Source organism: Hyaena hyaena, unplaced genomic scaffold, assembly GCF_003009895.1.
Source record: "Hyaena hyaena isolate Hyena2069 unplaced genomic scaffold, ASM300989v1 scaffold_990, whole genome shotgun sequence".
Lineage (NCBI taxonomy): Eukaryota > Metazoa > Chordata > Mammalia > Carnivora > Hyaenidae > Hyaena > Hyaena hyaena.
The window spans coordinates 491,444-635,622 of record NW_024081616.1 but is presented as its reverse complement, the minus strand read 5'-3'; the positions used below and the strand labels follow the sequence as shown (position 1 = coordinate 635,622).

General features: G+C 40.7%; 1 protein-coding gene across 2 annotated transcripts; it reads right to left on the bottom strand.

Moving 5' to 3' along the window:
- Positions 1-32,045: 32,045 nt before the first annotated feature.
- TPH2 (tryptophan hydroxylase 2) lies at positions 32,046-127,916 on the bottom strand. Of its 2 annotated transcripts, none has more exons than XM_039221427.1 (11): positions 127,812-127,916; positions 124,937-125,089; positions 122,166-122,349; positions 121,963-122,063; positions 116,586-116,653; positions 93,761-93,957; positions 89,396-89,531; positions 69,397-69,523; positions 41,491-41,586; positions 32,529-32,662; positions 32,046-32,397 (listed from the first exon to the last, which is right to left on the bottom strand). In XM_039221427.1, the coding sequence occupies exons 1-11, from the start codon at positions 127,914-127,916 to the stop codon at positions 32,223-32,225; spliced, it is 1,476 nt and encodes a 491-aa protein (XP_039077358.1). In that variant the 3' UTR covers positions 32,046-32,222. The 2 variants fall into 2 exon arrangements, with proteins under 2 accessions (XP_039077358.1, XP_039077357.1); XM_039221426.1 differs by having other exon boundaries at positions 124,937-125,108; positions 127,813-127,916.
- Positions 127,917-144,179: the final 16,263 nt, after the last annotated feature.

The window sequence follows — 144,179 nt, the reverse complement described above, 5'->3', positions numbered from 1 at the left end:
GTAAACTCAACCATGTTTCAGTCACAGGATTATAGTCTGTTCCCAAATGAACTTCATGGCTACGTATTTCTAGGCCAACATTTCTCAAACACCAGTTCTCCAATGGGCCTCCCAGAAACTGTTCAGGAAATAATTCTCTGGCCTTTGCTCAGACAGTTTCCTCTGCCCTCTTTCTCCACACCTCCAAAGGCCCAGCCTTCTGTAAAGGTCCATTTCAAAGCCTATCTCTGCCAAGAAAACAAGAGAAGCTCTCTTTCCCCAACACTAGAGAATACAGAGGTTCCTCTTTTATCACTTTATAAACAAATATCCATCCAGCGCTTTTTGGTTTGCCAGAAACTTTATTACATATTATCTCTTTACATATCTACAAAAGTTCTGCATTTTCAGTTCTTTTGGGGGAGGGGGATTTTCAGAAGCTCAGAGAAATTACTTCTATCTGAACTTCATTTTTGTCTGTAAAATAGGAACAATAATAACATAACTAAGGAATCATAGGAAATATTGTTATTATTAAAACAAGGAACTTATTCCCAAGGACCTTACATGGTTCTCAAACAGAACACAGACATAAACTTCACTAACACATATATCAAGTTTGTTTCCATGGTGTTTTTTTAGTTTAGCCAACATTTAAAGATTAAGAGTTCACAGAAAATCCAGATCAATTATTTGGCTTCTTTCCTTCTCATAAACGAAGGAGGAGGAGGAGGAGGAGGAGGAAGAGAAGGAGAAGGAGAAGGAGAAGGAGAAGAAGAAGAAGAAGAAGAAGAAGAAGAAGAGGAGGAGGAGGAGGAGGAGGAGGAGGAGGAGGAGGAATAAGGAAGAGGAAGACAAGGAGAAGGAAAAAGAAGAATAAGAATATTTAACATTCCTAGGAGCACCTAGGTGGTTCAGGCAGTTGAGTGTCCAACTCTTAATTTCAGCTCAGGTCATGATCTCACAGTTCATGGGCTTGAGCTCTATGTGGAGCACTTACTTGGGACTCTCTCTCTCTCTCTGCCTTTCCCCCACTTTCTCTCTCTCTCTCTCTCTCTCTCTCTCTCTCTCTCTATCCAAATGAATAAATAAACTTAAAAAACAAGAATATTTCAGGGTGCCTGGGTGGCTCAGTCGGTTAAGCATCCGACTTCGACTCAGGTCATGATCTCAGAGTTGGTGGGTTCGAGCCCCACATCGGGCTCTGTGCTGACTGCCAGCTCAGAGCCTGGAGCCTGCTTCAGATTCTGTGTCTCCCTCTCTCTCTGACCCTTCCCTGCTCATGCTGTCTCTCTCTCTCTCTCTCTCTCTCTCTCAGAGATAAGTAAAACATTTAAAAAAAAATTTTAAGACAAGAATATTTAACATTCCTAGGGGCACCTGGGTGGCTCAGTCAGTTAAGTGACCAACTCTTGATTTTGACTCAAGTCATGGTTCGTGACTTTGAGCCCTGCATCAGGTTCTACACTAACAGCACAGAGCCTGGTTGGGTTTCTCTCTCCCTCTCCCTCTCCCTTTACCCCTCCCCTGCTTGTGTACTTCTGTCTCTCTCTGTCTCTCTCTCTCAAAATAAATAAATAAACTTAAAAAATAAGAATATTTAACATTCCTATACAGCACGAATGCCCTGGAACAGAGTAGCTGGTATTTCCTTAGAAAAAGGTATTCATCTACAGTGTGTCACAGTCCTATCAGCTTCTGTGACACTGAAGCCCAGTGTTAGTCCCCATTTATCATCATATGCTGTGGCTTTTCTCATAGGAGAGAACTGTTTCTCAAATACATCTCTATCAAAATTGGAAAAGTAAAGCATAATCCAAGAGGACCGCATGTTTCAAGAAAATCAGAAAACAGCACAAACTGAGTGAAAGTAAAAACTATTTTTACACATTTAATAGTCAAAGAAAGTAACTCTGTGTCTTACACTTGGTGCTGTGTTCTGAGTGTTTGTGTCTCCCAAAATTTATATATTGAAATCTTAAACCTAAGAGGATAATATCAGAGGCGAGGCCTTTTGTAAGTGATTAGGTCATGAGGATGGAGCCCTCATGAATGGGATTAGTGCCCTGATAAAAGAGACTCCAGAGAGCTTGCTTGCCCCTTCTGTCACGCGAGGACATTCAAAAGATGGCTGTCGGTGAGGAAGCCAGCTCTCCTCAGACACCCAATCTGCCAGGGCCATGACCTTAAACTTTCCAGGCTCCAGAACTGTGAGAAATAAGTGTCCGTTGTTTATTAGCCACTCTGCTTATGATATTTTGTTATAGTAACCCAAAAAGGCTAAGCCACCTGGGCTGCTTCATTCATTTACATTACTAGCCTGGTCCCCGAAAACATTTGGATTTGCAATGCCTGACCTCAACTATGAAATCCATGCAGAGAGAGAAAGAGATAACATTTCGTTGTTGTTTATCACTGTATCTTCCATGCCTACAACAATACCTGACACAAAGTAGATCCTCAATAAGTGTTGAATAAACACAGTCTAACAGTAAGGGAGACAGCTATTTAAAAATAATAACTGTAATTACACAGTGACAAGTGATATTTAAAAAGTATATACAGAATATTGTGGAAACACAACATGCTTTGTTTCTTTCTCCAGCAGAACATATAACAAGGGTGAGCAAAAAGGTGTCTATGTCTCCTTGACCACCACTCTCCATGTCACTCTCCACACTAAATGTCAGCTTCGGTAGCAGGGGTTAGTAAACACTTCCTGCCAAATACCAGATAGTCAATATTATAGGCTTTTTGAGCCATAGTCAGAACTATTCCACCCTGCCACTGTAGCAAAAAAGCAGCCATCATCAATATGGAAACGAATGAGCACGGCTGTGTCCCAATAAAATTTTATTAACAGGCAATAAGCCCTATTTGGTCCATGGGCCATAATTTGCTGAATCATGTTCAAGAGGATAGGAACTATTTTTATCATCTTTGTGGCTTGTTGAATTGAATTGAATTATTTGGAGGACTTCACTCTTTTGATTTTGGATTCTGATCTTTGCTGATATATGTATTTATTCACATGAAACAATGGTACCTGATGTTAACCACTTCCAGAAAGATGTTTTTGCAGAAATGGGAAAAGCATTTTTCACATGTAGCTTCCTAATGGAAACAAAAGTCTTTGGACTTTTTGTAATTAAAGCCCTGACCTCAGTACTACTGCTTGGTCTTAAAAAGATCCAAGGGAATATCAGTTTAACAACCTAAATACTTGTTCTGATATAGACACAATGGACCTCATTTTCTCTGATAAGAACCCTAGGAATGATATTTACTGAGATTATGTTGCTTCCCTAAGTTAGTGTAGATACCTGGGATACAAGAAAAGAATAACATATGAACACCATACCATACATGTGTGAAATTCTCTTATTAAGAAAACAAAGCTCTTCAGGTTAAAGGAAAGAAAATACCCCCCCACCAGAAATTAACAGTCTCATTAGTCCTGCTGTCCCAGATGTGGCTAGATAACAATTTTCTAGAATAGAAAATAAGGAAAAATAAGAGGAAGGGGACAGAGAAAATGGGGAGACAGAAAGACAAGTAAGAAGGAAGAGAACAGAATAGGAGAGGAAGAAATGGCAAAAAAAGAGAGGAAGAAGAAACCAGTGAGCCTATGGTGTGGTGACAAGTTGTCAGGGATTCCTTCAAAGTCACATAAATATTCCAGGGTCGTTGATAACCAAAGTCTGGTTCACCATATATTTTTTTTAGTTTTTAATGTTTATTTATTTTTGAGAGACAGACAGAATGCCAGCAGTAGAGAGGCAGAGAGAGAGGGAGACACAGAATCTGAAGCAGCTCCAGGCTCTGAGCTGTCAGCACAGAGCCCAACGCAGGGCTCAGACTCACAAGCCATGAGATCATGACCTGAGCCAGAGATGGATGCTTAACCAACTGAGCCACCTAGGTACCCCAACACAGTATTTTTTTTAATCTAGTACATAATATTCTATAGAAGTGAAAGTAATTGGTTATTTCAATTCTATGTGTTAGGGTGCAAACTGGCCCTGTACACAGAGGGCAAGGAGAGACTAGAGAAAGATGCAGACCACTCCAGATTGGTAGATGGCAGGTTTTAATAAGCAAGGGATCTAACTGATGAGGCATATCTCAGGCAGCCTCCAGACAAGCAGATCTTCACATGAGCCCACTAGACTTAAAAGCTTATATGGAGGCCTTAACAGGGTTCAGTGACATACATGGTACAACAGATAGGCTCACCAACACATTTTCTCTCAAATCAGCATCCTTGAAAACAGCTTCAGCTGTGGGAATGGTGAGCTGAACATACATATCAGGAAACGAGGAGGGTGAGGAGGTTCAAATTGTCCTGATCCAGCCCTGAGTTAAGCAGTCACAGGCACAAAACAGACACATAGATCAATGGAGCAGAATAGAAAACTCAGAAATGGACCCACAAATGTATGGCCAATTAATCTTCAACAAAGCAGGAAAGAATATCTAATGGAAAAAAGACAGTCTCTTCTGCAAATGGTGTTGGGAAAACTGGACAGCCACATGCAGAAGAATGAACCTGGAGCACTTTCTTATATCATACACAAAAATAAACTCAAAATGGATGAAAGACCTAAATATAAGACAGGAAACCATCAAAATCCTAGAGGAGAAAACAGGCAACAACCTCTTTGACCTCAGCCACAGCAATTTCTTACTAGACATTTTTCTGGACGCATGGGTAACAAAAGCAAAAATGAACTATTGGGACCTCATCAAGATAAAAAAAAAAAAAAAACAAAAAACACCTGTACAGCAAAGGAAGCAATCAGCAAAATGAAAAGGCAACTGATAGAATGGGAAAAGATATTTACAAATGACATATCAGGTAAAGGGTTAGTATCCAAAATCTATGAAGAATTTATCAAACTCAACACCCAAAAATCAAATAATCCAGTGAAGAAATGGGCAAAAGACATGAACAGACATTTTTCCAAAGAAGACACCAGACGGCTAACAGACACGTGAAAAGATGCTCAACATCACTCTTCATCTGGGAAATTCAAATCAAAACCACAATGAGATACCACCTCACACTTGTCAGAATGGCTAAAATTAACAACTCAGGCAACAACGGATATTGGCGACGATGCAGAGAAAGGAGAATGCTTTTGCACTGCTGGTGGGAATACAAACTGATGCAGCCACTCTGTAGAACAGTATGGAGGTTCCTCAAAAAGTTAAAAATAGAGCTACCTTACAATCCAGGAAGTGAACTGCTAGGTATTTACACAAAGGATCTAAAAATGCATGCCACATGCACTACCAATGTTTATAGCAGAACACTCAACAATAGCCAAATAATGGAAAGAGCTCAAATGTCCATTGACTGATGAATGGATAAAAAAGATGCAGTATATATACATAATGGCATATTATTTGGCAATCAAAAAGAATGAAATCTTGCCATTTGCAACAACATGGATGGAACTAAAATGTATTATGCCAAGTAAAAAAGGTCATTTAGAGAAAGATAAATATCATATGATTCACTCATGTGTATGATTTAAGAAACAAAACAAACAGAGGGAAACAGAAGCAAAAATAATATAAAAACAGAGAGAGAGAGACAATCCATAAGAGACTCTTAAATACAGAGAACAAATTGAGGGTTCTGGGTGAGGGAATGGGCTAAATGGGTGATGGGAATTAAGGAGGGCACGGGTTGGGATGAACACTGGGTGTTATGTGTAGATGATGAATCACTAAATTCTACTCCTGAAACCATTATTACACTATATGTTTACTAACTTGGATTTAGAGTTTTATTTAAAAGAAGAGAAAAAAGAAAAAAAATTTTAAAAATATAAAATTCAGCCCAGATATAATTACTTTTATTTGGGTATATTTGGGTGTATTTGGGACCCTCAGATCTGTGCTAGTTATGCATTTCATTTCCACCATTTGAGATCTCCATTGTGGGAAGGATCATGCTGCATTTGCCAGTGAAAGAAAATTCATGGGCCATAATGTAGGCCAGATATTACTAAAACAGCGTCAACTGCCATTTAACATGACCTGTTGATTTCAACGAGTATCAGAGAAGAGGCCCCTTGCAAATATGAAAAGAGTGTATGAGGGACTCTGGAGAAATTTAACTCCCATGTTCCACATTCTGAAACCAATGTTGAAACCAAAATATGAGTCAGATTAATATGAGTGTTTTCTTTTTCCTATAATTTTCCCTCCCTGTTCTAAGATGCCCACCAAGTCTTTATGTTTTCTTCTTCTTTTTTTATTTAAACTTTTTTGTGTGTTTATTTATCTGAGAGAGAGACAGAGAGAGAAAGCAGGGCAGGGACAGAGAGAGGGAGACGCAGAATCCAAAGCAGGCTCCAGGGTCTGGACTGTCAGCACAGAGCCTGATATGGGGCTCGAACCCACAAACTGTGAGATCATGACCTGAACCATGAGATCATGACCTGAGCTGAAGTCAGACGCTTAACTGACTGAGCTACCCAGGGGCCCCTAGGTTTTCTTCTTAAGGGAGTTCATGTTGCAAGATCCAAGCAAAAGTTGCTTTAGGATTTTGCATCTTTCTGGATTTTTTTCCCTAAAATCCTAAACTCATTTAGAGAGCTATGCTAAGCCTGCAGAGGAAGAAAGAAAAGAAGGAAATAAGGTGAATGCTTGGAGGGAGAACTCCCAAGACAAGGAAAGGGATTGAGATCCGTGGGTCTAACAACAAAGAGGTCCCACAAACAGAGAAGATGGCAGGAGCCCGGAGAGAAATGACTGCCTGGTGTTTGCTGGCAGAGTGGCCAGTAGGTGTGTAGACACCCAACCTCACAACGACCTGCCTCCAGCTTGTAGCAAAAGGAGAAGAGAAAGACAAAAATCTGTACGGTGTCACTTATATGTGGACCCTTAAGGAGAAAAAAAAGGCAAACTCAGAAACGGAGAGTAAAATAGTAGTTGCCAGAGGCTGTGCATGGGGGGAAATGAAAAAATATTGGTCAAAGGGTACAAACTTTTAGTTGTAAGATGAATGAGCTACGAAATGCACCGTGCACCATGGTGACTGTAGTCGGTAATACTGTATTATAAACTTGAAATTTGCTAAGATGGTAGATCTTAAGGTTTCTTAACACCAAAAAAAAAAAAAAAAAAAAAAAGGAACAGTGTGGTGATGGATGTGTTTCTTTACTTGGTTGTGGTAACCTTCACAATGTGTACGTATATCAAATTATCATATTGTATGCTTTAAATGTGCACAATTTTATTTATGATTTTATTTGTAACTCAATAAAGCTTAAAAACAGAGGCAGAGCCTGTCCCTACCCAAGATAAATGTGAGTTTGAGGAGACATCCATCCTAACCAAAGACAGGAGAATCCTCCCTAAATATTCCCACTGTAGGATCCACCCACCACCCACCCCATCCTCACCAGCACCGTTGCCCAATTTGGCAACAGAGAGATCCAAAAACTACTGAAGTTGAATTTCCAGCCAACACAATGAGACAAAGGCTTGGATCAGATTAAATTTGGTTTAGAGAAGTGAAAGAAACTTCTTATACCTAAATGTTAGGGTAGAATAAAATATATTGCTGCTGCCCCACTTTTAATGAGTCACTTTAATTTTGTAGAGTTCAGTCACATCTCACATTAAATGCAAAGTAGAATCATTCTTATTCTCAGTTTCCTCCACTCCCAGCTCATGAACTACAATGTGTCAGACACTTTTCTCAGCACTTCACTGCAACTCTATGAGGGAGACACTATTATTGCCTCCCTATTACATATGAAGAAACTGAGGCACAGAGAGGTTAGATAACTTCCAAGCTTAGCTCATGAGCAAGAGAAGCAGGATTCAAAACCTGGCTATTTGACTTCAGAGGTCATGGTCTCTACCAGCTGGCTGCTTCCCTGACTGTACAGGCTGGGTGGGGCCTCCTGCCTTCAGGCAAGAATCCAAATCATGTGGAACAAAAAGTTCCTTGTGCCCTCCATGTCCTGGTGTAGCCGTATGATAACAAATGTGAAAACTGAACATTAAAACAAAAGAAGCTTCAGTGAATAGCTGTTGATGACTGAATGTTTTCCTGGACAATCTCCAAAACCAGAAACTTAAAATCTTTTTCTGCAGTAGTGCTTCTTCTAGTGCTTTTAAGTTATAGTGTCTTGATGTCCAACCAGTCTCTCTCTCTTTTTTTTTTTTTTTTTTTTTTTAGTTTTCCACAGAAATAGAGAAAGCCTTAACAGCACCTCTTCCATTAAAGGCCCTGTGGCTTCACACAAGAGAAATGCCATCCCCCTTCCCCACCCCCATCATCTCCCTATCCCCACCAGTGCATGCGGGTGAGGCTCCAGCAAGGCGGAATCCCAGGGCCAGTGGCTGGGCCAGTAGACTGTCACAAGGTGGGACATGGGAAGGGGAAGTACACAGGCACCACCTTGTCTCTGAAGTGCCAACTCCCTCCACTCTAGACCCAAGAAGAAGACCAGAGCTGGCCTGACACTCTGGGAAGGAGTATTGGGGGTGGGGAGTGGGGGGATGGGGTGGAGCGGTAATAAAAAAGGAGCAAAGATCTGCTTAAAATCCTCAGCATATTCCCAGTCTAACCTCTTTTTTTTTTTTTCATTTCAACACAGTTTCAGCAATTATGTTTATCCCTTAAATGCCTCCTCTTGTTCATAACTTTGATGATTCTCACATGGGCTGTAGACTGTTTACTCTAATTGTGTTCTTATTAACATTCCCATTTTAAATGGCTAAAAATAAGACATTGACCTTCCAAAGTGAAAGCCTGTTTACTGCCCTTCCTCTGGGAGAAATTAACTTTGGAAATATCTACAGAGTATGTCCAGGGCGATATGTCCATTCATTTTTTCCCCCTGTTTTGTTCTTTAAGGTAGAGACTCTTGTTTCCTTTCTGGAAGAGACATGGGGTAAAGGCTCACTGGGTCCCCAAGAAAATATCACCAGACACCAAGGACAAATGGAAAAGGTTTTTGCAGGAGAATGCTAAAGTGACCATTCTTTCCCACATACCCACTGGTCTATTGCTTTTGGCTTTAGGAAAGAGATCAAATAATGAAAGTAAAGTATTTCTCTTAATAGGTGCCAGCCATTAAAAAATGATACCATTTAAGCTCAATTTTTTCATGTAAAGAAAACTATCATTTGATCATTTCAGAGTGGAAAACATGCATTTATACCAGAAAAAAAAAAAAAACCCTCCTCTGGAATGTCAACATGAAAAAGCAGGATAGTGATTTTTTTTCTTATACAAAATTGAAGGTTAAGAAATATGAGTTAAACAACTTTTAAATATGAATTAAAACAATCAAAGATCTAAAGAGTTATTTTCAAAGACTTGGAAACCCTAACCCAACATATTCCCTGTGCCTTTATAAATGTGTGTGATAAGTGGTGAGTGTCAGTGCAAAATAATAATTCTATACATTTTATTGATAATTGTCTTCAGCCTGACATATGGAAGGAAACATAATAGTTGCAGGAAATTGCAGCAATATATTTAGTTCCTTTAAACCTCTACTTCAATCACCTTTCATAAAGTAAAGAAATGAAAGGAACTTTGTAAGATATACAAAGGAAACTAAACTTATTGATATATGCTAGGAGATCCAAACCAATTCCTTTCATCCAGACACACATAATTCTTACTGCAGACCAGGCTTTATTTTTTGGATGAGCAGTCACTCCCTCCCATTAGAGCTTGGGAAGAATGACTATCTCTGATCATGTATCACTATCATTAAAACCAAGGAAATATGCCCACCCACCCCTTGCATATGAAAGGGAAGAAAAGTAAAAAATAATAATCATCAGTGCTTCCAAGCACCAACTTTTTATATCTTTTACAGAGATCATGAATCTTCCAAAATTAATAACAATGGATAAGCTTCCTCAAAGATTTTGCAGGATGCTGCTGGCACTTTTCTGCAAGGTAAAGTGATTTACTTTGCCCTCAGAGGAGGGAAAAAAGGGAAGGCTTAGAAAAATAAACTAGCTTGAACATAAAATTATAAAGCTAAAGAAATAACATATGAAAGAAACATCCTACCTATTCTCAATTTTAATCATCTCAAAACCTAAAGGAGAATTAAACTTATTTATTTCCCCAACTGAGGTCATTTTTGCTGAAATCGCAAAACAAGTCATTTTGCAAAAGAAAGGGAACAAATAATATAGATTTTGTGCTGTCCAGAGTAAATACTATGGATTAAAGAAGAAGGAAAGATGAAAATAAAACTCAGTTGAAAAGAAGTAATTTTAATAAATATATTCTCTACTAGTACTTTAATAATAACTGATTAAATCAACATGTGAATTATAAAAATTTTCTGACAAAATAATTCCTAAGTCTACAGCTGATGCAGGAGATTATAAGTGATCAGCAATATTTTGAAAGTTAAATATTCCTAAGATATTTACTGGTAATTATTCACGATTAAGCAAAGGAATGTTGTTTCTGCCCATTATGAATTAAATACTGGTGAAACAGTAAATTCCAATTCAATTATTTTTTCATTCAGAAAATATTTACTGAAGATCTGCTATGTGCCAAACATTTTGTAGACACTGGAAATACAGCAGTGAACAAGAGGGAGGGGAAATCTCAACTAGAGAGGTGTAAGAATGGAGCTTTTGTTCCAATAAAGGAAGACCAAAATGAATAAAGTATATGCATGTTTGATGATGATCACTACTATGGAGAAATAATATAGGAAAGGATGATGAGAAGTGCTGACGGTGGCAGGATCTGGGGAGGAATGGGGAGAGAGAATTGAATAATAACGCTTCACTAAGAAGGCAGTTTTTGTGAAAATACTGGATATCCGCGGAGCAAAAGCATTTCAGGCAGATGAAATAGCAAGTGCAAATAGAAAGTGCAAAAGCCTTGAGGCAGAAGTATGGTTATCATTTTCAAGCAACATCAAGGAGTGTGTTATTTCTGAAGCAATGTGACGTAAGAAAGTAAGGATGACCCCATGGAAGGAAAGGAATGAGATTAAAATTGCAGGCCTTCTTCTAGGCCATTGTAAGATTTTGGCTTTTTCTTTAAGTTGGGAAGCTTTGGGAGGGTTTAGAAAAGAATGATATGATCTGAGTTCTAGCTCAACAAGATTACTCTGGTTGTAGTGTTAAGGAAGACCGTCAAGAGAAAGAGAGAGTAGAATGGAAACCAAATAAAACTAAAAGATAATTATATTTATCCAAATAAGAGATGGTGGTAGCTGGGACTTGAATGGTAACAGGGAAGGTGGTGAGAAGTGATAAGATTTGGGATGTATTTTAAAGATAGAGTCAACAGGGTTTATTGATTAAATATTGGGAGCTAGTATGAGAAAGAAGAATCAAGTATGACACTGAGGATTTTGGTTGAGTACAATCAGCTGAATTACTGATTCTAATTCCTCATGTCTCCCAGTGTCAGCACTGCTTCTTATTACCTTAATATGGACATCATCTGTTTTCCCACCCTTTGACCTTGGGCTCAACCACAAGCTTACCTTTGGCCAATGACATGCATGTAAGTGACTGCCTGCTAGTTCTGAACCTAGGCCTTAGGAAGCCTTACACATTGTTTCTTGCTCTCTTATACTTTTAGCTTCAGCTTGAAAAGAACATGCCCTACACTGCTTGCTTGTTCCAGAAAAATAAGAAACAAGTGGAGTAGAGGTGATCAGGTTACCCTACACCAGGAAGCAGACCTACACCAGGAAGTATAGCCAGAGCTGCCTTAGCCTCTGAAACTTGAAGCAGAAGTGCCTAGGCAAGGCCAACCTAGATTAGCCAATTCCAAATCAATCTTTAGATACATGAGTAATAATAAATGATTACTGTTTTAAGCCTTTGAGAGTAGGATTATTTGTTATGAAGCAATAGCTAACTGATATACTGAACAACCTAATAGTTAGAGCTGTGTTTACTAAAACAAGGAAGCCTGCAAGAGAAGCAAGTTTGGGGAAGAAAATCAATATCTTAGTCTTGGACATATTAAATTTGAGTTTCCAATTAGACTTTAAAGCGGAGACTGAATAGAAATTGCACATATCAGGCAAGAAGTTGAGGCTAAAATATAAATTTATGAGTCCAAGGCACTTAGATGTTATTTAAAGCCATGAGATTAGTTAAGATCTCCAAATGAGTATAAGTAAAGAATAGGTGAAATCCAAGCCTTGGGACACTTCAATGTAAAGAGGTTGAGGAAAGGAGGAAGAACAAGCAAAGGAGAGAGGTATAGGAGCAGATCTAAAAGAAGACAGTGCCTGGAAGCCTAATGAATAAAATTGTGTGCAGAGTAAGAGCCATTGGACCAATTGTATTGACAGGTGAGGTGAGATAAAGACGGAGACATTACCATTAGATCCTGGAGTGTGAAGGTCTGATGACTTTACTAAGTTTTGGTAGAATGCTAGGGGTAAAAGCTTAGTGGGAATGAATTCTAAAGAGTGGGAGAAGAAGAGTGCCTGGTGACTCTGTTGGTTAAGCACCCAACTTGGGCTCAGGTCATGATCTTATGGTTCAGGTCATGATCTCAGGGTTCATGAGTTCAAGCCCCACTTTGGGGTCTCTACTGTCAGCATGGAGCCTGCTTCAGATCCTGTCTCCCTCCCCTTCCCCACTCACAGTTGTGCTCTCTCTCTCTCTCTCTCTTCCCCCTCAAAAATAAATAAACATTAAAAAAAAGAGTGGGAGAAGAGGAAAATGTCAATATATATAGATTGCTCTTTAACAAGTTTTGCTACATAGGGGAGCAGAGAAATAAGGAAATAGCAAGAAGGAGAAATGAGATTTTACAAAGATTTTATTGAGTTGTTGTCATTTAATGGTAGGGATAAAGGCATTGTTTTTTCATATGCTGATGAGAATGATCCAGCAGAAGATGAAAATTTAAAGAAGGAAAGAGAGGGACAATTGATAAGCAGGAGAGAAGATGGCATATATGGAACTAGGGCTAGAAGGCAAATAGTTTTGGATGGAAGCTTATAGAAAGCTTCTAGATTGCTTATATTTTCTCAATGGTTTAGGAAGCAAGGTCAGCTAAGAGAGGGGATGAAATAAACAACATGGGAGTTTAAAGACAGAGGAGAAAGTATCACATAACCTGAGAGAATGGGAAAGTACATGAACCACTTAAGGTCAGGCTGCCTGATCCCCACTTGGGGTGAGTGATCACAGATTTAAAGTGAGACCAACCACACACTTGTGTGTCTGTCTACAATCACAGACTGTTGCATGGTAATAGGTATCAGGTAGGAAGATAGTAAAATCTACCCAATTTGGGATTGTCCCCAACAAAGTCAGAAAGCAATAATGTGCGTCAGGGAAGCTAAGGGTGTATGCAAGGAAATGAAATGACTGACCCTGGAATTTAAGCTGGAGAAGAAGGGAAATGTGGACAAAAGGCAGGTGAGGGAAAGTGAAAAGAGGGAGCCAGGAGTTTCAGAGTTAAGGTTATTGAAGGGAGCTGCAAAGTTGGGGTGGTCTTAGCAGGAAGTAGTTGTTCAAAACAGAACCTGTGGAGAGGTTGCAGTTATTGGCAACAACAAAGTCGGGATATGAGTGACAATGAAGAGCTGCAGCAGGCTGGAGGACAGGATATCTGGAGGAAAAGGAATAAGAAGTCAGTGTATTGAAAGATTCATCTGGGCTCCGCTATCAAATTGCCACGAATTCCATCAAGAGGAGTGTTAAAGAGAGTGCCAGTGAAATAAAAGATAAAATCTTCCAGAAACTCAAATGAAAAGTTTTGGGTTTCTGCAAAATATTTATTTCATACCTTAACTGAGTTCACAGGAAGTAGCACTCAAATGTCCCTATAAAACACTTAGCAGGGATCCTGGAAGTACAGTAGAACTTTGTTAACCTACCTCCACTTAACCAGCTTGCCAGGTAGCCTGATACTCGCTGGCTCCCAGTAAGCTCTTCTGCCAGAGCCCAGAGCAGTGGGACAGCCCCTAGCAGAGGCCACTCCCCAGCCAGCTCCCTCGATGCTGCTCAGCTGAGCTGGAGGCTTGCCAAGAGGCAGCTAGGTTTGTTCCTAGCCCTGTGTGTGTCACTTAACTTTGTTTTTGTAATTGCATAATTGCATAATTTAATGAAATATCATGTAAGTCCACGATATTTGAATGCAAAAACAGAGTCATGGCTTCTTTGAAAACCATGCTGAATGCTTTGAAGAGACTCTATAAAAGTGAGTCACTAAAAAATATGCTGTCAGATTAGATGTGAGTGAGACAATCAGAGAGTATTTTTAAAGAATCATAAAAATGAAAGTGTCAGCACCCAAGTTGATGTGCCCATGCCTTAGCTTATTGCTCACATAAAGAAGCCAAACCAGAATTCCCAGACAAATTATGGGTGTGGTTGATGCAAGGAAGATGGTGCAGACTCCAATCAGGGGACATATAGCCAAAATGAAGACAGTGGAAGAGTGCCTAGTAAAGCATCAATCGGTAAAGCATCCAAGTCTTGGTCTCATCTTAGGTCATAATCTCATGGTAGTGGGATCGAGCCCCTCATAAGGTTCTATACTGATAGCGTGGAGCCTGCTTGGGATTCTCTCTCTCCCTTTCTCTCTGCACCACCACCCCATGCTTGCATACTTCTAAATAAATAAATAAATAAATAAATAAATAAATACTTTTTAGAAAATGAAGACTATGGTTCTACATTATAATACTGAGGAATGAATATATATTTACATGTTCTTAAGGCAAGTAAAATCTATAAGGTATCTTTTTAAAATAATTTCTTGCTTTAAACAACTTCTTCAATTAACCAATTTAACTACTGCCATGATTATATTAGATTATCGGGCTTCTGATCTTACTTTAAACAAGACCAGAATTTAGATAAGCAAACCACGGAGACGAAACAATTCATTCCTAAAGCAAATCCATTATAAACATGGAGAAAATGTTACCTGGTTGAACTGGGCGGTGACTTTGATCTCCCTTGTTATTTGTGTAAAGTCTTACCATTATCCGAATGGGAACAATGTTATAGGAGCATCAAGGCCACACACTTGCCTTTAAGGCAGGCTGCTCCTGAATTCCTAAATAAATGAAAATCTCTGCACTGAAGTTTCCCTTTGATTCCCTTTATATTAGAATATGAGTTTTGGTATGATGAATTATGTTGTAACTTTACATTCATCATTCACCAGTGTAGGCTGCACGAATGTGCTTATGAAGAAGGTAAATAATTAAACTGACCTGCTCTAGTCCAGAAGGGTATACAACAGTGTGACATAGGAAATATAACAGTGATTATGCTACTGCACAATTTGACCCAGTATTTCCACCCAAGTCCAGAATGTTAGATGAACCAGGCAGTCCACAGAACAGAGAGAGGCTCTGCAGAGGGCCCTAAAAACAGGGCAAACTTCGCGAGGGTAGTAAGGAACAGATGAAAGGCTTCAGCATGGTAAAAGAGGAAAGTCATCCCTTTTGAACACTGTGATGGACTCTATATTTTAAGAAGCAGAAGGAAACTAAAAATTTGCTGCAAATAGTAAGAAATGTCCTGTTCAAAGGAAGTAGCCTTCTAAGTGGAACAAGAACACCATGAGATACACAGAAAAGGATCCAAAAAAAAAACTTGTATAATATAAGAGAGAAAACTGGAAACAAAGCTATTTGCTCAGCCACATTCAGCTAAGGCTTATTCACATTCTTTAATGAGGATGGTTGAAATTCTGGTCTCATTATCATCGTTTACATTTTATTTGGTTATACTTAGGTTAACCAAATACAAAACTTTATATACTTTTCACCTCATAGCATGAATTCAGTCAGAAGGAAAGTTCAAAGTTAAAGAACCCTTGCAGGTTACTGTAGGAGCTGTGATTCGAGACCGAGTTATAGTCCTATTAACTACTGCAAGCAACATTCTGGTACCCATTGCTGATATCATCTCTTTCAGAACAGTTTAGTGATATGTGTCAGGTACTGTAAATTCTTCATACCTATTCACCAAGTGATGCTCCATCTAAGAATTTAGCCTACAGAAATTGAGAGTGAATACGCACCCACAAAAGTTTAGACATAATTCAAATGAACAACTATAGAGAAATGGTTAATTTATGGTACATTCATATGTTGTTGGGTCTTCAGTGAGACCAGAAAAGTAGCAAAATGATCAATGTATATGTATGTAGGGGAGAATATTTGTTATTTTGAGAGTTGGGTCCTGAGTTCTTATTAGGATAGAAATGATTTCAACATAGGAAAGAAGAAGCGAGCTCATATACCCCAAGGAGGGAGGAGAGTGACATCGGTGAGTGAAATGGCCTGTGTCTCAGAGATAACATGGAATATTGGTAGTGGGTGTGTGGCTTACTGAAGAGCACTTACCTTCCTGTAAAGACAACCAATCCTCAGCTCCATCTAATTATATCTGGGAATGTGCACCTGTGTCTCTGGAAATGTTGTCATCTCTTCTGATTTTTTTTTCTTAAGGAGCTAACCACCTGGATTTTTTATGCTTTTTGTGTAATGGTCAATATTATAAAGCACCACTCATAGCTCAAGGGTTGCCTAGGTGCCTTTGTGTGTGTGTGTGTGTGTGTGTGNGTTGCCTAGGTGCCTTTGTGTGTGTGTGTGTGTGTGTGTGTGTGTGAGAGAGAGAGAGAGAGAGAGAGAGAGAGAGAGAGAGAGAGAGAGAGAAGGAAACTCTCTAAGGATAGCCTGGATAGGCTAGCTAAACTGCCCTGCAAAAAAAGTTTAATACGGGGTTGGGGGAAAGAAGAAAAAGGGAGAAAGGAAAAGAAATAAGAAATCAACTAACATAGCAGTATACAGGGTAAGGACTTATAAGAACAAGGATTTTTAGGGGGTCTGGGTGGCTCAGTCAGTTAAGCGTCCAGCTTTTGATTTTGGCTCAGGTCATGATCTCACAGTTCATGAGTTTGAGTCCTGCATTGGGCTCTGTGCTGACAGCCTGGAGCCTGCTTGGGATTCTCTCTCTGTCCCTCTCCCATTTGCACTCTCTTTTCTTTCTCTCCAAAATAAATAAATAAACTTTACAACAAAAGTTTTTTAAATATCCAATTCTTTGGGTTGCACAAACCTTCAGCAAAGCATGCCATGCACACAAATAGCCTGGATAAAGAACAAGAAGCTGTTTTTTGTTCCACCTGATTAATGTGGTCAAGAAGAGAAACATTTTATAAGTTGAGAGATAAGTGAGTTTCAAGGCTTTAATAAAACAGGAAATCGGAGAAAGTGCCATAAAAATATAATTGAACATCCCACGACACAGAAATCAGTGGGTGTATTAAGGTAATCTTACCTGTTATTCCAAGATCTCAATGGTTTAAAACACAGAATTTTATTTTTCTCTCACATCGCAGTTCAGTTGGTGGTGGATAAGAGGGTAGGAGCTCTGCTCCACATAGTTATTTAAATTCTCAGGCTGACAGATAAAGTAACACATGGATTCCAAGATCACCCTGGACATTCAGCAAGTTCTTGGTAGGAGAGAGAGAGTAGAGAATCATGCAAATTATTTCTATGGACCACATTCTACTATCCATCATTCAATAACATGGCTATACCTAACTATAAAGAAGGCTAAAAATGTGGTCTAGGCATACGCCCAGGAGAAAAGAAAAACTATGTTCTCTGACCCAATGAATTCAAGCCAAGTTTGATTAAATCTTAAAGAAATGGGTAACATGTACATTGATGGATGGATGGATGGATGGATGGATGGATGGATGGATGAAAGGAGACAAGGATATATAGATTTGGAATAGAGATCCCCAAATATTTGTGTATGTATTTATATGTCTACATTGGGGGTATATATATTCACATACAAATGGGCACTTTATCACCCTCCTACACTGTTGGTGGGCATGTAAACTGGTGCAGCCCCTCAGGAAAACAGTGTGGAGGTTCCTCAAAAAATTAACAATAGAACTCCCCTATAACCCAGCAACAGCACTACTAGGAATTTACCCAAGGGATGCAGGAGTGCTGAATAATAGGAGCACATATACCCCAATGTTCATAGCAGCACTCTCAACAATAGCCAAAATATGGAAAGAGTCTAAGTGTCCATCAACTGACAAATGGATCAAGAAGATGTGGTTTATCTATACCATGGAATACTACATGGCAATGAGAAAGAATGAAATCTGGCCATGTGTAGCAACATGGATGGAACTTGAGGGTGTTATTCTGAGCGTAATAAGTCAGGCAGAGAAGGACAGATACCATATGTTTGCACGTATACGTGGATTAGGAGAAACTTAATGAAGGACCATGGGGGAGAAGAAGGGGAAAAATAGTTGGGGAGAGGACGGGAGGCAAACCATGAGAGACTCTTGAATGCTGAGAACAAACTGAGGGCTGATGGGGGCACTTGTGGGGATGAGCACTGGGTGTTATATGGAAACCAATTTGACAATAAACTATTAAAAAAAACAAAAACAAACAACAAAAACAAATGGGCACTTTGTATGCCTTTCCCCTTCTTAGTCTTCTCCCAGAACCTCTAAGATATTGCCATGGTTCCCATGATCTTGTCTCCTCAGATGAGGGCTGACTAAATAGGATAGATACCTTACTCAACCGAGACCGATCAGAGCCTCATTAAAGAGAGTTTGGAATTAAAGAGGAGCAGCAGTTTGAGTTATTGAATTAAGAAGTCATAACAGAGGCTGCTGGTTATCCACCAGTCCCCTTTGTCCACAACAATAGGGTTATAGCTGGGCACCTGGTACCACATCTAGATTTGACATTTCCCAGCCTCTAGTGGCAAATTGTGGTTAAGTAGTTTAGCTCATATCAAAGGACTAAGAGTGGAAGTCAGGTATGCAACTTCTAGATAATCTGCCACTTGAAAGATAAGCCCTTTCTCTTGAACTAGTGCTCCCCTGACTCCCTCCCATGAATTGGAAGCTTGGATATGCCCATGAACCAAGTTCAACCAGGCAGACTGTGCCAATCCCCTTGGGAATGGCAGAGCAAAAAGATGGAAGAAACCTAGAATCCAGAATGACTGCATGGAGCAGACCTGTCCCATCGCCCTGGAGAGAGACAGAAATAAACTTCTTTTAAGCCGCCGTACTTTGGGGGCTCTTTGATGCAGCAACTCAGCCTTTACTGAAACTAATACTAAGGCCATGAACTACAGTAGCCGTATGCATGTCCAAAGCTGAAAAACTTAGTGGGTAAGAGCAGAAAAACACCAGAAAGGAGCAAAGATAAGAAAACACTCTGTCTTAGAGAAATGAAAAGAGTCAAAATTATTGTTGTCTTTTCAGTGACCAGAACCCTTCTTTCTTGATGTACTTGGATTTTACAGATGTCCTTTCACTAAATGTCCATTTTTGCTTAAGCTCAGTTGAGCTTCTGTTGGTTCTAGCTACAAAACCTCTAAGACTGTAAGACAGCATGAATGTCAAGAGCAGCTGTGTCTGGGAGGTAGGTGTGCATGTCATTTTATTTCCTTTTTTTAAATTTCCCCAACACCCTATAATGAAAAAAACATTGTTGTTATTTTTTTACAGGAGAAAGGTTATATTGAATTTTTTTTTCTACTACAAGAGGGGTTAAATAGGAAAAATAACCCTTCTAACAGAATTCTCTCTTAGCCATTCTTCTTGTCTAGGTGTGCCAGATAATATATTAATAATAATGATACTCTTCCCCATATATCTGTCATGTGTGAGACACTGTACTATGAATTCTTAATACGTTATTTCATCTTTGCACCAAGTATATGAGAAAAATAATATCCCCATTTTAAGTATAAAGAAATTGATTAGCTTTCCCAAGGTAAGTAAACTACTCCCCCCTCCAAAATGTCCATATCCTGATCTCTAGAATCTGTGGATATTTTAGGTGACATAGCAAGAAAGAACTAAGGTTGCAGATAGAATTAAGGTTGCTAATCAGCTGGCCTCAAAATAGAGAGATTTTCCTGAGTTAGCCAGGTAGACCCAATGTATTCACAAGAGTCCTTAAAAGTGAGGAAGGAAAGCAGAAAAGTCAGAGAAACAGATGTTATCCCAGAAGCATTGTCAGAGTGATGCAGTATAAGGTCTCCACCCACCATTGCTAGCTTTGAAGACAGAAGAAAGGGTCATGGGCTAAAAGTGCATTAAAAAGTCAAGATTCTGGAAAAGGAAAACAAAAATTCTCTCCTACAGTCTCCAGAAAGGAAGGCAACCCCATCAGCACCTCGATTTTAGTCCATGAGACCCATGCTAGACTTCCAACCTAGAAAACTGTGTTGTTCTAGCCACTAAGGTTGCTATGGTGTTATAGCAGCAATATAAAAGTAACACACTATTAATGTGACACAGCTGGATGTAGGTATAAAAGAAAACAAAAATTAAAAAGAGTCTGAAATGAAAGAAAGTATGTGTGCCTTATGGCTCAAACTGGCCTCTTCCCTAAAAGTGGTTAGAAAGAATTGTAATTAGTGACTGAGGTATAGAAGGGAAGTGACTGGTGTGAGATGGTAGGCAAACCCTGGGAAATATTCAAGAAAGTTAATACACTTTGTGGCAGATTAATCAGCTCTGAAAACACCTGAAAATCTTGAACGGCCATATGACAGAGGAGTAGATAGTTTTTGTGGAGTCTGGACAAAATCTGGCTTATAGGTGCTATTATAAATATGTTAAATAAATTTTGAAAATGGAAGTAGTCTTAGAAGTATATAACCCAATCCTCTTGTTTCCAATTTATTTATTTACATTTTTAACAGCTTTATTGAAATACAATTAATATACAAAAAGCTGTATGTATTTAATGTATATAATTTGATGAGTTTGGACATATGGTGAAACCATCACCCAATAGAGGTAACAAACATATCCATGACTTCCAAAAGTTTCCTCATGCCCCTTATTTTTATTTTGGTTTTGATCTGGAGATTGGGGTTTTTTTCAGGGTGGGGGACGTTCTGGTAAGAACACTTAACATAAGATCTACCCTCTCATCAAAACTTTTAAGTGCATAATACAGTGTTGTTAAGTATAGGCACAATGATGGGGCATGTGGGTGGCTCAGTTGATTAAGCCTTAGACTCTTAATTTCAGCTCAGGTCATTGTCTTACGGTTTATGAGTGTGAGCCCCACTTTGGGCTCTGCGCTGGCAGTGTAGAGCCTACTTCAGATTCTCTCTCCTTCTCCTTCTCCCTCTCCCTCTCCCCTCCCTGCTCTCTCTCTATCTCAAAATAATTAAATAAACTTCAAAAAATTTGTTTAAAAAGTATAGGCACAATGTTATACAGCAGAGCACTTAAACTTCGTCTTGCATAGCTGAAACCTTATGGTTTCATACAGAATTAGAATCATGTATGGGGCACCTGGGTAGCTCAGTCAATTAAGCATCCGACCTGGGCTCAGGTCATGATCTCGTGGTCCATGAAGGTTTGAGCCCTGCATCAGGCTATTTGCTGATAGGTGAGAGCCTGGAGCCTACTTTAGATTCTGTGTGTGTCTCTCTCTCTGCCCCTGCTCCGCTCACACTCTGTCTGTCTCTCTCTCCCAAAAATAAACAGAATTGGAATCATACAGAATTTGTCCTGCTGTGGTTGGCTTATTTCACTTAAGATAATATTCTCCAGGTTCATCCTTGTTGTTACATATGGTAGGACTTCCTTCTTTTTCAACGCTGAATAATATTCCATTGTGTGTAAATAACATTAAAAAATTAACCTCATTTTCCAAAGGAAGGAAAACATCACTCCTAGAGTAAGGCAGGAACATGAGTAGGAATATACAGTCCATATGCATGGGCCTTGACTGGCTATGTTCATGATTACATCCAATCCCACATGTTCCATTCACACCTACAGAGGCTGAAGGCTCAGTTCTTCGGAATCAATAGCCTCATAACCCTTAAAGCTCCTCTCTTTTGGCTTCTAGGACCACACATTCCTGATCCTCCTACTTTTCTTGATACTCCTTCTCTGTTTCCATTGTCTCTCCTCTCTGCTGACCACTGTAAGAGCCCACCAAGGGGCCTTTCCAGCCCGCATGTTAGATTAATGATGTCAAATACAAAAGTGAGTAGAGAGTAGAGAGTGGAGAATGGACTGGTCAAAGATGGTGTGTTGACCACTAATATAAGCTCACTCCCACCCGCTCCAAAAACTGGAACATCTGACGATAAGTTAGCATACCCAAAAGGGAGTGATAAAAATGAGATATGGGGGTATAGGTCCAGCCCAAGTCTGATCATTTAGGATCTAAGGACAAGCTCCATCAGGCACAATTTTTTTAATAAGGCAATAGTTGTAGTCTGGACTGTAAAAACTCATTTGGGTTTCTGCCTATCCCATCTTCTCCCAGGACTGCCTCCCTGCCCACAGGAAAGGGTCTCTGCAATCATATTTAAACTGCCTTACCCTTCCACTCTGCTCACAGTCAATTGTACCAGGAATGGAAGCTGACCCACAGCAGATCAAGTCAGACTCTCTTTCCCAAGAATTTGACATTTGAATTCAGAGGCAGTGAGTCTGTCTTTAGCTAAAACTATAACATGTAAAACTCAGGAGTTCTAAAGTCACCATATTCCACCATGCAGATGGGTAAGTAGAAAAATCCCATCTGCAGATTTTGAAGACAAAAAAGAGTTCCAGAAAGTAGAATGAAACAGATGTGCAGGGAAGGCAAAGGTGAAGACAGAAAATTCTGAAGTCTTTCCAGTTACCAACGCTAGGCTTTTTTGGAGGCCCACTACATCTCTGTTCTTGGGTGGCATGAGTCATATGTAATAAAGCTCCCCATCGTTTGCCAAGCTAACCCAAATTATGGAAATAATACAAAACATAAAAGTCAACAAAGTAAATGTGCAGCGGTGGAAAACGAAGCTAATAGTTGATCAATATTTTATTATAATGTTTACTGAAATGAGGATCCATCTCAGTTCATATGTCAAATGTCCCCTCTCCCCATATGTCAGATATGGTCACGCCTAATCTAGGTCCTCATACAAAAGCAATCACAGGGATAATTGCTCCGTCCATGCTGGTGGTTAGAAAGAGCACTATATTCGAAGTTGTTTCATTTAAAACCAAGATGAAAAGGATGCAAAAATAGAGTTCAAAGTAATTGAATCCAGCTACTGTTCCCCTTCCCATATTAGAATATTTTTCTGAAAGTAAATTCTTCAGAGAAGAGGACATCACAAAGGAAACAGATGGTTATTTTAAGGCAAGTAGGAGACACTCCATATTGCCTTTCCCTCACTCCTCCCTTTAACAGGAAGGATTTAAGCAGTTATGGTTATTCCTCACATACATTTCAGCCATCCTGTTTATGCAGTGCAATAGATAGACAGATAATTGTGCTCCTGCACTACAAAACAAGCAGCTGAATTTGGAATGGGACTCAGAAATGGAAACCTTGTCGCTTAGCCTTAGTGAATCATCACATGAAACAAATTGTTCACTTTTTGCTCAGTCCATTAGCTATAAGGATGAAGGGAATTGCTCTCCCAATACATAATATTCCAATTTCCTATTTTCACTTAGCACTTCCTTTTCCTGCTTTACAAATAAAATGCATTTATATTCTGAACTTAATTTGTTCCCTCTGACCAGGACTTTATTTTCATTAGAGACAGCCCTAAGCAATTGTTCTCTGAAACGGAGCCTTGGGAATGCAGTACCTCTGACATAGAATGGGTTGGCTGGGCCTGCCTTTTAACACATGGACTGGTGACTAGAACATGTACCCACCAATCATTCTGCCCTCTATTTCAGCTTTTCTGAGCTAGAATTGCAGAATGGCCCTGAGCCAACTTGCTATGATTCAATGAACTATGAATAATAGTTTGATTTGCTTAGTGTGTTTCTTCCAGAAAGTTCCAACCTTATATATTGTTTCATTAATTTAAACAGGCTTTTATATTTTTATTCCTACTTCATATATATAAATTTCGATGTCCACAGAGAAATGCAAAACACCTCTGAGGTCACTGAATCGGTTAGTATCCATTGCTTTTGAATTCCCAAGTAGTGATTTAAGGCCATCATGCAAATGATCACAAGCCTATAGATTCACATCTGAATGAGATTCAGTCAGTTCTGTTAAAACCTGGTCAAATAAAAGTATGAAAAAGTCACAGAAATAAAAACAATGACCCATAACACTGGTGTGGTAATTTTTTGGGCCATTAAGGTACAATGATTTCATCATCTAAAAGTGTGGGACAAGCTGGAGATGTTTAAAAGTGGATAGATTTTTTTAAAAAGAAGGAAATTAACATTTATTAAGTAATTTTTATGGTTAGACATATATATAATATTTAATTTTCGTGATAATTCCATAAACAAGATATTCTCTCAATCTCACAGAAAACAAAAGGGAAGCTCAGAAAGTGCCAATGTGTCTATAGAGATCATGGAGCTAGTAGGCAGAGAAACAAGACTTTGTACTTTCATTTACCTGATTCCGAAGCCCATGTGCTCTTTCCATACTCTGAGGGAGAAGTTTTGTTTAAAACTGCTCAATTCCATTGAAAACCAGATCCTCCTCAGAGTTATGGTGTTAAAAAAAAAAACACTGGTATGAAAACGTCTTATACAGGTGTCTTTTTTTAATTTTTTAAAGTTGATTTATTTATTTTGAGAGATACAGAGACAGTGCAAGTGGGGGAGGGGCAGAGAGAGAGGGAGACAGAGAATCCCAATCAGGCTCCCCACTGCCAGAGCAGAGCTTGATGTAGAGTTCAAACTCATAAACCTTGAGATCATGACCTGAGCCAAAACCAAGAGTCAACGCTTAACTGGCTGATTTACCCAGGCACCTCATGGTATCTTAACTTTAATTTATCTCAGTATTCTTTTTCCATGGAACAAATTGTGTCCTAGAGATTGAATTGAAAATAGTCACCTCGAAACCAACAGAACACTTCTCCTGAGCAATTTTGCCTGCCACGTCTTATTGGAAGAAGTCATACCATTCCCAGCATTCGAGGACACTAAACAGGTCAGACATCCCATATTTCTATGGCATAGACTAAGTCAGAGGATATAAATAGTACTTCTTCAGGAAGTTGTGATTTCCAAAACCAAGAGGAAAAATGTGAGGAAAGCAAGTCTAAAATCTCCTGCTTCTTTTGTACTTTTATCCTAGGCGTTAGTGCTTTTTTGGAGCCAGTGACAGTAGCAGTAAAATGAAAGCAAGGAAGGAGGGGCCACTTATTAGCTCACAGATCTGGAAAGTCCAAAGGTACATCTAGCTTCAGGCACAGCTAAATCCATGGTTTAACAATGTCATTAAGACATTGCCTCTCTCTCTTACTCTTGGTCCTACATTCCCTACATGGTGGCCCCTGGAAATTCCAGACTCATAAACTACCACCTTCCAGTCACAGAAGAAAGCAGCACACCTCTTTCCCAATGGTTCCAGAAAGAGCCAGGGTTTGACTTTAATTGGCCCACCTCAGGACATGGTCCATCCCTGCACTAATGGTTGTAAGACAGCTCATTGACCAAGCCTTGGCCATAAGCCCATCTCTGGAACTGGGAAGTGGAGTCAGCTTCACCCAAGGTATGAACAAAGCATAGGGGTGGGTGGTTCATAAAAGGAAAGGCGGGGGAGGGCTGCAGTTACTGGTAGATACTAGGCAAACGGCAGCTGGCCAGTGTAAGCAGAGTGACAAACACCCTCAAAGGCATAATTCCAACACGGGAAAACCTCTGTCCAGTCTATGTAGGACTCATGGAAATTATTCCCTCTGTTCCCAGGCAGAGGCTCAAGAGGCAGACTCAGTCTGGCAATTAGCTGTCCTCTGATCACCAATCAAATGTGCTGGAGTGGGCTGTGCTGATGATCTGTACTTGCAGTAATCATTTGGCTGGGTGAATCAAATTATACTTTCCAATGCCATTTCAAATCAGGATTTCTATGCCTGCACTCATGTTCAGCAGTAAGTATTACCCTGCAAGTTATTTTCTTTGATATTGACTATACGTGGGAAAGGGAGGAATTTCAGCTTCTTTTAAATTCTGCTCAACAGGAAAGACCAAAAAGTTTTAGAGATTTGTGAGGAGGCTAATTAGGATCCATTCCAGCTTAATGGCTAGGTTTTCACACTGAAATGGATAGGGGAACATGTTCTGCCCTTGCAAGGTAGAGATTTTTCTTCCAAGTATCTATCTGATTCGGGAACCTCATTCTTTCATAATGCCATGTGCAGTGATCAATCAGATGTAATGATCAAAAGGAAGTTTGCTTCAATCAATCCCGATAACAAATAACTGCTATAGTGGCAAACCTACCATGTTCTTCACTTCAAATTCACTTGCCAATAATTGGCCTCATTAACGCCTGTGAAGCTGGCTGTTCACTAAAATTGGGCAAGCTGTACATTAGATGTGTTCAGTGGTTTCCAAACCTTTGGGAATAATAGACCTACTGAATCAGCATCTTGCTAGTTCCATGAAAATTAACAAGCTAAAAAGTAAAGAGACTGCAAGAGATCTGGAAGGAGGCACCAGGAAATTCCCACCACCTTCCTATAATTAAGATTATCTTTCTCAACCTAAAAATGAGGGCTAGGTTTGCATCTTTTTTAAAGATTTGATTTTGACAGAAAATGAACTTGATTTCTTTGTGCCACAAGCTTTCAAATTACCCTACCCACATCTGTCAGATGTTTCCGTTGTTCAATTATAAAAATTGTATCCAGACTGGATTATGAGAATGCTGTTTGCAGGCACCATAACCACAGACGCCCTTAGGTTGAACATCAGGCTCTCTATGATCTTCCCAAAGAAGGAAATGTACATCCAGCTGCTGCACCAGACCTATCCTTTTTGGAGAGAGGAAGAAATCGCGGCAAGTGAACCTTTCTGGGTTATCTGAAATATACATCTGGGGGAGGTGGAAGGCAGCAAGAATAGTGAAAATAGACAAGTGATTCACCTTATACGGTCTATTCCCACCGAAATGGCTGGACGGCACGGTGAACACAACTATTTAGTGCTTGGAAGTAAGGGAACTTTTTTTCCTGAATTATCCGAAATGTCAGCACCACCAATTGTTCATCTACAATGCCTCATTTTCTACTTCATTTTTGCTTATGCAGTTAATATTTGTGAGTCATGAGGGAAAAATTGCATGGCTTTTTATCCTTAAGCTGGCCAGAAAAAGTTTAATCTAATATTGCTTTGTCAAAGGAAGTTAAGTATTTGCAAAATACACAGGATATATCATTGGATATATGCTTCTCCACATGATAACCTGGGTACCATTTTTCCTGTTTCCCCATTTTTCATCTGACAGTTCTAATCCACCCACTCAACTCTGTAACTTAGTTAATTACAACTATTTTTAATAATGTCCACCATGATGCAGCAAGATATGGACTCCCTAGCATTGCAATAGCCTCCTAATTGGTTTTACCCCACCCTCCCATGCCCCTTTGATTCATTTCCACACAGCAGCTGAGTAACCTCTTAACAATGTTAATCAGATCTTGTCACTGTCTTGCTCCAGCTCTCCAGTGACCTTCCACTCCATTCAGAACATACCCGACCCTCTCTGAAACCATGTGTTATCTCATCCTTGCCTCCCATTCTGCCTCTTGTCCTTCCTCTGTAGGCGTCCATTGGCTTTGATCTTGCTGTCCCCTCTTCCAGAAACACACTTTCCATGGGGCTCTTCATGCCTGGCTTCTTCACATCCCATGGTTCTTAGCCCAATGCCATATGCTCAGAAAAGCTTTCCCTAGTCACCTTACTCCTTCCCCCTGACCATTGCTCCCTATCACTCCAATTTCTTCATAGAATTTGCTGTGGTCTCAAATAATCTGGCTTTTTGCCTGTATTTGCCTACCTGAATAGAAGTTCAAAGTGGGCAGAACTTTTGCTCCCTTACTTACCACTATATCCTCAGTGTATAGAAAAGTGTCTCATACAGTCCCTTATATGGTCTAAGCCACTGAATGAGTGTTTTGAGACCCCAGGTCATATATATATTATAAAGAACCACCATTTCATGTTCCAGAACTGGTTTATTTTGAACACATGCAAATTTAATATTAGAAGAAGCAGTATCTCACTATTAATTCCCTTGCCTCTTCCCAAAATATGGCAGTCTGCATAAGAATCATTTCCCAAAATAAGAGAATGTCTTTGGAAATTGAAGAGGAATAAAAAAAACTCAGACCCACTAGAAAACTCTGGGCTGCTTTCTTTTTCATTATAAGGAAGACGAGGTTCATGAGAGTAAGCCTCAGTGCTTGGTTCTTTAGAAGTTGAAAATTAGATCAAATGAATTGGAGGAAAACTACGTCGTGTGTTAATGTTTTCTTTCTCGAATGAAGAAAATGAGATGATGTGAGCCATGACTCCATTTGAAAATGAAACCTTGTATTTCTATTTGCTTCCACGTTAAAGCACACTGTTTTTCATTTTGGACTTTTCATGTTGGTAAATGTTGCAATACTTTACATTCATTAGGCACAGTCCCATCTACTATGTGCAAGCAAGACAAGCACACATATATCATCCCCATAAAGCATCATTTCTAAATTACACAGTAAATAAATGAGACTAAGCCAGAAACCCAAGCTCCACAACCCTTACCACAAAAGTTAAAAAAAAAAATTTTTTTAATTAGCAACCTTGGTTGAGTCAAAGTTCCTTACTTTTATAAGATCAATTTATGAACAATCTATTAAGCTCTCATTATGCCAAATAAATCAATCACCCAAGAATACATTGGATGCCTGACCCTAACTTGTAACAGACAAAAAGTGAGTCAAGAAGAAAACTGTACTAATCAGATTTCTGGCTGTCTTTTGCCAATGCATGATGCATAAGAAAGCTGGTATTGCCAGGAAACTTGGGTTGGTTCCTGATCAGCTGGTTATAGAAGTCAGCAGCAAAGTCAAATAAAGTAGCAGTTCACAATGAGATGACAGTGAGCAAGCATCTTTAAATTTATAATTGCCCTTGATTCTATTTAATTTAGCTTTAAGTCATGAGTCATAAGTGAGACAGATGGTTACACTAAGCAGGTATCAAATATGACAAGAAGCTAGCTGTGATTATTTGGTTGTACTATTTCCATTTGGGAACTTTTTCTGCCAACACTTTTCCTATGATGGCTATTAAATTTTATAGGTTTTTCCCACCATTAGTTGCAATAGCATTTGTGTATTAAATGCTCACAACAAATGAAAACCATGATTCCATTGTTTCACAGGGTGAAAACCATGGTTACTGCTCTTCCAAATGGAGAACAAATCTAAAAAGAATTATGTAATTCCTCCCCTTATATGATAACTATATAAGCTCTGTGGGAAACCCTATTTACTTTGCAACTCTTCTATTTTTGAAACAACATAGATTTTGCACATGTGAAAAAAAATGTCACTGTAAGCCAATCAGAAGATAACTCAAGTGTAATTTTTGTTGAGGGAATTTGTTTACAGTTAAATATAATTCTTCTTCCAGTCCACTTAACTGAGAACCTTCCCTTTCATGGGGCTAGAAAGGAAAAGCCTGATGGCTACTTATTACACTCAATTATGAAAACAAGGCAGAAGGCAGATATTAAGAGTTGGCCAGTGTTCTTCTTTGAGAAAACTCAGCAACTAGTTGTGGAACTTTCTGGGTTTATTGTTCTAGATTAGAATTTATAAGTAAATAATGACTGGGGGTCATCTCGATCTAGCAAAACAAGTTATAAGAAACTATGTGTTTTGGAATCTATAAAACTACTGAAATATACAACTACTTGATCATTCTAGATCATTTTGGTTCAGCTTACTCATCACTTCTCTACCACCAATAATCTCTCAAGGCACTATCTCTTCCATTTAAAATAGAATTGAAACTGCATATCTGTCCCATTCTGTCTACCAAATCCCTTTCCAAAACTCAGTTGCTCCAAGAATCCTTCACAAATGAAAGATCCTCTACAGGAGCTCTGATGCATAGGGGCACATGTACCCCAATGTTCATAGCAGCACTCTCAACAATAGCCAAAACACGGAAAGAGCTTAAGTGTCCATCAGCTGACAAATGGATCAAGAAGATATGGTTTATCTATACAATGGAATACTACATGGTAATGAGAAAGAATGAAATCTGGCCATGTGTAGCAACATGGATGGAACTTGAGGGTGTTATGCTGAGCGAAATATGTCAGGCAAAGAAGGACAGATACCATATGTTTGCACATATAGGAGGATTAGGAGGAACTTAATAGAGGACCATGGGGGAGAAGAAGGGGGAAAATAGTGGGGGAGAAGGAGGGAGGCAAACCATGAGAGACTCTTGAATGCTGAAAACAAACTGAGGGCAGATGGGGTGGGGGGAGCGGGAAGGGGGTGATGGGCATGGAGGAGGGCACTTGCGGGGATGAGCATTGGGTGTTATATGGAAACCAACTTGACAATAAACTACTAAAAAAAAAAAAAGAAATGAAAGATCCTCAGTAGTTAAGGAATCACTATTCAAGCCTCTTATTTTCATTTTACCTCTCTCAGATGCATATTTTCACTCTTTTTCATGTTCTTCCTGAGTACATCTAGTTCAAAAGTTTCTGACTCATAATGGACCCATATGAGTATGAATTTGTTTGAAATCACGTGCAATTTAGTATTAAAGAACATCTTAGAAATTGCTTAAGTAAATATTGTAGAATTGCTAACCTAAAAGTCATTTTGTCACCTTTTTTGTCTCTTTTTCCCATCCCTTCCTTTGTCCACCCAGCATTCAGCGTGACAAAAGTACAATGTGAGGAACAGTGGTTGTGTTTGTTGAGAGAATCAGAAGAAGAAATTTATTTACTCATTCAGTTTTTTATTTGTTCACTTAGTCACCTGATTATACCTCTTACAGCAAAGATGAATAGAGATTTGTGATTCACCACCATTATTTGCCCAAATTTGCCCAAACTCTGGGCAAAGTGGACAAACTCGCAGAGATCTGGCTGGGTTTTGGGGCCATGAGAGGAAACATCTGTGCTCTTGGAAGCCCTTGATCAAAACCCAAATCGTACTTAGTGATAAACATTAATTTTGTAAGTATTAGTTTCCCCTTCTCTGACTACCCACAAATACACCAAGTTGAACTTCTCAGCAATCCAAAAGTGAGATGCAATGGGCTGTCAATGTTAGTGCACAACTAACGGTGCTGCTTGGGGCAAATCACTTAACCTCTCTGAGATTCAATTTCTGCATTTTTAAATTTTTTTAATTTTTTTAATGTTTTACTTATTTCTGAGAGAGAGAGAGAGCATGAGCAGAGGAGTGTCAGAGAAAGAGGGAAACACAGAATCTGAAGCAGGCTCCAGGCCCTGAGCTGTCAGCACAGAGCCCGACGCGGGGCTCGAACCCACGAACCATGAGATCATGACCTGAGCCGAAGTCAGATGCTTAACTGACTGAGCCACCCAGGTGCCCCAATTTCTGTAGTTTTGAAGCCCAAGCTCTATGATATTATTGTTCTCTAAGAGAAATGGGTTAAATACCTAAGCATGGTAATTCTCTTTATTCCAGCATAAAATTCATAGTCCCAAGACTTTCTGCCTGCTGTTTAGTCTTTCCTAATGTCCTTTCTGGAAGTATTTTTCTTCCAAAATACTTTGGAAAGCATGCCACAACTCAGTTTCTACCCGGTCAGTGCCACCTACATGTTCCATTTGTAAAATGTTCTCTCTCTTTTTTTTTTTTTTTACATTGTATAAATATTCAACCTAAAAACCATTGCAACCAGTGTGCTCACTAGTTTTCATTTTTGAAACAGAATACTGAATCTTTTGTTAATGTGACGGGAGTTTTCACACAATTCTGAGTTTATCTCAAATAATGCTGTGGAAACACTGATACTATAGAAAATAGAAACAGTTTCACTGCTATTCTCATTTTATCTAATGAACACAGAAGAAAAGCTCAGATCTGAGGAAAAAAAAAGTAATAAGCTAGAATCATAAGAGGACTATTTGCTACAAATTTTAAATAGCTGCGGCTTGGTTAAGGACACCAAGCAAGAATGTCAAATCTATTTAAGACATTTAAACATGTTACAATATTTCAAACAATGAGTGGTTTTCTGTCATTGGGTTCTTTATGGTGTTTCACACATTAACACAGTAAATTACAAGCAGATAGAGATATGCAGAATTGTACAGATTGCATGCTCACTAGCCAAGCCATGACACAGAAAGTTATTGGTGTTATAGGACATTGACTGAATTGCTGCTAAGCCCCCAAAAAGACCATGCTGGCAATGACAATGGTCTGAGGCATCAAATCCCCAGATACTGGTTCATTTTGTTCAAGGCATCACACACTGTGTTCAAATCACTGCGAAGGTCCTGCACCACATTTTCAATACTTCTGGTGTCTTTCAGAATTTCAATACTCTGTGTATAGGGATTGAAGTACACAGAAAAGGGACGGGTAATTGACTTTGCAAAGTCCCTGCAAAATAAACAGAAATAGAAGGATATGTGATCAACTCTCATTGGTACAGGAGATACAGACAGAAGGAAGGAACAGAGCCAGAAAAATAAGAAGTAATATTCTGGAGACGGAAGAAACACAAGCTTTACCTCATCTTTTCTTTGGCTTCTTCAAAACTTTCTGAAACAAAGTACGCTTCCTGGAAAGTGGTGATAAGGCATTCCTGTAAGCAAGTTGTCTTTGGGTCAAAGGCTTTCACACATGCCTTGTCAGAAAGAGCATGCTGTAAAACATACCACAAAACCCATTAAACTCCATAATGAGACTACCAAAGTGCCATGATGTGACATTTCTATAACACAGCTCAGTATTTCCACAGAGCTGCTCAGGTCTGCCATGAAATATGGTACTCTCTAAAAATGCAGGGTAGCTTGCATGTTAGGGATTTTGTTTTGTTAAGTCTGTTAGAAGCTGAGGGGGGAAATGAGATTATGGTATTATTTTACGTATTATCAGACAAATTCATATGGAAGGACAGTTCAGAACTATATCCCAAAAGAAATGGAATTTTAAATCTATGCTATGAATAGAAGCGGGGAAAGAGCATAAATATGGTCCTAAATTTATTGCCATAAGCAATGTACTGAAATTTCACTTAAATGGCAGAAGTAATAATTACCTGCGTGGAAAGGTAATTGGGACTCTGACTGAACTATTTGTGGCCTCATTGTGAGACATTTTGAGGCCAGGTACTGTGTATCAACGGAGTCTGGAGTGGGCTTATATATTTGAGGATACTTGCTAAGCATTCATTTCCTTTCCAGTAAGTACAGCGGAGCAATATACAGCAGATAAATATTGTCGGGTGGGAAAAGGGAGTTAATATTAATAGTTACAGTTATGCACAGAGAAGACGTTAGGAAAACAGGGAAGCCAATGTAATTACTCTTTGAACCATCATTAGTTCCATTCAACTCACTACATGACTGGCACTGAAAACAGCAAGAAACAATGGATAATTGTCTTCTCAAGATACATTCAGTGATGCTGAAAGTTAGTGGTCATTTCCTGCCATGTGCCACCAGCCTATTTATAGGCCCTGGATTAATGGTTCTCAAACCTCATGTGCATAAGGATGACAGAGGAGATTTTGGGGGGTGGGGGGGATGGAATGCAAATACCCAGGCCCCAGTTTTATTTAGCAGGTCTGGATAAATCCTGGGAATCTGCATTTTAAAGGCATCCAAGGTGATTCAGACTCCAGTGTTTGTGAACTATATTTTGAGAAATACTCCTCTGGATTCTATCTTTTTCTTAATTTAAAGGGTAAATTCATTGGGGGGAGAGAAGTAGAGTGAGAGAAGGGGCTGCAGAAATTCCCTTGAACAAAGAGAAAAATGGGCTCTACTCCAGATGTTACCACTGTCAAGCTGGGTAACCTGGGCATCTCTGTGCTTCTGGTTTCTTAACTGTAAATGAGAGGTTTGGGCTGGATGATTTCTGAAGACACTTCATTCAAGCCTCTGGGTTCCACCCAAAGCACTTTTCTACATCTCAACACAAGAGGTAGCTTGCTAAAGTTTCCTGGAGAAATGTTGAAAAAATCTTTCCTGTTCAAACTCTTGGTACATTCCCCAACAATTTCAAAATGTGCGGAATGATTTGCAGCAGCCTTCCACGAACAAGGCTCTGGTTTGAAAATACAAATTCAAACCAAGGGACTAACATGCAAGAGAAAGGGCACGCGGTCCCACCTGCATGCGATTTTCTTTCCCACAAAGCTGCACTGCCCAGATCAATGCATATATGAATCAGGGAATGCAGAGGGCCTCCAGGAATGAACTCATTCATTCTTTTTGGCCCACAGAGCAACTTCATTATAGCAGAAGGTCACTACACCTGCAAATACATTTGTGCTAGATTCAATCCAGTGCCGTGAACATCAGGGGATTTTGGTTCCACGTGTCTAATAATTCTGTCCACTTTTTAAAAACAACTTCACAGTTTCAAGAAACAAATGTCCTTTTCTGAGAGCTGGTGTGCCTTTGCAAGGAACAGACCTCCTACTGACTTGCTGTGGTTTTCAGAATTAGAAGCGGCTTTCTTTGCAGCCACGTACTCGAGGTGGCTTTTATTTCACCCACCAGTACATATGTAAGGAACGACAGTGACGGATTCAGTGTCCTTGATCTTTCCATGTTCTCATGCTCACAATCAGGGGCATGAGCAGAGCAGTAGCCAAACAGACCATGAAAACAGTTAAACCTCTGCTCCATCAGGCAGGGAATCCCTGCTGAGCCAATGACTTTTCATTGGGTGAATACAAAACAAGAAGGAGATGAAACTCATCAACTTGGGTCTGAAAGGCTTTGATAGGCCATTAGCAACCCAGCCGCCACTGTGTGTAAAGGAAGCCTCTAGAATTTATGTATACAATAACAGAGACCGAAATCGGTGGAGTTTTAGAAAAAATTATCATGTGACAATCCCACTGGATACTCAGATGAGCCCATTTAATCATTTTAACTAGTAAATGGGAGGAGAGTAGGCAAGGAAAAAGCCCAGAGGGCAGGGTGCTGTGGCCCAGGCTTCAAGTAAGGTCAGTGGATTCACAGCATAAAACTTGAGGCAAAGACCATTAGGGAAGACATACCACACTTGCCTAATGTAACAATGAAAGGAAAACCTGGGAGCTGATTATTGTAAGCGCTCAACAATGCAGTATATCTTCAGGGGCCTGCTGTGTCCAATATGCTAATTACCTACTGGGGACCTCTCCATCTATGGGGTATGGGACCAGTGCTGCTTCTTGACTATTACAATTATGGGCATGATAGTGGTACCCAAGGATTAGCCACCTGGGGAATGAAAGGAGCCTGGAATTGGGGGGCAACCAGTGAGTGAGGCCAACAAATGAGGTGGTGCTCACACCTGTAGGTGGTCTCCTTTACCTGTGGGATGACTGCCAGGAACATGCATGCAGCCTGTGAGGTTCCTGTTTCTGAATCCTAGAGTATGGCCCAAAGTTCATGAAATAGCATCCAGGTCTCCACTGATGCTGGGTGGAGTGAAGCTCATTGAGTTTGATTCTCAGCTCCTATCCATGTCGATCTCTAAGCTGCCTTGGTTTGAGGAAGCAGCTTCCATGACCTCCCTTCTATGTCCAGAGTGGATACTCTGTAAACATGCTGCTGCTGTCCCTGGGGGATTCTGGGGTGAATCCTTCCCAAAGTGTTAACAGTCTGATATCCTGAGGTCTGCAAGAATTAATCCAACCTCAGCAGACAGAGGCTTTATAAGGCTGAGAGAATGTGGCTGATAGTCTCTTTGTCTTAAGCCATTTTAAAAGTGCAGGAGTGCTTGAGAATCACCTGCTCTCATTGAAATGCTCTCTAGAAGGACTGCTCTGGATTTACCAATAGTGCTAAAGATAAGTGTGCAGGACTGGGAACTGCGAGTCCTGGGTCCTAAACACAGTTGTCCAGAGGCATGATACCAAATGAGTCAGACTTCCCCAGGTTGGGACAGAGTGTCCTCTATGATAAAACCGAAAAGACCAATCTTCATGAATTCTAAAGTTCTCCTTGCAATATCATTTTAAAGAGGTCTACAGGGGTCCCTGGATGGCTCAGTCAGTTGAATGTCTGACTCTTGATATAGGCTCAGGTTATGATCTCATGGTTATGGGATCAAGCCCCGCACTGGGGCTTAAGATTGTCTCTATATTCTGTCCCTCTGCCCTTCTCCCCCACTCACGTGCTCTCTCTCTCTATCTCTCCAAAATAATTTTTTTAATTTTTTATGTCTTTATTTTATTTTGAGAGACAGAGAGTGAGCAGGGGAGGGGAAGAGAGAGAGGAAGACACAGGATCTGAAGAAGGCTCCAGGTTCTAAGCTGTCAGCACAGAGCCTGATGCGGGGCTCAAACCCACGGACTGTGAGATCATGACCTGAGCCAAAGTCGGATGCTTAACTGACCCAGGCGCCCCTCTCCAAAATAAATTTTAAAACAATTTAAAGGGCCTGCAGATACACTGTACTCCTGTCATCTCCCGCCTCCTCTCAAGCAGCACAAATTGGCCATAGCAGCCTTTCCCACGGGCCTAGGCATGGCCTTCCCACCCTTCCCAACACAGATAGTCATGAGCAATTAATTGACTTCAGTGCACAAGTCAAGGCTTATTTGCCATTCCATCCTTTCAAATACAAAAAAAAAATTTTTTTCAGCATCAGGTTGCCTAGAGAACCCAATTGTTACCTAAAGCTTCCATATGACTTTGGGCAAGTTATTACACCTCTGGAAGCCTAGCCCAGTATCTGACTGAAAAATGGGACTACTAATAGTATCCAGACCCCAGGGTTGTGCCCGGCACATGCGAAGCGCCAGTGTGCTGAGTTATTACTGCCACTTCAGTTTGGAGATGATGTTGGTGTCCATAGCTATGCAGCCACACCTACCACCATTGACACAGCTCTTCCCCCGCCTGCATCCAGAGCCCACAGACTAGGGAACACAGCCTAGCGATGAGGTTTCCAGGTTTTAGACCACACAACGGTGCCTGCCTGCCTGTTTATCAGTTTAAAATCTTCCTTCCTCCCAGCCACTTGCCTTTGCAGATACAAGGTTATTTATCTCAACTATGCTCCATGTAAATCCTGTGATCCTCACCCTCTATATTAGGACTGGTTTAAGTTGGGAAAAAACTCAAGTGTGATATCAGGTTTAGAGATAGTTTGGGCCCTAGATTCTGAATAAGAATTTGCAAACACTTCTACACTCACACTGCAATCACCTTCTCTCTGCTCCCTATCAGAACAGCAAATGTATACATTTGTATATGTAGATACGTATGTATGTATATAGTATTTTTTAATCTTCCTCAAATGTCTCCCCTGCTAACCAGCTACAAAATTCCATCAACATTCCTATTGCTCAACTGGGTGATAACAGCATCACACCTTTTTTTTTTTTTTCCTCCAGTGATGTTGAAAGTTTCATCAGTTTGAATGAAAGGTTCAGGGAACAAATTCCCGCCTCAAACAATCTCTTCGATTTGTTTGTGACTAGAGTTAGTGCTCATGGCTCCAGAGTTCTCCCACATTTCCCCCGCTGAGATGGCTCCCACCTCCCTCCCCTGCCCTTCCTTTTCCTGAAACTACCACTGTTAGTAAAAATCGAGCCCCATGGCGGGCTCTGCACCAACAGTGCAGAGCCTGCTTAGGATTCTCTCTCTCTCACTCTCTCTCCATCTCTCTCTCTCTCTCTCCATCTCTCTCTCTCTCTCAAAATAAATAAATAAATAAACATTTATTTTAAAAAGCAATACAATAACGTCACTGTGCAAGGATAGCCTAAAACTAGGGCAAAATAATAACAATAATTAACATTTCAAAAACCATCAGCTTTGTCAAAACCTGAAACGCAGAATAGATGGATTTACACGTACTATTTCAGTGACTATGCAGTAGGTGCTAAGGCTGTTTATAAGAAGTATCTAATCTATGCCTTTAAGGAAATGAAGACTTAGACTTTTTACCCTTTCCCCTAAAAATGAAGGAGAAAGTGCCTTTTGCTTTTCAGATGGAATAACTTTTTGAGATAAGACTCAGCCAGTTCATCATTAGCAATCATTTCCTTCCCACCGCCTGTGGACAAACTTCACTCTTGCTTCTCCATGAGGATTGGAGTCAACAAAGACCCAAATCAACCATTTTCTTAGAACTTCTAGCGACTACTCGCAACTTCAAGTTCCTTGAAATCTCAGACCTCCAATTTTGGGCTTGTTGAATAAAATGAGTAACTAAATGAGTGAATAATAAACTTAAAAAGGAGACACATATAGTAGGTCAATTCTGAGACAGAGAGAAAAAGCAGGAAGGTCACATGTAGGGAAACAGCAATCCATGACCCTACATTAAACCTTTTTTTAAAGTCAGATTTCCAGATGATTTAGCTCATTATTAACTTCCCCCCAGAGTGATGAAGCTATGGAAAACCCTACCCAAACACACTTGGAATTCCTGAAAGTATATCACAGAACTGATAAGAGAGGGAACAACCACTGATAAAGTTAAAATAATAGCCTTGCGGTTCTCAGATGCAGCTTTTACAACCTTTTACATATTTATTTTGTTTCTCTCTTAAAAGTCTGTCAAAAAAATAGGCATTGTAATCATTGAAAAAATAAGAGGCAAAAATGAAAGTTATCCTCCAAACTAGAGATACACCCCTCGGGAGTACTTGACCGGTGCTGTAATGCAACATCTACACCCAGGAAAATTCAGCCTCTTACAGCACAAATTTTAAAACGTATTCTGTTCAAGGAGAGAAGGTGAATCACGGATTTTTATGTAAAAGTGATAAAGACTGCACCAAAACCTCCAACAACTTAGCTAGGACCTACATTCAGGCTGCAGTTTAAAAGAACAAGAAACATTTCACCGCAAAAGGTAACTGCATTCAAAATCGTAAATGTGTTTGACACAGGAATTATTACAATGCTATCAATAGAGAGATTCACTCCCCCACCTTCGCTCGCCTTCGCCGGGTTCAGGATTATCATCTGTACACGCAAACAAAAGTTAGAAGTACTCAGAAGCTGTGTGAGGGTTCCGGACATTTGCACAGAGCGGGGCGGAGATGAGGGGAGGGATGGGGATATGGAGAGCATCCTGTGTTATGTATTCTCTGTGAACAATCAGAAGATACTTCTCATAGAAAGAATTTCTGAATTGTAAAAATGGTCCAAAGTAGCAATCACTGGGATGGTGAAGTGTAGAAATTTGAGAATGGAAGAATGCTAATGACCAGAGGTGATGGACCAGAACAAGATTCACGGCAGACAATGCCCTTCAGTGTACACATCTCTGGCTGATTTCCATTTCCAGACATTTCTGTCTGCACCAAAAGCAACAAAAACAACAGATTCACCCCAATGGTGCCTATACATGCCCCATTAACCCGATTAGAGGGCCCTGTCGAAAGTTGGGGCAATGAGAGAGATTTGTTTCTTTTGTTTCTGGTGTCATTTATAAACCTTCTGAGGGGAATGTAAATAGATGGAGCTCAAGAGCCACATCGTTTTCTAATTCTTTTTTTCCTGTGGAAATCAAGAAGCACTCCACAGAAGGCGTGGGTCTTACAGGAATATGACATCATGCTATTGCTGTGGGCTTTGGTCACGCACTGAAATGCTTTTGTTGTTGTTGAGAATTTTGTGTAAAAAAATAAATTACCACATTACATCAGGCTTTTGTCATGTTAAATGTTATCAACTACTCCAGCCATGCCAAGCCTCAGGCAACTCCCTAAATGGGCCAGGATTTGATGAGAGCACACGCTGCTGTCTGCTGACCCTTCCCTGCATCTCATCCTCTCCTTATTCATCCTTTCCACTCCTCAAGAATCGGCTTGAGCAGCAAGGCCCTCAGGAGCCTTCCCAGGCATGGCCAAGTAAGTGCCAGGCACATTGGTCACAGTTTGCATTAACAGATTGGCTGCTTACTCCCTTGCACTAGAAAGTAAACTCTCTGATAACAGGGATCCCAGGAGGGACAGCCTACTGGTTCATAGGTAGAATCCTGGAGCCTAGTCTACCTGGACTTGGGTCTGGCTCCAACACTTATTAGCTGGGTGACCTCAGGGAAGTTCCTTAATGTCTCTATCCTTCAGTTTTCTCATATGTGATAATAACACTGCTTATCTCATTGAGCTGTTATGAGAATTAAGTGGGTTAATATGTTTAAAGCACCTACAATACTAATTTAGGTCTATTGAAGTGTCCACTGAGGTAGCTGTATTCTTCTTGCTTTCTTCTTTCTCCTTCTATTTCTCCTGCTCTTTCTCCCCCCCTCCTCCTCTTCCTCCTCCTCCTTCGTCATTATTTATATCCCCGAAACTGACACAGTATGGCACATAGTAGGTGTTCAATCAAATGTTTGAGGAATGAATTAATGAATGAATGGCACCATAAAGCAAATGGACCTAATAAAACTACAGGTAAACTGTATCTTTCAAGAATATAAACAGGGGCGCCTGGGTGGCTTAGTCGGTTAAGCGTCCAACTTTCACTTAGGTCATGATCTCGCGGTACGTGGGTTCGAGCCCCGCGTCGGGCTCTGTGCTGACTGCCAGCTCAGAGCCTGGAGCCTGTTTCAGTCTGTGACTCCCTCTCTCTCTGACCCTCCCCTGCTCACACTGTCTCTCTCTCTCTCTCTCTCCTAGAAATAAATAAAAACATTTAAAAAATTAAAAAAAAAAAGAATATAAACAACCAGGACATTCCAATAATCATTATTCAACTATAAGGATAATCAATTCTCCAAATAAAAACTCTAGGATAGTCAATTATCCTGATCTTAGTCTGGATAATCAAAGAAAGATTATTTTCAGTACCATTTCCAGATAATACATCACACTAAATTCCAAATTCATCAAAACTTGCTGTCCCCCAACGGTATAGAGAGAACTTCTTAAGTAACAAGAAGATTTAAATGATCAGAGGACCATACAAGAAATAACCATTTTACTGTATTTTAAGGCAAGAAAAATAGCATTCCCTAGGCATCGCTACACACATTAGCTACCTCTCTCAACATAGGTATATTTTGGCTTTTTTGCCCAAATTGCATATGTCCACAAATGTTTTAAAACACATTAATTTCAAAGAGGCTAACATACTCTCAAATTTCCTTTGGAAAGCAAATTCAAGGGAGTCCATGGGAGTCCTGGGGATAACAGAATTGAGAATAGCCAAGCTATCCTTATAAGGAAATTTCAATGAAGCAATTACTGCTAACTTGCTGCCCACTTTTCAGCACTAAATTTAGGCCAGTCATATGTTACCCAACACAAGCATACATTTGTCATTTCTGTTGATCTGCGCACATGGCTGCTCGTCCATCTGAGTCACACCACACACCTAGAAAGGCATGACCCATTTTCAGAGGTGCAAAAAGTTAGGTCAGCACCCACATCTGAGGTGCCAAATCCTCTGTATTAAATATTCATGGGGTGCCTATGAGTAGAACTGCTCAGACAAACAAATCAATATTTTCCATGACCTTGAACCAGTTTGCTCAGGAAGGATGTTTTCATTCACAGCTTCATACCTTCAATTCTCCAATGGAGGAAAGGAGTCCTGCTCCATATGCCCGCAGTTGCCCTTCTTGCTTGCAAAGGCCAAACTCGATCGTGAAGAAATAGCACTGAAAGAAAAAAATGGAAAAAAAAAAACCAAGCATGGACACACATCCATAGAAGAACACTTCTATAGAATAAATGGCACCCAAAATAAAATGGTGCACTGGGCATACTACTTTCAGCACTGTCCATTTAAATACATTTGAATCAAGATGTTCGTTAAAATCTATTCTCTTGCTTAATAATCCCTCCCTAGGTAAAAGGTATGCAGAAAAGTTATTAATTACTAAGAGTCTTGTGCTTGGTGGATTCAGAAACCCCATAAGTCAACTATATACCTGGCAATAATTTAAAAAAATTTTTTTAAAGATTTAGAAATGAATGATTATGTCACAGTCATACCACCCTAAGAATACACTTCTGCATTTACCAAACTTCTGCATTTACCAAGTTGTGTTTCAGTTGACATAAATAAGTTCATGCAAATGTGGAAAAATAACTTGGAATCCAGTAATCTCAAACTCATTTTTGCAGTTTGCTTATTCATTCAACAAACATTTGTTGAGTACCTAGTAGGTGCCAATGTTTGGTAAAGAACGGTGGTACAGAAACAAGAGGGAGACCATAAAAGCAAGTACACACCTACCAAATTACCAAAGCCACTAATTTTAGCCTGATTTTTTCAGTGAGATCTTAAATGTATATCTATGAATGCTACACATAGAAATATGTATGTATGTATAGATACATATATAAAAACATATATAGTAAGAACCATTTCGCTGACCTGCGTTTTACCAGCATCAACTACTACAGCTTTCCTAAGACATTAAAATCTACAGTTGTTTCTGTTGAGTTTAAGAAACCAACCTAGACAGACAGAAACCTCTGTACAACCAAAAATCTCCCGATGCTCTTTGAGAGAGGCTGAAATCACACTGTTTTTGCTCTGGGAGAAAAGTGAGAAGTTGACAGTGAGCAATACAAATTGCATCAAATTAACACTGCCCTGCATTAGTGATGATAGAGCACTGACAGTGTTGAGAAAGAGAATTTAAACACCCCTGAAAAGTGGTGGAAAATAATAATTATTTCTAACCCACAGCAGTTTGCTCTATTTTCATGTGGAGGTTAAGATGTCTCTTTCTTCAGAACGGTTTTATATTTTTTAAACATGAGGATGATCCATGAACTTGAATGGGCTGAACCCAAAGCACTGGTCACTGGAGGTCAAGGAGCTAAACCTCCCAAGGCAAAACTTCCTTCCCTGATTCACCTCCCCAAAAGGGTAAAATTATAGTCCTTCCTCCCCTCATCACCCACAATGCCCACCAGCCCTCCTTACTCTGTTCTGACTTATCTTTCTTTCCCATTGTACCACCTTTTTGTCATGATCTTTAATTTCTTTATGTGATATACATTGTCATCTGCCCCCCCCCCCCCGACAATAAACTATAAACTCCATGAGAGCAAGCATCTGCTCATCTGGAACAGGGTCCCAACCGCAGCACTGTTGACAGTTCGGGCCAGATAATTCTTAATGTGGGAGGCTATCCTGTGCATTATAGGACATACAGAGGATAACACCCTTGACCTCCACCAACCAGCTGTCACTAGTACCCCCCACCCCACTTGTAACAGCTAAAAACATCTTTAGATATCGAAGAATGTTCCCAGGAGACCAACATCACTTCTGCTTGAGAACTACTGATATGGAGTAGTGTCTGAAACATAAGAGCTCAATATTTGGTGAATAAATAAGTAGCGAATGAGAGAACTATCTCTAAGTCAAGCTTGCTGTATGGCAGCAGGACCTGGAAAAAAGAGAAACAGGAAGGGGCCTGAGTTCTAGTCTTGGCCCTGCTTCTAATTAGTTAGGTGACTATAACCTCTCTGGCAGGTAGTTCTTCTGCCTGTGACATTCATTCTTTCATTCACTCACTCATTCATTCATCCATTCTACAAACACTCCTTGAGCACCTGTTATATTCCAGAATCTGCTTTAGTCGCTAAAGATATGCAATGAACAAGGCAACAAAGTCCCCGATCCTATGAAGCCTATTTGTTGCCAGGATGAGATATAACAACAAAAATCAATATACAGGATAATTCCAGGTGGAATATGCTATATATGTAATAAATCCATGCAATGTGTCAGGTATTAAGCAGAAGAGATGGCTATTTTAGATGAAGTGCCAGGGAAGGCATCTCTGAGGGAGTGATATTTAAGCTGCAACCCACTTGAAAAGCAGCCTTTTGTATAAAGATCTTAGGGAAAGAGCACTCCTAGCAGAGGAGGTAGGTGCAAAGGCAGGAACGGATTTATATTTCCAAGGGCAGTTGGAAGTCATTGGAGGGGTTTCAGGCAAGAGCTAGACATGTTCTAATTTAGTCTCAGAAGATCGTGCTGGTGCTGGGTAAAGAACAGACTGTAGGGGGGAGGGGGAGGCAGAGGTAGAAGCAGAGAGACCAGTTAGGAGGCAAAGGCAGTCAAGGAGCAAGGGAGGCAGGTGACTTAGAATAGACTTGGGCCAGTGGGGGCAGGGCATTGAGAGAAGTCAGTATCACAGAGACCTCAGGAGAAGAGGATCAAATGCTAAAAGATAGCCCTCAACTCCATCCTCCAAAAGATTTCACACAGTCCTGGACACAATGAAGAGAAATGATTATACAGTCATAGAATTAGAGTCCGGCATGTTCAGCTTCCTGTTTCACCCAAAGGAAAACTCAAGTTTAAGGAGATAAAGTGATTTTACCCAGGACCAGTCTATATGGTGACATTTAAGAGATCTAGGGCTCCAGATTTTAAAGAGCTTGACAACTGTCACAATTTAAAGTTTTTAGGTAAAAGATTAATAGATGCATGATTCCCCCTTACAACCACAAATGGAGAAATGAAAGTCTAAAAGAGGAAAACTGGAATCTCATGGTATCTTCTTACTGTGTCTTTGGCTGATTTCCCTAATTTCTATTGCATTTACAGCACATGATGTAAAAGCCTTGAAGCCTTAACATTGAATACAGAAGAGTTTATAAAAGAGAGAGAGAGAGAGCTGTCATGTTCAAAAGCCTCCAAAATACACATATGGAGCCAGCTATAGGAGCATTTAGGTCAGCCTGTTAAGAGCATTTTTAATTTTTCTTATGCTGTCTCAGTGCATACAAAATGACCTAAATCAAAACAGGCTGAGGGAGGGGCGCCTGGGTGGCTTAGTCGGTTAAGCGTCCGACTTTCGCTTAGGTCATGATCTCGCGGTTCGTGGGTTCGAGCCCCGCGTCGGGCCCTGTGCTGACTGCCAGCTCGGAGCCTGGAGCCTGTTTCAGTCTGTGACTCCCTCTCTCTCTGACCCTCCCCTGCTCACGCTGTGTCTCTCTCTCTCCTAGAAATAAATAAAACATTAAAAAAAAAAATTTAAAAAAAAAAAAAAAAAAACAGGCTGAGGGAGCCCCTGAGAAAGTCTGGTGTGACGATCACATGGGCTTCACATAGATTTGGCATTCCAACCTATTTTAAGGCAGGAATTAAAAGGTCTACATCAACTCAACTAAAAGTTCAAAGCTAAATCTACCAGTGTTTCTTTGGTGCATGTGCTCCTAGAATCAGGGCAAGCTCAAAAGAAAAGGCCACTGTGCATCCTCCTTCCCATCGCTCAGAATGCTCTCTGGCCCCATACCTCGTCTGGGAGTCCTTCCAGAAACTCTGATCTTACATAGCTCCATCTGCTCATTCGCTATCTACCTTTTCCCTTGGTTTCCTGTTGTCCCCAACCAGAGAAAGCCTATATGCTACTTCTACAGCCTCCTCTCTCCAGAAAATTGGACCTTTTTACTTGAAGTTCATTTTCCATTTGCAGCTCCATGTGTGGCTAACAGATAAAAAAGCAATGGTAAAATGCACCGGAGCCTCAGGTGTTGGCAAAATTTGAATTATGGACTTACTCAGAACAATTTTTCTCTTTCTGTTTTCAATACCCATGGAGATCTCACAAGACAGAGTGCCCTGGGCATGATCACTGATGGGGAAGCAGGGACAGCTGCACATTTCTTCTGTCTGGTTTTAAATGCAAAGCCTGCTTAGAGTTGAACTGGATGACCCCCTGAGACCTTTCAGATCTCAAGGATAACTAATTGCTTCCCAAAATTTTAAGAAAACATAATTTGTTTTCCACAGCACTCTCTCCAGATGTGGATCTATAATATATTCCCTAGAGATCTACTAAACAAATATCCTATGTATTAGCAAAAGCAAAATAAAAACAACAACCAAAAACAAAACAAAACAAAACCCACAGAAAAAAAAAAAAGAAAGGAAATAAAAAGAAAAAACCACCCTGAACCTTATAAGAACACCTGTAAAAGAGAATTGCAGGTTCTTGGCCACTGATGTCTTTTAAACAGAAACAAATAATACTAAGACTATCACCTCCTAAATTAAAGGGTACCTTTCATCAGAGCTGATGTTCATGAATTCCACATTTTACATACCACTAATTATATGTAATTATTTATAAATATTTTATTTGAATATAATTACATATAATCATTAACTGAAAACCAAAACAGGAATGATAGATCAGACTTCTTCCACAGAAGAAAAGCAGAATCATTTACATACATACAGTCGTTACGCAGAAAAAAGTCTGAGTGACAAGCTGCAATGCAAACACTCCTGTGGAAGGCAGCTACTGGATGTGCTGGGCCTGTGCTTAGGAAAAGGAGATAGGTCGCCCAATGCTGCCATCTTCAGATCACTGCTGGTAGTACACCACTCTCGCAATTGTTCTGGTCTAGCCAAATGGGCTGCAGGGCAACTTGTGGGAACCAAGGCCACAGACACTCAACAAACCAACAAAATATACACTGGTCCCACCTGGTGATTTGCAAAAACACGGTGCAACATCTTTATTCTGTTTGGTGTCAGGTACCTGAAACTTTTGCTAAGGCACATACTCCAATGAAAGAAGAATACAGCTTTTTCAAAGAACTTCTGATGGAAAAGAAATTTACCGTTCCAATATCCCTTTTAAAGGGTCCTTTGGCCTCCCTCTGCCCCCAACTCCCTGTACCCCTTGAAATAACTATATAACCTCTTTCTGAGAGTCATTCTTTAGTCTTAAATTGGATTAAAAGGGTACACACAAACATCTAGGAAGAAGCCTGGGTGTCTTTCATTTTCTCCAGGAAAGGGCTTACACATGTCACATAACAAATGCCTGACAGGAGAAGTAAGCAATATATTTTCCCTGCCACCTCCACTACAAATTTTATCTTTACACACTGGTAGTATATATTGTAAACTAATCATATGCATCATTCTACATCTAGAATTCCACTATTCACACTTCCAGGACACAGGCACAAAGCAAGGGGCTAGCAAAGAGAGTTCGGAAAATCCCTGAGATGTGCTAAATATACCAAAAAGTTACAGGCTAAATTTGATTTACTTTACATACAAAAGAGTCTCAGGCCCTCACTTACATCTCACTTTCCCTGATCTTGTACATGGTCTAAAGTTTACTCATGTAGCTTGAAGCCCATACCCTAACATAAGAGGCATATGAGAAAAAACACAAAATTCAAACTCAACGACTCAAAAAACACAGAAATATAAAATTTGATACTTGCGTATACAAGCCTAAACACCTCCATGTCTGAGGTTATCACTAAACAATTAAACAATGATGCCAGAACATCAAGGTAAAAGGGAAACTCAACCAGAAGATGCCCCAGCTTAAAAATGTTTTCTCACAGATGTCACCTGACTACAGACTTGTGATCTTACCACTAACTGGAGATAGAGCAGTCATTACTACACATTTCCATTTTGTAGATGGGAAGACTGAGACTCAATAGTTAAGTGACTTTCCCAGATTCCACAGCTCCTGGCAGGCAGAGCTAGGAATCAGGCTCATGTCCTAACTTCAAATCCAGTGTTCCTTCCTCATCAACAAGTACATGTATGAATTCAGGGCCACTATCGTTCAGTTCTTGTTGTTGAAATAATGAAATCCTTCCAGAATGGGTATACAGCTATAACCTTGCACTCCTCAAGTCCCTGCCACCACCACACTGCCCGAGCCCCTTCTAGGTTCCAACCCCCACACCCTCCTCACCACTACTTCTTCATAATCTAGCAGATAGGGCATCATGTTTATAAAGCTGGGACCTCCAGTACACCGTCCCCGACAAGTGCTTCAAGCTTCTGTTCTATTTGGTGCCCAGATCATATCAAACAGGTGAAGGAAGAATGTTACTCAAAGATTTCCTAACATTAGGGATTGAACTTCTGAAAAATGCAAAAAATAAATAAATAAATAAATAAAAGACAAACATAAAAGGGTTCTGTGTCTCATGGCCCTGCTTTCACAGCGTTTTCTCTAACATCTTTCCATCCTAGTTCAAACAAGTAGCAGGTCAAAATACACACAAAGAATTGTTGAAAGGTGGAACCATCCCAGGTCCCCTCTCACTCACCCCTCTACTGCCCACCCCAGCTTCTGGGGTTTGAATTTTAGCTATATCAACATTTCAGTTTACAAGCAGCAGGTATCTTCTCTCCTTTGGCCCAAATTCCCTTAATCTTAATCTCCATTACATTGCAAATTACAATAGGACTGGACCTGGAATGAGGTTCGGTAACTAAGCAGGAAGCTTTTGGATAGAAATGTTAACATAATACAAATCACCATTGGGAATCAAAATTCAAAATGGGAACTGAATTGTTTAAGCCTTGGAAGAGCCTCTCATGCCCCTGAAATGTCCCCCAATCACCAGATACCAATTTTTGTTATTGTTCCTTCAGCCATTGATCTGCAAACACTCCCAAGAGTAGCACATACAGCCACATCACACCAGGATGCAGTGACTACTCCAAGCTTTGTCCCCAGAGCAAGGTTCTGATTGGGGAAGTTCTCAGGGAGTAGATTTCAAGAGACAGTAGAAAAGGGGGTTGTGTGTGCTTTGTTATTTTGGCCCAAGCTAGCCCTGTATAAAATAAGCGTAAGAAATGCTAGAAACTTAGAGCTGGAATCCATTGGTCTTCTGCAGTCTTGGGGCTTCAGATGCTCTGTAACCACAGGCCACTCTCACCACATCTGAAAGTCTCCCCTGGCAAAAGAAAGCCACTGCTCATGTGCTCACAGGTCCAGGGGCCAGTCTCTGCGTAGATTCCAAGTATTCCTGTCCAAATGCCTTGTGCAATGGTAGCTACACCTGGATTTCTACACTCATATTTTAGCATGAGTCTCCAAATGAAACTCACTGTAGCTCTTGCCAAGTGACAACTTAATCAAACTACATTTTATAAATTTATATTTACGAAATTCCATCGTGCTAAACTCTAGCTGAGATTACACAAGTAGGTAAAGATGTGGTCTCTATGCTCAAGACATGTGCATATGGGAACACCTGGGTGGCTCAGTTGATTGCATGTCTGACTTTTGATTTTGGCTCAGGTCATGATCTCACGGTTCATGGAATCGAGCCTCACATCGGGCTCTGAGTTGGCAGCATGGAGCCTACTTGGGATTCTCACTACCACCCACCCCCCCCCTCAAAAATAAATAAACATTGAAAAATTTTTTAAAAGAAATGTTCAATATGCCTGGGGAGACATGATTAATATGAAAATAATAATAATAAACTGCTGTTTTTTTCTTCCCACAAACTCACTCTGTCTTGAAATTGCAGTGTGCTTATCTGTCTCAAACACAAAGAATATGAAGTTTGTGTTAGGCTTTTAAGGATTAGTGGGACATTAGAAGAGCTTTGGGAAGACTAGGAGTTACTGGAAAGAGTAACTTCAAGGGGCTGCATCAGGGAGATGACTTCTGGGAACCCCAAATGAACATCAAAGGCAGGCAGAAGTAAGTCAAATGATGGAATGTATAGATCACAGGCTCCACTTGAATCAGTAGACACTGCCTCTTTTGCCAGCGGTTCTCCTCAAACCAAGGCAGACAAAAACAAGTAGAAAAAAAGAGAAGGGTTGGGATTTGAGTAACATCCTGTCAGCTAGAAGACAATGATCCTGAATTGTGGAACCGCATATATTGTCTTAGGTTAAGAACGGCCGTTGAATGAATTAAAATGTAAAAACCTAAGCTCTGAGGAACCATTATAGCAAACCTTGTGGAAAATTGATCATCAAATATAAGAGGAACGTCCGTAGGGGGGGACAGAGTCAGCAGAAAACAACTTTTATTGAAGAATATATCGACATAGGCGATTTTCAGCAGCACGGCTTTAGTTGGGATTTTTCTGTGTGTCTCTTAACTACTGCTTCCTATTTCTTTCTGGTTGTTTCCAAGAACAAATGGATGATTTTGTTTAAGAGCCTCTGGCCATTTCAGTTTTATTGTCCCTCCTCTAGCTTATCTGTGAGCATTTTCAAAGAAAGGGCATCTGACTTATTTAACAGTCACTAGTTTTTACATCAGGATTTAATGGTATTTTTAAATCTTTTTTAAAATTTTTTTAATGTTTTTTATCCATCTATGAGAGACAGAGTGTAAGCAGGGGAGGAGCAGAGAGAGAGGGAGACACAGAATCCAAAGCAGGCACCAGGCTCCGAGCCGTCAGCATACAGACCGACACGAGGCTCAAACCCAACAATCACGAGATCATGACCTGAGCCAAAGTCGAACACTCAACCAACTGAGTCACCCAGGTGCATGATTTTTTATTATTATTTTAAAAAAGAAGAAGAAATTTAAAAAAAAGAATTATGATGAACTAATAGGAGTGATAAGCATTCACTCAGCAGGAGAGCTACCCAAGCAGTTTGCCCATCCCTGAAACCTTGACAAAATTCACTCTAAGACACTCCATCCCCAGGACTAGGCATCAGGTCACAATAGCTATGTGCTGGCCCAATTTCAGACCTTCACCATCCCACCGCCCTAAGGTAAAAGCCCATACTTCTCTATATGGCAGAAAAGACCCTCCATGACCTAGCCCTTGTCTCTCCAGCCTCATCTCTCAACCCTGTGCCTCCCAATCATCCACTCCTCAGGGAACTATTTGCAACTGTGCAGACTGCCATGCTGTCTTCAGCTTCCCATTTAGGCCTTTGCACACTGCCTTCCCTCTGCATGGAACGCTCTTGGTTTTGTCCAGCTCCTTTGCCTAATTCTTGCTGGTTTGCCAGCCTAGGCAGCTCTCTCCTCTCTCCTGGTATAGCACTCATGGATCCATGAGGAAATTGCCAGTCTTCTTGTCTGTCCTCTCTACAGGCTCTGAGCTCCAGGGAGCTCTGACATGGTCTGACTGGTTTTGGTTGTTCTTGTTGTTTGATATCTGGTCTCCAGCACCCTGGTGACATGCAGCAGGTGCTCAGCAAATATTGAAGGAGGGAAGAAAGGGTAAAGCAAGAAGAGTTTCAGTGTGCCGAGCTACAGGGTCAATGCCAATCTTCCAGATCAGTAACTACTACCTTCGGCAAATGTTCTAATATTATAGACGTTTCTGTAAAGATGAAAACCCTGCTACAGTAGCCATGCATTCAGTTTTCACTGATAGCTTCAGAAATAGATCTGTCCCTTGACATCTCTTCAACAAGAGCCAATGACCCTCCAAGCCAGTGAGGAAGGGAGGAGCCATCCTACTGGCAGGCCTCCAAAGATTGATTGGCAGGTACTTCCTGCAGAAGCTCAGTAGTCCTGGGGTTAAGTGGCCCCTGGCCTTTTTCATCACTAGCAGTAATTCTGAAGATCCACTGATTCTGACTTCTGGATCCTCATCAAAAACGTTGGGGGAAAGTTTTTCAGTTTGCCAGGTCTGAAACTTGTAGCCAACTGGAGACTAGCCAGGGGAAAATGCTAACTGTGCATTGTTGGGGTGTGGAGGAGTTTAACTGTGATAGATCCAGGCCCTGAAGTGCCTCATGGCCCAGACCGCTCAGAATTAGCAGCCACAAGGAACTTCTATTGCATCACTGCCCAGACCTTCACTTAGCAGATGATGACACATGAGATCCGACAGATGCTATTTTCTCCAGGAGATGATTTTGTAAGATGACCACCCATCCAATGCTGCTTTCCACAAAATTCTGTGGCTCTTTCAAAGGTCTTATGAGTACAAATGGGCTTCTTTTTAATGAAGCCTTCTGGACCTACAGCTATTTTGAGTTTCACAAATCAAAAGCTGGCTTTATATTCAGTAGTATTACTCTTTGGACCCTAGATGTAGTACAAGAGTCTCGATATAACATCTTCATAACAAAGCAATTCACATAGTTTGGCTCTCTTTCTAAAGCAATCCCATCTTTTTCCAAACAAACTTTTACTGGCTTATTATGTAATTAGATACATTGAAATGGTTAAACTTCACCCTAAGGATAGACACACACACACACACCATTTCATAACAGGTACATGGGTCAGCATCCCATTTATATATGTGCTTAATCAACTCTGCACAGAAGACCTACTTAAGCAAATGCTGTAGGTTTGAAGTGACTAAGAACTGACTTTTATAACCTAAGCAATTCTGAGCTCCTTGAAGGAGAAGAAAAGTGATGAGCACATTCTCAGCCATTCATCCTTTGGCATGTCCTAAAATGTTCTGCATCAAATCACACATTCTCCCCAGATGTGGTGATTTTAAAGGTCAGCTCTCAGAGGCTAGTATGAAAAATGAGATTTTTACTGACTCCCAAGTAAGCTGTGGGCAGTCATCACTGCCTTTAGAGGGTCGTTTTATTTTTATCCTTGCATTACTAAAAGCAACACCCTCCCAGACATTAGGGCTAAAGAGCTTGCACTTGCTCACCTATTTTCTTTCCTGGCAAGACCAAGAATCCTGAAGACAATTATATGTCTGAAAACTGACGAGAAAGGTATTTTTAGTGGAGAGAGCCATTCTCGCCACTCCATCACACCAAGCAGCCTTCTATCTTAAGTTTTTATTAATGAAGTCATGTTTCTTTTCTAGTCACTAACCATCAGCACTACTATCATCATTTCTCACACTCAGAATCGACAGTAACCATCTGTATGTGTAAATGGGGCTGAGAAGATTTACCTGTGAACCGGGGTCCCTGTCACCATAAGGGTCAATTGAACCTCCAGCTAGCATTTCAGCTCAATTGAGCTACCCTATCTCTAACCACTGCCTTGCTGAAACCTACTCTCCACTCCAGTGCTAAGCGCTTTACATCATGCTCACAACTCTGAGAGGCAGGCACTGTGATGGTAATATAACAGGGTAGCCTGAGCACTTTGACTTTGGAGTGAAAGATCAAGGTTCAAAGGCAGGCTCTGCCATTTACCTGTCCTTAGGAAAATTATTTAGCCTTTCTGAGTCATAGGTCATCCATAAAATAAATACAATGAATAACTAACATTTATTGAAATCTTACTATATGCCAGTTTTAAACCCTTCCATTTTACAGCTGGGGAAACTGAGACTTAGGCTCGGTAACTTGGGCAAGTGTAGGGGTGATAGAGCTAGACTGGCATTGGTTATGATGAAGCCCATGATGTCTGCACCATATCACACTGTTTGCCCCCTCTTCTCCGTGACTGAATGCTGCAGGCCCCTAGAATTGATGTTCATGCCATGTTCTTAATAGCTGGGCCAGGAAATACAGGGCTCCCTCTAGCCCACCTGCAGCCACCCTTCCACAGAGTGCACTGGGCTAAGTGCCTTCATCTCCTATGTGGCCCCAGGATCAAGTAACACAGCACAGGCCCATCTGGAGCCAGTGAGGGGCATGCACTACAAACCAGGCATTAAAGGAAGCTACGTCTTCTGAGTCTTGCAAGTGGGAAAGAGCACTGCAATTAGCCCGGCTCAGGAGACCTGAGACTACAATAAATTTCGGCTAGGAAACAAAACACATCATGCCCAGAGCGCCAATCCCTCAGTTCTCTCCCTTCCTCTAATCAGCAGACTCCCCTGATCAATAAAGGGGGGACAGGCGGTTGACTGAAGATGAAATGCAACTTCTCCTTTCAGGATCACGTACCCCTTCTAACAGAACAATAACTAAGCCGCTGGCCAGTTGTCTCCTTCAGTAAAGGCAATCTGACTTCCATAGATACTGGTCTTTTTAAGAGAAGCTAGGAATCTGGAAGTTCATGTGCTAGCCCCTGATGTGTTAATGCACACTTTTGTTTTTTTTTTTTAATTTAAGCAAGGCATAAGATAGACAGATATATAGATATAGATATATGCATATATATATAGATACAGATATATAAAACCCCACCTCCCGCAGCCCCAGACATCAGTCTGAATCCTGCATCTGCAACAATAATTTGCCTCCAGGACACTGAGTGCACGTCTCTCTGCCTCACCTGCTCACTCTTTGCTCTGACATCCTAAGCTCCTGAGAAATGGTCTGGTGTACTAGATCAGGACCCAGAAAATCTAATAGTTCAGTCCCTGCCACTATTTTACTCTTTGGTCTTGGACAAGTCATTTCACTTTTCTGAACCTCCTTGTATTCATCTATATAATGGGGACTCCTCTCATCACCGAATTTCTGTTGAGCACCAATTGTGTGTACAGCACTCTGTGGACACCAGGGACTGTGTTAGGGGATGATAATATGAGTTTCGCCTACTTTGAAGTGCCATTATGGGACCTAAATGAATAAACACACATCAAGTGCTCAAGCAATTACGGCAACAGTTGTAACTCATATGAAGAAGGTCCCCTGTTCTGAGGCGATTAAGATCACAAATATCTTCATGGCTGACTCATTCCATCTCAGGGCTCTGATTCTACAGAGTCATTTCTACAAAGAAATTACCTTCTGCGTAGGCGATTATGAGCTTAATTACAGGTCAACAGTTCCTGAAACTCAATCAAAGGAGCTTTCTGACATGCAAACTATCTATTGAGATGCAAAAGTTTCCTAAAGTATTAACCTCTATTCTATCAGTAAGCATATGTAACAGCAAATAAAAAATTAACAATCTGATTGCTGAGAATGTCTCCACTGATCGAAATCACCTCTGATCATCCTGAACCTGACCTAAGTGCCCTCCTTTCCCTAACTCTGCATTTAGCAAGTTATATTTAAATCCCTGTTCACTTATGTGTACCCCTCACTAGACTCTAAGTCCCCAAGAAGCAGGAGCCCGTCTACCTGCTTCACAGTTGAATTCCCACTGCCTGAACATATAATAGATGTTCAGTAAATGTTTACCGAATAAATAAATGAATGGGCCACAATTGATTCTACCAGAGTTGTGGAAAAGATATTTAGTAGGGATATAGCAAGGTCACACCTTTGTTAAAACACCCTTGCAAAGAAGCAGAATCCAATGTCCCCTCTCTCACCAATTATAGCTTCGGTTTTTATCTTGGATGAGCTAAGTCTTCTTCATTAGAGTTAAGGAAGAAAAAGGTGAACAGCCCCAGAAACATTTTTATGAGCACTGAACATCTAAGTATTTCTAAAGTATGCCAATTTATGGTATCTCCCCATGTTTTATTACAGAGAACTTTTAAACCTTGCTAGTTAGACACTGACAGAGGACCCCTGTGTACAAACACAGAGACACATCCAAAATGCATCAAAACTAGAGCAAACAACCTCTTTTGGAACTCTTCCAACAGCTTCTTTGCATACTCTTATGTTAATGCAGCCATCTTACAGCCAAACTCCAGACACCTGGCTTGAATTCCCAGAAACTTGAACTCATGAGGAGGAGCAGCCGAGATGCGAAATCCCAAATTTATTGCTTTCTTTAGTTATTAAGGGAGTGCTGCATGTATCAATGAACAGCATCACTCCTAATCTACTTGCAAAGTTTAGTCAGGAATTCATATTTAATGTGCTCTCACCAGCACAAGCAATATTTATTCATTTGTTTTCTGAAGCTGTTTCCTGAAACTTGCCTCTCTTTGTGTTCACTCAGGGGAGGTGTGCTATTAACTCTGGGGAGGCCTCCTCCTCCATCTCCAGGGAGAAGCTTGACATCTTTTAGAGGAGGCCATACCTTTATTATTTATGGTTAAAACACTTTACATTGCAAACTAGCATGCTATCTCTGTCTAAAACCCCTTTGTAATATAAACTGCATAGTCTGCATTTCAGAGGGGAAAACCTGAATTGCTGAAAGTCAGAGAATTAACCAAGGTCACACAGGCCTTTCCGGCCCTTGAGTCTTACTCATGTGGCCACCTTGACATCTAAGAGTACAGTCACTTCAAATACACTAGCTAGCTTTTATCGAACACTTAGCACTGTACTATGCAGCTTTACAATGCATTATCTCATTAGTCTGCAATAGTGCTGCAAGACTCAATGGTATTATTATTCTCATTTTAAAGATGAAGAAACTAGGGCACTGAGAGTTTAATTAATGTATCCAGTGTTGTCCAGAAAATAATGGATAGAGCCTGGACCTAAAATTTTTGACCCTGAAGCCTGCTCTCTGAATTACCCACTAACTGGACTGCCTCACTCACTACCAGGTCCCTAAGGTTCACAGGCTCAAAGAAAACCATATAGCGTTGTATAGAGTAGGGTTCAGTCTATCTTATTCCAGCTTTCCCTTTTACTCCCCACCAGTATGCATAGCTCAGATCAAGTGCTATGGGGAAGGATATTTATGACTTTACCCAAAAAGAGAACAACAGGAGGGATGAATATTGACTAGATAAAAGTAGCACTCACTAATAATGACAAGCTAATGCAAAATTAGAAAATAGAAAATTAAAACACATATGAAAACCAATTATTAATTTTTTTAAAAATGGCACCTACTTGTTTCTCCCAAATGAAAGAAAAAAGAAAAGCAAAGACAACTCATTAGCTATATGTGAAGTTCACTAAACCACTTTGTGTACCTGAGTGAAAAGTCATAAGCCCTGTATTTCCAGAGCACTTCCAATTTATTCTTTCTTCTGTAGATGTAAAAGATACAGTCCCTCCTGACAGTACAAGTGTTTGATAAATGGGTGAACACTTCATTGCTCCTTTTTCCAAAGCCAAGATTCCCTTTACCAAGTTCTTATTTGATGTGCCAAAATGACTTTGGAAAGACAAGGCTTTATACTAAGTGTTAATAGTGATTATCATTGCTCTGATATTACAAATGATCTTTATATTCTTTTCCTTACTTATCCATTTTTTAAATTTTTTTTCTATAATGAATATATGTCATTTTTGAAATAAGGAAGAGAAACAGAGTTTTGGTAAAGACTTTTCAATAACAGAGTCCCCAAGTCACCCTGAATCCGCCCTCCCTTCCTTTCAGAGGGAATGATTGTTTATGGACACCATAAAGGACAGACTGGCAGACCCTGAAAAATGATGAGGCCCCCGGGTGATTTATTCCTCCCCACCCTCCCAGCATCTCTTACTTATACCCAGTGTGGATTTAAGCCCTCAAATGACAGCATTTCCATTTTCTGGGAAATCTCTCCCCACTATGAAATCCACTCATCAGAAATATTCCAGAAATGCCCATCCTTACAGTGGCAAGCATATAAAACTCTAAGCAAATTACAATATTTCTAAGAAGAGAGCAAAGGGATGTTTAATCACCGTGTGTTCAGTCTCATGTCGTGTTTCTTATTGTGCCTCCATTCGTCGTGGTGGCTCATAATGTACAGCAATACATTTTACATCTACGAAATGTGTTCTGGGTTTTTATATCACAGTTCAGAAGAATAGCTTTGAAAATTCTTTTGACTCCTTTATTTGAAAACTACATTTGTGGAATGGGGTAATTAAATTCCTATAGTTCGATATAATATTACCTCCACTATTCTAGCTCATAAAAAAAAAAAAAAATCCCAACCATCTTCTCCTTGCTTTTGCTAGAAATGGAATTACACCACAGATATTTCTGTTAATATAACTCTAAGATTTTGAGAACCTACTCCATTGTAGTTAAAAGAAAACTTCTTCTTTTGTACATCTTTATGGAAATGAGAATGACTGCAGAAATCTTCCATGTTTGATGAGTGCATACTAGCTTACTTTGAGAAGAAAAAGTAAGAAGGGCTCAATGTCAGGGCTTTTGAATCACAGGATGAATTTATCTCTAGATGAAGAGCTAGAAGAATTAGGGTCTTCAAGTGACTCTAAAATTATTAAATCAGTAATACAGAACTTTGACTGAAGTCAGGATTTGCTGAGTAATGATGAGATTGAGTACTATCATACCCGAGTATGAGGTAGATAATGACATGACACACATCATGGAAGTATTTCCTTTCATTTGCTCCTCATTCAGCATCAGGTGGTGGGAAAATATCCTAGTTTTAAAGAAGATATTTGAGGCACAAAGTAGTAATGTGATTTGTTCCAGAATACAAGTTTTGGAAGTAATAAAGCTGGTACTCATATAAAAATGACAAGCGATAACAAACACTAGCAAGGATCTGAAGACAAGGGAACCCTTTTGCCCTGTTAGTAGGAATGTAAATTGGTGTGGCCACTATGGAAAATAGTATAGAAGTTCCTCAAAAAGTTAAAAATAGAGCTGCCATATGATTTAGCAATTCTGCTTCTGAATATATAGAATGAAAACAGGATATTAAAAAGATATCTACACTCCCATGTTTACTCTAGCATTATCCAGAATAGCCACAATACAGAAACTACATAAGTGTCCATCAACAGATGAATGCAAAGAGATGTGGTATTCAATGCAGCCCTGAGGAAGAAGAAAATACTGCCATTTGCCACAAAATGGATGGACCATGACAGCATTATGCTAAGTGAAATAAGTCAGACAGAGAAAGAGAAATACTGTATGACTTCACTTATATGTGGACTATAGAAAAGCCAAACTCTTAGGAACAGAGACTATATTGGTGGTTACCCGGAGCTACGGAGTGAGGGATGTGGGGAGATATTTGTCAAATGGTACAAACCTTCAGTTATAAGATGAGTAAGTTCTGGGGATATTAATGTCCAGCATGATGATTAGAGTTAATAATACTGTATTATAGACTTGAAAGTCGCTAAGAGACTATATCTTCACGATAAAGAAAGGGTAATTATGTGACATGCTGCATGTATTAGCTAACTAATCATACTGCAATATATAAGTATATCAAATCAGCACATTGTCTGCCTTAAACTGCCGCATTATATGTCAATCATATCTCAGTCAAGCTGGGGAAAGTGAAGAAAGCTGGCACTCAAGCCCCACTGGACGAACTTCAGGTTTAGTCCCTTTCCAACACATCACATCACACCACACACTGCCCACGAAACACCCCAAAAGCAGCTGCATCGAGTGCTGAGAGACTCCAATGGCTGGCTTGTGGTGCTCCCGCATGAATAAAAAGTGGGCACAGAGCTCGCTCCGCCACACAAACAGAATGAACAGCTACCAAAGCAGCTCTGTTTTTCTGAGTCTCCAAATATCTAAAATAGGTTGTTGGGCTTTTTTTTCCCCCTCGTCTGTAATTACACAATGGCTCTCTGAAACCCCTAGGATGTAATTTTAAATGATAAAGAAAGATTTGAGCTGCAAAAATACACAACTGTTCCAGGGTGCAAATGGATTTGTTTCTAATCCTAGTGGGCAATGTAGAGCTCACTTTTTTTTTCCCAAGTAATGGTGGTGTTCTCATCATAGATGGCAAACACCTCATAATGGCATAGATGGCAAGGCACCTCACAATAGCTATATCGTAAGTGAAACATACACAGAGAGAGAAAATAGCCCTAGCTCTGATATCAAAGTTCTCAGAAGAGATACAGTCAGAAGGAAGTGTGGTCTGAGAGCACCCAGGCAAAATAACACTGAGAGAAAACACTGAAAAAGTTAAGCTCCATGGGGCTAGCTGAAGAAATGTAACACCTTATAGGTTCTACAATTTTTCTATAAGCACAGAAGACATAAAAGTGAAAGTAATGAGTTGGAATAGATACTATTAACTTTTAATTAAGTTACTCTTAGAAATAACACACACACTGATCATCTGCCCAAACATCTCAATTAAGAATGTATAAAAGTGCATCCCTTCCAGCTTTTTGTCAGCTTTGTATCAAATGATCCAAACAGCTGAACTAGTTCAAAGACTCCACATGGAATAAATAAGCCTGGGGCTTATTGCAAGCTTTCTGTAGAGATACTAAAATGGTCATTTTTAATGTCATCCATCTTCAGAAAGAACTAGAGCTGGGCCTAAGTCTTTTAAAAGCATACATAAGTTCCCCACTCAAGCCAGGTAGACAAAGATGCGAGACTGGGAAACAAGCTAATGTCCTCCCACAAGCAGGAAAATATTAACTAGCAATTCATAAACTAAGGTTACCTTTACAATTACACTTCTAGTGTGAATTATAGTCGATTATTAGTTTAAGACTGACTACATTTCATCACCATTCTCAGCGTGAGAAAGTCCTAGTTATAACCAGAAATTCAAACACACTTGATTCATGACCATCAAAAGCCCCAATCAATGCAAACTCTTTTACTTGGAACCAATAAATTATTTGTTTTGATAAAATACGAACAGAACCTTATATTACTAATTTCCTGACAATCCTTTTGTGGAAAAAAAAATTAAGTTAGTGATCAGGTCTCCGTTCACAATGAATTCTCCCCTTTCGAAAATCATTCTAAATTTGTATCTCCTAAACTGTGTTCCTTAGAATATTAATAGCATGGGATGTTAACATGTGTTCCATAAAAAGAGGCTTCTGGAACTGTATAATGTATTTTCCTAATTCTCAAGTTCACTGTTTTTACATTTTAACATAATCTTACAAACAATATCAAAAACTTTGCTAACTAAATCTTTTTCCCCTTTAAAAAAAGCTATTGAATTAACAGTATGTTTTATAACCAATGGCATCTTAAAACAGGGAAAAGATGATAAGTTTGGAGAAATAAGTTTTTTATCACCTGTAGAGATTCACCCTACACATTATCACATTAGAGTCCCTGAAAAGTCTTAGTACTTTAAAAAACAAAGCTGTTTTCTCTATTTAACTCAGTGTCTCCCCAATATATTTGCCCAGAGATCCCTTCTGTTTTAAAACTCATAATCACATTTCATGAGACTAATGTTCTGGGAACACATTCTGGGAAAGAGTGCTTATTCTTTTATTACTGTTGGCCAAGACCTTTCTCTCATCAGCTTTCCCAAGACCCAGTGACAAAAACCTTCAATCATGAAGGGAAGGGAAATATATGTCAGGGTCGACAGAACTGAATAGATGACCTAAAACACTGTAGAGAGAAAATTCCAACTAGACCAGTGGCTGATTTATTCTGCTTGGAAACATCTGAGGTGTATTCATACTGATTGCTTTCTACTACAAATGATGCACGGTTCTGTCTGTTTCAAATGTCTTTATGATGTGAGAAATGAATAGACTGAATTGAAACCGTCTGTGTGGTAGGATGGGCCACACCATAGGGTGGGAAGCACCATTTGGTGAAAGCACCCCTTTACATTACCCAACATTGGGAAGGAAGAGAAATCAATATTTTTCTAGGACTGATCAGCAAGTATCTGTTTATGCATTCCCATAAAATTGGATAATATAAGTCACATGGTCAAAAGCAGGCCGCAGGGGAGTTTGAGAGCAGACACTCAAAACAAAACCAATGACATGGCGCTCATAGCTGCAAACATCCCTTTTCAGGCCCAGCCTAAGTCCTAAATAAACTCATCTCATATCACACAACATCTCCCAATACCCTGTGAATCCAGCTGGTAGAAAGAGTATCAAAATACAGAAATAAGACTAGAAGATTACCATTTGTCTTTTGAATGACATATTCAAGCATTGTCTAATAGGCCCACCTGCCTATCAGGCCAACTGACCCGCTTGGACTAGAAGCATCAGCATTGCCTGGGATATCGTTAGAAATGCCAGATCTCGGGGGGGGGGAGGGGGGGGGCGCCTGAGAGGCTCAGTCGGTTGAGTGTCCAACTCTCGGTTTTGGCTCAGGTCATAAACTCACAGGTGCATGAGTTTGAGCCCTGCATCAGGCTCTCCCTGGCAGCACAGAGCCTGCTTGGGATTCCCTCTCTCAATTTCTATCTCTCTGTCCCTCCCCTGCTCACACTGTCTCTGACTCCCTCAAAATAAATAAATAAACTAAAAAAAAAAATAGAAACGAAAACAAACAAACAGAACAATGCCAGATCTCAGGCCTCATTCTAGACCTACCTGACCAATACTGCCTTTTAACAAGATCCCTATGTTATTTTATGTACATTATGATTTGAGCAGCATTAATCTAGGGAACCTCTCCCAACTTCCTATTTACTACACAGTAGGACACAGATGTTGAGAAGTGAGATGGTAACTTGTGAAGATAGATAAATAGCAAGTTACTTTTTTCCACTAGATATGCAAATGATATCCGCCCGGGAGAAAAGACAACCTCAAGGTTATGGAGTTTTTGCCCACAGAACATAAATGATTTTGCACCTTATTCCAGGATTCTTTCTTTCAGGAATGATCTGGTCTAAGTCTCTCAAACTCTTCCTTGAGCTGTATTTATCATCCTGCTTCTCCCTCATTAGTGAGTTAAATAAATCGTTGACATGTACTCAGCACACATGCATGGCAATCATGCTTGTAACTGTTTGCAGTTTAATTCAAAACCAGTCATCTCTCCACAGTGATAGGATAGTTCTCTCTAGGGAACACTGTGATAGCCACCTTTTCTTAGGAGAAAGAGTCAGCAAACAGTAATTAAGAACATCCACTATGACAAGAGATGAATCTAACATGGGTTGATTCCTCAAGGATGGTAGGTCTAATGTGTAATCTAACTTAAGATACAAGAGCTGCGGACTGACAGCTTAGATTGCTTCAGCTTACAGACATGGTTTGTAGCCCCAAAACATTTCGTTTTATTTTAATTTCTGGATATGAAGGCCTTTAGATGTAATATGTATTCTCCAGTTCTCCGCAGGCTCCTACACTCCTTATTACCGTATATCAGGCTGTTTCATACATGTTTGCTACCTATCTGGCCCCTGAAGGCATTTAAGTTTACAACCCTTAAAGAAGACACTAATCTATTAAATCCACCTAAGCCAGCACTACGGTGGGAAATGGCTCGTCTCAAAATCATAGTACACTCCAAGCAGCCCTTACTGGGAATATTTTTGCATATCTATCATGCACAGACCTCGGACAGCTATGAGGAGTATAAAAAGAATGCAGCTGCCAAAACCAGTGGCCTTATTCATTATCCACCAGAGGGCAAATTATTTACGTGTATAACAATGCATTTGAAATACATTTACCAGGCATCATCATCAATTTCTTCAGATACAAAAGAGTTTCATTTAAATGGTTCTCAGAGCATAGAAACCACTGGCCACATAAACAGCAGAGATAGCTTCATTCTCAAAACTGAGCATTATTAAAATGTCAAAATAAATATCATGCAGAAATATAGCAAGAAGAGGCAATATCGCTATAAGCAAATAGCCTGGTCCCTCTGAAATCAGACCTAGAAATTCAAAAGCAGCTTTGGATGAAACAGAGGTTAGTGGTGGCCAATTAGTCCTGCTGGATGTTGTTTTTTTCCTTGGATGGATTTGTTGACAGCACATCACAGAAAGTTATTAAGTGCCTGCTTTCATTCCCTGTTTCCTAAGTGCTTAAATTCACTAAACAAGGAAAAGCAGGCACTATATAAACAGAGTCATTAATAATATAAATCTCACCTAGAGTAAAAGAATAATATGGCCTGTCTCATTGTGCTGCATAAATAGTGATTTCCGTGGTTTTCCATTTGTCCCCTCTATGGATTTTTCTCCTTTGGTACATCTCATCTCTCATTTTACTCCAGTACGTCTTCAGGGGACTTAATGGGAACAACTTTGAGGAAATCACCTAATAACACGTCCATTTCTCATCTGGACAGCTAAGAGGCCTCCCCAACCACCACTATTCCCCTTACCACTGGACTTTTTACACCTCCCAGTGAGGCCCTACTCAGCCCTTAATTTCTTAGTCTTCGCAACCGGGTCATTAAACTGGCTTTTAGCTATAGTGTATGGCCTGAGGGTCATTAATATGCACGTTATCCAATAGGTTATGTACTCCAGGGTCTACACTGAAATGGTCCAGCCAGAATCTGTACTTTCTTTCAAAACCACCTTCCAGCAGTTTTCCATTCACTTTGTTTTTGACTGAGAGATGGGTTGTAGTTTCTGAAGTCAACAGCAGTTTTAGGAGCATTTCAGGGAAAATCTCCCTAGCCTCCTCACTCTGTGAGTCTCTCCTCCATACTCCCTACATTTTACAGGAAAAGCTTTCCAAATTTCTCTTTGGTCTGTGAAACACTTTTCTTTTCTTTTCTTTTTTAATTAAATGTTTGTATTTACTTATTTTGAGGAGGAAGAGTCAGAGAGAGAGGGAGAGAGCAAATCCCAAGTAGGCTCCACCCTGTCAGTGCAGAGTCTGACGTGGGGCTCCACCTCACGATTGGAAAAATCATGACCTGAGCCAAAATCAAGAGTCAGACACTCAACCACCTGAGTGCTCCTGTAAAAACACTTTTCAGAGTAGATAGGCCTAGTCTATAAAGCTGGAAGGAACTGGAATCACAAGGCTTGTGAGAGGTGGGAAATCAAAGGGAGCTGCGTTGGGGGTGCATTCAATATGAGGAAAAGAGAAATGAGTAGATCAAGCAAAACTGTGGTGAGTCTCCCACCTCCACCCCCATCCCCCACCAACTCTCCACTGCACTTAAAAGAGATTCAAAATCTTTGTGTTAAAGTCCTTTGCAAGTTTATACTCTTTTGGGTTTTGTTTTTCTTTTAACTGTCAAAGCTACTGCTAGATTCCAGGCAGGATTCTTATCTCCCTTGGGGGACACTTGATCCTCCTTAACCTTTCACCAGCTACTTCCTACATAGAAATGAACCTGTCTTATATGGAATTTAAGAAACACAACAGATTGGGGTGCCTGGATGGCTTAGTCGGTTGACTGTCCGACTTCGGCTCAGGTCATGATCTCATGGTTCGTGGGTTTGAGCCCCATGTCGGGCTCTGTGCTGACAGCTAGCTCAGAGCCTGGAGCCTGTTTCAGATTCTGTGTCTCCCTCTCTCTCTGACCCTCCCCTGCTCACACTGTCTCTATCTCTGTCTCAAAAATAAATAAAAACGTTAAAAAAAAAGAAACACAACAGATGAACATAGGGGAAGGGAAAGAAAACTAAGATAAAAACAGAGAGAGAGGCAAATCATAAGAGACTCTTAAACACAGAGAACAAACTGGGTTGTTGGAGGAGAGGTGGTGGGGGGATGGGCTAAATGGGTGACAGGCACTAAGGAGGACACTGTGATGAGCACTGGGTGTTGTATGTAAACGATGAATCACTGAACTCTACTCCTGAAACCATTACTACACTATATGTCAATTAACTTGGACTTAAATAAAAATGTTTTTTAAAAGAAAAAGAAATAAAGCTGTCTGCTGGCCTCTGCTCCCACTTCTGAACTCCAGTCTCCACCACTGAATTCAGAACTCAAACACAGTTGGAAGCATCATCTTAAATCCACTTTTTCTGCATAACTTCTCACATATATTAATAAAAGCTCACACTGATTCTGTACTTTCCATATTTTTGTGTACAAGATCAAAAGCTCCTTGATGCATGTACTACCTTTTTGTCTTTTTCCTTTTCCTACCTCATGGTACCTAGGATTCTTTAGCCATTTAAAGACTAAAGCCATTTAAAGACTGTTGATTGGCTTTTGCAGAAATACATTTATATTCCAGGTAAAAGACAACGAAAAAAAAGAGAGAGAGAAGCATGATTAATGACCTAATGATCTCTAACAGACAGAAGCATTTTTAGCTGTGGGAGCTAGGCAATCATAGCCAAGGGTAACGGAATCATGCTAAGGAATGTAAGTTCCAAAAGAAAAGGTATTCATCCTACAAATTTACTGGTCCTAGTATAACAGGTTTCAAGATACAGGTATTCATTTTTTTCTTACAAATGTAAGAATAGAAACAAAAAAATAAAGCTCCCCCCAAAAATGTACTGCCCTAATCCCTAGAATATATTACCTTTACAGATATAATTAAGAAGAATATGGACTCTGCAATGGTGAGATTGTTGTGAATTATTCTGCAGGGCCCAATCTAATCACATAAGTCCTTAAAAACAAAATACCTTTCCCAGCTTCAGTCAGTGAAGAGAGATGTGGCAATGGCAGAAATTTCAGAGAGTTGCAATGTTGCTGGCTTTGAAGATAGAGGAAGAGGGCCATGAGCCAAGGAATGCAGACATCCTCTAGGTGCTCGAAAAAGCAAAGAAACAAATTCTCCCCTGGGGCCTCCAGAGAGGAGCACAGCCCTGTTGACACCTTAATTTTATTTTCTTTAATGTTTATTTTTTGAGTGAGAGAGGGAGAGAGAGAGAGAAAGAGAGCACAAAAGCATGGGGAAGGGGCAGAGAGAGGGAAAGAGAGAGAATCCCAAGCAGGCTCTGTGCTGTCAGCCCCACACAGGGCTTGATCCCATGAACCATGAGATCATGAGCTGAGCCAAAATCAAGAGGTGGTCACCTAACCACCTGAGCCACTCAGGTGCCCCAACACCTTAATTATTTTTTAATGTTTTTTATTTATTTCTGAGAGAGAGAGAGAGAGAGAAACAGCATAAGAAGGGGACGGTCAGAGAGAGGGGGAGATACAGACTCTGAAGCAGGCTCCAGGTTCTGAGCCAGCTGTCAGCACATAGCCCAACACTGGGCTCGAACCCACGAACCGTGTGATCATGACCTGAGCTGAAGTCGGATGCTTAACCAACTGAGCCACCCAGGCGCCCCCCCAACACCTTAATTTTAGCTCAATGAGAATTGTGTCAAACTTCTAAGCTTATGAAACTGTAAGATAACAAATTTGTGTTGTTTTAAGCCACATGTAATTTGTTAACAGTAGTGATAGAAAACTAATACAAAAGGCAATCCGTGTTTTCAGCATGGCCCTGCAAACTGGTGAGCAGGCAAACCTGCTGGGCCCCCAAACCAAAGAGATTTCTTTTTCTGGCTGAAACTGACCCTTAGGTCCCCCTTTCTCCCCCTTTGCAACTTGGCTGACTTTTTCATCTTTCAGGACTCAGCACAAACTTTCTCTCCTCTGAAAAAATCTTAGTTTTACCTATATAGGCTACAAGTTTCCCAGACGTGAGGACCATGTTTTATTCTTGGTGAATGTTAGTTTGAATGATGGACTTAATTAATTATCATTTTATGGAGTGTAAAACTAAAGGCCAATAAAGCTACATTTTTGTTACTGCTTTTAAAAAAGAAATAAGATCATTCACTAGGATCTATGTACTTTCACATCCATGCAGTCCCACCTTATTTCTTCTCGTCATCTCTTTGGACACACACACAGAGCCTGGCAGGGCTGAACCCCAGTTTGTGATTGTTCAAAGTCAGATAAATAAGCAATACATTCATCCCTGATGAAGAGTATAAGCCATAGGGGGTCAAAGGCTGAAGCCAGAAAATTTCAAGGGAAATTTTCCAGGCATGGGAAAGGTTCTAAAATGTGGAGCTTAAAGACAGAGCCAAGGTTTGAGAATTAAATAACAGAACTCACTGGTGTGGTGGTTTCAGAATATGTCTACAAACACTTAACATTACTTTCTTCAAAAGGTGTAGACTAATTTCCTTCCCCTTGAATGTGGACTGGAATGAGTCTCTTCTAACGAACATAATATGGCTGCCATGAACAACACCTGATCAAGTCAGAGAAGTCATTACAACTTCCTCCCCCCATTGATTTCTCTCTTCCTCCTCCTCCATCCCCCCCCCCCATTACTTGCTCTAGAGAAAGTGATTCACCAATAGCCACATGAGTGAACTCTTTTGGCAGAAGATTCCCAAATCTTCAGATAACTGCAGCCGTAGCGCACGTCTTGCAGCAACCACAGAAGCGTCCTGGAGCCAGAACCACTCGGCTAAGAGGTTCTCGAATTCCCAAACACAAGCTATGAGATAATAAATGTTCGCTGTTTCAAGCCACTAGGTTTTGGAGTTATTTGCTATGCAGTAATAGATGGCCAATATGCATGAGATACAATGCCTAGGGCAGAGGTTGCAAATTGGAAGTCAAGATCCTGATTCCATCTACAAATATATTTTACTCAGTTCATAATGTTTTTCATGGGCCAAAATCTTAAAATAATTTAAATTCTTTTAGAAATCTAGATGTCCAGTCTCTCTCAAACATTTGGAGATCTGGCAACACAAAGCCTGCACTCTTGTCTGGCAGCTATGAGTGGAAACTGAGGACCTGCCTTCGGCAGTAGGCTCTCCCAGGCTCGTTAAGCCTCCATTCACCTCACTAATTATTCATCTCTGCATTGACACTAACAGCATGGCTTTTGCCTGCCGCTTCTCTTATATTAGAAAAATATTTCTCATGTCTCATATCTCTATGAACACTAGGAAACAAAAGATGAACTGAAAGGCCTAGTTGTCTTAAGAAATCTAGGAGGGATGCCTGGGTGGCTCAGTCGGTTAAGCGTCCAATTCTTGATTTCGGCTCAGGTCCTGATCTCACAGTTTGTGAGTTTAAGTCCCGTGTCAGGATCTGTGCTGACAGCTTAGAGCCTGGAGCCTGCTTCAGATTCTATGTGTCTCTCTCTCTCTTTGTCCCTCCCTTGCTTGCACTCTGTCTCTCTCAAAAATAAATAAGCATTAAAGCAAAATTTTAAGATTCTCCCCCTCTGTTCCTCCTGCGCTTGCTCTCACACACGTGCTTCTTTCTCTCAAAACAAAAAAATTTTTTGAAAAGAAATCTAGAGCATGTATTTCTTGGTAGCCGTGAAGAATATCCCTACATGCCTAATGTGACATCAATGTATATCTACAGCAAATACACACAACTTAAGATTCCATTTTTAATTCCTCTGGTAGCTTTATTCATTTAGGCAAATGGACTCGCCCTTGTAAGTGAGTATGCTAAAGCTGTTCTTTCTTATACTGTACTCTTTGAAATGGGTTTTTTTTTTATTTTTTTATTTATTTCTGAGAGAGAGAGAGACAGTGTGAGCAGGGGAAAGTCAGAGAGAGAGAGAGACACAGAATCTGAAACAGGCTCCAGGCTCTGAGCTAACTGTCAGCACAGAGCCCGATGCGGGGCCCGAACCCACAAACCATGAGATCATGACCTGAGCCAAAGTCAGACACTTAACCAATTGAGCCACCCAGGCGCCCCTGAAATGGGGTTAAGGTAAGGTAGATAAGCTTGCTAGCTCGCATCTTAAAGGAAGCCACCAACATAACTTTTCCTCTACTAGTGCTTGTTTTGAGAAAAACCATGTTGAGAACATATAGTTATTAAATCTTTTTCTGGTTTTATCCTTATAATAATTGTTTAGCTTAAGCTTCTTATGGCTGACTCAAATTGTGTCTGACAACAGCCATATTGACTAATAAGTGATAATCTCAAGTACAACCCCTAGTTTTTCATAAATGCATAACTTTTACTATTCCTAATATTTTTCTAGGAAAAAAAAACATTGAACTAGAATAGAAGTCAATGAATTTCAGCACACAAGCCAAACCTGGCACACTGCCAGCTTTTATAAATAAAGTTTTATTGGAACACAGCTGCCTTTCATTCATTTACATACAGCCTCTGGCTGTTTTTTTTTTTTTCAGTCACTGTGATGAATGAACTGAATAGTTGGACAGAGAACTTATGAGCTGCATGCCCAAAATATTTACTCTCCCTGAACAAGAAGGATAAAATATAAATATCTTAATGGTTGATAAGCTAAGAACACATTCATTGTACTTCAAAGGAACACAACTTGGAAATCATTGAAATCACCATGTCTTCTCAGTAGTATTTGCCTTATAATCTTCGTGAATAAGTCTAAAGCTTTATTCACCTTACAAGGGAATATAAATAGAACATTTTTTTAAATTGAAAATGAACTCACGGTGGCTAGTTTCTGAACATCTTCATCTGATGCTCCCAGAGATGCCAGGCCTATTTCTTGTGAAAACTGAGCAAACTTAGGATCCGCGAGTAGTGGAACATGTCCCAGGAGTTCATGACATGTGTCTCTGACAAAAAAAAAATCACAAAAATATGTTATACAGGAAGTTCAAAGTATCACTGGTATGACAAGCTTAAAATCCTAAATATAACCTTGTTACTATAATCAATTACTGTTACCAAATTTCATCACTTCTAAAACTTTTTATCACCTTTTAACATCTCTGAAATCTAGATGCACCTTACAATTCATGGCATTTTAAACTATATAATACACAATATTTTTAATAAGTTGATAGCAACTACTATTTTCAAGTGCTTGCCATATGCCAACCACATGGTAAGTGTATTACAAATACTATCTCTTTTAACCTTCAAGGGGAACTTATAGAATTAAAGTAACTTCTTAGTGCAAAAGCCTATAGAGCAGGGACAGGCAATCTACAGTCGCAGGCGATCTGGCCCACTCTCTGCTTTTGTAAATAAAGTTTAACTGGAACATAGCCATGCCCATTCATTTATGTATTGTCTGTGGCTCCTTTTGACTAGAACTGCAGAGTTGAGTAGTTGTGACTGAGACCATATGGCCTGGAAAGCCTGAAATATTTACTAGCTGGCCCTTCACAGACAAAGTTTGCTATAAGGATAAAGCCAAAATTTTAATCTAGCTTATGGTGATTTCTAAACTCTTGCTTTTAACACTTAAGTTGCACTGCCTGCCATGTTACACTTTGCAGACAGTGGGAAACAGCAGAGGGATCATACTGTCATCATCAAAGTTGCTTTTCCCATAAACAACTTATCTGCCTATAACACAAGCAACTCCCTTGAGCCTGCACGTTGGAAAACCTTCCCAGTCCTCTGCTTTGGGCAGCCTGAACTGGGTAATAATAGAAGCTTAGGTCTGTTCTCATTTGTCTGAGCTTCCATTTAAAGCCAAATGATCAGGCAAAGGCAAGTATGTGTCACAGTGAAGCAAGGCAGATGCCTTCCTGAGTCATTGCCATGAATCACACACTGTTCCTTGATACCAAGCTATATTGGAATGAATTCTCCTATGACTCTCTGGGAATGGATCAAGAAGCTTCAATACTTTATTTTCTTGACAAAAAGTAATTAGCCAGGTAGTATTTGAAAGACGTTTCCTGATTTTGCCTGGCATCCTCTGAAGTATATCACTTCCAATAGGTGCTATAATATAAATGCCAGGTGCTATCACTGTTATAAGGTACATTGGGTGATTATGTGGTTGAAGCAAGTGAATGGTGGTCAAGGGCACAAGATTGATGCCCATATAAAACAGGTGGCATTACTCAATCAAAAAATCTTGTTCCCACAATTCAAACCACATCCCTGGCCTTGGCTAGCCACTTCATAGATACGTCAGGTTGAAAGGGTAGCCAAATGAGAATACGTAGACAGGATATTAAAAGAAATTACCAACTTATTCCCTGTCAGCTGTGTGTCAATAGCTTTCTGAATTTGTGGAAAAGAACATATGGCAGTTACTCTCCAATCATATTACTTAAGGCAGAGAATCAGACTCAATGGATTCTAAGGTATAAGGAGAATTCAAATATTATCTGAGCCCTTCATTTGACCTATAAAGAAATTAAAACCAGAAAGGGAAATAGAAAGCTAACAGATTCTGAGCTCCTATTATGTGTTGGGTACTGTACTAAATGTTTATATTATGGTAGTAATTTTTCTGTACTTACAAAGAAGTCTTATTATTCCCACTTGATAAATGGGGGAAATAAAATTCATGTAAATTTAAGTATCTTTCCAAGATCACACTCTTAAAAGACAGACAAGATTTGAAATCAAATTCCTCTGTCTTAAACAACTGTCCCCTTTCTGCTCTATTGTTTTAACTGGCAGATGTGGAGTAAACAAGAAGGAATGGGTGAGGGGGCATGGCTTACGTGGTTGGGAGAGAGCTTAACCAAGTTGGTTAGCACAAGTGAAAATGTAGTCAGTATGTTGTAAGTCTCTTTTCCTGCCACTTCGTGGTCCTCAATTCCTCAAGGAGCCTTTTTTAAAAATATCTATTCCTGGGTCCTACCTAAAACCAATTCAGTCAGACTCTCTGGGTTAGACCAAAGCACCTGCACTGTTGTGAAAGTGCTGAGGGTGCTAATAAGGCACAGCCAAGGTGGAGACCCACTGTCAGAAAAGAAGATGCTCTGAAGCTCAACCAGCAGGCTTCAAGCAGCAAGGACTTGAAACTAATGCTCAGTGTGCTTATGTAATCTTGAGCTGCTCAAATTTAATTCCACTGAAATGACATCGTAATCCTGGGGAATAATGAAAGGTGGTGAAAGATAGTTCACTAGGTAGTTAATTACTTCTTCACATACATTTGATTCAGTTAAAGGTCTAATGTTTCTATGCTGGGAGTGGGCCCTATAGACATGCTCCTGTAATCAGTTTTTTTTAAAGGCCATGCAGTCTGCACTGATGTTGGAATTAGGATTGAGTGGCCCACCATGGATAAATCTGAATACCTCCATTGTGGCCTATAGTGTAAATACTAAAGTACCCCTCCTGATCCTGGCAGAAAAAAATGACAATAATATTTCCAAAATTAGACCAGATGTCAAACTGTGGGGAAGTACCGAAGGTGACATAAACAAACAAGGTAAGCAGAAACTAAAATAGTGATTATCGTGATCAGTGAGTATTGAATGCTCACTATGGTCCAGGTACTGTGAGAAGGCTACTGCAGATCTTCTATCTACCTTGGTACTTCTGCAATTCAAAAACATAAAGACAGAAGCAAAAGTGAAAAGTTGGTGACTAAAAAGGAAAAAAGAAGGAAAATACTAAGATCCAAAGACATTAAGGAGTCAATTCCCACTAGTAAAAAAAAGGAGCTATTGCCTAGATTCTAAGTTAAGGTGCCATTATCAGAAACCTATAACTCTCAGCCAACTTAAGAACCTTTAATCGCATTACAATGACAAGGTAATCCAACTATATGGAGAAGAGGATAAAAGAAATAAATCTGACAGAAAGAACTCATACAATATGGCAGAATATACTATTTCCTTAAGAATGAAAGCCTGAAGCAAGATGTCTAACAGAATTACTAATGGAGCGTGAGGGATGCCCTTTGCGCTGTGATAAGTAGAAATGACCTGTGCTGTGTCTCAGCAGTCTGTGTCTTCTTCTCAGCTCTGTGTCCACACAGAGATGCTGAGAAAGACCTGTGGCTCAGATTCCTGAGAAAGAATGCATGCAGCAAAGACAATATGAACAGCAAACTCACTTCTCATTGAGCCAAGGCTCTGAGCACCTGTATTTCAAGACCAAAAGCAAGGTTATGTCTTTCATGACTTTGGTGCAACATTCTCAGAAATTAACACCAAATCGTTCCCTGTCCCAGTCTTTGGCTTAGACGCACGGTGTAAACAAAGGTAACAGAAGTGCCCAGAAACTCTTTAAACAAACATCAAAGAGAGAGTTTTAATGTTACTAATAAAAGCACTTATTTAGCTTTGAAAAAATTGAGATTTTCTTTCATTTCTTTGACACCAAAGGATCTAGAAGCTCGGACTGACTATGATTTTTAGAGGCTGAAAATAGTTCCAGACTGTTGGGAGTCTGAGGGAAAAGACTGAAAAGGCTATCTTCAACCTTTGTATTAATTAGGTACTGTTGGGCTGAAATCATGCCATTTCACCCTATTTTACAAAGTGCAACGGTGATTCTGTCCTGCATATAAAGTAGTTCACGATCCCTCCATTGGTTGTATCGTCCACAGCTGGACCCCTGAGTATCTAATTATGAACAGAGTTCCAAGGTGAGTCCACAACTATTGCCTTATCACACCAGATCTCTCTAAAAAGATTCAATTATTTGGCTATAATTGCACCTGTCAGCACATGCTGCCTCCAATCTCTACATCGGCAAACTTTTCTCTTTTTAACTCACATCCCTTTGATGCATTTTCGCCTGAATAATGCTTTTCAGAAGGCTTTTCACAAAAGCGCTCTGTTCACTGGAAATGTAGGACCTTTCAAAACTGTTAACACTGTAAAACATCATGTCTCCTTTTGGGGAAAAAAAAAGGAAAAAGAAAAGCTAGAGCTGATATCAGACTCTAAACTTTTGCTGCTCTAAATTGGAATCTTCTCTGATAAGCCCTGTTAGGAGGATTCTAAAGCCTGCTGAAATGGGCCCACAAAGGGGCTTGGACAAAATGCCTCCGTGGAATTCTTAAATCATTCTAAGAAAGTTGCGATCATCTTGCTGCAGGGAAATAAGGGTCCTGGTTGTTAAGTTCACATTCAAAATGAGTCTGGCATTTTTCTCCTCTTATCAGTTTTCAAAGCTGACTCCTTACGCTACATGTTGAACAACTCCTTTTTATTTCTGCTGTAAATTAAAGCCTTCAGGACGCAGTGAGCCAGCATCCAACATTTGCTTCCCATCCCAAATCAGTGCATCTGTCTTTTAAGCCATATTTCTATAGTTTTTGTTTGTTCTAAATGACACAGAAGCCAGCACTTTAGCTAAATCATGAAGGGAAGGAAAGCAAGATGAAGTGGGCAGGGTGAGGAGTTCGCACTGGTGAAAAGATGCTGGAGGATGAGCTGGGAGGCAAAACTGGGTATCTTTTACAGCTTTCACACAACATTTGGTGGGTGAGTACAAGTAATCTGGGATAACACTCTGGGACACATTGAAAAGGGGGTGATTTGGTTTGTTTTCACTGCACGGAGGAGATGGTAACAGGACTTCATTTGGTATCGAGGCAATTTTCCTTCAGTGATCGCCTTGGAGCCAAATACGAAGTTCCTTTGGTTTAGATTTAAAATAGCATACTGTAAAATCTGGCCCAGATAAAATTTTAGGCAGCCCTTATGATCACTCCCTCTTCTATCCCTATCGCAGTATAGATAAATAGATATGTGGCCTCTTTCTATGAAGCCGAGCACTTGGAGATTGCCCTGGAGGAAATCTTTAGTTTTTTCCCCCTAGGAATTATCAGGAAGGCCACCAACATTACTCTTCTTCACTACAATTCTTTTGAGACCAACAGAAGATATTATAGTTATCTTTTTTGAAATTTCATTCAGGAAGCATTTATTGTATGCCTATAATGTACCAAGTACTATGCTAGGAACTGAGGCTTAAAAGTAAATAAGACATAATCCTAGAATAACTCTTAGCATAGTCACCTTATAGTTCCATAAAAGGGCAAACAGCAAGTACTAACTTTCCTGATCCATTGAGAGACACAGTTTGCAGCTCTTACACGTACCATAAAAGGGTTGCAAGGGAAACTATTGATATGCCTTTAGTTCACCCATATTCTCAGGTATTTCTTATTCCTTGAAAAAATAAGGGATTTTTAATTCTTTCCCTGCCCCCTCCCCAATTCCACTAAATATTAAGGACACAGTATAATGTAATGGCTAAAAGTATATACTCCGAAGTCAGACCCATATGGGAAGTTCATTTCCCATATTCCTGCATAGACAAATGACTTAGAGCAGAGCAGTTCTGTGCAATAGGACTTTCTACAGTGATGGAAATATTCTATATCTGCATTGCCCAGTACAGTAGCCACTTGAAATGTGGTTAGCACTGCTGAGGAACTAAATTTACAGTTATTTAATTTTAATTAATAAATTTACATAGCCACATCTCTACCATATTGGACAGCACAGATGTACTGTTTGCTCATTTTTTAGAATGGAGGTTATATGGGTCCCTATCTCATGGAGTTCTTAAACAATGTAGTAAGATAACACGTTGAAAACAGAATTTCACAACAAGTTATGTATCATTAATCATATTACATTAAATTATACTTACACCTTCATCTACTGTACCTTAGTTAAGTTTGCCCTTTGGGAAGATATTTTATCACTTAAACAAGAACTAGTAATCCTCTCCAGGACAGATGTCATGCCATGTCGTCTTGGGGCACCTGACACATAACAGATGCTGGATAACTGCTGTTTCAACTCAACTGAGCAGAGTGGCAATGATGGGGCTCTCTGACTCCATAAAGAGGTAAATCCAAGTGAATTGCAAGTACAGTTTTCCTAATTTCCAGTGTAGCATAAGAGCATTGAACTAGGTCTTGGTTTTGCTATTTCCTAGTTGTAAAATCATAGGTAAATGATCTGACTTCTTTGAACTTTGGATTTGCCACCTGTAACATGGGGACAGTCTTGCCTCCCACCTACAGATGAGTGGAATGATGTCTGCCCAACAGAACATGAGTGGGAAATATAGATCCCTTCCTTCTCTTGTGTGGTGGCTTCTGTACTGGTCAATAAATATGATTCTCTGCACAGCAGTGAAGAGGTATGACCAGTGGTTACCTCTTCCATGCCTAATATTCAATCACTTTGAATTTCTTCTTCTGAATTTGCAATGTAAAAATGCAAATATTTCTGAAAAAAAAATTCTCCCAGGCCTTCTCAGTCTTCCATACTTGAAAGTGCATAAATGAGCTTCTCCTTGACACTACAAGGTACTGAGGGAAAATGAATTGTGGCTCAGGTGTGGTGTTAGGCAAGCCTGGGAGGTGGGTAGGAAGGGTCCTGCTTTGAATCTGTAAATATATATATTTATATATATTTGAAGACTTTCCCCCAGGTCACTACAGATAACAGCCAAAAAGAACAGAAACAGAGCTCCAGCAAGCATTCAGGTGTAAGTTTGCTTTCAAAATGCACAGATCTTAAATAATGTATACGACTTTTTTGTTTTCATGGAATATCTATTGTTAGAGTGCCTGGGGGCACTTGAGACAAAAGGCTCTATAAAAAAATCTTAGGGGGGTATTGCTTTTAGGCACCTCACAAAACTAGACCCGATTTTCTGATGGAAAACTTGGGAGTCCAGGTTTAAGGAACCTCCGTGGCCTTATAACCAAGCAGGAATTTCAGGAGATCCATCAGCCTTCCCAGGAATTTAACAGGTACCAAGAAAGAGTGGACCTGTTTGGTATTTATATACAGCTTTTCTTCTCTGCAAAGATCAAAGCATTATTTCATTATCCCTCACACAGAGAGGTTAAGTGGCTTGCCGACAGTCATGCTGAGAGCTGAGAGTGGGGCCGGGATTTCAGGAGCTGCAGCCCACAGGTCCCTCTGCCTGAGGAGGTGAACCCTCTACTGCATTTCCACACTGTAGTGAGGCACTATCCCCTTTTTCCCAGTGAAAGAGGAGATGCCTTGTCCCAATATATAGGGCAGGCTCTGGCCATGTGAAAAATCAAAGGAGAGGGTGGGATTCTAACAAAGACTGATAGCCGGACCAAAGACTGGATAAGAGCTGCATGGCTCCAGATCCTCCAACAGGCACAAACAGTACTTAATTTGGTTCTGGCACCAAATTAAGTAAGACTGTTCCTCTCAACTATCTCCTGTAAATTTGTAATTAGAAAACCAAGAAAGAAGCTGTTCAATGTCATACATATAAGTTTTGAGTGTTCCTGTTTAATGGTGCTGTTTAACAGAATAGTGGCTAATTGCACAGAAGCTGACACTATAGTCTACTTGAGTTCAAATTCTGACTTCCTCACTTACCAGCTGTGTGGACTTGGGGAAGTTACCTACTGTTCTATGCCTCAGTTTCCTCATTTGGAAACTCAGAATAATAATAGTAACAACTCAGAAGGTTGTTATATTAAATTTCGTCCACAGACAACACTTAAAATAGTGCCTAGTACATAACACTCAGTAAATACCTACTTGTTAATAGTAGAAAATAGTGTTCCTTCAGCTACTACTGATGTTGTTGTTGAAATTATCTGTTACTATCAAAAGACAATGATAATACTTTCAAGTCTTGGGGCCTCTGATGTCTTAACTTGCCCTGGGTATACCCCAAACCAAACTTCTCCTGAGGGGAAAGATGGCTGCTTTGCTGAGGGGGTGAGCTCTGCGTTAAAATGCAAGAAACGGAGGCCAGATGAGATTGGCTTTCTGAGAACGTGCCATTTCCTGAAAACTGCTAGTAGTAATGCTTCTCTGTAATCCTGAACAGCAACAAGGATAATAGCACAGTGGAGGAAGCCAGTTGGCTAGGCAGGAAGCTTGGCTCTGCGCTCCAGGCTCCTAGGGGAAAGAACAAGTTTAAGCTAAAGAGAGTTCATACGAATGAAGGTTAAACTTTATAAAGTTCTGGCTTATCTTCCCAGCTTGGCGGTTAAGACCTTGCCCGGACTTGCCTTCTGCGAGGCCTGATATTAAAAACACCCACAACAGTCAGGGCTTAAGTCAGACAAGTTCACTTCCCCAGAATCTCTCAGATGGCAGCAAGGAAGGAAAATTGAGAAGGGAAAGATCCTATTTTCCCCTCATTACAGACCTAGTGTATCTGTTAGATCAAGAGAAGGGCAGCCGACCTTTCTTATAAATGTGAAAACCTACGTCTTTACCTACTGCTGCTATTACTTAACAGATGAGGATTAATGTCTGAGCCACAAGGAAAGAAAATAAATGGCATATTCTGCCGGTTTTAGAGAGGGTTCTGTTGTTCTAATAAGCAAAGGCTAAGCATAAAATTCATTCACTTAGAAACAGATGAAAAATACTGTCAGAAATAATTCACTTTTATTTTTCTTATAAAATTGAAACACAGCAGTAATTATAAGAAAAATCACCTGACTACAAAGCCTTTTTAAAACTTTAAAACAGTTATATTTAAAGATAACATTAATTGCCCCTAAAATGTTCAACTGTGACAAGAGAGAATTTCCTCAACACAAATGCATTTAGTTGTACTATGGCAATAGACATCGCAATATTCATCATTGGTGTCATGAATTATTTCCTAATGGTGGAAGTTCGCCCTATGATTTGAAAAGCAGCCTACCAGGAGAGAGCAGAAGATACACCCACATCAGTACATGCCGAATAATCAATCATCCCAACGCAGCTCTGAATCAGGAGCTCCCTCATTGAATAAGCTTATACTATGCTATGCCAAGTGTATTTTTGTTACTAGTGTGTTAAGCCCAACATCCGAAAGTAAAATAGAATGAATATTTTAAATGTTTTCACTAAAACACTTTTAAAAGGCATTTCTGATACAAAATTGCATTATTACGTCGGTAATAGTTTTCTGGAAAGACAGATATTGTACTGGCTTGACCTTGAAAAATTGATGTTGGAGAATGAACATTTATATTTAAAATTCTTGGTTGCTTCTCCCTGAGCAATGGACAAGGGGTAGAGGGCATGTGCTATGGGTGTGTATTTCAGAACTGCCCTGGGCAATGTTTCAAGTTTCAAAGGGGATCCAGTACAGAACTATGAGGCATTTGGCCACCTCTGTTAAGAAATCTAGATAGAGGTAGGTCTGGGCTATGTTGAGGAGAACTAGACCAGATTACACAGGAGTGTGTGTGTGTGTGTGTGTGTGTGTGTGTGTGTAGCCTTAGAAAATGGGGTCTTCTCATGAACAGACACTTCTCCAAAGAGGACATCCAGATGGCCAACAGACACATGAAGCGATGCTCAGCATCCCTCCTCATCAGGGAAATACAAAACAAAACCACACAGAGATACCACCTCATGCCAGTCAGAGTGGCTAAAATGAACAAATCAGGAGACTATAGATGCTGATGAGGATGTGGAGAAACAGGCACCCACCTACACTGTTGGTGGGAATGTAAACTGGTGCAGCCCCTCTAGAAAACAGTGTGGAGGTTCCTCAAAAAATTAACAGTAGAACTTCCCTATGACCCAACAGTAGCACTGCTAGGAATTTACCCAAGGGATACAGGAATGCTGAGGCAGAGGGGCACATGTACCCCAATGTTCATAGCAGCACTCTCAACAATAGCCAAAAGATGAAAAGAGCCTAAACGTCCATCAACTGATGAATGGATCAAGAAGATGGGCTCATCTACACAATGGAATACTACATGGCAATGAGAAAGAATGAAATCTGGCCATGTGTAGCAACGTGGATGGAACTTAAGGGTGTTATGTTGAACAAACTGTCAGGCAGAGAAGGACAGATACCATATGTTTGCACATATAGGTAGATTAGGAGGAACTTAACAGAGGACTATGGGTGAGAAGAAGGGGAAAAATAGTTGGAAAGAGGGAGGGAGACAAATCATGAGAGACTCTTGAATGCTGAGACTGATGGGGGTAGGGGAGAGCGGAAGGGGGGTGATGGGCATGGAGAAGGCCACTTGTTGGGATGAGCACTGGGTGTTATATGGAAACCAACTTGACAATAAACTATTTAAGAAAAAAAAAGAATAGCTTAGACAATTTTAGCCAAAGAACAATAAGCTTACTGAGAAGCTACAGTTATTGAAGGTGTGATGTGACACAGAATAGTTAAGTAAACCAACAGAACTGAGTGGAGCTTTGAAACAGACCCATGTATACATGGGAATTTCATAAAAGATAAAGATTACATTCACTGTAGGGAAAGGAAGACTGTTGAAAGGTTGGCACAACTTGTTAATCATTTGGGAAAATATAGTTATATCTCTACTTCTCATTACATACAAAAATAAATTCCAAAATAGATTAAAGAAAAAAAGAAAGAAAGAAAATAGGGTCTTCTTGCCCAACCCTTCTTTATTTCAGAGATTTCAGTCAATCCACACAGCTTCTGAAGGAAAGCATGAAATTTAACTCCTTGAGAATATAGTTTTCTTGAGCTATATTTCCTTTTTTTTTTAATGTTTATTTATTTTTGAGAGAGAAAGAGACAGAGTGGAAGCAAGGGAGAGTCAGAGAGAGGGGGACAAAGAATCCAAAGCAGGCTCCAGGCTCTGAGCTGTCAGTACAGAGCCTAACATGGGACTCGAACTCATGAACCTCAAGATCATGACCTGAGCCAAAGTCAGATGCTTAACCAACTGAGCCATCCAGTCACCCTCAACTATATTTTTTATTAAAGAGCTCTGCATTTCTGGTGAGCCTGGGTGGTTCAGCTGGTTGACCTTCTGACTCTTGATTCAGTTTAGGTCATGATCCCAGGGTTGTGGGATCAAGCCCTACATTGGGCTCCATGCTGAGTGTGGAGCCTGCTTAAGATTCTCTCTCTCTCTCTCTCTCTCTCCCTCTAGCCCTCTACCCTACTCATGCTCTCTCTAAAATTAATAATTAAAACAAAAGAGCTCTAGGGTGTCTGGGTGGTTCAGTTAAGCATCTGACTCTTGACTTCAGTTCAGGTTATGATCTGAAGGTTCATGAGATGGAGCCCCACATCAGGCTCCATGCTGACAGTACAGAATCTGCTCGGGATTCTCTCTTACCCAATCTCTCTCTCTGCCCCTCCCCTACTCATGCACATGTGCTTGCTAGCTTTCTCTCAAAATAAATAAAGTTGTTGTTGTTGTTGTTGTTTTAAAAAAGGGCTCTGTCTGCATTTCTAAGATACCATTGGGCATCAGGACTCCATATTGTAATTGAAAATCATATACACAAGTACATGTGCACATGCAAATTCAGTTAGCAGATGTTCAACAACCACCTTGCACAAAACACATTCAAAGAGTCTGTAGGAACTAGGAGGAAGAGACCATAGATCCCCTAGAAGCGTGTGCCCAGGGAGTAAAAGTCAACCGAAGTAAAGCAGAGATAGAGAGAGTAGAATACATTCTGCATCTGAAAATTCAAAGCACCTTCTGAGAACCAAAAGCCTAATGTCAGAGACCAAACCAGGGAGTGAGGGAAAGGTCCCTGCCTACAACTTGCTTCTCTTCCCAGTGTCCCTGAGACTCCTTAGCTGAATCACAGCCATTCCAGCAAGAAGCTTCTAGAGACAAATCCAGAGATGCTGATCCCTCCCTGATCCACTCTCCTCCCTGGGGGAGGAGCATCCACTGGTGTCAGACACGGAGGTCACATCCACATATGCGGTGGTCCCTTGGGGACTTGCACGAGGGCTTGGCAGAAGCAGACAATCTCCTAGAACTTCTTCTTAATGTAATAGCTTAAATATTACTCCATGGCTAAAATGAGCAAATCAGAGAACTCTAGATGCTGGCGAGGATGTGGAGAAACGGGCACCCTCCTACACTGTTGGTGGGAATGTAAACTGGTGCAGCCCCTCTGGAAAACAGTGTGGAGGTTCCTCAGGAAACTAACAATAGAACTCCCCTATGACCCAGCAATAGCACTGCTAGGACTTTACCCAAGGGATACAGAAATGCTGAGGCATAGGAGCACGTGTACCCCAATGTTCCTAGCAGCACTCTCCACAATAGCTAAAACATGGAAAGAGCCTAAGTGTCCATCCACGGACGAATGGATCAAGAAGATGTGGTTTATCTATACCATGGAATACTACATGGCAATGAGAAAGAATGAAATCTGGCCATGTGTAGCAACATGGATGGACCTTGAGGGTGTTATGCTGAGCGAAATAAGTCAGGCAGAGAAGGACAAATATCATATGTTTGCATGTATAGGAGGATTAGGAGGAACTTACTGAGGAACAAGGGGGAGAAGAAGGGGGGAAATGGTGGGGGAAAGGGAGAGAGGCAAACCATGAGAGACTCTTGAATGCTGACAAAAACTGAGGACTGATGGATGTGGGGGGGATGGGGGATGGGCATGGAGGAGGACACTTGTGGGGATGAGCACTGGGTGTTATGTGGAAACTAATTTGACAATAAACTATTTGTAAAAAAATATATATATATATATTACTCCAAATATAACTCAGAGCATGTCACAGGATGATATTTTTTAATGTTTATTTATTTTTGAGAAAGAGAGAGCGGCAGAGCATGAGTGGAAGGGGGGCAGAGAGAGAGGGAGACACAGAATCTGAAGCAGGTTCCAGGCTCTGAGTCGTCAGCATAGAGCCTGATGCAGGGTTCGAACCCATAAGCTGCAAGATCATGACCCGAGCCATCCAGGCACCCTGGAATGACATTATTTTTAAAGCTAGGGCAGTGAGCTTTCCTGCCTTTTAAGTGGGACAATATTTAGGGTTAGTTACACAAAGAGGGAAATATATACTTTTTTAGTACCATGTAAAGTGCAGATTGTTTCCCTCTTTTCCTCTCTGCTTCTTTCCTTCCTTCCCTCTCTTGCTCTTTTTCTCTCATTTTAATAAGGGGGAGGTGGGGACAACTTGCACATTTCCTTTTGCTCTTCTTCTTCAGATTCACAGTGAATAACCACTTTTTTATTCTGAAACTATCCTTATCCTAAACACAAAATAGATGAGCAGAATAGGTTGCCCCTTACTGGGCGTGATTGAAGAGAGGGCTCTCTGATCCAAGTGACCTATCCTCACAGCTTTGGTTGCTGCCTATAATTCCACCAGTAAAGGTTCAGGATTTTGCCTGAAGACAGTGACTGTGTAAAAATGCCTCTCTTATTCGTGGAAGGGTGTCCAGAAAGTCCCTGAAATTAGAGTAAAACTACTGGGGAGAGTGGAGAACACTCCCCAGTATAGGGCTGCAGCCTTTCACACAGAGGCCTCACCACACACCATGCATGCCCAGGACTTCAAATAAACCCACAGCATTCACTCCCCTGTGCTCCCTCACTCGATGGATCTCAGACTCGCTCTGGGACTCTGAGTGTTTCTCGAACCTGGCACCTCCTGGTAGCAGTACCGTTCATGGCTTCCACCCACACAGGACTCAGTTTTCACCTTATATGCCAGGTTTGGGGATCCACTGCTCCCTCCGTCTGATCTCCTGGCTCCTGCACTGCCTTTGCCAACTGGCTTTGAGTTCATTACAGTCTTATGAAGGAGACTGACACATGCACAATTAATGACCTTGTCAGTGCTAAAATCGAAGTAACACAAATGTTACAGGATCATCGAGCTCTGATTAGAAGAAACTTCACAGAGAAGGTTGCGATTGAGCGCCATCCTAGAGAAATAAAAGGATTTTACCAGAGTCATTGCAGGGAGAATGAACTACCTGTGCAAAGGGACAGGGGAATCAACCAGCAGGATCACGGGTATGGTAAGAAGTCTTGTGTGGTTGGAGCATACGGTTTTGGAGGCATAAAGAGAAGCAGAAGTTAAGAGTTTAAGGAGATCAGACTTCTCTACACACAACAAAGAACAACAGAGGTTAAACAAGGGAATGCTATCCAGCATTTATGTTTCAGAAAGGAAACAAAGTCTACACACTGCTTCTCAAAGAACAGAGAACGATAATTGGCAGACAGAGCAACCATGTCATCATGACCTATCAAATTTCTTCTAGAACAGTGGTTGTCACTGGGGGCAATGTTGCCGCCCTCAGGGGACATTTGGCAGTATCTGCAGACATCTGTGGTTGTCACCTCTGGCTTGAGTGGAAAGTTGCTCTTGACATCTAGCAGATAGAGGCCAGGGATGCTACTTAACGTTGTGCAAGGCACAGGACCACCCTCCACAACAAGGAATTATCAATAGTGCCGAGGAGGAGAAACCTGTTCTAAAAGTTGCGGTGGCCAGAGGATGCCCTATGACGGGGCCACAGTGGATTCCCAGGGAGGCAGAGAGGGGACCTGGAGATCATGGGCCTTTCCAAATTACTGTCCTGCCACCATTCACGTGCCAGGTGATGCTCACACACCCATGCACCCTGGATCTCTGCATCTTTCCCTCTCATTGCACTGAATGAGAAGGACGCTACTATTGGAATAACCTTGAATTTGACCCAGTTGATTTGTTTAAAGGAAATCATTTACAAACACCAATACTCGATTAGTGACAAAGTTGTGTGTGATCACAGCTCATCAAAGCATATAGCCACACAACGGTGATGTATAGGATCAGTGCCCCGGGTGCTACATAAGGAGAGAAAGATCTCTTTCTGCTTCTAGCAAAATCAGTGACTTTTCAATATAGGTAGGTAGAAACTTATGGAAAAGCAAGTCAGTCCTTTCACCAAGGTAACCAGGAGTCACTGATTCTCCAGAACGTTCACTGCTGTCCTCCAGGACAGAAAACTCTCCCCAGGCAACCAATCCAATCTGCCATACTTCTTAAATTAAAGCCCCACTATCTGGCCAAGTTTAGAGAACACAGAGTCTGTAGAATGTAAAATGCCGCAACAGGCCAAAGACACGTTTAAAACCCAATATTTGTTGAAAGCTAGGAAGGATATCAAAATACATTCTACCCCAACCAAGAACAAAAATAAAATTCTTTTTTCAGATAATGTCTTTTTGCTGCTTTCACTCTCATTTCTACCTGTGTCTTCAGGGCTCACCTTTGTCTCATTAGTGCTGCCTCTACTACAACAGTTCGGCAATTGAAGGCAGTTATTTGGAAGCAGAGCACAGGCACCAAACACAGGAGCCAAGCTGAACTTCACAAATTGGAGATTCTGCCCTCTCGTTGGTTCTCAATTGAGGAAATGGGATTTCATTACAAAGACAATGACTGGAAAAGTGCTTGGGCAGGAAATGGCACTCCCCTCCCCCCTCGTGGTGCCCCATCCATTCAACTGCAGCTGTGAAGGGACTTAGGACTTTGCAATACATCCCAATTAAAGGGATCTTTACAGAGAATTGTGTCTGCACAGTTTATTTCTGGAAGGGTGAGGTGGAAACTGGCATCAGTGGTCACCTCTGGGGAGCTGAAGGGGGTGTCAAGGGAGCAGAGGAGGGAAAGGAAGTCACTATTCACAGTTTATTTTTTAAAAATTTTTAAGTTTATTTATTTATTTTGAGAGAGACAGAAAGTGTCCATGAGCAGGGGAGAGGCAGGGTGAGAAAGAAAGAGAGAATCCCAAGCAGTCTCCGCATTGTCAGCACAGAGCCCCATGTGGGGCTTCAACCCAGGAACCATGAGATCATGACCCGAGCCAAAATCATGAGTAGATGCCTAACTGACTGAACCACTCAGATGGTGTTCCCCCTGCCTTTTTTTTTTTTTTTACGTCCACAGTGTGCTTTGAATTCTGAATCATGTACATGTATTACCTACTCATAAAATAATAATTTAAAAACCAACGAATAATAGAAAACCCACTCCCCCCCAAAAAAAATTCTGTAAAAAACCCCAAGTTAGCATATCCCATGTTTCCATCCTCTGACTTAAGCTTCCTCTTGTCTGTGTGGTCATGGGGGTCGTAGAAGAAAACACTCACATCTACAGTGGGAGCTTTAAATTCACTTCTGAACTCCCAACACTTCCCAACTACCAGGGGCTTCTCCAGGAGATCCCACCCAGGGGCACCTCAAAGACAACACTCCCCAAAACCAAATCTCCTCTTCTCTCCCTCCTTCCTTCCCCCTTCCTTCCAAGCCAAATCCTGTTCCAATATTCTCAGCCATTATTAGAAGAAAAAAAAAACTATCTATTTAACTTCCCAGTCTAAAAACTTTAGCATTACCTTGAGGACACTCTCCTCACCCTCATAGTCATCAAATATTGTTAATTCCATCACAATGGCACTTTTCAAATAGGTTACCTCTTGTCCTATCCCACTGACCTTTTCTAGTTCAAGAACTTATAAACTATATTCCTTCACTGGAATGTGAGCTTCTGCTGGTTTTCCAGCTAGTTCATTCTTTATACCTCCCCATAACCCAATCCCCATTATTTTTCTCAAACACAATTATCTGATCATGCTCAAGAACCTTGGATAACTCCCTGCTGCCTACAGAACTGCCCGAGTTTGACAAATAATCATTTACACTGTGGACTGAAAAACAAAAACAAAAACAAAAAACATTCCATCCCTAACACCTACCCATGCTCTGGTCACTCTGATGTAACACGCCTTGCTCTTTATGCCTCTTGTGAGCTTCCTCAATTTTGCACTTGCTGTTTCCTTGACTTGAAAGCTTTCTCCTCCTTCCCCACCCTGCCTTGTACAAAAACATAAATTCTTATTCACTCTTCTAGACCCCCACTCAGTTTAAACCCTCTCTGAACAGCCTTTCAGGACTGCTCCCTGCTCTGTACTCCTCTCACACTTTATACACACCTTCATTATAGCCCTAACCACACTTTCATAATTATTTATGTTTCTATCTCCCCTGCCAGAATGTGAGCTGCTTTAAGAAACAGCTGCTATATTTTATTCATCTTTGAATCCACTGCACCTCCCTGCCAGCATTGCACATAAATGTTTGCTGAATGAATTGGCTGAAAGTACTTTGGTAAAAATGTAACACATTATCCCAAAATTTTATAGACCTCTGTGGCTAAAATCTCATTTCTTTGCCCTCTCTCTCTGCATACCTATTGGCACGCTATCCCAGGTCTCACGGGGGCCAGTTATTCAAAAGGAACTAACAAAGTGCCTGCTATTTGTAAACAGGGCCATTTGTAAACCCTCTGGGCTAGATATAGAGATTGCCTTTCTAACTCTGACAATGCTCCTCTGAGTACTCACTCCACTATAAGAAGCATTTCTTTTCCAAATGTCTTGAGTCCTATAAGTAACCTTTGTTTACCCTGAAAACACTTTCCGGGAAGCTGAAAGGAGCTTAAAAAGCAATGTAGTGACCCTGTCTGAGACCTACCTGGTCAGTGAGCCTCATGCCCAAGGAAGAGGAGGAGGGGAGCTTCAGAGACTCAGCTCAAATCCCTGCCTACTTCCACTACCACTACCAACATCAGCTAGTCCACGGCTTCAAACTCCAAGGACTCTCTGCTCCCCAGTGAAGATCAGGGCAGCCCATTAATCACAATATTGTTTTAGTAAAACAGCATGATAAGCAAAGTGATAATGCCAGTATCCTGAAGAACAACGGGTGACAAACAAGAGTAAGATCACGGGTAGGCGCTCATTCAAATGGAGCCCAAGGGGGTAGAGACCAAGTGACAACTTCCAGCCTTGGGGTCTTTGGCTTTTGCTCTTTTCTCTCTACCTGGAATGATCTACCAGGAAATATTTGGAAAGAAGAAAAGGGGGTTGTGCCTGGGTGGCTCAGTCAGTTAAATGTCCAATTCTTGATCTCAGCTCAGGTCATGATTCATGGGTTTGAGCCCCACGTCAGGCTCTGTGCACAGAGCCTGCCTGGGATTCTGTCTCTCCCTCTCTCTGCCCCTCCCCAACTTGCATACACTATATTCTCGCGCTCTCTCTCTCTCTCTCTCTCTCTCTCTCAATAAATAAATAAACTGAGGGGTGCCTGGGTGGCTCAGTTGGTTGAGCTGCAGACTCTTGATTTCGACTCAGGTCATGATCTCACAGTTTGTTAAGTTCAAGCCCCACATAGGACTCTGGGCTCAAAGCAAGCCTGCTTCAGAGCCTGTCTTCCTCTCTCTGCCCCTCCTACATGCTCCCTCTCCCTCTCTCTCTCAAAAATAAATTAATTTTAATAAAAAAATTTTTATAAATAAACGTAAAAAAAAGGAGATACTTGCGTTCAGGTCTCTGTTCAAATGTCACTTCCCAAGGGGCTTTCCTGATGACTCAACCCAAAAGAGAAGTCACTACTGTTTGTCTTCTTGTTTTATTTGTCTTTACAGCATTTTTAGCACATCATAGCACTTACACCTGCTATCATATTACCTAGGTGTTTGTATGCTGACCATTGTCCCCTACCTCCACTCATTCACCCAAGAGAACAGAAACACTGTCTTGTTCCTAGACCATCCAAGCACATATTAATCTCCCAATAAAATGTATTTTCTAAAAAAAAAAAAAAAAAGGAAATATTCAAGTAGTTAGCCATTTCAGTGAAGATGTAAGACCTAAATTAAAATGTTAAAATCTAGCAAGGTAAAAATATATGTAATAAGTGGATGGTAAGGAAAGTAAAGAACATTGGCTGAGGAAGAAGTGATTGTGCATGAGGATGGCAAGAGAATGTGTCCCAGAGATGAGATTTGTGTCTGCCTTGAAGGCACTGGAAAATTCAGTAAGTTTAAGAAAATGAGCTAGTGATGGGGGCGCCTGGATGGCTCAGTCCATTAAGCATCTGACTTCTGCTCAGGTCATGATCTCACGGTTCATGGGTTTGAGCTCTACGTTGGGCTCTGTGCTAATGGCTCAGAGCCTAAAGCCTGCTTCAGATTCTGTGTCTCGCTTTCTCTCTGCCCCTCACCTGCTCACATTCTCTCTCTCTCCCTCCCTCTGTCTCCCTCTGTCTTTCTCTTTCTCTCTCAAAAATAAATAAAGATTAAAAAAATTTTTTTTAAAAAGAAAATGGGTCAGTGTTTCACACTGGGAGACCACAATCCAAGTGTTACAAAACCAAATTATTAACACATGAGAGTTCACAGCTTACCCAGCTGTTGGCCTCCCATTGTCTGAGAGAGAGAGGATAAAGCCCCAAAGGAAAGCTGACAGAGTCCAAAAAGAATTGTAAACCCCATATAAATCTAGAGTGGTACGTAGGACTGGAGGAGTATTCAAGAAACTAAGACAGCAGAAAAAGCATAGCACAAAGTGCTGAGTTTTGGGTGTGAAGTGAAACACTGAAGGAGAAGGAACCAGTCCTGAGAATCGCCATGGTGGATGTGCATGAACTTCCTTAACATGGAGGTGCCTCCTCATGGGAAAAGATGCGTGAGTCCCAGCTGTGTCAAGGTTGACTTATCCCTTTGTGCCTGCATCTCCCCCTCAGTAAAAATGGAGATAATCATCTATATCATGGGATTGCTGTGAAGATTAAATGAGTTGATGAGAATAGCACCTGGCATGTTGGGATTATCCTTATTATCAGAATTTTGAGCCCTGCTTCTTAAATGCAACATTGTCCTAATGGTCTATAGGGATCATGGTTTTATAAAAATGACACATGTTTTAAGGAGCAATATCATCAACGGCTGGGCCAAAGCAAAAGGCTTGGTGTGGGGATAAAGTTAGAGAGACAAACCAAAGTGAGAATATGGAGACCCCACATACCCAGCTGAGGAACCTGGTTCTTTGAGCGAGGACTTGGCTCGCTGGCTAGACTGATGCAATTACTTGAGAGATCAAAGAGGGCCTAAGTCACTTCCAAATACGGCGAGTACTGACCACTTGACAGTGTGGTGGTCTTCATGCAGCCTAGGCATCCAACGTGGGTACTCACGGTTCCGGGGTGTAGAGGGGGTCCGAGCCATGCCGGACGTACTGAGTGCAGTGGAACACTCTGTAGGCCAGTCCTGCCAGAAAGTCTCGTGGACTCAGGTATCCAGCCACCGGCCTCACCGTGAAGCCTGATCTTTCTAAAATGGCGACAGGAAGAGCCAGCTAAATATTAACTCGACCAGACTTGAGGGCCCAAGCAGGGCATCCTATTATTTATAAGGAGATTCTAGAAACAGAGTAATCAAGGTCTTAAACCCCTTGACAACTGAATGACATATACCGTTTATAGCTATCACGTTTGTGGTTTCTGATTACTAAAATATACTCCCGAATGATGGTTTCCAGGGGAACAAGACATTCATTAAAATGGGGGGAAAAAGCGAAAAAACTGTTAAAGATTTAAATTCAGAAACCAAATTAGGATAAGAAAGCTCAAATTCACAGGACAGGTGATGCTTACTTACCATGTATTACCTGGGATGTTTCTAAAAGACACATCCAGGTGGGGATCCATTCTGCCTGTATGTGTTTAGTTAATACATGGCTAACTCACCCCCTTGTGGAATCAGTTCACACTACAGCTTTCTATTGTCAATACCACCTAACTCCTTCCTCCACATTGCTGTTTTCTGTGATATTATGAAAACAATCATATTAATTTCTGTTATTTATTTAAAGAGGTACACTAAAGCTCTACATGTCTATTGGTTTATGGTAAGAGGAAACAAAATAGTGGAATAAATACAATCTATGAAACTGCCCTATACTGCTAACTCAGTTAGGCCTGGGTCATCAGTGTTCTCAGTTTAAGGGCTACCTAATGCTTGTTTCTCATGAAGGCCCAGGAAATTTACAACGGGAGAGCTACTCTTATCTCTGACACGAGCTTTGTAAAGCCTCCCATTCTGAAAACCTCATCTCATTAGGAGAGCGTCTGAGAACGGCTAGAATGGTTTTAAAAGGCAAGAACCAATTAAGCTTATAAAACAAGTTCAACCTGGGATTTCTGGTATCTACCTGAAAATATTCCTGTTCTCAGGTTTCCTCAGACCCACAATTCTAACAATAATATGTTCGTTCCAAAAGCTTTTACTTTGGATTGTTCCCTAGTGAATATCAAAAAGTTAAGTGTATTTTCTTCTTCTCTTCCATTCTATGCAATTAAATCAGTATATCCCCCACGTAGGACCTGAGTAGGGGTACACAGAAGATCGTTCCTTTTTTGAATAGTTATGGATCTTATTTTTATTTAATTTTTTAAAAAATATGTAGCTAACACATTATCAAGAACTTTGGATTTGTGGATATCATTGCTTACAAAGTTTCCTTTTTAAATAAATTAGGTATTTAAAAGTGAGTCCGTTAACAAACAAATACCATATACACGTAAATTATGCTTGCTATGTGCCAATGAATGGTGCAGACTGAGATCCCAGTGTCGGGTTGTGTAAGCATTGTGAAAAGTAACAGCAAGGGCAACAGTAACTAAGACTGCTATGTTCAATGTATATCAGGAAATAACTTTAGGGCTTCTAGGTATAGTAGTTATTTCCCTTTGCAGCCACCTTGTGAGGGAGATTAAAATTATGATCTCCATTTCCAGAGGCACAGAGAGGTTAGGATAACTCACTTGAGGTTACCCAGCCAAGAATTCAGCCCAGGCATTCTGCATCCAGATTCTGTGCTATTCCACGCCACCTCTTATCAAAATATTAAGCTGAGAGACAGATGTGGCAAAAATTATGGGCTGGTATTCTAATTACTGGAGTTTGAGAAACAACACAGTAAAAAGCAATTCCCATATATCAGCAATCAACCCACGGTAAATCTATAATACGCACATAACTCTGTGGGAAACAAAGAGGGACATGCCAGAGGCAAGGCCATTAGGGAGAATATAATCCAGTTAAACAACAGCATAAGACATTATGTAATTAGGCACTAATTAAGTGATACTGATTAGTGGTTCTTAGTCTCTTTCTCTTAGTCTCTTTCTCTGATAATACATATCATGGATGATGTTCACCCATGGGGCTCTCCCGTTGCACCAGGTGGGGTTCTCAGGGTACCTGCTCTCAGACCATGCCTGTCTCTCTCCTGATAAACACGTGATCTAGAATGAAATCGGAGGGGGGTTGTCATGGTGACTGCTATGATCATGATTCATAGAGAAGGCAGGACTTGCTCTGAGTCTTGGAGAATAGGTAGAATTTGATAGGTAGAGGAGGCATGAGTTTCCTAGCAAGAGACAGAATGTGAGCAAGGGTATGAGAGCCCGCAGGTAGAACGGGGTGGGGGTGGTTGTAGCACAGTCGTCACAGGGGACAGTCTTGGTAAGCTGGGTCGGGGGCCTTGAGTTGAGGCTGAGCAGTTCTGAGTTTGATCATACAAACCAGAGATCAGCACACCATGGCCTATATTCCAAATCCAGCTTGTTTTTCTATACCCCATGAGCTAAGAATAATTTTTACATGTTTTAATGGCCACAGTTAAATGGTTATCTAAGGACCTACATAATGCTCTCAACTCTGCCTCTTGGCCAACAAAAACTAAAATATTTACTATCTGGGCCTTCACCGGAAAAAAAAAAAAAAATCAAAGGGGAGCCACTGATAGCTTCTGAGCAGAGATGCCAGGAAGGAAGTACTGCTTTAGGAAGCTTCATCTGGAAGCAATGGACAAGACAGCAGAGGGGAGAAGACACAGACATCAAATCTGTAAAATGGGGACCTCAATTTGGGTGGTGGCAGTGGGATGGAAAGAAAAGAACAGGCTTGTGATGGTTCCAAAGCGAGAGGTATCCATACCTGGAGACTGCGGTCAACTGAATATTAGCCCTACAAAGATGCCGATGCCCTAATGTCCTGAACCTGGGAATATGTGGCAAACTGGACCCTGCAGAGGTGATTAAGAATTTTCAGATGGGGAGATGATCCTAGATGACTCAGGTGGGTCTGATATGATAACAAGGGTCCTTACAAGAGGAACAGAGGAGGGTCAGAGTCCGAGAAGGAGATGTGACAAAGGGAAGCAAGAGGTCGGAGCGGTGCAAGGCAAAGGCCAGGAGCCAAGGATTGCACATGGACTCGAGAAGCTGAAAAAGCAAAGAAATAGAAGCCTCCAGAAGGAATGCAGCCCTAGGGCACCTGGGTGGCTCAGTTGGTTAAATGTCCGACTTCGGCTCAGGTCCTGATCTCACGGTTCGTGAGTTCGAGCCCCAAGTTGGGCTCTGTGCTGACAGCTCAGAGCCTGGAGCCTGCTTCGGATTCTGGGTTTCCCTCTCTCTCTGCCCTTCCCCTGCTCACACTCTGTCTTTCTGTCTCTCAAAAATAAATAAACATTTCAAAATTTTAAAAAGAAAGAAAGAAAGAATACAGCCCTGCCAAGACCTTGATTTTAGGCTTCTCACCTCCAGCACTGTGAGGTAACACAGGCACTAGGTCTGGGGTGACGCGTTACAGCAGCAATAGGAAAGGAGTAACAAAGACCAATGACACGGTGGGGAGGGTGGTAGGAAGTCCGGGGGGGGGGGGGCCTTAGACAAAGCCTAGTGAGTCTAGAGAATAAAATATCACCAATAGAAAGGGTAGGCAGGCGAGGAAGTGAGTTCCAGGACAGGAGGAAGGCAACAAGGCTTCTGCTTTTACAACTGCTGTGATGGAAATGGGGAAAGAAAAGAACAGAGAACCCGGAGACTCAACCCCAGGGAAGCTCAGAGGAGGGAGTGCAGCCACATGAAATCGGCCCCCATCTGCCACCTCTACAAACTCTCCCAGTTGCCATCCCAGGAGGGTCAGTGAAGAGAGCGACCACACAGGGGACATGAACTTGAGGTGACCCTGTGCCCCTTCTTCTTCCTTCCTCAATCTGCCATGACTATGGTCCCTGGCACATAATTGATACATACCAATATTGCTTTGATTATTTGACCGGTTTCCCCCAAAGGAAAGTCACGGGTGCTCAAGATTACCCATGATATGTTTTCATGCAGTACATAATTTTTAACAAAGCAAATAAAATGTCATCTCTGAGGCCGTTCCATCCCCATGTAGCCCCACAGAGTAGTTCCCCTGGATCGGAAAAGCTCAAAGCCGAACTCGCAAATACCCTGTGGGGTTTACCACGTACACAGCCAACCACCAGAGAGCCCACGGAGCCCCTGAGTGGCATGAGCCGCTGAGTCCCCCTCTCCGCCCACAGTCCCTGCTCCGCTTCCCGCAGGTGGCCCCGGGATCGCTGCTTCCTTTTTAAATTAAAGGGAGTTTGTCCGTTTTTGTAAAAAAGGGCCATTGCTGCACTGTGTGTCCTTGGAGGGCAGACAAGGATGTTGGCTGGAAAGAGGAGACACAGACTGGTGAAGTCTTACCTTTCAGAAACACGGAGACGTCCTCAAGTTGAGGCACGTTGTCCTCCCGGTAGCCACAGTATTTAGTCAGCAGAGGGAAGTTCTTCAAATACTCCCGGCAAGCGTGAGTGGGATAGAGCTTGGAGAGCTCTCGGAACACAACGCCCCACGTTTTCGTCTCTTCCTCCGTGTACTCCACCCTGGGAATGGGCTGGCCGCTGGGCAGGAGAGAAGACCGACCCAATGACTCCAGCTCTGGAACTGGTTAAATGTATTCTCACTTCACCTACCATTCTTTTTTTTTTTTTTTTTAATTTTTTTTTAATTTAACATTTATTTATTTTTGAGAGACAGAGATAGAGCACGAGCGGGGGAGGGTCAGAGACAGAGGGAGAGACAGAATCGGAAGCAGGCTCCAGGCTCTGAGCTGTCAGCACAAAGCCGGCCTCAGGGCTCATAATCAAAAATCACAAGGTCACGACCTGAGCCGAAGTCTGACACTTAACCAACCCAGCCACCCAGGCATCCCCATACCTACCATTCTTGTAAAAGTTATTATAAAGTGGGACACCTGAGTGTCTAAAAGGATCCCGTTAAGACTCTTTCTAATTTTTTTTTATGTTTAGCTTTGAGAGAAACAGAAAGAGAGTGAACAAGCAGGGGAGGGGCAGAGCGAGAGGGAGACACAGAATTCGAAGACAGGCTCCAGGCTCTGAGCTGTCAGCACACAGCCAGACGGCGGGCTCAAACTCACAAACCTTGAGGTCATGAACTGAGCCGAAGTTGGACGCTTAACCAACTGAGCCACCCAGGCGCCCCAAGAATTATTTTTTAAAGTAAATGCTAACCTTCTAATTCTGTGTGTGTATTCGGACTGCTACAAAAATGATTTGATTAAATTATATCTTCACACATCCTTATGGAAATTGGATAGGATTTATGTTCTTACACTGAGATCAATAACTAGTAAGAGTTCTGGATAGGGGGAAACTTATTTAGGAACAAAACTGTGCTCTGAAAGCCTTTTCTGCAATCACCTAACAGTGGCAATAAATGGATGTTGTCTCTAGAAAATGAAATTGCCTGTGGGTGCTCTTTGTTCCATGTAGGGAAATCACCCCAATCTCCGAGTGTAATTTTGAGATTGTTTTGTTTAGTGAATAAAATCCCTGGGAACTGCTAAAAAAAAAACAAAAAAAAAAAACAAAAACAAAAACAAAAAACTATACTGAATTCTTGGGGTGTATGGCTGGCTCAGTCAGTAGAGCATGTGATTCTTGGTCTTGGAGTTGTGAGTTTGAGCCCTACATTGGGTGTGGAGACTCCTTAAAAATAAAATCTTTTTTAAAAAAAACCATACTAAATTCTGAAGTGAGAGTTTTACAAACTTCCCAAGAGGGGCATTCATTACATATCATGCCAGGGGGGGTGGGGGGGTTCATGCATTAGGCCTTTCATTTTAGGAGAGGGCGTCAGGAAACTTTTTCTGACAAAGTCCACAAAGCAAATATTTTTAAAATTTTTTAATGGTTATTATTTATTTTTGAGAGAGAGAGAGAGAGCATGAGCAGGGGAGGGACCAAGAAGAAGGGCAAAGAGAGAGGGAGACATAGAATCCAAAGTAAGTTTCAGGCTCTGAGCTGTCTGCACAGAGACTGACATGGGGCTTGAACTCATGATCCATGAGATCATGACCTGAGCCTAAGACAGACGGTGAACCATCTGAGCCACCCAGGTGCCCCATACAAAGTAAATATTTTAAGCTTGTGTGCCACCCTATCTCTGTCACAACTGTTCAGTTCTGCCATTGTATCTCAAAGACAGCCAAAGACAACATGTAAACAAATGAACATAGTTGTATCCTGATCAAACTTTCATTACAAAAACAGACAGCTGGCTGGAGTTGACCTACAAGCAATAGTGTCCTGATGCTTGGGTTAGACTATAGAGAGGCAACTCAGGACTGGAATGGGCGCTGAGGACTTCCTGGAGGAGGCTAAGCTTTAGTGTCCAGGGAGGATTTGTGAGTTCCGGGGCAGAAAGGTGAGGAGGAATTGCTGTTCTAACAGCAGCCAGCAGCCATGAGCCCGAAACAGAGCTCCTGAAGCAGCCTGAGACCAGTAGATGGAGGGAAGTATGGACATGTGCCTTTACAAGCTATTGTTTGACAGACTAGAATCTGAATTAGCCTCTGATAAGATACCTATTTTAAAAGTGAAATTAGGGTTTGAGAAAACCTCTCATGATATACTCCAAAGCCACGTACAGCACCCCACTCCCACCCCCCACCCCCCACTGCCCACCCTGGCCACTCAGTCAGAAGTTCTGGCCCTACAGACAGCACATATATGCACACAACATATGGAAGTCCAAGTACACACACACCAAACTAGGAATTCTACCGCTGCCATCTACATAACCCAGCCTGCAGCAAGCAGCCTCCACAGGATCCCAACGGTGGCAGCAAATTGCCACTCAGGGTTGCGGCAGCTGCAGGGCGCCTTCAACAAGCTGGGACCACCAGCGGCACCCCCTGAGGAACTAAAAAGGGAAAGAAGATCAGGCTAACAAACAGATCCGCCAACCATTCTACATACTTCAGTGTGTTCCTGCCAAAATGCTTTCTTTTTAAACATTAGGTGCAAATGTGGTTCCTACTGCCCCAAATAATTTTTATTAAAAAAAAAAAAAAATTAACTGCAGTCCATGAGGGAGAAGGGGAAAACACACGTAAGAAAGGACAAGAAATTAGCATTTGCTTTCTCTAAGTACCAAGACTGGGGCTTATGCAAACCAAATTAGAACAAGATTAGCCTTGTTTAAATTTGGCTGTTGATAACAAATAAAAAATTACAACCTGGCAAATATTTGCAGAGAAGATCAAGACTGCTAAGACTTTGCATCTATGGTTAAGTTTAGACTGAAAGCTTGAAATGGAAAGGTAAAAATAGAAAAGATGTGAGGAAATAAATATATAAACGGTCTGCCTTCAGTTCCAGAAAATTCAACGAAATCAATTTGAGTCGGGTAAGCCAATAAAGCTGATAAGAGCTGTGCACAATCAGAAGTTAGGAAAGCGACGAGGCTGAAACAATAAATGAAATATTGAGAAGCCATTTGAAAACAATCATTAGGTCAAACTTTTCCCTTCAGTGCTAATCTGCAAACCTTTCAAAGGAGAGCTGAATATAGCCCACAGCAAACGGCAGAAGGAAAGCAAGTGTGAGGTAGAAGGGGAACAGAGAGTTTTACAGATCTGTTACTGAGTAACGAATCTCCAGGGTCAGTCTTGGGTATGTAGAGAGTCATGTACATTTTCATTTGTTTCCCCTGTCTGTCCTGCCTGGGTGGCTAATTAGCCTACTCCCTGAGTTCCTGGCTGCTGCCTGTATGGCTACTACCCCGATGGTAGGTAAGGCTAACACTGACATATTAAGACATCTCATTCTATTCCAGTCCCTACCCCCAGGTAGCTAGGTGAATGTTTAAAAATTTTTTTAAGTATCTTCATTTTTGATAGAGACAGAGTGCGAGAGGGGAAGGGGCAGAGAGAGAAGGAGACAGAATCTGAAGCAGTCTCCAGGCTCTGAGCTGTCAGCACAGAGCCCCAAATGGGGCTTGAACTCACAAACCACAAAATCATGACCTGAGCTCAAGTTGAACGCTCAACCTACCGAGCCACCCAAGCGCTCCTCTAGGTAAATGTTTAAAAGCCAACTGCATCACAAAGCAAATCCTAATTTGATCCATTTAATTTCTATCATTAATATTCAAAATACCAATATCCATGAAAAAATAAGAAATTTCTTATTATTCTTAAGAGTTAATAAGTTATTAAGAGTATATAATTAAACCCCATTTTGAGGGCTCACTGGGGGTCAGACACTTTTTTGAGGTACAGTGATTTTTTATTAATTAGTCCACTTGATTCTTACAACTCCATGTAATAGACACTATTATTATCCCCATTTACAGATGAGGATATTGAGGCTCATAGATATTAGGCTATTTGTCCTAAAATCAGGGAGCCAGGCTTAAAACCCAGTCAGTCTGGCTCAAGATGGCTGTAGTCTTAATGAATTGGTACATACCAATGAAATAAAAAATTTATTCCAGACACCAATTTATTTTCATGTACCAAACTAAAATAAGACCTCTAGGTATGTGTATTTATATATAGAATATCTCTTATACAGTCACATGTGATAATGGTCCTTCATGTATTTGTAGATCACATAAAGTATGTCCATATTTATTCACTTATTTAACCCTTTCAGTAAGACTGTAGATAGTGCTTGGGGCACTAGGAATGCATATATGTTTTTAAAACTTTGAAATTTGACATTTGAAAAAATAAAAATTGTAGTTACGAGAAAAACAGAACGCATTGCCCTTCTTTGCCCGTCTATGCTCTTGTCATGGATTAATGTATTTTTGTGTGTGAATTATATATGAGAAGGATTACAGGGAGGTGTTCTGATCTTTTTAGGGTCTAGGTTATATACCCATAATCACTTAATATCTACCTATGGGTACACATTTTAGCATATATGTAACAGCGTCCTTAAACTCTGCTGTGGCCCAAAACTAAAGTCACTTAAGTACTTCACATTCTAGAGAAAGCCCCCAGCAGCTAGACTGGCCAGCCCCTTGCAGGGCTTATTAAAGGCAGCAGAAATGGTCCTACCACTAAAACTGCTCTCTCAGGAGTGCCTGGCTAGCTCAGTGGATGGAACACGCAACTCTTGACCTCGGGGTTGTGAGTTCGAGCCCCACGTTGAGTGTAGAGATTACTTCGAAATAAAATCTTGAAAATAAAGTTCTCTTACACCATCCTTCCCGCCTCACCGCCAAACCTCACCCACCAGTCTAACAGGATACGAGAGATGTGCAGGATTGTGGGGAAGGCCAGTGCTTGAGGGAAAGGCAGTTTCTTTCTCCTTACCCGAGTGAGGAGGATAGGTTGTTCCGTGACAGTCATTTAGAGGGACTGCCCACGAGAAGTGGGGCCTGGCATCTTGTTTCCAGCCGGGACCATGGGACGCCCCTGGTGTGGCCACCGTAGTGGAGCGGCAGAGACAGGAGAGTATCTGGAAGCTAGGAGTAGAGTGCTCTACAGGAGAGAAGAGGGGCCCCCTGACATGCATCCTCTGAAACTTGAGGTTCACGGGAACTTGGAGCCAGATGCCCAACGAAATCTAGAGATTTTGGTGGAATCCAATGTGATGTGCCTGGAAGAAAATGCAGAGGGAGGCCTCACCCTCTCTAATTCTGCTCAGACCTCAGGAGGCAGAAGTGGCTCCCATCACTCCTGCTTTGTGAGGGGTTCATTCCCAAGCTCTGGTGCACACGGCCTGGAGAAAGGGTGGTGGTGTGGCCACTGACAAGGCCAAGGGGGTGCAGGGCACATATCTGTAGGGGTGGAGCTGGTGGGAAGGGCGCTGCCCCCCAAGAAACTATACATCACGCTCTGCAGAGACCATATCAACAGAGACCACCCCAGCAGAAAGAACTTGTCTGCAGCAGGGTAATCCTGGTTCTAACAATCCTGTAAAAGTTCTCAGCCACCTCCCTCCCTCCTTCCAGCTTCCAACTCCAGAGGAACGAAGTCTTTGAAGAGAGAAGGAAACGTGTCTCAGAACCAGCACACGCACATTTACAGCACATTTACACGTAGACACATTCACTCCAAAGAACAGAGGGGCAAGGAGGATACACTTTGAATCAAGTTTGAGATTAATCTTTTTCTAAATGAATGGGACTGGGCTTTAAATACCCAAATGAGACTCTACTAATAATTGAAAATGACAGCAAATTAGATGTTGCTAAGGAACTTGCTTCCCAGCAGGAAAGTAAAATTCAACACAATACAGTTCAAAGCAGTGAGTGGGGAAAATAAAACCATTTTAGCATTCGTATAAACCCCAACAAGAGGAGACTTCTCAACAAACTAATGACATGTAAATATTATAATTAGATCTTCAGGGAGTCTCCACCATGTATATGGAATTAGTTGGGATTCCAGAATTCTCAATAACCACCAAAATGATTATTCACAGATTCCTAAATCACTGAAGAAAAATAGATGTAACTTCCGGTAGCTTCTATTCACTGCAGATTCAGTCCCCTTATGAAAGATGGTAAATTAAGGCCTTATAAACACAATAAGGAATCCATGCTCAGTGAAGACAATACCAGGAAAAGGACTACAGTGGTCACCATAGAATTTAGGCTTGGTGATAGAAAAAAACAAAAACAAAAACAAAACCTGATGCAATACGTTACTCGGAGATACTAGGAACTTCCTTTGGAAATACTGAGGGCTGTGGGAGGCATCTTTCTGCCTGTAAGGTTAAATGCCACTCTTACTAAAGACAGGGGGATGAGTCTGAAAACCTGCCTTGTCCCCACAGAGAGAAGAAAGTGGAAAGTACAGAGATAAATATAATTGGGGGGAGAGGGGCAGGACGTTTATAGTCATCTAGGTAAGTCCCGAGCTTGTTAAAGTTGTTTAGCAAATACATTCTTGCTACTGAAATCCAGGGACATACATGTTCCCCTCGAGGCTGAAATTATGGGAGTTATTCCTGTAGCCAGATGAACAAGCAACAATGCTTCTTTTTTTTTTTTTAACTATTTCTTTGATCTTCTGCTCCAGCAGCTCCAACCACAAGACAGTTTTCTTATACATTGTTTTAATGTGGGGGATTGGAAAACACTTGATGACAGCAGTGCATCCTGGCTGCCTCCCAGAGTCCTTGCTGGTGGAATTCCAAATGTGAGATGTACTTTCTTTGCTTATGTTATCTTCAGAGGAACTCCAGTGTCGGAAGCAAATCACTGATTCAGGGGAGGAAGATGTAACCGTCTGCGATTGATAGTATTTACATCAAGATGGCAACACTTGCAGAAACACAAGGCAGATTGTGCTCTTTGAAAACAGTTGGACCTCCTCCGTGGCAAGAACCAAGCAAAGCAGAAGGTAAACAGAGAATTGGTTAAAGGGACGGGCGAATCTGATAGAAACAGTTAGGAATGAACTCATTTTCTATTTGCTTTCACTACATGCTCCTCGAGCCAGGAGATGACTCGCTTATTCAACAGCTGTTTATCTGCCTGGGATAGACTGTTCCTCTCCTCTCTGCCTCATCTTTTCTTCCTTCCTCACCTTTGGCAGTTCTCTCTTGATTGACACTTCCACCTGGGGGCTTTGCAGAAGGCAAATGAGAAGAGATGAAGTGTAAAAATCCATCAACTTTGCAACTCATTAGCAATTAGCAGCTCCTCTACGGGTTTGGACAGGCCTTTGGAGGAAGAGTCTGGAAACTTAAAAGCAAGAGGTCTCTATCTCTGTCCGTCTTGACTTGCGATGCACGCACATGCCGCCCTCACACACACACTGTCCTCCTCAACAAACCATGTGCTGCATACCCTGAATTCTGCATAACTTTCAGGGAGCTTCTGCAATCCACCCTCTTTCCTTCCCATCCAAGAAAACATTAGAAGAACATAGAAGAGTATATGTGCTGCCGAAGCGAGCACAGAAGAACATAGAAGAGTAAGACTGACATTATGCTAACATTAGAAGACTAATCTTCCTTTTGATCCAATGTAACTTTTTTTAAAAGAAACATTCACCAGTCACAAAATTACTATCAACTGTTACCAAGAATGTTACACTTCTCACAAATGAGGGGTGAGTTGGTCACTTCTGACTCTCATGTCACCGGTGAGCACGTCATCCAGGACTGTGCTGGTTGGTGCCACCTTCATGAAACAGTATCACCTGCAACCAGGTATCTCCAGAATAGAGCCGTAAAGGTCTTTGACTGTTCAACAGAAAGGTGGCTTATGCTTCCGAGACTGGAAAAAATGTTGCCACAAGCCAGAACAAACAAAATCCTGCAAAGTGGGTGGATTCCATTAAAATTTAACCAAAAAGCAATGCTCTTCTGATTTCCAAAAGTCGATGACAAAAAGTCTAAGGCTCCTGAATCTGATAAAATTAAACTTCAAAATTCAGACCATAAAGGACACTCAATAATTTAATGATGAAACACTGTCAGCAATACCAGGTGTAATGTATCCAAAAATATTACTCTACTAAATCTACACCCCTGTTACAATGTATGCTTCTTGAAGGCGGGGGGCATTTTTGTTTAGTTGGTTCATTGTTGTACCCCTGTCACCCAGAGCAGAGCCTGGAATATATAGGTGTTCAACAAATATTATTTGTTCAATAAGTAAACCAATCAATCAGGCTAAAGCAAACCACAAATTTAAAGGTTGAGAAAAATTATAGTTATGTATCACAAAGTCTGGCAGATACGTATTTGTCTTACTCCATCCACATTGTCCATGCAGAGCCCGACACGAGGCTCCATCTCACAAACCGAGAGATCATGACCTGAGCTGAAACAAAGAGTCAGACGCTTAACCGACTGAGCCACCCAGGCGCCCAACCCTCCCCCCCCCCCCGCCTCATATTGTAATTGCTATAGAAAAAGCAAGTCCAAAGACTTTGAGATTTTAGTACATTTTCTGGTAGCTTCCAATTATCCCTATGCACTACATACTTTATATGGAAGGGGCTCTTTTTTCTAATGTTCTTAACTCTGGCTTCCCAGGCATTGTCACCTATCATACATGTAGCCTAAATTGTCATCAGGAAAGAAAGCAGCATCTACAAAACTCAAAGGGATGTAAAAGCCAAACTTAGCTGAACACAGGGAGGTTTCCTTTGCTGCACATCTTAAGGAATGAACTTTCAAAGATATTTTCAAAGACACAGAGCATGATGATTGAATGCTATTTTTCTAAAAAGAAGGTCACAAATCAGTACAGTGACATAACAACCATTTGAGTTATATCAAGATTTCAAACCATTCGAGTTGTCTGACATAAATAAAGTGGCTTGACGAGGGGTCATTTGGTAAGGAGACAGGCAGCCCGAGACCGCTACGTAACACCACAGAGTAAACTTAAAGGCACAAACTCATTTTCAGCCAGTCCCCTAGGCCAGTCAGGTAAAGAGCATTGTTGATCACATATTTTATTTGCTTTTGCAAATGAGTTTTGCGCACATGAATTTTCACAAATGAGTCTATGGGCCCTAAGGAACTTTCAGATGGTGGCAAACAAAAACGTTAGTTTGTTTTGTTCACATTGTTAATATTGGGGCTGCCTTTACAAGAGACATAATGAAAATAAACTATTACACCTAGGGAGCCTCAGGGAGAGTGAAAATTTAACTCCTGGAAATTATTTGTTTTTATTTGTCCTATGCACCCCAGGATAGGGCTTCCCACCATTTTCTCACCTTGCAGAAAGCCCTCTTCACATTCTAGAGGAGTGATTTTCTTTCGCCAAAACTATCATGATATTAAATACAAACAGCAACAACAATGGGTCTAACAGCCATCAATGCGTGCCTGTTCAGCGTACAGAAGGAAGTGGAACTCAAGAGAATACAATCCAGAAAAGAGCTGCAATTCAATAGCAGCCAACAACATCAGGGCACACTGGAATGGAGAGGCCCAGCCAGGGTCTCCGAGGGCTCCAACGTAATCCCATACATCTTACATCACGACCAACAGGGACCAAACATTACTAATTACTAGGCCTCCATGTCTTTTAGTGGTGGATGTGGGAATACGGTTACCTTACAGTTCCTACCCCTCAGGAAATTGATAATAGCATTCATCCATTCATTTAACTGTAACAATAACAGGAATGTAACAGCATGTCACATGGATAATGCCATATAATGGTCACCTTATCGAGTAATTAAATGGCTGTTAGTAGCCCTATTTGATTGTTGAGGAAACTGAAGGTTAAAGACATAGTCATCTGTCCAAGATCAAATAGCCAGTAAGCGGCACAGCAGCGACTTAGAGTATGGAAGGCCAGTTCTAGGGACCCCACTCTTCACTAACACTCCTCAGTGAAGATTCTAAGGACCTAATGTGTAGGAAGCATGGAGGCTGGACTCTGTTGCCTCATCTGTAACTGAGGGAAATAAGACAACCATACAGGGGTGCCTGGGTGGCTCAGTCAGTTGAGCATCCGACTTCAGTGCAGGTCATGATCTATAGTTCATGGGTTTAAGCCCCACGTCAACAGCTAGCTCAGAGCCTGGAGCCTGTCTTCAGTTTCTGTGTCTCCCTCTCTCTCTGACCCTCCCCTGTTCATGCTGTCTCTCTCTCTCAAAAATAAAACATTAAAAAAAATTTTTTTGTAAAAAAAAAAAAAGACAACCATACAATGCTGAGATCACATGATGTCATCTGGAAAGCACCTGGGCCCATGCCTAGACCCTAACAAGTACTCAGTATAGTTGGATCCCCTCCTCCAGCCAAAAAGGAATGAATAAAATTTCATCACTTCCCTGCAGAGTCGGAAATAGGTCTGGAGACAAAACAGCACTCTTCTGTATAAATCCATTCACCTCTCAGACAGGACTTGTAGAAAGTCATTTTAATCCTTCACGTTCCTGGAAATCATTTTAAAGTAAAGCACTCATACCTCATTCCCCGTGAAAGAGGTTAGAATTTGGTGGAACTGCTGTCCTTGTCAGTAAGTGACACCAGGCCATACTGTGCTAATGTTTTCCCCAACCGTGGGAGCCACGTTACAATCAGACAACACCCTCCTGGGACATTCACGCACATCTAAAATAACCCGCCAAACCCAAAAATTGAAAAGGAGAAACCTTTCCACATCAATTTCCTCTTTTGTCTTTCTTTCAGTTCTCAGGCTCCCTTCCTTTCAGCCATTGAGCTGAACTTCAGGTGGAGAGAAACACTTGGCATGAAAATGATTCTTCCATAAAGCCTGACATCTTTTAAAAACTTCCAAGACCTATGCATTTCAAATATGCCGAGACTTCTGTAGAGAGCAGAATAACTTTTTAAAAACCCAATCATTTAATTCTGCTGCTCTTGTTTTCAACTTGTGTTTAATATCATCGATGTCAAATGGAAGTTGCTATGTAGATTGAAAAGAAGAAAAAAAAGGTGTGGCCTCCTGAGCAGAGAAAGATATTTAGATTCTCCAGAAGAAGCACTCTTGAAAACCCTAATGTGACCTTCCTCAGAAACCATTCCAGTCGTCTGGGAAATGACCCCAGCACAGCAAATATTTGGTTTTGTTCTACTTTTCAATTTACCGCTCCATTTCAGAGAAATTAAAGCATGAACAACTGGTGTTTATGCAGGAGTCACAAAGTACCCAAACAGCCACATATATCTCAGTTTCATTCAAAACCTGGGAAAGCAAATCAATGGAGGATAATGGAATGGGATAAAATTAGCTCAGTAGGGGATAAAACATATTTGCCTTCTAAGTTGTGTCTTCTAAAAAGGCAGAGAAATGAAAAAAATTAAAGCTTGGGTCCACATCACAACAAAGCCCACAATTCATCAAGGTAACCATCTGCCAACAAAACTGATGAGGAAAGTAGAAGTAAGGGTAAAAACTTGCAACACCGCCCCATTAAGTTTTCTTCCCTGTTAAGAAAGCACAACTTTTCCCTTTCATTCTTCTCCACCTTCTATTCGTGATGTTTCCGATTAAGATTCGCCTATCTAAAAATAGTGTGGCACTCACCACTCCTGTTAGTAATGTATTCCTTTTAGCTACATTCCGAAACCAAGCAGGATCCATAAATCATGCCTCTTCTCACATGAAATGAGAAATGCTACGGCCAACTGAAATTTCTAGGAAGGTGGAGAGGTGGAGCCACCACAGTTATATTTCTGCAAGTTGCAATAATTGCAAATGCCTCCTAGGAAAGACACGGTGTTGGCCATCCTCCAGCTCAAACAAAAGCTAAGTCGTCACAGGTTCCTGATGTCGGGAAACCCCGGTGTACACTATTGTGGGCACAGAGAGGTAAGAGCATGGTGGTGTCAGCTCTACCAGTATCCACCAAACAGTTCTCCCGGGGGCCTGGAGCCTACCTGTGTGTCTGATCCGTCCCCTTCCTGCCTTTTCCTTGCAAACCTAGGGCTAGTCCTTCAGTCATGTAGCGCAAGAGGAAACAGAGAAGACCTCCCGAGAAGCAAGATGTTGGCTTGGAAGGCACATCCGTTCTATATATCTATTCAACGTCTCCCAGTGCTTGGCATTTCAGTCCCAGCGAGTTGTGTTGACATGTGGTATCTGGGGCTGTGGGTGGGGGAAGAGGAGGGTGGCAAAAAATGCCCTCCTCTGCTTTGGTGAGGAGAGGAAGTTAGAATCCCCGCCAGTCCACGCTGAATGAGAGGATTCTCTCTCTGATGGAGTGGAGTAGAATCCTCACAAGCTCACCCAAACTGAATGTGCCTGCTGGGCTGGTGATTGCACTTTTCAAATATGCTAGTGCCCATGTGGGGCTGTTTTGTTTTAGAGTCTCTGTTTAGCTGTGTACTTACACACACAGCAAACGAATCACAAAGGGTGCAATTCTGTTAAGTCAAAAAAGCAAGAAACAAATAGTCTGGCGACTAGAAAAAGCCAGAGAGGGACAAATCCCCGGCAGTTTTTCAAGCTTCAGCGCAGCTGTGTTTACTTCCCTCCATCATCTCTCCCACGAGGGGCAGGCCTCGGGCAAGACAGGAAGAACAACAGTGCCTGGCAGGCCTGGCAAAATCGCTACACAGGCTGGGACATGGCTCTGCCTCTCCGGGGCCGGGTACAGGTTCCTGACACCCTGTGCCATGGCTTAGCCTTGAAGTCAGACTGGCTGGTTTGAGTCCTGGCTTCATAAAGCCTTAAGGGAACCAAACACATACAAGAACTGTGCGTTTCAAATATGCGGAGAATTCTGTAAAGAGAATGATTTTTTAAGATGCTAAGTCTTAGTTCTGTGACTGCTATTTTCCACCTGCGTATGACACCACCGATATCACATGGTGGTGTTACAGATGTGGCTTCTTTAAAATTTTTTTTAAATGTTTATTTATTTTTGAGAGACAGAGAGAGACAGAACATGAATGGGGAGGGCAGAGAGAGGGAGACACAGAATCCAAAGCAGGCTCCAGGCTCTGAGCTAGCTGTCAACACAGAGCCTGATGCGGGGGCTCAAACTCATGAACTACAAGATCATGACCTGAGCTGAAGTCAGACGCTTAACCGACTGAGCCACCCAGGCACCCCTAGATGTGGCTTCTTGAGCAACAATGGAGAGTCTTTAAGAGAAGTACACTTGAGAGGCCTGGGAGCGACCTTATCCAGAAACTATCCTGGTCATCTGGGAAATAAACCCAGGCCTACAATATTTGCTTTTCTCAACTGATTGCTCAATTTCAGGGAAGTTAAAGCATCCACAGCTGGTGCTTATGCAAGTTACATGATCAGCTGTGTCACCTTTAGTAGATTTCTTAAGGTCTCTGAACCTCAGTCTTCTCACAATCATCATCACAATGAACATGATAATGGCACCTACCCCAAAGGTTTTTTGTGAGGTTAAATGAGCAAACATAAGTAAAGTGTTGAACACGGTGCCCAGCACATGGCAGGAATTTTACCAAAAGAAGCAAAAACTACCCGAACATGCCAACTGAGAGGTATCTACAGTGGACACTTCTATCACCATCAGCCGTTCAGGGATTAGTCCAACACATGCTAGATGCAACCCGCACCCTCCAAACTTAGCTGAGACTCGCTGGTCTAGGAAGACCTTGGAGAGGGCCAACTTTTCAACTGAAGAAGCAAGCTGCATGCAGGAGATACACGAAATGAAAAGTGTACACACACACACACACACACACTCTCATACACATGCACACGCATATATTTTGGAAAAGCTCCTTTAACTCAGCCCACCATGGAGCCTGAAATTCCCTAATTTATTCACTCCTTAAGGTCCTTTATTCGTTTTAAATAAGCTTAACCAATGATTACACAGAATAGAGGAACCACCAGCTCCTTCACGCATGATAATAATCATATCTATCATAGATTCAACCCCAGCTTACAGAAGCCAGCACCTGGGCCCTGTAATCGCTGCTAATCCTCCCAACCATACAAGGTGGGTAAATCTTGTGCCCAGTTTAAGGTCAAAGCACTGAGACCCACTGCTAGGAATTTACCCACGGGATACAGAAATGCTGATGCATAGGAGCACATGGACCCCAATGTTCATAGCAGCACTCTCCACAATAGCCAAAACATGGAAAGAGCCTAAGTGTCCATCAACGGACGAATGGATCAAGAAGATGTGGTTTATCTATACCATGGAATACTACATGGCAATGAGAAATAATGAAATCTGGCCATGTGTAGCACCATGGATGGACCTTGAGGGTGTTATGCTGAGCGAAATAAGTCAGGCAGAGAAGGACAAATATCACATGTTTGCACGTATAGGAGGATTAGGAAGAACTTAACGGAGGACCATGGGGGAGACGAAGGGGGGCAATGGTGGGGGAAAGGGAGAGAGGCAAACCATGAGAGACTCTTGAATGCTGAGAAACAAACTGAGGACTGATGGATGGGGGGGGAGGGGGGAGATGGGCATGGAGGAGGGCACTTGTGGGGATGAGCACTGGGTGTTACATGGAAACCAATTTGACAATAAACTATTTGTAAAAATTAAAAAAAAACAAATATAAAATTATTATGTTGTAGAGCTAAAATTAACATGCTTTATGCCAATTATTTCTCAGTTAAAAATATATAAAACTGGAGAAAAAAAGAAGCACTGAGACCCAGAGAGACTAGGTCAGTACTCATGGCCCCCTAGTGTGCAAGTGGTAGAGTAGGAATCCAAATCCATCTACATCTCGCTCCAAAGTCTATCCATTCTGCCACATGTTCTGCCACACCTGGGCTGCCATGAGGCTGACTTCTACAATAATACGTTAGACCCATTGTGGCAGAGCTGTTCCAGAGGGTCTTGAAGAAATAAACTTGAACACAACCTCTGTATATGGTAGCCAACCTCCTTCACCTCCAGTGAAGCCTGACTCCTGGCCTCCATCCCCATATGTCCTCTCCCATAGTATAGCAATTTGGGCTATGAAACCAAGAGAATGTATCAGGAGGGTGGTAGGTCTCTTCTGAGGCTACGTTATAAAGGGCACGGTAGACTCTACCTTGCTTTCTTTTGGACCACTTGATTTGGGGACCAGCTGCCATATCTTGGGGAAACTTGGCAGCCTTGTGGAGGGGCCCATGTTGTAAGAAACTTTGGCCCCTTGCCAACAGCCATGTGTGTCAGTATACTGGAAATAGATCTTCCAGCCCTCTGCTTTCCCTGGCCAATACTTAGACTCCAGCCTATGAGAGGCCCCGATCCAGAACCACCCAACTAAACCACTCCCTAATTCCTGACCCTCAGAAACTTTGTGAGATAGTGAATGTTTGTTGTTTTAAGCTGCTCGATTTGGGGGTCACTTGTTATATAGCAATAAATAACGAACAGAGTGTTAAAAAAAAAAAAAAAAAAAAAAGGCAGACAATTTCAGAGCCTAAAGAGAGTCTTGGCCACGGGGAATGGAGAAGGGTATTAACCAAAAGGTAATAAAAAGGTTTGGAGCACGAGGGTAAACAAAAAGGAGAGACCAGTTGAAGTGAGAAAAATTATAATAATATTAGCAAATACTTATGCAGCATTTCCTACATGGTCTTCTAAGTGCTGTTAATATATTAGCTCACTTAATCCTTTTAACAATCCTAAAAAGCAGTAGTAGAGTGCTCCCTATATTCCAGATATGGAAACCGAGGCACAGAAGACAAATCATGTGCAGGAGTCACCCACCTGCCAAGTGTTTAAAGCCGGAAGTCACCCCAGGCAGTCCAGTCCAGCGTCTGCGCTCTTAACACACACCACACACTGCCTCCCAGATTGAAAGAAAACCCAGAGAAAGCAACCGAGGCCCTTCAAGAGGGCCAGGTGTCTGAGCAAACCCCAGGCTTTTGGTCTAGATTCTTTGATTATTGTTTCAAGAGAGATAAAACTAAAGTACGCTGTATGGCAACATTCCATTGATTTCATTTCATCCTCAAAATACTCCCAGGAGAAAGGCAGAAGGGGTATTATCATCCCCAACTCACAGAGGAGAAAACTAAGGCTGAGAGATGGACGCAACTGGTTCCCTGAATTTGAAGTCAAATGAGTTTTCTTGGCAAGTTAGGAAATCATCCAACTTGAAGCAAATTCTGACCGTTTTTGAAACTCCCGTTTACCTTACCCACTGATGTTGCATTTACCTACTTACATTTCAGATTCCATGGACTGAAAATAAATAAATAAATCAGAGAGGAGGCAGCCCCTTGAGAAGGACAGGAGGATCGTGTACCACCTTAATTTCAACCACAAGAAAGTACATTCATAACAGACCACAATCACAATAATATTCAAAATCAATTTAAGCAAACAAGAGTGGCATAATTAAAGTCAGAGCTCGGGGCCTCTTTCCAAGAGAGCAAGATGGATTGAAGTAACTCCCACCACCCCCACTCAAAATATAATTAAATATGCATGCATACTGTTGAGGAATAATCGTTATAATAGCCCTCAAAGAAAAACGTGTTTATTTCCAGTCAATTGAAAAAAAAATGTATTGCTGATTTCCCTTCCCCAAGGATCTAGCAGTCGTGGAATCTACAGAAATGCAGCAAAGCTAATGCCAAGGTTAAAATATGAAGGCACCAATGACAGAAAGCTGGATGGCTTCAGACAAACCTAACAGCTACCACATCACAATCATAATTTTCTCTTCCTCCACATGCCATCTGCCCCCCACACACTTCCATTTTCTCCAAACTGTCTGCACGCACATCACACCACCTAATCACGGGGTACTTCTTTTTCTGTTTGTCCAAGAATTTCTTCTCTTCGGGTAGGAGAGAACAGGGGGTGATTCGCATTCTCTCACACCGGGTTTTGGAAACAGTGCCGTCTCAATCCAGGGCGTTCATTCTCAGGTCTTCTAGGGAGAAGTATTTGTGCTAATGAATGTTTTCCTCTGCAATTATTGGTGAGGTAATTAGGCCTTCCCGACACTCGTGGCCACACGGCTCAGGCATGTCTGCAGGCAGTGGTGGGCCTCTGGGTAATCAATCATGTTTCTCAGCAGCGCTGTCAATCAGAGACTCGCCCGAGTGGCACCTATTGACGGTTCTCAGCATGCCGGCACCTTCCCAGCTCCCTCTCCTCTTTCGGGTTCATGGTAACACAGGCTTGGAGCCTGCTGTTTTTTCATCATAGACTGGAATTTTTTTTCATTTTCTCTGCTTGTGTTGATTCTTTCCCCCTGCTTTATCCTTTCAAGACTATCACAGAAAATACAGTATTCAACATGAATCCCCCGGAGGGCTTCTTGGCCATGGTTTCAAGATCTATTATTCTGTATTTCGCTTCTTTTCCCTCCCTCTACCTTCAGCACCTCACACTACATCCTACCAATGCCTACAACAACCCCAACCATCTGTGCCCCATCTTTGTCTGTATCTCTGACCACATATTTGACCTGCTCAGGGTCCAGAAAGCCTTAATTATTAAGGCGAAGTGAATTGCTCTCTGCCTGTCATAACGGCCCCTAATTTTATCACCAAACTAATTTGCTGGGACTTCACATGCTGGATTTTTCAAGACTACCTCAGTTTTAACTAATCTGCCTCTCAGACCAGAGATTCTAAGCTGCAGTTTGGAAAATCAGATTGTAGCATGCTGCCAGAAGCCACTCTAATGAGCTTATTTTAAGTGATTATTGTGTTGACATCTTTTTCCTTTGTTCTCGGAAAGCCATCAGCGCTAGAAAAATACCTATTTCGATTAGAAATCGCATCTTCATTTTTTGGAAACTAAAAGGAAACCGAACTTACTTCATGGCAAAGTGGAGAAAATGGTCCAGGCCCACCTGGGATTCGTTAGCACCTGTGTCCCACACTCACATGCACCATAACCCAAGCTTGACCCCCAGCCCTCCATGGGCTTGTGTGCATGCTCCAACACACACACACACACACACACACACACACACACACACACACAGCTAGCCCTTAGCCATCCTCAAACTCATATTCAGAGAAGCCACAGCAGCAATGACATAAAAGGCATTAAGGACTGATTCTTTTCTCTCTACTTTCCACAGGTCCTGGGTTTGTGCTTTCTAGATCTAAGCACTCCTGATAGGCACCTTCCTCATTCTGTCAACTTACAAGAAGCACCAAGGCAAGTGACGATCTGTATCTGTATTTGTGGCAGCTTCCCCCCCCCACACACACACAAATGGGACTATGATTGCTTTCTACAAAATCTTTCCCTAAAGAAGGATGTTGCTCTGCACAAAAAGCTTTGGTATAGGCAACAGTCTTTAAACGGGGAACGGAAGTTGTTTTCATCCAAGGATTACTTCTTGCAACATTTGAGCTACAGTATTTGTTAATTAAGGTGGCAGCATGGTGTTCACATAGCTAAAGAGCTAAACAATAGTTCAACTGAAAACTGAAAACAAACTGTGGCAAAGGGGAAGGGGGAAGACGTCATAATAATAAGTGACACTTAGGATCACAAATCGTGTGCCAGGTTCTGTGCTAAACACGACACATGCCTTCTCTTCGGTAATCCTGAGTACAACCCTGAGAGATGGGTCATATTTGGAGACTCACTTTCTAGATGATGAAACAGGCACAGTGGGGTTGATTACCCAGCCAGGAAGCAGTGGAGTCAGGACTTGAACCCCAGACTGGCTCCAATGTTCGAATCATTTTGTTGTGTTTAATCTCTTTGTTGTTAGGGTAGTCAGTTTGGACTCAGCACTGCCCTGGGAGAGGGTTATAATGCCCCTGGATTCCAGACTCTCGTAGGCACCCTTTGGTTTGACTCTATATCCACCAAATAACCTTCAGGCTAACATTTAGCATCTCTGGGGTCATGACAACAGGGAGTTTTGTGAGTCCTATGAGAGTAGTTTCTCCCTGTCAAATGATGAATTGGCGGTTTCCTGCCTACCTCAGCCTCTTGAACATCCAGTTACTGAGTCAGGGCCCTTGAACTTAAGTACTCCCCCAACCCTGTAAACAGGGGCCAGATCTTGGAATGTTCCAGCTCCATCCAGAGACTTCTCTGTATAAAATCTCCACCATTTCCAGCTGGGGGTCCTGCAAGTCTGTGTCCTGCTTCAACCGTGTTTGAATGGAACAGACCCAGGCTCCCACCACCCTTCAACCTCTTTTCCAGTCATAACCTTTGGAACTATCTTCTCAGCCACCCTCTATCTCTGGAACCAGCCAACACCATCTTTTGGGCATAGCCTGTTCATTGCCCACCAACGCTGAGCTCCCAGTTTGGTCAGAATTATTCCACCGAGGTGGAGGCCACTGTCAACGGCCCGGTCAGCATGCATCTGCCCACCTCCTGCACCTACCTCTCTCTGGGCTTCTATTTCCTCCATGCTGGTGTGGCTCTGCAAGGCATGGGCCACTTCTTCCCCAAGTTGGCTGACGAGAAACATGAGGGTGCCCAGCACCTCTTGAAGAGGCAAAAACAACACAGCAACCTGGCCCTCTTCCAGAACACACTGAAGCCATCCCAGGGTGGGTGGGTAAAACCCTGAGTGCCATGGAAATGCCATGGTTCTGGAGAAGAGCCTGAAACAGGCCCTTAAAGATCTCCTCCCCAGGTTCTGCCCACACAGCCCCCAGCTCTGTGATTTCCTGGAGAACCACTTCCTAGATGAGCAGGTGAAACTCAGCAAGAAGATGGCAACCACCTGACTAACTCCACAGGCTGGCGGCCCCCAGGCTGGGCCAGATAGTTATCTCTTCCAAAGCCTCACCCTTTGAGAGGCCCCTCTGGCATCCTCTGGTGCCAAGGCTTCTGCCTGAGTTTCTCCCTGCAGCCACTAGGCAGCTTTTTAACCACCGTGGGACCTTCTCCTGAGTAGTGGACCAAATGGAAACAATAAGCTTTTTTGCAGGAAAGAAAAATCACCATTTCCAACCACCAATTTTTACTTTTGTTTTCCATAGACACCACACCTCAATTTTCCTCTTTAGCTAAGGGAAAGTGGCAAAAGCAAACTCCTGTTAGTGCTTTAAGAACCTCAGCCTCCATCATTTTCACTACATGTTCTTTCCCTCTTCTCTCCATACCAATATATTTTCTTTAAAACCAAAACACTCCCCATTATTGATGTTCCTTGAAGGTGGTTGACTCATATACACCAATTCTATTAGAGTCACCACAATATCAGCTTGCTTTGTCTAGTTTCTGGAATTTACCAAGAAGAAATTAGTAACATTTGAGATAGATCCTTGATCACTATGCTAACAAACCCCCCCCCCACACATATATACATACATATATTTTTCACAGATATAACACATATAGCATCTATGCATAAAATACATATTTATCCATTTGTGTTATCTTCGAAAAAAGGCTCTGCCAAGCACTAAGCTTTTATAATGTCCTAGGGAGTTCATGTCCTAATGACCTGGCCCCCCCTTCTAAGGACCCGTGTATGACTTGATTACCCCAAAGTCAGTCTGTGAAACAAGAAGAGCCAACCATAAGACTCACAATCACTTGTCAGACCCTGATGTGAAAAGGTGAGCTCACACCATCAGAGTCCTCTCTTAGCAATTTGACTGGGAAACAATGGGAGATGGGGCTAGTGAGTGATGGTGCTGAGGGTAAAAAGGGGGCATGAGGTTGGGCTTGAGCCAGGACAAGCCTTGTGCTACTGACATTGTGAGAGGGTGGAAAGTCACAGTAGGCTAAAGGCAGTCACAAAGCTGCTTATAGGGGGGATGGGGGGCGGGACTTGGGTGTCTCTGTCGGTTAAGTGTCTGACTTTTGATTTTGGTTCAGGTCAGGATCTCAGTGTTCGTGAGATCAAGCCCCATGTCAGGTTCTGTACTGACAGTACAGAGTCTACTTAGGATTCTCTCTCATTTTCTCTGCCCCTCCCTTACTCTCTGTCTCTCCCTCCTTCTCTCTCTCAAAAATAAAATAAATAAAATTAAAAAGAAAAAAGAAGAAGAAGAACCTGCCTGGAACAGAGGAAATAAAGATGGAGTAGACAAGGGCACTTGGGATGCTCAGTCAGTTAAGTGTCCCACTCAGGTCATGATCCTAGGGTGGTGGGATTAAGTCCCACATCAGGCTCCCCACTCGGTGGAGTGGAGCTTGGGATTGTCTCTATTTCCCTCTCCCCCACTCACTCTCTTTCTCTAAGTAAATAAATAAACATTTTAAAAAATGGAGGAGACACATGTGGAAAAGTGTGTGCCCAGTGATTCTGGTTTTGTTTTTTTTTTTAATGTTTTATTTATTTTTGAGAGAGAGAGAGAGACAGCATGAGCAGGGGAGGGTCAGAGAGAGAGGGAGACACAGAATCCAAAGACAGGCTCCAGGTTCTGAGCTAGCTGTCAGCACAGAGCCCGATGCAGGGCTAGAATCCAGGAACTGTGAGATCATGACCTGAGCTGAAGTTGGACGCTTAGCCAACTAAGCCACCCCAGGCGCCCAGTTCTGGTTGTTTGTATCACAAACATGGTGGAGAAAGAACAAAGGGTGTCTGGGTCTTGGGAGGAGGAAGGGAAGAGCCACCAAAGCATCAAAGGAAGTTAGAAATGAACCAACAACTGACCCAATCAGAGGTGTGGTGTGGGGTCCTTTGACTTTGCTTTAAGCCCCTGTGTGTCATTCTGAAAGAAAGAAAGAAAGAAAGAAAGAAAGAAAGAAAGAAAGAAAGAAAGAACGAACGGAAGGAAGGAAGGAAGGAAGGAAGGAAGGAAGGAAGGAAAGAATAACACTGATATTCTCTAAAACACACAAAATGTCTGAAATTCTCACCAAGGAAAATTTGCCCCACAGGACAGTCAAACTTCTCGAGCACTCACAACTAAAGTAAGAAAGAATCTCTCCTATAGGGTATGGATTTACATTTTGTTCAGAAGACAAGGTTCATGTAGCTGATCACATCCAAGACAAAGGAAAGGCGGCACCATAATGGTCTATGAGTTTTATTAATGTGAGCAGAATACACACAGACCTAACATCCACTCCATTTTTCTACACACGGCCTGCAGTCAACACATGACATTACTGCTGGTCTCAAACATCTTGTCACTGCCACTTAGCACCAGGCACTATGCATGGTCCTCACCCAAATCCTGAAGTTCCCCAAATTCATCCCAGTCCTGATCTGGGATTAGGTAGGAAACTCTTCCATAAGCCTCCAATCTACAGGGAATTTCCCTTTCCATGTAAAGCAAACACATGTATTTTTTATTAAGGCTGCTTACATGAAGCCTTGTACCATTCCTGCTGAATCTTCTACTTTCGCGGGGGAAAGTGGACACTGAAGGAGGTTACTGACAAGTCAAATCAAAAGTAAAATTAAAACACATTTTCTGGGGGCGCCTGGGTGGCTCAGTCGGTTAAGTGTCCAGCTTCAGCTCAGGTCATGATCTCGCGATTCGTGAGTTTGAGCCCCAGGTCAGGTGCTCCCAAGTTTGTGTCTCCCTTTCTCTCTGTTCCTTTCCCACTCACACTCTGTCTCTCTTTCTCTCTCAAAAATAAATAAACACTAAAAAAAAAAAATTTAAACACGTTTTCCAGACCCTGCAGAGTATATAAAAATGGCTCCTTGCCTTGGCAGAGCAGCAAAGACAATGGTGAAAATGTAGCGCTTGGCATGTGACCTGCAGGTCTCATTATTTTACAATCATACCTGCATGTCAAACATCAGCGTTGGCATTTAAACCCTACAAAGTTGGTGAGTGTTTAAAATGGCTCATGCCTGCCTTCTGCAAAAGTTAACGTGAAGAAAAGACAGATCTGTTTAGCACAGTGTTTTCGCTAATTAGCCAGTAACAAGTCGCAGAAAAGAGTAACACAGGTACTTACTATTTATAACCCATGGCCACATCCACAAAATACTTTCTTCTCTGTCGATAGACATTGTCCTTAAATCCCTTAAACAGAAAAGAGATTAAGTTAGTTAACCAAAAAGGTAGCTGCAGAAGGCCTAAAAGAAAATCACTGCGGAGTTCTTAAGTGTTCACTTCAAATGTAAATCCGATCCTTGGATGACCATCTTGATGACAGAGGCAGAAGCGAATTGTGCTTACAGTAAAACCTCATTAAATGTGGGTTGTACTAATTTGGGATACGCAGGAATTCAGGCTAAAGCGAAGGATACCCTTTGGTTTTCAAGTGTCATGTACATGTAATAGATGTTAATCACAAGGTAATCTTATCCTGTTTGTTAAAACAGGTCCCTTTAACCTGCTTATTCAGTAAGTTAACCCAAATGTAATTTTGTGTAAATAACCAGTAAGTGCACATTTATTAAAAATTCTATTATTCAGAATAATCACAGAACCCCAAAACTAGCATGAATTAAAGAGGTTTTGCTGTTTTTCTAGGAGTATAGCCACACAATGCAAAATCTATCATAAGGGACTCATGCACAGCATAGTAAGTTGGTTCCATTCCACACGGACATCCCGTAAAGGTGTTTACTCTTTAGCAACTTCAAGACTTTTATCCATCATCCTGCACCCGGGAAATTAAACATCCTGTCTGTCATTGTTCTATCAGGAAGACTACTGACAGGAACCTCCTGGTTTACTCAAGAATCTCTCCTCTTGTCAACAGACTTTCCACTCTCTTTTCCTTCAGGTGCTTTCAATCAATTCTTTCTGGGGTTGTTTCTTCAAACTACTGGAAACCCAGAAGGAATTGTTTCAATTTAACTTCTTACGTCTGCAACCCCTGCAACCTTAAAGGGTAGCCAGGAAGCAAGGGCCACTCTGAGAAGGGAGTCCAGGCAAGACCAGCCGCTGGGATCCCGGGCTCTGAGGGCAGAGCTGGGCCAGGCCCACAGAGCCCTAGACTGCCCCTGCTGTGGCTTACACACTTCAGCAATGGTGAGCTGGTCCAGAGGAACCTCAAACTCAGAGAAAATCATTCTGTTCTCTTTTATGGTTGAAGGCACACCGGCCTTCAGGACTGTCTGAGGTAAAGAACTCCCTCTGCCAACAGCCTTTCTCTCAGAAGAGCATCCTTAATAGCAGGAGACAGACAGAGTGCCCTGAGATCACCCAGACACGCTGCAGAAATGAAGTGCCCGCACTGGAGAAGCTGGTGCTTTCTTTCACCTGCTATGAATTGGGAATTTTCTAACTGGTGCCCACAGGCAGGCTTGTGAAAACTTATAATGCGCATACACAGAATGGTGTGACCATAGCTACCACATTCACAAAGGTGTCTGTGCCCTAAAAATGGGTTGCCCGCTTTAGAGCAGAAAGTACAAGTTTCAACTCACTAGTCATACCCAAGCAGCCCAGGATGGTAAAACCGGAAAGTTCCAAGGACCTTTATTTACTCAAAAGGAAAGCAGGCCGTGACGAAGGGAAAAGAGTCATGTGAAAAGCACAGCACCTGCCAAACCAGACACCATCCTGCAAGCATCGTTCTCTGCTGGGCTTCCCGAAGATTCTCGACTGCCTCTCCTTGGCAAACACATGCACCTTTTCCCATGTATGCAAGAGAGTGATTTACTCATCATGCCTCATTAGCCTCATATAGCAGTGATTATCCAAATGCCACTGGTGATCTAGCGCTTCTAGGATGGAGCTGTGGACTAGCAAAATAAAAGAGACCCCCGCTACACCAGTGAGTACAGAGACAAAGCATCCCTTGGCCATCTATTCTGGACTGACGGCAGGGATAAGTTATCAGATAAAATAAGGGGCACCCCTGCGATATTTGGAGCGTATTTATACTAAGAAATTATTCCTTGTTTACCTGAAATTCAAATTTAACTGGGCATCCTATATATTTATCTGCGAAAGCTGGCAACCCTACTCCTCAGCGAATATTTGTCACATACCCATCCTTCCTCTCTCAATTTAAATCGAGAACTGAAGACCCATCCAACATCCTAAGGAGCTCAGCCAAGTGTGCGTTGGCACTCAAGCAGATATCCCAAAGAGTTCAACCTTGGTGAAATATTAGAATCCCCTAGAGAGCTTTAAATAATACTCCAGGGTACCTGGGTGGCTCTGTCAGTTAAGAATTCGACTCCTGATTTCAGCTCAGGTTGTGACCTCATGGTTGGTGAGATCAAGCCCCGTATTGGGCTCCATGCTCAGCGTGGAGCCTGCTTGGGATTCTCTGTCTCCCTCTGTCCCTCCCCTGCTCACCCATGTGTTCCTTCTCTCTCTGTGTCTCTCTGTCTGTCTCTCTAAAAAATAAATAAAATTTAAAAGAAAAATAAATAAATAATACTCCAAACCTAGACACATTCCCAAAGGTTCCGATTTAAGCCCTCCAAGGTGAAATGGTGGCCTCAGTACTTTTTTTAATTCCCCACAGATTATCTTAATGGAAAGCTAAGGTTGAGAATCTCAAGGCTAAAACATGCATTCTCCAACACTAGAGCTCGTTAGGATCTCCTGCAAATCCTCTTAAATGCAGATTCTAGGGTTCATCCTGAAAGTTTCAGGGGACTGAACCCCAAGGAATTGCATTTTTTAATGAGCACTTTTTGGGTGGGCCATGAATCATACTTTGAAAGATTCTCCCAGTCCAGATCTTCACTACTCAAAGTGTCACACACCTCCAGCGAAAGCCTGGGAGCTCACCAGACATGCAGAATCCCATGACCCCAATCTGAACTTTGAAAAGACCCTCCAGGTGATTTGTTTGTCCATTAAAGTTTGAGAGGCACTTACCTAGACAGATATTTAACCCTTTCTAGGGAGCCTCAGCAACCTGACTCTCCCATCCCAGCTCCTTCTGAGCCAACCAAGAGCAAGAATGCCATCCTATGATGAATGGATAAAGAAGATGTGGTATATATATACAATGGAGTATTACTCAGCAATCAAAAAGAATGACATCTTACCATTTGCAACTACGTGGATGGACCTAGAGGGTATCGTGCTAACTGAAATTAGTCAGAGAAAGACAAATATCATAGGCTTCACTCATTTGAGGACTTTAAGATACAAAACAGATGAACATAAAGGAAGGGAAGCAAAAATAATATAAAAATAGGGAGGGGGAGATAAAAACATAAGACTTAAATATGGAGAACAAACAGAGGGTTCCTGGAGGGGTTCTGGGAGGGGGCATGGGCTAAATGGGGAAGAGGCATTGAAGAAATCTCTTGAAATCATTGTTGCACTATATGCTAAACTGCATGTAAATTTTTAAAAATTAATAACAAATTTAAAACATGAAAGAAAAAAAATGCTATCCTCACTGAGATTCTTCCCAGGCACCAAAAGTCCTTAGACAACTTTTTCCATGATCATCAAATAATAACCTCCAAAAAATACCAACTTACCAATACTAGATTTTGCATAACGAACATGTGGTGTGCTTATAAAAGAAATGCATGTGATTTTAAAAAATGACAAGTAAGTAGGAGATTACTAAGCACTTGCAATTATTTCAACTGGCTGCACAGAAAATAAGAGAAGGTATCATAAAGTAGGTATAATTAGGAATAACAGAACAGAATTAAACACAGAAAAATTCACACTGAGTATCGGAATAAATTTTTTTTCATAGCAAGGTCAGTGGTCTCTGTGGCTGCTCCACTAACAAAGCTGACCCCCTTTCTCCAGGTCAAGTAATTTAAAAACTAGACTAAGGGGAGCATTTGGAAATACGAGCTTAGCAGAAAATCCTTTACCAGCCAGGCATTGATCTGAGTGATTTAATACAGCATTTCCATCCCTGGGATTAGCATTTACTTTTGCCAAAATGCTTCCCAGTTGTTTTATTATGAAGGCTCTTCAAACGCCCTTTGGAGCTCAATAAGAATTTTATTTCCACTTTACATAAAGAATTTGAGGTGCAGAGGTAAAGGGACTTGCCAAAGGTCATCCTGCAAGTTAATAGCTGGTATCTGGAAAGTCCCATTACTGCTAATCTCTTAAATCAGGCATCTGTGCTCATTGTGACTCCTCTGGAAGTGAGGAAGGGGGAAATAACAAATGGATTATTATTAAAGGCACTGTTGAGTGTTTTTCTAACATTCAGGAGCCTCACACGTGAATTACTGTGAAGTATTCTGAAATTTTAGACGGGCAAATGTAACACACCGCGTTTTTTAATAAATTCAGCTTCTTGAAAATAATGCAATTGAATTAGGTCTGTTCAATCATTGCCTGAATGGTATCTTATGAATTGGTATATTGTGCCAAATGACTAATTCGATTGAAAATTCCCCTCTTTGTTGAAGTTGTCATAGTTTCCTCTAAAGCAATGGTTCTCAAACTTAGATGTGGGCTTGTTAAAGCAAACCCTCCGGTAATGCTGATGGGGCCAATCCTGGGACCACACCTGGAGAACCACTACGTAGAGTATAGTCACACTGTCACACTTCCAGGTTTCTTCCCTTTGAATTAAAGGAATATCTGTACACCATTACCCTCAGACTGCAAAGCCCTTCTATAAGCATGACTGATTTGCTTGGGTTTCACTCTTTTATCTACCCACTTTTAGACAAGGGGCACTGGGAAAAAAGTGCTTGCAACAAATGAGTACATTGCTTATTTCTCCCAGACTATTAACTATACTTCATTCTGACCATAAAGAAGTTCCAAGTCTCTTGTGTTAAATAAAAACTGATGTAAAGGGGGAGTAGGAAATAATGGGAAATGCTTACCTACGTATCATATTTCTTTACAGGTGGTTGTTTTTATCGGAATAGAAGAGAGATAGTGGTAAATAGATTCAGGGTAGGTGTGGGGAAAGATGTGTTTTCCATCACAACCTTATTCTAAAACCCTCTGCCTTTCCATTGAGACTGAAGCCCACCACATTACTCTCCTCCTAACTACCTCCAGTCAAGGAAAATAGCAAGGAGAATTTTATTCTCTCACTGAGCCCCGTAATGACTAGTCCTCTCTGGTTTCTCAAAGGGGTGATCCATTTCAGTTCTTCGTTTTTCCAAGGGTCACCATCTGCAAGTATATCTCAGGCTGTCTAATGCTACAGAGATATTTTCCAAGGTTTTGAACCTCCTCCTCTATCCGACCCTCTTAAGAACAAATGTTATGTGAGAATGCCATCCTTCTAATCTGCTTCCGGCCGCCGCATATGAACAGGGAAACTTTATCATTTGAAAGTCTGCCCTCCGTTATGGGGAATAAATAATAAATTGCTCTACAATAAAGCGTCACAGCACACAACATGGCACACTGCCTGGCACATGCGAGGAGCTGGAGGAGCATGGATGGAATGGATTTTGCTGGACGCTTACCGGGTGGTCGGCATCAAGCTCAGAACCATACATGAGAACTCTGTGAGAGCATTTGTCTAACTCCGAGATCTTCCGGGGAAACCAGGGCACATCCTCTAGCTCTGTTGAAAACACAGTGCGGGTTCAAAAATATTAGCTCACAGATTGTACTTTTCCTCTTTTCAACATTTCTCAGATTGCTAAATCACCCCACAAGGCCTTGCCTTCTTCCTCTGTCCAAATGTTCTCCGGCGGATTCAGCGTCACAATTGTACTTTGAAATTTCAGCAATTGAATGAGCTCGTTAAATTCCGTTTTGCCACATTCACAGTCCACGAAGATTTCAACCTCTGAACTTCTTCGCCGGGATTTTCTGGACTCGATATGAACCATGTTGACATGTTTCTCCTGTGGAAATATAAGCGACATCTCTAAATTAGCCTCAGGGCACAATAACAGGGACACCACGGGCTGTTCTTATTCAACTCTTAAGGACAGGTGCTGAGTGCCCACAGAGGATGAAAGACCATCTCCTTGCTCTCTGGTTGACTAAAACACGGAAATGTTTCCAAGTGCTGCCTCTGTTAATAGGAAAAGACACTGTATATAGTTTTTCCCGTCTTATTTTTTTTAAAAAAGAGGGCATAGAAGAGCATATAAAGGGCCCTATAAAATATATTATAATTATGACATTGTTTTCCTGAACAGCCCACATCCTACTGGGGGTGTGCATGGCTATTTGGGGGAGGGGGAAATTAGCTTATCATATCATCATATGACCTCCAGATTTATATTTTTATTTTCATATGTTTCCAAAAAAAAAACATAGCTAACCTTGAACCCGATTTTATAGCTGTATAAGTTTTCCACCATAAATTAAAGTTTAAAATTCAATAATCTTTGAAAAAATAAGTAAGTAGTACAAATGGCAGGCAAATGAGGCAGACATTGGGCAGGTGGTATGAAAATGACTGATAACTGGGAGACACAAGCCAAAGTGTAACCCATATTGTAGGAAAAGAAAAGGAAGAAAAGCAGCCAAGAAAATATCTCTACAGGCAAAAACAAAAACAAAACAACAACCAAAAAGCACACCTAAAAGGGACCATTTATTCACTCTTCTGTTTCAGCAATCTCCAGACTAGCTCCTTGCAAGGATGCATCATTGCAACCATCACCCCGTGATGGATTTCAGGGGTAAAAGTCTCCTTACAATAAGGTGTTCAAGGGAGGACAGCAATTTAATACTTTATTGATCAGGTTTAAATTTGCCCAGTGATGCAGTCCACCCTTCCCCTGAGTTAAGTGAAGGCTAACTTCTCCTCTTCACCCTACCTACCCATAAATAAGCCAAAACCTCCCCATCGCACCAGATGGTATACTGCGATTATCAATTCACGTTTCCTAATACAATCCTGGATGGTCTCAGAATTTTCAGGACAGGAGCAGGGTAGGTGGTTTCCAGTGCCAGAGGAAGATCAAATCAAACAGCACCCTGCCCTGTATAAAGAAACTAGTCCTGTGACCAGGAAACTAGATGCTCTCTTTTTGTTTTTATTAACCTTTACAATAACACTCTGCTTTCTAAATTGGCTGATAATAAAGGCAAGACTAATATTAAGGTCAATGGTCTTCCCACACATACTGTGTCACTTTGGGCTTTTAATGTCCACTGGTTGAAGCGGAGTAGGTATTTTTAGACAAAGGAACTGAGGTTCAGATGGGTTAAGTGGTTTAGCTCCAACCCTATGACTAGCTGATGGCCAAGTAAAAACTCTGGGCTGCTAACTCCTTCTCCAGGGAGTCTGGTCTGCCTTTGGGCACTGAATGGAGACAACATTGGATGATATAATTATGTGTAAAATATTTCCCCAGATTTCCATTACCACTGTTTATGGTGCCTGATCCTTTCTTCCAGGTCAAGAGAGAACAAGGAAATATTTGCCAAATGAGGCTGCTAATTCCCCCTGTATGGTCATCAAAGAGACCTTACAATAAATAGGCGTCATATCTGTACACTTTACAAAGCCCTTTCACTCATATTAGTGTGTCACAACAACCTTGTTTGCTAGGAATTATTATCACTACTTTACAAATGAAGAAATTGAAGCTAGGAAGCAGCTAGTGATTGGCCAAGCCAGGAGAACACAAGCCTGAATTCTCTGCCTACAATTCCAATCACCTTTCCGCCATACCAGCAGGCTCCAGGCACCACGCAGAGCTGGGCTCCCTATCTTGCAGCTCAAATCAGCAGCCAGTGCCCCCAAGGAAAATACATTTGTAAGGAACGATGCTTGCTGAAGGGTAAGGTAGCCATCAGGTCTACCCTGGTAAGAGGGCAATACTTTTTCTGGGCTTTCTAACCTCCCCTTCAACCAGGCTCTTTCTTGAGGGTTCAAGCCACCAACCTGGACTTGGAAAAAAAGGCTACTGCATTTCTATGAAAGAAAGAGAGAGCTAGCCCTAGCTTACATATGGGGAGAGTGACTCCTCTTTCCAAAAGACATTAAGTTCATGAAACAATGAGGCGTAGGGAATGACCGATTGCCTTTCTTTATGCATCTCATTTTAGTCCGTAAATGTGCTCCTAAGACATACACACAATTCAAATGTTAACAAATCAAATAAGGCTGCAGGCTCTTGATATTTAAAGATAGCCAGTTGGCTCCTCTTACGTTTGCTTTTTCAGGTGTGAGGCTCCCATTTTTAATTAATTTAATTAATTTAATTAATTTTAATTTCTTATCCGGCAGTAGTGTGCGGAATTCCTAATCGGCTAATTCAGAATTAATAAAACATAGCTGACACAAATCTGCTTATTTCATTGTTTGGCAGATACACTTCCCTTGTGAAGCTTCATGAAATTTGGTTTCTTTGAACCTTGGAACACATTATCTGGAAATGGATTCAGTGCTGTTTCACAGCAGAGGACGGGTTTGTAATGGGGCACACATGTGGTCGCTTTCAGAGTTATGTAATGATGTTTTATATTTACCTGAAAGAGTTTCAATGCTTTTACCAATCCGCCAACTTCGTTTTTCAACGAGAATACAACAGCTGTCTTGCCACCTTCAGGACCGGTTTCACTTTTGCTGTTCCCCTTGCTGCCTTTTTTATCATCATTTTTGCCAGAGTTAGCTTTATTTAGCTTCAAGAAGGTAGAAACACACACACACACACACACACACACAAATATTGATTAGGATCCAGAATTCTTATTAGAGTTTTTGTCAGATATTCCACTCATATGCTGGAAGCTACAGCAATCATGTAAACTCAAAGAGAAGCCACTACATCACTCATAACTTTCAATCATAAATACTGGTCTAATGTACTCTGGGACACTATTTCCAAATGCTCTATGATACCCTCCAGTGGTTAAAATCTAATCCAGGGGGATCAGATTTGGTTCACTTTATTTAATAGCAACAAAAATCTGACCATCATAAAGTCTCATATAAACATAATTCCTGCTTTTCTTTCTAGGTTTATTTTACAGCATGAAATTCAGTCTGTTAGCCTAGTTGCATACTATGGAAACTATAGTAATTAATAAATAAAACAAAAATATGACCAAACATATTTTTCACAATAATTTTAGTTTCAGTTAAATCTTTAAAGTAAACTATCCATTTCATTCTGAAATATGTGAGGACATGCACTGAAATTGATAACCTTACTTTATACAGTTAGATCCACATTGCCAATGTGAATCTATCTGCACAAGTTCAACACAGAGGAGCATATTCAATAAAGGCCATCTGTGTCAGTGATGATATCTGAAAAGCGGCTGTTCCAATCCACCCACAAATAAAAGAAAAAAGGAAGGAGGGAGAAAGAAAGAGACAAAGAGAGAAGGGAAGGAAGGAAGGAAGGAAGGAAGGAAGGAAGGAAGGAAGGAAGGAAGGAAAAAGACGGACAGAAAGATGGGCAGGAAGCCAGACAGATAGATGAAATCCAGTCAGAAAGACGAAAGAAGGAAAGAAGGAAAGAAGGAAAGAAGGAAAGAAAGAAAGAAAGAAAGAAAGAAAGAAAGAAAGAAAGAAAGAAAGAAAGAAAGAAAGAAAGAAAGAAAGAAAGAAAAAGAGAGATGAAGGAAGGAAGGAAGGAAGGAAGGAAGGAAGGAAGGAAGGAAGGAAGGAAGGAAGGAAGGAAGGAAGGAAAACTAGCTAATCATTAGAAGCAAAAAGTAAAATCTGAAAAACTGAACATGAATTACACTTTATTAGACATTCAAGATACTGTAATACAGGACTAATTGATGACTATGAGCCCTATTGGTTAAAGACAAAAAATGGCAGATTTCAGATACTTGGATCACATTGTCAGAAATAAAGTAAAAGAGCTGGGAACTTTCAGGTAAAAGACAAAGTGAAGTTAGGTTGTACTTTTTTGTGTTCTTTGCATGCAAACGAAGACTTGAGCAAACAGAGAAGTTTCTCCCTGGCAAGTAGGAAGATAGTACAATCAGACCAGTCTTAGGAAACTGAGTTTTCCATGAAACTGAGAAAAGTACATTTGATATATACCCAGTAAATAGGGACTTGCAACTCTCTCCCTCTGATTTCCCTACCGGCTTTATTTTCACAGGCTTCACATTTTCACATTGCCTCACTCACCAGATTTTTATATCATGGAAATGAATATTTTATTATATGACTTAAAGGAGAAAAAGTTTATGCAGACATTGGCATTTGACAGTATGTTTAGTCATTAAAGGCTCAAATGCCATAGTGCTCTCAACATCTGCCTTCTCCTCAGCACCTAACACACAGATCTTATCTATTTAAGTAGAATTTTTTATGTGAAAGGGTCATACATTAACCATAACTCTGAGTTCCCTGTTTTGCTTCCCTCAGTTCATTATGACTTCAAAATTCCTCAATGTAATATCTCATCCAAATATTCATGATATTTAGATGTTAAAAAATCTATTTACATTTTTGGTCTCATTTCCACAAATGCATTTAAATAGTTCTATAAAACTTGCCCTGATTAGTTTTCAACATTTTTAGTACTAATAATACACCAGCACAATACCACCTTCTGGCACATGTTTGTAGCTACAATAATAAAAGAGAATTTTCTGTGATGCAGACTGAATTGTAATTGGTTTTTTAAACTCTGATGTTATAATAATGAAACAGTATTTATATTTTTAATGACTAGGAATCTGAACAGATTTTTCTGTTCATTGTCTTTTTTATTAAATCATGTGACTATTTCCTCAAATCAGGATCTAAAATCCTATAAAATGTTACCTTTTTATATTGTTAGTATTTTAAATCAAAAACTATACTAAATACTGAAACAAGTGGTATATTGTTTTCATTACTTCACCAATTAAAATGAAAAAAAATGGAGTAATGAGGAAAGGAGGAAAACTTTTGAAAGGAACTGATCTTTCTTTTATTCCAATAATCAGCACCTATAGGCGAGAAGAGGAAACATTACTTCTGCATTTAAAAAACAAGCTTTATAGATGGTTAGAGATACAGGAGACACAATAATCTTGCAGGAATCACAGAAATCTATTTAATGTCTTCTCTCTGTTCCTACTCATAACATATGGCCTTTCAAAATTCTACACATTCCTACAACCTCTTGTTTTTTATGTTCAGGAACTTCTTTACTTTCTACTTATAAACTTTGAGGAAAGGAAGTTGAGAACACAGTGATCAGTACACCGGCATTACTTTATGGAGAGAGAAGAAAGACTGAAGGCAGACAGCAGGGAAGCAGGGTATACAGATGACAGCAACAGGTTGAGGTGTGTATGCTTCCTCTATATCAGGTGTCCCTATGGCAAGGATAAATCGATTGCTACCCTAGAACACACTCCTCTAGAGTTCCAGCTACTCAGTACTCACTGTTAAGCTGCCAAGTAGCTGGTGCTCTTCGGGCACTGCTGAATCCAGAGAAAACCCTCTCCTTGCCCAGTATTTACTGGAAAACATCATCATTGCCGGCTGCATGGATCCCGATGCAATTTTCTTTCTCTGCAGCAGGGGGACTAGAGGGGCAGTTAGCAGCTCTGGCAGAAACAGAGAGGAAGGGGTGTAAGACAGCTGCCTGCTCCAGGCTCTGTCCACAGCCCTGGTGCTGAAGAAAGAGCAATGAGAATCGTCCCCTCCCCAGGCTCCTTTATATGAGTGACTGGGGACTGATGGAAGGCTGATTAGAAAGAAACTCATTTCTGGCTGCTGATGGCCACAATCAGATTACAGACCTGAAGCCTGGGGTTATCTCTGCTCCCGGTGCGGTTTGTTTCATAGGTCGAACAGTCGTTTGGGAGTGGGTGGTGGAGAACGATACATAATGGGATGTTATTTGTAAAAGAAAACACCCGTCCCCTGACGTTAGCTCTCATCTCTCAAACCTGCTACTGGCAAGCTAACCTCAGACTTTAGGTGACTATGAGTTCAAAGGTTTTGTGCTTCCTTTCCAAAAGGAAAAAAAAAATTAAAAAGATCAGCACTGTTGAATCTTTAAGCCATTTTATTTTGTGTTAATAAGTGTTTTCTGATCTGATGTGTTACAATTGTATGTATGTGATGGCTTTCATAAAAAGCACTGCTTCCCAATCCTATGATGCCGCTATGTGGTGATATTAAGGCAATTGTACTGTAAAGGATATGTAAGGCTTTGAGTTAGCCACATCTAAAGTTGAGACACTAAGCTTAGAATCTTCTTCACTTTGTGAGAAGGAAAAGGAAAGTAAATGTCTATATATCAGTTATTCCTTTGATGCTATTGGCGGTTTCTGAATTTTTCCTCTCCACTTGTAACTAGATCAAACCCAATAATTTGAATGTATAGATCAATTGAAGTATTTACTATTCAAACTTTAGTAAGTGATAATCATCATGTCACAGGAAAATATTATCAGTCTCCTAAAGGATGAAAGACTCTTCACCAAATATGCTTATTTGCCTGCAAAACTAAACAAAACCTGGGGCTGGCACTGCTTCTCTGTACAGAAAACAAGATTAAAAAATTTTCAAAACAGAAATGGATGAACTCATATTAACTGGATGTTAATTGTTTCTGGAATCTTCGGGGAATATAATTATTATTTGACCTAATTTTGGAAATATTATTTGGCATGGATTTTTTCAAAATCAGCTCTGATGAACTGATAGTAAGGTGAAGTTTTTTTTTTTAAGATTTATTTTTAAATAATTTCTACACTCAACGTGTACTTACAACTCTGAGACCAAGAGTCACATGCTCTATGGACAAAACCAACCAGGTAGCCCTAGGAAGATGAAGTTTAAATACATTGATTGAGGTTTAGAATATAGGATTTTAAGATTGTCCAACTCCTAAAACATTTCAATAAAATCATGGTACTTCTATTAAAAAAATAAATACATTGATTGAAGTAATAATACAATAGCTAATATTACTATAGAGTGCTTAATATTTGCCAATTTCTATTCCAAGAAATTTTTTAGGTAAAAACTTGTTCAATCATCACAACAACACTAACAAGCAGTAATTATTATTTCCACTTTATATAGACAGAAACTGAGGCACAGAGAATTTAGGTAACTTGCCGAAAAGTTCATACAATTAAAGAATGGCTAAGGCAGGATTTAAATTCAAGCAGTCTGGCTCCCAAATCCATGCTCTGAACTATTACATTATACAGCTGCTTAGGTATTCCAAACAAGGAAGCCTAAGTAGGCTCAAGAGACCACACATAGATAATTTCAGCTAGAATAGGGTTTGAGTTGATGAGTAATTCAACAAAACTTTGTTATACTTAACTAACTTATACTTAAGTAAACTCACTTACTATTAGGCATTGAAACTGAATTCTGGCAATGCAAAGATGAATAAGAAACAGGGCCTACCCTCAAGCAAATCACAGATGAGCTGCAAGAAGCACATGTGCAAATAAATAAGTGAAACAAATATAGTGACTTATCTACAGAAGACACTAGATGCACAAGAAACCAGGTGCTCAATGCTACCTTAGGCGAGTCAGGAGAGGCACCTAGGAGGCATTGCCTGGGCTGAATATTTAAAAGTGAGTTTGTTCTGGGTATCTACTTTAGAGAAAGGAAAGTTTATATTCAAACAAAAACCTTTACACAGATTCATATGTTAAAATGCTGAAAACAGCCCAAATGTCCTTCAGTGGGTGAATGGACACAAAAACTGTGGGACATTCATAAAATGGAATGCTACTTAGCAATAAAAAAGGAACATAACTATTGATATACACAACCTGAATGAACCTGAAAGACATTATGCCGAGTGGAAGAAGCCAGACTTAAAAGGCCATGTACATTTATATGACATTCTTGAAAAGATACAACTGTAGTGGTGGAGAACTGTAGTGGTTGCCAGAGCTTATGGGTGGGGGAGGGTGTGATTCCAAAGGGATAGCAAGAGGAAGTTTGAGGGGCAATGTTTTATATCCTAATTATGGTGGTAGTTACACTAATCTATCCATGTAAAAATTCAGAGAACTGCGTAAGCGGATTTTACTATACACTAATTTAAAAACAAAATTTTAAAAGCTTCAAAAAAGTGTTTGTCAATCAAAATGGAATGGGAGATAGAAAGCAAGTTATTCACAAAGAGAAACCCCCTCACACCTGTCAGAATGGCTAAAATTAACCAGTCAGACAACAACAGATGCTGGCGAGGATGCGGAGAAAGGGGAACCCTTTTGCATGGCTGGTGGGAATGCAAATTGGAGCAGCCACTCTGGAAAACAGTATGGAGGTTCCTCAAAAAATTAAAATAGAACTACCGTATGGCCCAGGAATTGCACTACTAGGTATTTATTCAAAAGATACAAAAATGCTGATTTTAAGGGACACATGCACCGCAATGTTTACAGCAGCACTATCGACAATAGCCAAATTACAGAAAGAGCCCAAAAGTCTATCTACTGATGAATGGATAAAGAAGATATGTTAGACATATACAATGGATTACTCAGTGATCCAAGGGAATGAAATCTTGCCATTTGCAACAGTGTGGATGGAACTAGAGTATATTATGCTAAGTGAAATAAGTCAGCCAGAGAAAGATAAATATATGATTTCACTCATATGTGGAATTTAAGAAACAAAACAGATGGCGTTAGGTGAAGAGAAGGAAAAATAAGATAAAAACAGGGAAGCAAATATAAGAAACGAATACAGAGAACAAACTGAGGGTTGCTCAAGGGGTGTTGGTGGGAGGTGGGCTAAATGGGTGATGGGCATTAAGGAAACACTCGCTGGGATGACCACCAGGTGTTATATGTAAGTGATGAATCACTAAATTGTATTCCTGCAACCATTACTACACTGTATGTTAACTAGCTTGGAGTTAAATAAAATTTTTTAAAAATAAAATTTATTCTAGGTAGAAAGAATAAGAAAATATACACAGAATTGTTGTTGTTTAACAATGCTGGAGTATGAATTTGGGGCAAGGGTGTCCTGTGAGAGATAAGGCTGAGGAGGAAAGCAGAGTCAAATCCTGCTAAAACTTGAATGGCATTTGGTGGGCTTTATGCTTTATCATCACCTTTTGCTGCAGGTGAAAGAGAACAATTAGAAGGCATTATGCAAGTTAATACCATAACCACATTGGTATCTTAGAAAAGAAGCAACTTAGAGGAGAGTTCAAGACTGAAGGCATACACCACACACCACTTAGGGCTTGAAATAGTCTGGCCAGCAGGTGATGACCTGGAGTAAGGCAATAGCATTAAGGATGCAATGGAAAAAACAAAAGATGTTAAGGGGTAAAACCCATCGAACATCTCTTCTTGGATGTAGGAGCAGGGAAAAAAGGCGCGAGAATAACTTCTAAGTTTCTGACTTGAGGGACTGGGTTAGTGACAGTGCCATACTTTAAACTAGACCACACATAAATAATAGCAATTTAAGAGAAAAAAATGTTTTGAGAGAAAGCAAGGGTGGGGGGGGGGGAGAAGCCAAAGGAGAGGGAATCCCAAGCAGGCTCCACACTCAGCACTGAGCCCAGTGCAGAGCTCAATCCCATGACCCTGGGATCATGAGATGAGCCAAAATCAAGAGATGGACATTCAACCAACTGAGCCACCCAGGCACCCTGTGTTTTACAACTTTTAAAAATTTTTTATTAATAACTAAATAAAACCCAAGAGAACCCAGGAACTAATCCATGGAAGATACTCACAATTAAAGGTAGAGTGAAAAAGGAAAGCTATCAGGTAACAAGATGATTAACAAGGTGAAACGTATAAGATTAGGAAAGAGATAAGAAAGACTTGTGGTCAATAGTTTTAAATACTAAAGAGTAGGGGTGCCTGGGTGGCTCAGTTGTTTAAGCATCTGACTTCAGCTCAGGTCATGATCTCATGGTTCATGGGTTTGAGCCCTGCATCAGGGTCTGCGCTGACAGTGTGAATCCTGCTTGGGCTTCTCTCTCTCCTTCTCTCTCTGACCCTCCCCAACTGTGCTTTCTCTCTCTCTCTCAATAAATAAATAAACTGAAAAAAATACGTAAATACTAAGGAGTAGAGGAAGGAAATGAGGACCAGAGGAAGTCTACTAGATTTGGCTATGAAACTGTTGTTGATGACCATAAAGAGTGCAGTTTTAGCAAAAGAGAAAACATAGAACCCAGATTACAGGAGTTAAAAAGAGTGTGGGTACTGAGTGCAGGCCACTGGTCTAGATCATCTATATAACATATCAAAAGACACTTCCAAATTAAGAACATAGATTTAACTACTTCTGCTCCTTCCAGGAACCCAGCTAAAACGACAGTATAAGATTTCCTTTCCTTTTTAAGGCACAAAAGAATAGCATAAATTCAAGAAACAACAGCAACAGAAAATTGGAAGCTGAAAGGAGATGAAAGAGTGATCAAAGACTTTGCAGACTTCTCAGCTATCAAAGAAGACAGAGAAGCAAATCAATTTACATTGTAGGTTCCCCTAAAGGCTCAAACACTTCCCCTAGAAGAGGAAGTAAAATGGAGGAGACTAGAAAAGAATGGTCCAAATTCTGTTTCATATCGAAATTTAACAAAGTTACAGTAATCAGATTGAGACTATAGTGAGAAAGCAAGAGGGAGTTCACGCCTGTAAAGCCACTGGTCTGAGACAAAAGTTAAAAGTGTCCATATGCTTAGAAACAAATATCTCCTTCTGGGAGAGAAAACAAATGAGAGATACAGCCATTAATATGGGTAATGGTTGTCTGAGCAAAATTAGAAGTAGCAATTTAAAGCCTGCTTACACAAGTATTTCTCTTTTCCAGGAGTCCTAAAGAATGTTGACCATGAAGAAAGGTATCCTGTGATTGTTCTGTGTCTACTAAAAAGTAATGACCACAAGATAATGACCATGGGACTAAAGGAAACTCCTAGCCTCTCACCTTTTGGAAAAGAGCCTTTATAAACCTTACACATTAGTTACCCCTATGGAGAGTGACATTGCTCTTTTTTGTTGGATGCCTCATATACAAGCTACCTCTAATAAACTCTGCCCGCTTTCTTTCTCTCGGGTTCAGTGTTCATCTCTGTGACATTGAGACTCAAGAACCTGGTACCGGGGGTCTGGCAACAAATTCAGTGTAAGGATAGACTTACAGATAAATGGACACTAATTTAGAGTCCAGAAATAAAGCCTTTTTTTTATGGTCAATTTATTTTCAAACAAAGTGCCAAGGCAATTCAATGGGGAAAGAATAATCTTTGTAACATATGTTTCTGTGACCACTTTGGATATCCACATGAGAAACAATAAAGCTGGACACCAACCTTACATCACACACAAAAATTAACTCACAATGGACCACAGACCTATATAAGAGCTAAAACTATAAAACTCTTAATCAAAGAACACAATCAAGAAAATTAAAGGACAGAAAAAATGAAAAGATAGCCCACAGTTTAGAAGAAAATATTTGTAAATCAAGTATCTCATAGGAGACAGTATCCCGAATATGTAAGAAACTTATAACTCAACAATGAAAAAACAAATAAACCAGTTTTTACATGGGCAAAGGATTTGAACAGACATTTTTCCACAGAGTACATGGCCAATAAGCACATGAAAAAAATGTTCAACATGATTAGTCATTAGAGAAATGCAAATCAAAAAACACAATTAGACACAATTTCACAAACCACTAGGATAGCTGAAATTAAAAAGTCACATAAGTGTTGGAAGGAAGTGGGAAACTTGAAGCCCTCATACATTGTTGGTGGGCTTGAAATATGGGACAGCCACTTTGGGAAAGTTTGGCAGTTTCTCACAATGTTAAACATATAGCTACCATATGATCCAGTGATTTTACTTCTAGGTATATGTACAATAGTGTAGTCACTTCAGAAAAATGTTTGATCCCTCCTCCAAACGTTAAATCTAAAGTTGCCATATGACTCAGGAATCCCATTCTTAGGTTACATCTAAGAAGAATGAAACCATATGTCCCCACAAAAACCTGTACATGGATGTTCACAGCAACATTACCCAAAATAGCTAGAAGTGGGAACAACTCAGATATCAACTGATAGAAAGACAAAACACGGTATATCCACAAATGGCAACGTAAAGGAATGAAGTACTGATATGTGCTACAACATGAATAAACTTTGAAAACATGCTCAGTGAAAAAAAATCCAGTTGCAAAAGACCACGTATTTTATGATTCCATTTACATGAAATGTCTAGAAGAGGGCAAAAGAGAGGAAAAAAAGAGAGAGACAGAGAGGCACACAAAGTAGATTAGTGGTTGCTAAAGGGCTGGAAGGAGGGGTGGGGTAGGTAAGAAACACTACTAATGGGTATAGAGTTTCTCTTGAGGATAATAAAATATTCTAAAATTAGATATGGGTGAGAGTTGCAAAACTGTGAATATGCTAAAAAACATTGAGGTGTACATTTTAAAAGGGTGAATTTTATAGCATATGAATTGTATTTTAATTTTAAAGTTTTTCTTAAAACTTAAAACCCTATATATTTTCCACCCCTATTCCACATAGCCAAGCCACTTCCCTTCCTGCCCCTAATAGATGAATGGAGCTTATCCTCTGGAAGGGGTAAAATAGAGGGCCCCTGGACTGAAGGCTGCCAAAGTTGAGAATAGGGGTATCATCCTGAAAGGAGAGTGACGAAATGAACTGGATACTGAGACCCACAAACCTCAGAAGGCAGACAGCCAGGCATTTATCCTCCAGCCAGGCAAAGGCTAGAGATTCTGAACAAAATGGGCAGTCAGATCAGCCTACAGTGAAGCCCACAGTTGACAAGCCCCAATTTAAATATTTGGTCGAGAGTGTGGGGTTGGATTATATATAAAATCAGTAGGTAAAAAGCCTTGATAAGAATTAGCTCCTCAGTGTATGTTAACTAAATTTTAAAAAAGAAAAAGAAAGGAATTAGCTCCCAAAGGAAAGTCACATTGGGGCTAAATTGCCTCAGCTAATTGCTTTGACCTAATCCATATTGTGGTATCAACTATATTGGAAGGTGAAAAGATCAAGAATTTTGCATATGCATAGTGAGGGCTGAGGGGTGGAGAAAGAGGGTAAATCCACATCTTCCAAGGTGAGTCAGTGGACAATGCCTAAAACTGAAAATTAAAGTAGTAGCACCACAAGTGTATTATATGGAAGTAAATTCCAAAAGAATCAGCTAAAAGCTGAAAATCTTGCCAACAGGGAAGAGAAATTGAAGAGTGGGGAAAAGGAAAGTTTCTCATAACAACAAATCTTGTGGAAGCCATGTGCATATGTGACATTAATTACAAAAACTAAAAATTTTAGAAATAAATTATGCTGCATCAAAATACAACACTGGTTTTGGATAACCCTGAGCTTAAATCTTTGCTGGGCCCCTTACCTAGCCGTACTTGAGGACATGTTACTTCATGTTTCCCTGCCTCTATTTCTGTCATATAGGGTGATTAATCTACATTTTATAGGGCTATTATGTCAATTAAATGGGATGTGTTAACAGTGCTTATCACAGTGTCTGACAGATATTAGATGCTCAAAGTGTTAGTTATCTCCCTATCTCTCATTGATTCTGAAACCAGAGTGATAGAAATTTGGCATTGGTCTATAATCTTTGGCAGAAATTAAAGAGATGTGGACATGTAGGTTTTCATGAGACGGCTGTCCTTAAAGTTCATGATAAGCAGGCTGCCAACAGTCATAAGATGACCCAGCAGAATTGGTTTGCACCAAGCAGTTAGAGTCATAAAGTGGAAAATGAAGCACAGAAGTATAAAATCAGATATTGTCAGATGAAAAGACCTCCAAATACAAAATATTACAAATGAAGAGGGCCATGTAATCATTAATGGCCATGCAAGTAAAAAGTTAAGAAATGAGGCAGGGTCTAGGAAATTAGGGAAGTTTTAAGGACATCAGTGAGTCCTGAACATGGGCATTTGTGATACCAACTGAGGCAGGTGTGAAAACAAGAGAGAAATAATATAGGCCATCCTTTAAACATCTGGAAAATGGAAGGACCTCCAGCCTGGGAGGCTTTTGACAATCAGGACAAAGATATGAAAAAGGTGATATAAATAGACTAAGGAAACCAAGGAATATACATGGTTCACAATTGGAACAGACCAATTTTCCTACTCTATCAACTTTCCCCCACCACACACACATACTTCCATTTTATAGGCAAAAGATGAGAGACCCTGAGGACTTCCCATTTTTCCCTTACCACTCACCCCAATCACTCTGGCCAAATATGACATCAAGAGAAAGCTAAGCTTCACAATGTTTATAGCAGCACTATCAACAATAGCCAAAGTATGGGAAGAGCCCAAATGTCCATCAATAGATGAATGGATAAAGAGGACGTAGTATATATATACAATGGAGTATTGCTCAGCAATCAAAAAGAATGAAATCTTGCCATTTGCAACTATGTGGATGGAACTGGAGAGTATTATGCTAAGCAAAATTAGTCAGAGAAGGACAAATATCATATGACTTCACTCATATGAGGACTTTAAGATACAAAGCAGATGAACATAAGGGAAGGGAAGCAAAAATAATATAAAAATAGGGAGGGGGACAAAAACATAATATGGAGAACAGAAGGGGTTGTGGGAGGGGGTATGGACTAAATGGGTAAGGGGCATTAAGGAATCTACTCTTGAAATCATTGTTGCACTATATGCTAACTTGGATGTAAATTTTAAAAATTAAAATAATAATAATAATGATAAAAGAAAGATTGAAACTGAACAAAACTAATGTAAAGTGTTGAAGTCAGCAGACTGATTCCCTTTGGGGGAGAAGTGGCTGGAAGGGAACATGAGAGAGCTTCTGAGGCAATGGCAACAATCTGTTTCTGGATTTGTGCTGATTTGTGAAGGTATGTTCAGTGAAAATTCACTGGGCTGGAGAGTTAAGATTTGTTCATTTTCCCATATATGTTACATTTCAATAAAAAATGTCTTTCAAAGATAAAAAAAGAAAAATAAATACATAAACAATAAATAAGTAAAAAAAATTTTTAAAGAGAAAGCTAAGCCTCAGAGATGCAAAGAAGTGTGTTGGGGGAAATGATAAAAAGAAATAACCTAAAAAGTAAGAAAGGATTCTCCTGGTTACTCCCAAAGTAAATGGAGAAAGCAGGTATGACGTTATTAAAGAATAGATATGGAATATGAGAGTAAGGAGATAGTTGAATCGATGGTGATTATTTTGAAATTGGGCATCAACCAAAGTCTGATCTCTTCCTTAAATAACTTATTGTTCAGGTTTAGGCCACCATTCCAGCCATTCAAGTTTATGTCAAAAGCAAATTTGATGTATGCCTTCTGTGCTTAAACTCATATTAAATAAAGCAAAAGAAAAGGCTGAACTTCATAACACAAAACCAACCTAATAATTAGTTGGGTTGGATTTTCTTCACATTGACATTTGACTCCTATAGCTTACAGGGTGGAGTTTAGGCTTCATGGCAGGAATTGTTCACTATCACTACCACCCACTCCTAGTTACTCCAACTTAACCATAAGAATACCATGCCAAAATAAATGTATACCATATCTGAGGTATTTCCTTGTTGCAGTAGTATAGTAATTTATCAATAAAAGAAAATGAAATAGCCTGTCATGCCTATTGTAGGAAGCTGAAGCAGGCCCTACATAACACCATTTTCAAGGTATTCACAGACCAACATCATGTACATACATAGTTAACGAAGTAGCATTTATCTGGTACTTTAAATACCTACAAAAGGATCCAAAAAAAAATAAGGCAGCAGTAGGGAAAAAAAAGTCATAAGTTCAAATAAACCTTAGAAAATCTCAGTTTAACTTCTGAGTCTTCATAAAATTTGATTTAATCATGACATTCAATATGACTATGCTCACAGGAAGAGAATTTCCAAACAATACCACACAAGTGGCCTCTACCACTTCAACCGGTATTATAACAGACGGTGTTTATAACACAATGGACATGTATTTATTCCTTTTGGGTATCCCTAAATACTACAGAAAATATCATTTTGAGGGGGGGAAAGTATAAACAAAGATAAAGTTCTATTTAAACTTTGCAAGAAGATTGTCTCAACCAACCAGATATCTAAATAACATAATTTAAAATTAAACCACAAAGGAGATTTAGTGTCTGACTAAACCTACCTAATGTTGAAAAATAACCTAAACCAGCAACCCACCATCTTAGGTATCAATTTGTTGCCTGATCACTGTCAAATAAACACTATAATTTCCCATACTACTAAAAAGGCTTATTGCAGACAGGCTTGATGATTATTTTTAATTTTTATGATTATTGTATTTACTGTATTAACCAAGAAGGTTGGTTGAGAATGACCAGACTTCATTAATAAGCAAAAAATGAGAAATATCTTATGCTGGTGGTCCCTATCATGCTTTTATAACAACTTTCATAAAAGGAGATTGATAAATGACCAACCCATTTAAGCAAAATTTGAACAAGAGGGTAAAACTGAAGCACAAGGGAGATGGTGCTTTATTTTGGAGTCGGTAGTCAGTATTTCAGATGAAACCAGAATATGTAGTTGAAGACTTAAACTCAACATGACCTCAATCAATGGGAAACAAACCATATGGTGCCCCAAGGCTGTTGCTGTAGGACAGTATGTTTTTGGGGAAAAAACAAACTACAGAGCTTTAAGATTAAAAAAAAAAAAAAAAAAAAAAAAAAAAAAAACCCTGTGGCGATATCTATTTGGTTGCTGTACACTGTTAAAAGATTGAAGAATAAAATTTCCTTCCCTCTCAATGATAAACATTTTGTATGCTTTTCATTTGCTCTTCACAACTGGGGTATTATTTTCACCCCTAGATGAGAAACAGAAGGCTCAGAGAAAACAGTTATGGTCACAAAACGAGGCAACAGAACCAGGTCTCAAATCCAAGACTACTTGACTCCAAAACTTGTGCTCTGACCCAGAGAGTTTCATTTTTCTGTTCCATATTCCTAAGTTCAGTGGACATTTTCCACGATGAACAATTCAATCAGTTTAACTGAAAATTTCCTCCGACATCTGACTCCCAGAACTTATGGGATAAATCCTATGTCCACATCATGAAACTTATAAAGCTTAAGATGATGAAAGCATCCACATTCTACCCTAAGCCACCTTGAACTACTTGAGGAAACAAATGCCTCAAGCAAGTTGTACTATTGTCCAGAAGTACCACCTATCAATTCACATTCTGTGTTTACATAGGTGTGTGACTCTAAATTATGACCAAGACACTTTGAAACCAGTGATAAATAACAAGAAAAATAAGGCATGTAATACTCCCCAAGGATTTTAAAAGCAAGTTTAAACACAGAGCAGCATGTAATATATTTAAAATCCATGGTGATGCAGCCAGACAAGGTGAGAGGTCTTAAGACAAATTTGGGAATCTTAGAAGAGATTAAGAGTGATCCCCCTGCACCAAAGCCAGGCCTTTCATGGATCCACTCTGCTGTGAAACTATCCCATGATATCCTCATCCACATGCAAAAGAATGAAACTGGACCTTGAGCTTACATAATACACAAAAATCAATTCAAAATGGTTTGAAGACTTGAATGTTAAAAAAATGTTTACAATTGGGGCGCCTGGGTGGCTCAGTCAGTTAAGCATCCAACTATTGGTTTCAGCTCAGGACATGACCTCACAGTTCATGAGTTCTAGCCCCAAGTATGGTTCTGTGCTGACAGCACAGAGCCTGTTTGGGATCCTGTCTCCTCCCTCTTTCTGACCCTCCCCAACTCACATTCCCTCTCAAAAAAAGAAAAAAGAAAAAAGAAATGCCTACAGTTATTTGGGCCCTCACAGAATAAACTCCCAATCTCCTAAACGTACCTTTTTATGTCTAATTCAGAGACACAGAAATGTCTAATTCTGAAATAGAGTTGAAGAGGGATATGGAAATGTCAGCAACCCAGATATGTGAAAAGCATTGTAAAATCAAATTTAGAGAGTGACCAAAAGAAGCGAGAATTTCTGTGGTAAAGAATCTCCTTTTCCCCTACAACCTGGTAATCACATTACTGGGTATTTAACCAAATAATACAAAAACACTAATTCAAAAGGATACGTGCACTCCTATGTTTACTGCAGTATTTTTTGCAATAGCCAAACTATGGAAGCAGCCCACGTGTCCATCCACTGATGAATGGGTAAAGATGTGTGCATATATGTGTATGTGTGTGTGTATACATACATATATGCTTCGTGGGTTCAAGTCCTTCATTAGACTTTATGCTGACAGCATGTATACTGCTTGGAATTCTCTCTCCCTCTCTGTCCCTCCCCTGCTCATGCTCTCTCTCAAAATAAACATTTAAAAAAAAAAAAAAAAAAGAGGAATGAGTTCTTTCTCATGTCTGGAATGAGTCCACTGTAAGTTAGGACCAAGGAAACATATTAGGGAATATATTAGGAAAAGGCTCCTGCTGAGGCTGTAATGGCCCCAAGATCCTGTCACCTAAATTCAATCTGCTGGCCATCAGTTCATTAAGATGTGCCTATGCCAAGGCTCACCCACCCATTCTTCAAATTGCAGTTTATGAAACTAGGGTTTATCACCTTTCTTAGGTATGAAATATCAAGGAAAAGGAATTCTGTCTATCCTCACCAATCAGTAAAACTTTGGCATGAGTCATACGTACTAAATAGAAAGCGTAAAAGCTAATTCGGTAACAGGATGTGAAGGAAGCTAGTGAGAACCGTTAAGACTGGACTTCCCCTTCTCTGGGAAGTCCACTAGCCTTTATATAGAATCCTTAAAACTCTGTAAACCAAAACAAAGTATTTGTCCCAAAGTTACTCAAAAGTTGAATTTAAATTGAGCAATTTAACAAAATTCAGTTTTTGGACTTAACTTCTTTAGAATGTATCTTGAATTTTGTCTTTTTGGGAGGAAGAGGGTATAGGAACATCTATGTGTTTATAATAGCATGTCTATTAAGAGTACAAGAGTTACAGTACTTAACCAATTTCACTCAGAAAACTTAACAATTTGGTCTTCACATTGCCTATATGGGTTAGATGCTGCTTTAACTGCTAATGACTTCCTCGTCAGCAAATACTCCATTTGGCTCATTTAACACTTGACTCAGCTAACAAAACGCATGTGCCCCAAATTTCCTTTGGGTGTACCCTGCACAGTTGCGCCCAACAGTGACAGCAGCATGCAGTGTAATTGCTGAGCACTCAGAAGTACCTTGATGGTTTCTCCACTGGAGAGTAATTTGCTTTACAAAGTGAGCCTGTGACACCCATGGAAGAGATTCTAGTCCCTTGTACAACCAGGCCATACTCCATCTAAAGCAACTCTATTTGTGTTTTTAAAAGTCTACTAACCCATTGGGTCTTGTGCCCCCAATCAGACTAGTGTGGTGATGGAAGCATCTATTTATTGACGGTCACAGCAAAAGCCCATCTCTGAAGTTAATAAGTCTTCTTAATTAAAAAAGCAGAACCAGAAATGGGACTGTTCATTGATCACAGCTAAGTCTATCAGAATGTTCTTTTCATTCTATCTTCTTTTGCACATGGATACATGAGAATATACCACATAGATACTTGAGAAGGAGAAGCATATAAAATGGCTGACCCTGTTATTCTAACATTCCAATTGTAACTTAGGCAAATATGGTATTTCTGATTCCTGACAGTTGTTAGAAAAAGAGACTCTGGTTATAACCAGCTTTTCTTTACAGTGAGTGCGTAAACAGTATAATTTCCCATGGGCTAAAATAAAGCGCTTGGATATCCAAAAGGAGTTATATAAGTATAATGGTCTAACTGCCCCACCCCACCCCTGCATCAAAAGGCAATACAATGTTTTTCCCGAGGATGGATAACCTAAAAAATAGCTATTTACAAAACAGTGAGAAAAATATTTGTAATCAGAACAATACTCAAAAATCTACAACTTAAAATCCTCATATAAGAACCGAAGAAGAGAACAAGCCACATACATTGCATCATCCAAATACCAGTGTATTCACATTAGAAGTACAGATGCTTAGTATCAAGTAATGACATTAGATACTGATGGAAGCCTTTCATATTCACTTCAAATTCAATCCTGTTTCATGTTTAGAAATAAACTAACACTGGGAGTGCCTGGGTGGTTCAGTTGGTTAAGCATCTAACTCTGGATTTCAACTCAGGTCATGATCTCATGGTTTCTGAGATCCAGCCCACACTGGGCTCTGTGCTGCCAACATGTAGTCTGCTTGGGATTCTGTCTCTCTCTCCCCCCACTTCTCACTCTCTCTCAAAATAAAAAAAAATTTTTTTTTAATTACACTGGAAATTTACCTTCAAAATGTAGAATGGAGGGGGAAATCTACATAAAATAGGCCATGATGACAGTCACCACTTTTTACTAAAAATGGTGGCCCAAACTAGGGCAAATCCACCTTATCATCAAGAAACGATTTTTTAAAATGTCTTATTCACTTTTGAGAGAGAGACAGACAGAGTGTGAATGGGGAAGGAGCAGAGAGAGAAGGAGACACAGAATCCAAAGCAGGCTCCAGGCTCTGAGTAGATCAGGCTCACAGCACAAATCCTAATGCGTGGCTCGAAATCCCGAGCCATCAGATCATGACCTGAGCTGAAGTCAGATGTTCAACTGACTGAGCCACCCAGGCACCCCTCAAGAAAGTATTTTAAAACTCACAGACTTGTCTACCTGACCGTTAGTTAAAATGCTAACCTATGAAATACAATATATAATGGCAGTTCTGTAACTTCAGGGAGGCTCAGTAACCATCTGAATGCCTGGAGAAAATGAGAGAAACTTCGAAAAACTATGTGACTTGTCCCCAAAAATATGCACGCAAGACTTCAAATACAGTAAAAGATTCATACATCTTCTGAAAGCCCAAAGTAAAGAAATCCAAGCTAGAAGGATGTTACCTGGTTACACAGTGACACACAAGTCAGGTAAAGTTCTAGGTTCTTCAATAAACATTCTGGGTTACTTTATACAAATTATCTTTAATAATGGCCATATATGAATTTCCCATAAGAATTCATCGGCATCCATAAAAGCCCTTGGAAATGTCAGGTTCAGCAAGAAGCACTATCCCAAAATGCTCTTTTCCTTACTCAAGCTTTTTAGTCATCACCAAGACTAAAGTTCCTAATATACGAAAAGATGAAGAATCCTAGACATGTGAGACAATCAAAACAGGGGTGTCATTAAATGCAAAAAGGCTTCCCACAGACTCTCATATCAGAATTGGAAATACTTTCTACAGTTAAATTAGAAATTACTTAAATTTTAACAACTTTAAATATCATATTACATAGCACATTAATATTTTATATGTTATCAGGGTTCAAAAGAAACATCCCGTGAAAACTGAAATAAATCTTTAAGAAGTCAATCTAACCAATTTACCTGAACTATCTATTTTAACAATCTCAATAGCTCAAGTTTACACGGCATTTCCTAAGTGGGTTTTGTGGACTCTCATTAAGACTTTATCTAACACTATGCTGTATTATTATTTAAAAAATGAGCTATACAGAAATTCAGACTGTTTAGTAAAAATGTTTTAACAAGTAGTTTTATAATAAAACTTGATAAAAGTTCAACTTATTAAATGTGTTAAGATTTTTTTAAACTCTGAAGTAGATATTGCATTACATGGTGGGAGGGAAAAACTCTCTCAAAACCCCTATCCAGGAAGAACAAGAAGGGCATCAAGATGTTCTAAGCAATTTCCTGAACAGGAGGAAATGAAAG

Excerpts from the sequence above, each read along its gene's own strand:
- TPH2 (XM_039221426.1), bottom strand. The coding sequence starts at position 127,916 with ATGCAGCCGGCAATGATGATGTTTTCCAGTAAATACTGGGCAAGGAGA. Across the intron at positions 93,958-116,585 it reads GTGGCCATGGGTTATAAATA|CGGCCAGCCCATTCCCAGGG; the intron begins GTAAGTACCTGT and ends TCTCCTGCCCAG. Across the intron at positions 32,398-32,528 it reads GAAGCCAAAGAAAAGATGAG|GGACTTTGCAAAGTCAATTA; the intron begins GTAAAGCTTGTG and ends TTTATTTTGCAG.